Raw genomic sequence first — 113,136 nt, 5'->3', positions numbered from 1 at the left:
GGAACGGTCCCGTCGCGAGAGACCGTTCTCAGGGAGGAGTTTTGGGGCTCGGTTGGTAGCTACCCTGTTATCCGGATGGCTGGAAGTGAGCAGCTGTTTTAGTCGTTGCCTGGAGAAGTCCGATGCTGCGACTGCTCTGGTTAGTGGAACAGTTGGGTGATGGGCGGCCTTAGCAAGGACATCCGCCTCCTCGTTTCCGGCGATCCCTACGTGGGAAGGCAGCCAGTGGAAGGAGATGGCTACCCCCACTGCAGAGAGGGCCGAGATTTTTGCTCTCAGGAGGGTCTCAGCGACTCCGTGCCGATGACGATCGGTGAGTGCCTGGAGAGCCGGTCGCGAGTCACTTAGCACCGCCACTGGTTTTCTGGGGGGGTCCTCAGCCAGGAGGTCCGCAGCAAGGTGGAGTCCCGCCAGCTTAGCTGCTGTGGAGCTCGCACGAAAAGGTAGTTGGCACTGCCTGCTCCTGCCCTCAGATGGGATGGTACAAGCCGCTGCTGCGGAGCCGTTGGAGAGCACGGAGCCATCCGTGAACGCGAGCAGCCTGCCGTCCAGCTCTTCTAGGAGTTTGCCAGTAACAGCCTGTTGTAGTGCTGCCGCTGGCGTCCGGCGCTTTGATGCTCCATTCAGGAATAGTTGCACCTCTGGAGGTTGCTCGTGTGGCGGAGGTGTGACCATGTGCACTGGTCGCTGCACAATCAGATCCTCGCAGAGCTGACAGAGGCCCCCCATGCGAGATAGCGGCTGGCTCCGCAGTCGGGAGAGCAGAGCCCCACCATCTGGAGCACGGTGCAGACGGTCAATGTGCCCAAGGGCACGCTGGAGCATATGCAGCGACAATGGCCATTTGCCAGCCTCCGTCAGCGTGGCAGCAGTTCGGGAGTGCTTGGGGAGACCGAGGATGCTCCTTACTGCACTCCTGTGCAGTCTCTCGAGATGTTGTTTCCTGGCTGGAGATAGTAGAACCAATGGCAGGGCATATAGCAGGATGGATGTGGCCGCAGCTCGGTTCATCCGCAGCGCCCACTTGACGGCGCAACCCCGACCACGCTGTTGCATCTTGCTCACTGCCCCCTCCCTGGACTCTTCGGACTTTGGGGGTGACAGCCTTGGCAGCAGGAATCCAGGAGAGCCGATGATCAATGGTTAGGCCCAAATAGGTGACCTACCGCTTCCATGGGACGGTGGTGTTTGCAATGCGCAGCTGCTTCACGTATTGGCGTGCTGAGGCCAGCGGGTGTACAAGTAGTGCCTCTGTCTTTGCCCGGGAGACGGAGAGGCCAATTCCACCGAGGAAGGAGATGACCGCTTCTAATGCCCTCTGTAGTGAGCCCCGGATGGCAGCGATGCTTCTCCTGGGTCCTCGTACCCACAGCGCCACGTCATCTACGTAGATAGCGCAGCAGACTGGGTAGCGGCTGTCAGTCGGTAGTGCTGCTGCGAGTCCTTTCAGGGCCAGGTTAAAGAGGAAAGGGCTCAGCACCGATCCCTGCGGAACACAGGAGGTGATGTCTCTGGGATCGCTGAGCACCTTGCCTAACCGCACCCGAAAGCTCCAGCCCACCAGGAAGGCAGAGATGAAGCCCCGGAGACATCCCGTGACGCCTGGGCAGTCCAGTGCAGCCTCGATCACCTCATGCGACATTCGGTCAAAGGCACTCTGGACGTCCAGGAGCAGCAGCATGGCGACGTCCCCACTGCTCCTGGCATCCTCCAGGGTGCCCACCTCATCTACGATGGAGTCCCCCGTTGAACGCTTGTGCCTGAAGCCAGATTGCTGTTCTGCAAAGTACTTCAGCTGGGCGGCTATCCATTCGAGCCGTGATAGGGTCATCTTCTGCCTCACCTTGCATGCTGCAGAGGTAAGGGAGACTGGCCTGTAGGAGGAGAGCTCGTAAAAATGCAATCTATCGTCGCGACGAAAAAAGCGGCCCGCGACTTGTACAACACCAGGCAGAACCTTGCCCCTTCAGACACAGCGATCACCAAACGGGGCGTCTGTGCCCACTGCCTCACCGCGCGGAGCGTAAACAAACTCGACCGCACTCCGCAATGCCGGCATGTCTAGGGGACAAACGCATACAACAAGCGCTAAGAAACCTCCTCCGTAGAGAGATAGAAGTGGTTCTTGAGGGGAAAAGGAAAGGTTGACGCTATTTTCTGCAGCCCTTGCGAGAGCACGGCTCAGCGCCAACAGAGGTGGAGGTGGGGGGGAGATTGTGGGAGCAAAGGTGATACGATAATTGGGGGTTAAAGTGCCGCCATGGCAGCAGCTGAGCAGGCCGGCAGGAATGGTAATCTGCTCCTAGTGCCGAGGCAGAGTCACATATTCAAGGATCAAAGGCTCCCAGATTTTATCTCTCGCACCCGCTCTTACTCGCGCGTGCGCAGAAACGTCGAGCGCCGTGAAACGCGCCACGCCCTGCTGTACCTACTAGCAATTGTAAAAACGCTCCCCGGACGGGTGCGGTGACTACGCGGTCCATTATATGTTATTTACTTGTGGCGATTTCGGCGAATCGCACCGGGGTCTATGGGGCGACGATTATTGGATGAAACGTCGCATTGGGGCGCCCCGGTGTGCACCGATGCGATTTACCCAATTCACCATTCGTTAACTGTAGCAATGAGAGTGAACTTTTCACAATAAAAATCATAAATGACAGGTTTCAGTAGATCTGTTTTGTGGTGCTATAGTAAGCTTTTCAGGGAGCGCCGTTGGAGCTAACGTTATGGTTGGGAAGGGGTGGCAGAACTGAAACACGTTAAAAACTTTGCGCATCTGATATGCTGACACAACGCCGTACTCGAAGGTCACAAGCGTTTTTGCATTTCGACCCCATCGAAATACGACCTGCACGGCCAGGATCGAAACCACAACCTCAGAAGCGCATCGCTATCCACCGCGTGCACCTAGGCCTAGCGATTAAGAAACTCTATGCTATTGGGGGCGAGCTCCACCACTGGAAAACCTGGCGCCACTGTCGGCGTGACGTGGCATGAGGGATCACGTGGACACAGCTGCTGCGTCGGCTGTTTCGGAAGCGCCGAAGCGAGCTGCAAACGAAAGCTTAAAGTCCCACCTGCGCTGTGGTTCTGATTAAGTGGTGAGGCTTTCCTGCCTTGGGTGTCTCCTTGACAACATTTGAAAGTACTATAATAGGTAGTGGATGCCTTTGGAGGCGTGCAGCATGGTAGGCTACTGCTCGGTGCCGCAGTGCCGGACGCAACCGAGCCCGGTGTCAGCCTTATTCATACGTAGCCGCAGGGCAAGGAGCAACGTGAAGCTTGGCTGGCGAAATTTAGAACCGGCAGACAGCCATCGGCTACAACTTGGGTATGCAGCAAGCACAAACGCGAGGAAGATTTCTGCTACGGCGCCGGGACTGCGCGATGTTCGGTGAGTAGCAGAAAACACGCACTGAGACGCTCGCCTGCGCCCGCTGCCCGGTGTTGTGCCGTACTACGAGCACCACGTGGCGACCACGAGGCGACGGGAGCTGCCATACTACATGCCCCACGAGGCGACGAGAGCTCCCACTTCTCCGCGACGAATCAAGAATTCGACACGGGAGGCGACTTCAAGAAGCGCCCAGCCATCTCTGCGACGAATCAAGAATTCGACGCGGGCGAAGTCATCAACCTGCCGCGCCTGGCTCCTGCCGACGAGAGCTCGCCCAAACAGGTTCCTGCCGACGAGCGGTCGCCGAAGGGATTTAAGGGAGAACCGGCCCATTGTGAGAACAGAGAGTCGCTTGCAGGCGCTCAGTCGGTCTGATGCGCTCCTACTGCTACCTGTATGCTATCATCCACGATCTGTAAATATTGCATAAATTTTTTCGTTTCTTCTGCGTCTGCGGAAAGAGTCCGTCTTTCGTCCTCCACCCCGAAGTCACAACACCGGCTGATGTCATGACGCTTTATTAGGTCTATGAACCTGCATGCTATTTTTTTTTTTTTTTGATGCTAGATGCTGGCAAGTTCACTGGAATGACAAGGGAACGGTAATAAGCGCATTAAAAAAAGGCATGGCATATGGTCATGTTTGTGTTATGAATTAATGCACTGGATTACGAAAAAGAAGCAGAGGGTAATCGCATGCTGAGAAGACCGATAAACATACAGTGCGACGCAACTTGAGAAATAATATTGATATGTCCAAGAATTTAGAAGACAAAAAAAGATTGAATCGTCGCGACGGCATATCACAGTCGCCGTAGGCGTCGAAGTCTCTATAACGAAATTATTTTCGAATAGTTCTGATAGCGTCCAAGCAACAATGGTTGCTAGTGTGCTGTCAAATGCTCATATGCTGCGGCCTAAAACTCACGGCACGGTGCGAAAACGCGCTCGCAGCGAAAGCAAAACATTGTGCGCGGCCATGCATGCAAACGCGCAGTCGGTCGCCGCGAACCCGTGCGATCGCTGGATTGAGGCTCCATTCTGTTATGCCCCATTTGGATATACAGACAGCCCACTATAAGAACATGTTTCATATAGTTTACTCTCAGCGTTTGCCTACCTTTCACGCAAGAAGCCGGTGTTCGGGAGATTCCATCGCGGCGACCGCGCGCAGTGGCGTTCACTGTACGTATTCGGCAAAGAGATAGCATCTGTAAACGATTCTGTGCTTTCAGTTTGCACAAGATTATTATATCGACAGTCAAAAACTTCCCTCCTATTGAGAGTACGTACATAAATGTCAGGAGGGTTGCCGCGTGGTGTTTTTATTGAGCGCCGTAAGCGAAACCTATGAGGAGCGCGCCGCGTGATCCCTCATACTACGCAAGGGAGGCGCTTCCGACAGATGGCGACTCCGTAACTCTTCGCCCCCAATAGTGTACTTACAAAACAGAGAGTTTTAGGTTAGGGGACGCAAGTGGCTTGCGTACGGAACTAGGGGCGATGGTACTGCGCATGCGCGGACCCAGACGTAGGGGTCCGCGCATGCGCAGTACCGTGACCCTAGTTCTTGCGTACGCAAGCCGCTCAGGCGGCCTGTGCTTTGCAGTGAGGCGCGCGACGGTGTTTATGATTCCATATGACGTGTATTTATGCCTTAGGAATAGATGCTTTTCTTTCTCTTTATTTCATTGTTTTTAATGCCGCTCAATGATTGCGCGTGCATTGCGGCCGCAGTGTCGGCTTTCATTCTACTATGTTATTGTGCGGTTCCCTTTGGAGAACAAATATTTTTCTTGTTCTTCAAGCAGCATGCATCTCTCGTGTGTATATTTTCGCATATAGTTTTCCATCAGCAGGTCTTGCGAAACGCAGACGGAAAAACATATACAGCATATAGCAGCACATTAGCACCCGTGCGTTAATTCTCCTAGGAACTGGTGCACTTCTGCGCACCAGCCACGACTCTCCAGCGGCGCAATCATTCGGAATAAGAACCCTCACTTGCATCGGCTCCTCACCTTCGAGACTTCAAAAGTGCTGTTATGCGTTAGATTCGAACGGAAACGGCTATTTTATAATTTTTAATAGTGAATTCTGAAGTCGAATAAGATCTGAATAGCACATACCATTCGATTAGACTATATGTTTCTACCTCGTTTCACCTGCTGGCACGTTGAAGGAGATCGCTAGACAAGCCACGAAAGTTGACTTCCCGGTCTCCCCGATTCAGTCTTAGTACATACGCAATATCTTTTCCCTAACACTGTTGTTCATATTTATCTCCCAATAATTGCCTTGATTCCCTTTCTCGAAAAGTCGATTGGTTCACCTGGCGCTGGTGCAGCTTTTAAAAGAAACATGCTTATTCCGGTCGGGAGTTTTCACTTTTTGAATCAGTTCATTTAAAATATTTGATAATTTTTCTCTTACATATACGTCGTGGATATATATGTCTATGTACCTTTAGATTTACCTAGAAGTGCATTAGTCATCTGCATCTCTTCACGCCACGCAATTAATAAACCTCGTTTATTTCACTATTATATTGTTTTCTTTGATCATTGTCCCTGATCAATATTCCACCAACAAGAAGCGCGCCTAAAATGACACAATATCAATCAAAATTTCTTACTAATTTTCTTAATTTTTTTACCCGAGCCAATACGGTTTTAGAAAAGGTTTCTCAAGTGACACACAACTCTTGGAATTTACCAATGATTTACTCATGCACATGGATAATAACCTAGACATCGATTGCATATTTATCGACTTTTGTAAAGCTTTCGATCGGGTTCCGCATTGTCGTATGATATCTAAACGTTCGTCCCTTAATTTAGATTCCTTAACTTTATCCTGGGTGAAAAATGTATTTCCTTCCGTGAATAATACACCGTTACTGATTCTTTCTCATCTCCTCTTAGTGATGTCACCTCCGGCGTCCCCCAGAGTAGTGTTTTGGGTTGCTTATTATGTTTAATTTACATTAATGATCTACCAGCGGGTGTCTCCTCTAACATGCGACTTTTCGCTGATGATTGCGTAATCTACCGTAAAATTTCTTCTTCAGCTGATCATCTTGCACTTCAACAGGACCTGGATCTCGTAACTAATTCGTGCTCACGCTGGCAAATGTCTCTTAATACCGATCAGTGTAAACTAATGACCTTCACCCGAGTTAATTTCCCTTCCTTTTGTCCTCTGGTAGCTTCAACACTAGTCAAGGAGGGAACGTGTTGAAGGTGCGAAGTCGGCGCCCCTCGATGATTCGAGTGCACGGTGGCAGCGCGGAGGAAGAGCCGTTGTCCGATAAAGTGACGCTTTATTCAAACGCCAAGGCGTCTGTCCGAGTCCAAGCCCGAAGCTCCGCCCTCTCCACACAACCAAACATGACTTTCTAAGGCCTCAATTGCACGAAGGAGTCGCAAACCAGCCAATCACACATGCGAGTTCACATCATTGTAAACAATAGCACAACCACCTTCGTGCCGCACACGGCATTGGTGGAAACAGTGGCACTCTTTACAACACGCCAAGGGATACGATTTCTCAAAGACACGTGCCATCTCCCTTTCCCCTACGTTGGGCTGCGAGTATCGGCCCCTGATGTCCTCCTCTTTTCACCTGCAAGCGGCCGCCATGCAAGCTAACACAAAATAACAGCAAGGTCAAGTACCTTATCTCAAACTACCTACCCGCAAGAAATCAGATCCAGCATCTAACTACACTCTTAATAACTGCCACGTAGCACACACAACGTCTTACTAGTACCTTGGCGTGCATCTTCCACCCAAACTTCCTTGGACAACTCGCACAGATAAAATCACAGCACAGGCTTGTACGTGCCTTCGGCTACCTTAAACGATACCTTTACGGGACTTCTACTTCGACCAAATCACCAGCACATCTAACATTCCTCGGTCCTCAACTTGAATACGCGTCATCAATTTGGTCACCTCATCAAACTTATCTAATCGCTGCTCTTGAACGTGTTCAAAATCGTGTTGCACGTTTCATCGCCAAAGACTACAGCCGTCATTCCAGTATTACCAATATTTAATCTTCTCTGTCCTTATACTCATTAGAATCACGCAGAAAGATTGCTCTAATCCGCTTATTTCGTAAAATAACAAACCGGCAGCACCAAACCGCTTTCCCTCTCTCCCAACCGTTACGAACGCCTCGCCGTTTACACAACAACCGCAGCTTCAAACGTATCTTTGGGCGCACAAACGCTTTCAATTCATCAGCGTTACCTCTAGCAATTGAACTATGGAATGGTCTCCCTGATAATGTCTACATTCATGACCCTGTTAAGTTTCGTCACCAAGCAACCGCTACTTTTTCGTGACCAGTTGCTTTCATTAATTTTCTCTTAATTATGCACACGCTTCTCGCTAACTTCTGTATTTGGCAATGTCAAGAGATGTACCCTTGCATTACTTATGTAAGATATTGCGGTGTTAAATGATGTAACCTTAGATTGTGCATGTCACCATTCATTCCAATAGTGTATATCGCGTTCCGTGAACTATTATGTAACGTCACCTCGTTTTATGTTGCTTACTATACGTCTCATATAATCGTTATCTCTTTCGATTCTTTATAATGCTTCCACTTATGAAAATATATATTGCACAATCCCCCCTCACACAATACTGCTGGAGCCTGTGAGGTTTTTTGAATAAATGAATAAATAAATGAATAAACATAGATTCATGTTGCAGATAGGCGGCTTCTGTGGCAAAAATTACGTGTTACCTTTAGAAAACAATGTTCAACATAGCAGTTCACCTGGCTAAAGCCACAATTGGTACCGGCCGACAAGAGTCGGATGCGTCAAAGCAAGTAAAACCATAAGAAAAATTACTACACAGACTTTCTGCGAGAAAAGTGGGCGTCCGCCAGCGTCCACGAACTCGCTAGCAGACGACACACTTGACAACGACAGCAAAATTGAAGACGTCATGTTGTATAACTGATGCCTCAAATATGTACACGTATCAAAAAGGTGTCAATACAAATTTGTAGTAGATCACTTTTGTATGTAATGTGTCACACTAGTTTTTGTATTCTGCTTAATGAGATAATTAGTAAAGAATTATCAACCAACTTCTGAAGCAATGAAGCTAGGAAAAAAAATCCAATTAGAAAGTTCCAACGGCGTCTGAGATGCACGTGAATGATATGTGTCTCAGTATCGCTTCTCTTTCCAGCAAGCAATGCTAACGACTCATCAAAAAAGAAAAAAAAAACTCTAGTAATTTATAGCATTTATTAGGGATGGAAACATCGCCGCTTTCATGCAGAGGTCATAAATATATACAGGGTGTTCCAATTAACTACAATGCACCCATATTTAAAAAAAGAGCAATTGCGTTACTCGAAGAAAACCTAGTGCATATTGTTTTCCGGTGCAATGGAATAGCTGCCAGTAATGTTTGCATTACTGAACTTTAATTAGGTAATTGTGATTAATTATCTAACTCGAGACGTGCTATCAATATTATCAAAGTGTCAATGAGGCATTTGTAGGCACGGCCAAGGGAATCTAATTGCGGTATATTCAGCGACGTACTAATTGCTTACTAATATTTTTTCGCCTAATAAATAAACCCCGCGAAATATGAAAATTGCCACATGACTGCGCTCCCACCCGCATCATAATGCAGTGCCCTCGAACAAGCTCCCTCTGAGTTAGCCAGAACGAAATAAGGGAATTAAAGAAAAACATCGTGATCGAACTAGTTCCTGATCTGCCGCACCCCGGCTGCAGTAACACGGCGCGTTTGGTGTTAGTTTGAAACAAGCCATGATATATGTTGTGCTAACGTAAAGTGCACGGACGGTTTTTTTTTTTTAATATTTTTTTGCCACGAAACCTATCACCACAAAAGCGAATTGACAAAGTCAGTGAAAAGGATTAAAAGTGTGCATTGTTTGGTCCCAGTCGCCAAGTACGTCTTTCTCTAATGAGCAGAAGAAAAACATGATTCTTGCCTTGGCAGCTGCAAATGGCAATAAGACGAAGGCCACAAATATACAGGATCTTTCACGTAACTTTTGCCAAGAATTTAAAAAAAAGTGTTTAGCCGAAGCTGACTGAAACTAATGGCATATGGGTTGTCTTCATGTGGCGCTCCTTAGAGCATCTTTTTACATTCCGCTTAAATGGTTAATTAAGATGAACTATGCGAAATTCGCCGGTGTTGCGTTTGTGCGTGTTCGAATTACAACCACCATGTGCGTAGTATTTGAGTGTGTGACGGTGACGCTCACCATGTGCTTGACATTTGTGTGTATTGCGCTTGATTGTGATTATAAGAAGGGGAAAAGACGCTATATTCTGCAGCCCATTAGGGAGCATGGCGCAGCGTCGTAGGGGAGGGGAGAGGGGGAGTTAAAGCAGCTTCGCGCCGGATCGCACAACCAGAGAGGAGGAAAGGCTCGCCACGCTCCCTTTCCTCCTCGCCCGATGAAAAATCACGAGTAAAAGAGGAAAGGCGACTCTAGAAACGTGTTTCAATCCCACCGCGTCGAATGAGCACAATGCCTTCTGGAGCTCCCTGGCCATCGCCACATTAGCCGCTTGACAGCTGTACTTATCCGTGACTCCCCTCAGAAGCCTTGCAGAAACTGCAGCGCTTCCCTTTCTACTAACGCGCGAGGCCAGAGGGGACTCCGATAGAACTGTAGATAAGAGAAGGAGAGTGAGGAGAAGAGGCAGTTTCCATACAAGAGAGGGGGGGAGGTGACTTGAGTGGTTGCGGGGTAACAGGATAAGCTTAAGTTCAAGGTACGCTACAGTACGTTGCTGCTATTTATGAAAAATTAACGCCATGCAAATATGTCAAGCGGGCAACTTAGGCAGGCCGTGCAGAAGCAGAGCCGCATTAATCCGCCTTCTTATTTTTTTTTATTTTATTTTTTTTCATTTTCCTGTGCTGTCCTCTGCCGCACGCCGCTGAAAACGTTTTGGAAGGGTGCCGGGGCTTTCGCTGGTTGAGTGCGCGTCGATTGTGCGTTTCGTGGATCGCGAATCATTACTAATGGCTTCTTCGGGACAGCATGTCGTTCCTGGAAGCCATGTAGCACTCACGGACTACTGGGTGAGCAAGCCTGAGTGCGCTTTTCTGGAAACAGTGCGAAGTGATAAAGGCACGTCGAGTTCCGTTTGCCAAGTACGGCTTCTTTGGTATTTGTCGCTGACTTGTGCACTTGGTGCTCGCTTTGTGAATTCTTTTTACACATTATTTAGACATTTCGCATATTCAAGAAGTGTTCGTCGGATTTATGAAAGCGCTGCATTTGTTTACATCGACATCAACAGCCGCGGATCGTTGTTATTGTCAAATATAGTGGAAAAGGTGCAACGCTGATATGAAATAATGTCAAAACATAGCAAAACATACATACCTGCGCATATGTGTCGTGTTCCGCCCTGAGACGAGTCAGTATGAGCGACCGAACCACTTACACGACGGCATCTGTGATGCAGATACATATATTAAGGGGTGTTAATTAATTACTGATTCTCTCTTTTCTTTAACTTCATCGTACTTACAGTTTGCGCTTGCCATAGAGCATTATTAGAGAAAACCGTGCTCGCATAAGGGCTCATTTTGGGCCGTGTTCTCTCGCGAAAACGCGTGGATGCCATCGCTCACACGGCGTTGGTATAGCTGAGCGAGGCGGTTGTTCATGCGACTGTATACCGAATGCACCGTCTCTTGTTTGCCGTTTGACGCAGAGGCAAACAGTGCATCTCTGAAATTGAGAAACGTGTCGGCAAAGCAACACGTACAGACCCCCCATGTACGTAGCGAATGCTATCGACAGCCTACAGGTACGGTGACGTACAGAGGGTGTACGCGCCGTGCGAAATGAAGTGTCATCATCATCATCAGCCTGTTTTATGTCCACTGCATGACGAGGGCCTCTTCCTGCGATCTTCCTGCGCCAACCGATTCCAACTAGAGCCCGCGAGTTTCCTAATTTCATCGCTCCACCTAGTCTTCTGCCGTCCTCGACTGCGTTTCCCTTCTCTTGGTATTAATTCTGTAACCTTAATGGTCCAACGGTTGTCTAACACGTGCATTAGATGACTTGCCCAGCTCCATTTTTTTTCTCTTGATGTCAAATAGAATATCGTCTATACCCGTATGCTCTCTGATCCAAACCGCTCTCTTTCTGTCTCTTAATTCGTTATGCCTAGCAGTTTTCGTTCCATCGCTCTTTGCGTGGTCCTTAACTTGTTCTCAAGCTTGTTTGTCAGTCTCCAAGTCTCTGCCCCATATGTCAGCACTGGTAAAATGCACTGATTGTGCACCTTCCTTTTCAATGATAATGGTAAGCTTCCAGTCAGGAGCTGACAATGTCTGCCGTATGCAATCCAACCCATTTTTATTCTTATATGAAATTCCATCTCATGATCACCGTTCCCTATGATTAATTGACCTAGGTAAACATACTCCTTCACAGACTTTAGAGACCGACTGGCGATCCTGACTCTTGTTCCTTTGCCCGGCTATTCATCACTCTCTTTGTCTTCTGTCTTCAACGCCACTCTTACACTCTCTCTGTTAAGGTCCTGTTCTAATCTCAGCGCTGACTCCCGTTATTGCAATCGCACCGCTGGCACGAGTTGTTGCAAATGGGTCGCAAGCCCCAAGGGTAGCGTTCGCCTGGCGGCCTGGGGCACAACTGGAAGCATCCGAAGGTCCCGGCAAAGCATGAGTCGACTGGTAACAGAACAACTTGTTTATTCTAGCATCGCAAAAGAGCGGGCGGTCAGGTCGACCGAAGTGGAGAGACGGGAGAGCACGTTACTCAACAGAAGGAATCGGAGCCTCTCCCTCGGCGTCCGGGGGCAGCTGCTCTTATACTCTCGGAGTTGAGGGCAAGAGGGAACGTCTCGGGCAGAGGCCACGTGACTGCGGGGCACGGACACGCTGAGAGACACGTTGGGACGAGTGTAGTGACGCATCCGCCGGGCGGGCGCCGGTCAGACCTCCTCGCTTCACACTTGGGGAGCTCCCCTCCCCGGCTGCCGCGCTTTGACAAGCGTGGGCACCAACATGCACACACACACACACGCACACACGAAGACACGTGGCATTGAAACACGCCTGGACGCGCTTGGCGGGGAGGCGTATCGGCGGCGCTGAACGGGCCAAAATGTCCGCCGCTTTGACGAAGGCCCGGCGTCCGTTGCATCCGCGCCGGCTATACTGCGCGTCGTAGGCGAAACGTAACAGACCGCCCCGCCGGGGGAAGGAGATCCCGATGGTCAGGGGACTGCATCCGCTGTCCGGAGGGATGTCGCTCGATGATGCTCATAACCGAAGTCGGGCGTCCTTCGGCGTTTCTTGAGCGCAGCGCACAGAGAAGGCCTCGTTCTCTCGTTCAGGTTCACACAGGACACTGCAAAGTGACTTCGGGAGAGTTGACATTTTTGTTCTCGTTCCCGGCAAGCGTTAGAACTACGCCGAAACTCAACCGCTCAGTCAGCAAGCACGAAACAACCCTCACCAAGTCCTGCCAGGCTCTTTTCCCTTTTATACTACTGCCTAGTTCCTTACAGTAGTCTAGCAGCACTCAGAACGCGTCCACAAATCGGAAAATTGCACTAGAAAGCACATCATCACTTTGAAACACTACACAAAAGCAATATGTTAAAGATCCTGCCTCAGGAAGAAAAACATCAGTAACAAACAATTTTGAGGCTGATTCCCACGTTAGGGGCTTCGACTTAAGCCATCGGCGTTACCGTTGAGACTCCCCTTTTTGTAACGCACCTCAAAGGAATATTGTTGCAAAGCGAGGCTCCAGCGCAGGAGGCGGCCATTTGTGGAAGAGATGGTCTGCAGCCATTGGAGAGGGCAGTGATCCGTCTCGAAGCATGCGAAGCGGAGACCGCAGCGAGCGACCGTACACCAGCTCAGCTGGCGAAAACCCCGTAGCCGCATGCGGCGCGGTCCTCAATGCAAACATCACCCCAGGCAGACACAGCTCCCAGTCAGTTTGTTGTGCAAACCACAATGCTCTCAACACGCGCTTCATGACGGAGTGGAGCTTCTCAACGGAATTCGACTGTGGGTGGTACACTGAGCTGTGTAACAGCTTTACCCCACACCTTTCGAGAAAAGTCGTCGTCAAAGCGCTAGTAAACACTGTGCCCTGATCTGATTGGATTTCCGCAGGAAAACCAACTCGCGCAAATATGGACAGTAGTGCATTGACTATCTCAACTGAGCTGAGTTCTTTAAGCGGCACTGCTTCAGGGAACTTTGTCGCTGGGCAGATCACAGTCAAAATGTGTCTGTACCCCATGGTTGTTACCGGCAGAGGTCCCACTGTATCAATAACGAGCCGTCTAAAAGGCTCCGTAATGATAGGTACCAACTTCAACGGCGCCCTCGATTTGTCCCCTGGTTTGCCCACCCGCTGACAGGTGTCACATGTCCTCACAAAGTGGTCTGCGTCCCGAAAACACCCTGGCCAATAGTACTCTTGCAAGAGACGGTCCTTAGTTTTCTTAACTCCTAGGTGTCCGGACCACGAACCCCCATGCGACAAGCGCAACAGATCCTGACGGTAGCACTGAGGCACGATCAGCTGATCGAACTCCACTCCCCTGCGGTCTAGATACTTCCGGTACAGGACCCCACCTCTTTCCACAAAGCGAGCATTTTTCTTGGCGATACCTTCCTTGACAATGCAGCGTATGTTTTCTAGGCTGCCATCCTTCTTTTGCTCGGCTATCAAAGCCGCCCGGCTGACTTTTAGCAACCTATTAAGTCCGTCTGACGTAGGCGCGATGAGCAAATCTGCAGATAGCTCTTCTAACTTTCCCGTGTCGGGCATTTCCTCTCCAGTATCTGGTGCCTTTAACGCTACAGGCTTAATTTTATTCGGTTCGGACGTGCTCTGAACATCAGCTTGCTGCGCCTCTGACCCTTTCTCATTGTTCGACAACGTCGGCCCCGCAACTACCGCCTTTGCAGCGAGCTCCCGAACATTCGATCTGGTTAAGGCCTGAACGCTAGCCTCACCAAACAAAAGCCCTTTCTCGCGCAGGAGGTGATCGGACCTGTTCGAAAATAGGTACGGGTGCTGGGGGGGCAGCATAGATGACACTGCGGCCTCCGTCTCAAGCGCTCCGAAAGGTCCTTCAATAAGCACTTTTGCTACGGGCAGACACACGCTATGAGCTTCCACGGCTTGCTTGATCCATGCACACTCGCCCGTGAACATATCGGGTTCTACGTAAGAGGGGTGAACTACATCCATTGTAGCTGCGGAATCGCGAAGCACTCGGTACTCTTTCCCGTTCACGAGGAGGTCTCGCATGTAAGGCTCGAGAAGCTTCATGTTCTCGTCGGTGCTGCATAATGACAAAAACACTACTTTTGTTTTTGTTTCCGGACACTGCGCCGAAAAGTGACCCGGCATCTGGCACGTATAACACACGCGCGCTTGCCTCGTCTCGAACCGCTTTCTGCGTTCGGCTTCGGCTGCCGCCGTCTCCTTAGGTTCGGTCGGACTGCTTTCACTCGCATCCGCACTACGTGTGTTCCCCTTTGCTCTCATGGGTGTGAACTTCGGCCTCTCAAACTTGGAGCCAAATTCACCCTTTTGACCGTCCTTAGCTCCGCGAGCCCGACGCGTCACAAACTTCTCGGCTAGCTCGGCTGCTTTAGCCACCGTACTAACGACTGGCCTATCCAAGACCCAGTACCGCACGTTCTCAGGTAACCGACTATAAAACTGTTCCAGCCCGAAACACTGCAGAACTTTCTCGTGGTCACCAAACGCTTTCTCTTCTTTGAGCCACTCCTGCATGTTTGACATAAGCCTGTAGGCAAACTCTGTATATGACTCACTTCTGCCTTTCTCATTTTCCCGAAACTTCCGACGGAACGCCTCCGCTGACAGCCTGTACTTTTTTAGCAGACTCGATTTCACTTTGTCGAAATCCTCTGCCTCCTCTCTATTCAAGCGAGCTACTACGTCGGCCGCCTCGCCGGGTAACAAAGTGAGCAAGCGCTGTGGCCACGTTTCCCGAGAGAACTCCTGCCTCTCGCACGTTCGCTCAAAGTTAACCAGGAACAAACCAATGTCCTCTCCAAGCTTAAACGGCCGCATCAGGTCAGTCATTTTGAACGATACTCGTTCTCCTGCACCGTGTGCCTGACTTCCATTACGAGCGCGTTCCATCTCTATCTCGAGACGCTTCATTTCCAAAGCGTGTTGACGGTCGCGCTCCTCTTTTTCTTTCTCTTTTAGCTCTTTTTGCGTCTTCCTCTCCTCAATGGTCTCAAGGCATTCCGACAGCTCGTCATCCTCAGCTTCTAACTCAAGAATAGCCCTTAGCAGTTCTGGTTTTCTGAGTTTGTCTGAGACATCCAGACCCAACTCTCTTGCAAGCTCCAGCAATTTCGGTTTGCGCAACGACTTCAAATCCATGGCTGCTCTGAATGCTGCTTTCTCTAGTGCCTACTATTGTCTTGCCGCAAACTAACCCGGCAGCAACGACAACCACAATTACCAGCTCTGTTTCTGACACTAACAAAAGCCTGGCAAAACTCAGAAGAAGAAAGTCCCGCACTCACCAAACCTCGCAGCCAAGAATTCAGCGCAGTCGTTCCGCTGCAGGCAACCAGTCATCACACAGGGCTCGTTGCACTGCTCCCGGATGGTCGTTGTGCTGCTCAGCATACAGTCAACTGCATATCTTCGCTGCTGGCTTCCGTTGTCGCGATCTCACCGCTACCAGCCAGTTGTTGTAATCTCAGCGCTGACTCCCGTTATTGCAATCGCACCGCTGGCACGAGTTGTTGCAAATGGGTCGCAAGCCCCAAGGGTAGCGTTGGCCTGGCGGCCTGGGGCACAACTGGAAGCATCCGAAGGTCCCGGCAAAGCATGAGTCGACTGGTAACAGAACAACTTGTTTATTCTAGCATCGCAAAAGAGCGGGCGGTAAGGTCGACCGAAGTGGAGAGACGGGAGAGCACGTTACTCAACAGAAGAAATCGGAGCCTCTCCCTCGGCGTCCGGGGGCAGCTGCTCTTATACTCTCGGAGTTGAGGGCAAGAGGGAACGTCTCGGGCAGAGGCCACGTGACTGCGGGGCACGGACACGCTGAGAGACACGTTGGGACGAGTGTAGTGACGCATCCGCCGGGCGGGCGCCGGTCAGACCTCCTCGCTTCACACTTGGGGAGCTCCCCTCCCCGGCTGCCGCGCTTTGACAAGCGTGGGCACCAACATGCACACACACACACGCACACACGAAGACACGTGGCATTGAAACACGCCTGGACGCGCTTGGCGGGGAGGCGTATCGGCGGCGCTGAACGGGCCAAAATGTCCGCCGCTTTGACGAAGGCCCGGCGTCCGTTGCATCCGCGCCGGCTATACCGCGCGTCGTAGGCGAAACGTAACAGTCCTCAATCATTTGTTGTAGCTCGTCTGCATGAAGTGTAGGTGATTTCAAATCGCTAAGGCCAGAACTGAGCTACTAAAGCAGTTTCGTTTGACCTAACTGCTTACATTCCAGTTCAGGTGCGCCGGTAGCGGGTACACGAACTCGATGGCGCCAGGCTTAACTTCGCTGAACATGATCGACATTGGCTCAAACTTCATGGGCACGGCTTGAGAGGGTTGAATCCTGCGCGTTTCAACTCGTTAGGCGGGTTTGACTCATCTTGAGTACGATTAATTATATATACAAGCGAAGACGCTGTCGCTATCGTGTTGTCGGCTCGACGGCCGATCGCGCGTGGTTCGGTCGAATGATGGTCGGCACGCTGATTGTGTCGGTGCCGTCGACAAGAAAGCCCGTCGCAGTACAACTCGCGCTCGTCGGTTGCGTCGTTGTCGACCTGGTGTGATAAAATCGTTTCAGTGACGCACAATAGTCGGTCAATCGTTGGCGTGAGCGCCTTGTCGGTCTCGTATCGACGCAGTGTCACCGCGCCTTAAAGGAGTACGTGAAGTAAGGCACGCGCTGCCACCACCAAGTGAAGACCGAAGCTGCAAGATGACTTCGTCAAGAACGCGATGTACTTAAGTGTCGCCCAAGTGTAACGCACCGGTTTTTCGTGAAGTTTGCTAGCCATCAATGAAAGGCAGCAACTACCTGGCTCACGGTGCAGTCCGGACAACTCGGACGAAGCCCTGGCCGCTTTCTGTTTTAAAGTGAAGTTGCAGTCTTACGCTACACACGTTTTCGGCACCGCACCGACGTCTAGCTACCAATAGTTTCAACGCGGTACACAGCACGAGTATTGGCAGCAGCGCGCGTCCGAGCGCTGCATTAATTAAAGCGCACCGCAGGGTCCAGGTGACACTACGGAAGCGATCGACCATCAAATCAACACTTCTGTGCCCGCCGCGTTAGCTTTGCGGCTATGACATTGCTAGAGGTCGCGGATTTGATGCCAACCGCGGCAGCCGCATTTCGACGAGGATTTCGGGACACGTTAAAGAACATCACGGTGTCAAAATTAATGCGGAGTCCACCACTAAGCTGTCCTTGATAATCCAATTGTGGTTTTGGCACGTACATCCCTATAATCCAATTCAAGTTTAATACTTACATAAGTATTAAACTTGAATTGGATTATGGGGCTGCACGTGCCAAAAGCACAATTATATGCCACGATGTGATGTGCCATGTAAGGCAATGACAACGTTCATCCCTCTCAGAGGTCATAAAATATGGCGCACAACAACGCCTCAAGCACTCACCTCTCCCTGTGTGTTCTGTGTACTACGCAGACAAACAGCAGTGGTGCACGCAAGGTAACGTTTAACATCAGCTCACCCCTCTCGCGTTAGACTAAATGTTGAAGAAATTAAGCTTTAGCCGTCAACATCACCGCTAATTGTCGTCAATCAAAGCATCCAGCACGGAAAGCTTCGCTTACATCGATTCCCACAGTGCGTGGGATCTGCATTTCTTTTCTTGTTTTTTATTGCACTAAAACGCTCTCTGTTGCTTCCTGCATTAAAAAAAAAAAAAACATATATGCGGTGGCCAGGCACCGCGTGTTTCACGCTCTACAGCTGCGTTTTACACCAGCGCCTCCCAGTTGCCGTGCCTGCCCAGCGCCCCAGCATCCAGCGCGCACGACACTGGGCCCATAATCTGGCACTGGACACTGGGTATTGGGTTTTGCAGTAGGGTTATATTCGGACTCACAGGGGGAAAAAATAAAAGAAAAGAGAGAGAGAGAGAGATGCTGCCATTTCTCCGGAAAGGCGAAGGAGTATTAGTGATAGCGAAGTATAAAACTATTTCATGAAGGAAGATTACACCACCGACAGACGCCAGATTCTTGATGGGGCGAGGAGACTCACGCTGTGAAAATTAACTGCCTCCTACTATGAGGTCTTCTATATACTCTGTTACATCTCAACACCACAAAGGCGTTAAGCGGACGATTGCCACGATTCAAACCACCACCCATCCATCAGCGCCTATCCAGAGGTCAACGCAGCGTGGACACCGACTCTTGACGGATCCCACAAAAGGCCTTCAAGCCTCACTCCGCCCTTTACCTTGCAGCCTGAGCGAAGGATGAAAAGGAGGGGAACAATGTCGACGACGTAACAGTCTCTTCGGAGGCGGAGTTACTGCGGCTTAATGCGAGCATGGGCACGGTATCGCAACGGAGTTGACGATAGTGATCTGCTACTGTACAGTCTTCAGATTCCCTAGTCGACTCGCCTAGGGAAGACGACGGTATTAAAGGCGGATACCTTTCCAGAGTGAGGGCAGAGGGTCCTGATGTGCACTTGGACGTTTGACTGGCTCCTGCATGAAGTGGGCTTCCGTTAAAAAAAAAGAAAAACCATGGGGCTTTACGTGCCAAAACCACGATCTGATTATGAGGCACGCCGTAGTGGGGGACTCCGGAAATTTGGACCATTTGGGGTTTCTTAACGTGCACCTAAATCTAAGTGCACATGCGTTTTCGCATTTCGCCCCCATCGAAATGCGGCCACCGTGGCCGGGATTCGATCCCGTGACCTCGTGCTCAGCAGCCCAACACCACAGCCACTAAGCAACCGCGGCGGGTAGTGGGCTTCCGTACTGGAGCCGTGTAACTATAACTCTGGCGGACTACGGTTCGCGTTAAAAAAAAAAAAATTATGGGGTTTTACGTGCCAAAACCACTTTCTGATTATGAGGCACGCCGTAGTGGGGGACTCCGGAAATTTCGACCACCTGGGGTTCTTTAACGTGCACCTAAATCTAAGTACACGGGTGTTTTCGCATTTCGCCCCCATCGAAATGCGGCCGCCGTGGCCGGGATTCGATCCCGCGATCTCGTGCTCAGCAGCCTAACACCATAGCCATTGAGCAACCACGGCGGGTGGTTCGCGTTAACCACGGTTGAGCGAGTTAACCACGGTTAAGTTTAACCGCGGTTAAGCGGCCCGTTTAACTAGGGTGTAAGCCAATAAACCTTTTTTCCTTATTTTCTACAGCCTGACGTAGGTAGTCGATGGGCTTGGCGCAGCACTCGGCGAAGCACTGAGCAACTCGGCGAAGCACCGATCAACGGGAGCCAAAAGGTCGTGGAAAGAGGAACCGGTGAGCGAGACGGGTATTGCCGGCCACTCGGGCAAGCGGCCGAAAAAAGTCGAAGGCAGGTTTAGGGATTGTTTTTTGTTGTTGGCGCGACCGTGACGCCCCGATAGCTTTTTGTAGGAACCCCTGTGCCCCGCGCGTGCATTGAGAAGCTTGCTATAAGACGGCAGGGGTGCGAATACCCCGAAATATGTGGTGTCTCTGTGCAATCCCGTGTCCACGAATTGCGGACAGTGTATGTACGAGAAGGGGGGGGTTAACCGAGGGGCCCGACTTTAACTCCCTACTATCCTATCTCCTTTGTTCCAACTATCTCCCCCCACCCCTGTTGGCGGTGAGCCGTGCTCTCGCAAGGACTGCAGAAAATAGCGTCAACCTTTCCTTTCCCTTCAAGAACCACTTCTCTATTAGTCATATCATGAGAAGCCAACAAGCAAAGACACCAAGGCAAACGTAGGAGAAATTGCTTGTACTTGCTAGTTTAATTAAAGAAATGATAAATTAATCTAAATGAAAGTGGATGAAAAAAAAAAACAAGTTGCCGTAGGTGGGGAACGATCCCACGTCTTCGCATTACGCGTGCGATTAGAAGGGGCGCGGCCAATGCCTTGGGAGGAGCCGTGATACAATTCGGTGAACTTGATTGGATCGTCACCAATATCTGCCGTTTCCCGAGACAGGGAACTAGGGAAAGGAGAAGTTATTTAAACGCAGGTTTTAGACCGAGCTAAGCAGTCTAGAAGCTGAGCCTATAATCTGCTGAGAAGCGTCCAGGAGCTAGTGCCGTCCAGTATCGAATGGAGCTAGTGCCGCCCAGCCGCGTCTGAGCGGCCAGTTACTAGTTGACGTAAGAGACGACAGACCAACGCCTGCGACGAAGCTCACGGTAGTTCCCCTCAAGTTAGCTCAACCTGCTCGAGGGATGACGTCAGACCTAGACTCCCGGGAAACCCAGCACAGCAATCGCATCCACCGCAACGGGATCGGCTTGCCAGCGTTCTTCGGCATGCTCGTGCACGGCCAACCTAAGGCAACCACGAAACATCTGAGCGGCAGGCGCTATCAAATATTTTTGATACCCTGGCATCGTGCTCACGCATTTCAAGTCTAGTATGCTTGAAATTACCATATGTCTACGCTAGTCTTGCTGCATGAGGCCCATGGCGCTGCTCCACACAGCGACCACTGCGGTTGGTGAGCCAGCACGATACACATATAAGCTGCGTGCTTCGGCATTGCCTTTTTGGCCTGTATACAACCATAATATATGAGAGGGTTCGCATAAAAAGAATGCGATGGCTATTTTTGACATTACGGCTATTTTGCAAAATTTCCGTAATACGTGTGACTGCGTCGTAGAGAACTGAACGAACACAACCGAAAAAAAAAAATTCGGTTATCATCCTCTTTCTCTAAAAAGCAAGAGAAAACGGGCTAACGCCGCACAACGTTTGTAAATTTATAACCGCTGATGCCGTATGCTTGGACCATGCGCTATACAGAACAAAGATATCTGTAATCCAGCACCTACTACTGCTTAGGACGCTCGCGCAGTTCGGAAACGGTCGCTTTGCTGGACAAGCTTAGTTGAGACTGTAAGGTATGCTGCTATTACTAGCCAAAACTATTTTATTCATGGGTGGAAACCTCATCCATCCAACCAAGTAGTCACGCAATGTAACCTGCAGTGAACAGTTTGAACGCTTGTCAAACAGCACAGCTCCTATCGTAGCAGAACAGTACCCATGCTGTTACGATCGTCGCGTATGTTTTATGGCTCCTAAACCGCAGCTTAGAAATAGAGGATAATACTGCAATAAGGTCACATTAGTGAATGGAACATTTAGAAATACACAATTGATCTCCGAGGCTGATTGTAGGCTCAAATATGCGAGCACACCATCGCGCTGCGTGTTCCGTACACCTCAACGCCAGCAGAAATTCCTGCCATGACGCCTTAAACCACTCCAGCACGCCTCACAGAACCGTTTACCACGTAGAAGACGCACGTCATACTAAAAAGACCGCACGACCGCGAAAACAAATGCCAGAACCTACCGCCGAGCGTATACCTGCCATGCAAAAGACCGCTTTCACCCAAGCCAGTATGGCGCTGCTCATAGGCGGCGCCACTGCGTTCACAATATGGCGGCGCCTACAAAAAAACGGTCTATAGTCGCTGGAATGACCGAATATCGGTCATTCCAGAGACTACAGGCGGCGCGACGGTAGGTCAAAATGGCTGCCGAGACGGTGATAAGGCGATCTCGCCAGCGTGTACATCTCGAGCAGCAAAGACGCTCACTTGCGACTAAGTATATGTTCAGAGACAAACCACCAGGAACGTTATTACGCATGCGCGGTCATCGAGAATTGTAAAAAAAAATGTTTACATTATATTTATATATATATATATATATATATATATATATATATATATATATATATATATATATATATATATATATATATATAATACGCCAAACAACGGGGCATGCATCACTACAACAATGATAGCAACGGCACGTGCAAGTGGCCTGACAAAATTCATTTCAAAAAAACATTCGGGGGAGAGTGACCGAGGAGGTGGCGTAAAACCTTCAGCCAAGGGCGAGGAACGTAAATTCCTTATCCATCACACAATACAAAGGTTAGCACGAGCGTGAACCTGGCCTGCCTCGAGGATTTCCCTTTTGAGTCTGCCTTTGGATCGTCTTTTAGTCTCAGCTTTATCGAAAAGGGGCTTACAGCCACAATTCCTGCAGTGCGCAGGAAGGTGCGCGGAGTTGCTCAGGGCCTTTAAAAATGAAGAATGTTCTCTTAGCCTGTCATTTAGACAGCGCCCCGTCTGCCCAATGTAAACCATCCCACAGCTGACTGGTGTCTTATATACCACTTCGGTAGCACAGGAGGCGAGCGGTTTCGTGTGTTTCTTTCCACAGGTCTTGTTCTTGTTGTGGCCGTTTTGCAAAGGCGCACAACCGAGAAAGCTTAAGAGGAGCTACAAAGACGAAGTCAACGCCGTGTTTTTTCCCGATCCTTCTTAGGTTGTGTGAAATCGTTTTGTCTCTGAAAATATACTTAGTTGCAAGTGAGCGTCTTTCCTGTCCACGTCTGCTTTTTCTGCAACGCTACTGCGCTCCCCTTTGCAAAAATCATGCCAAACCAACTAGCTGAACAGCTTACTATTCCATTAGAGACACCGAGGTCGGCGTCGAATGACTCTGACTGCAGACGAGTGCAATCAAGGGCCCGCCGCACTGCGTTAGCGCCGCAGTACGTGAAGGTTCAGGCTCTGTAGAGGTCAGTATGTCGTTACTAGCCTTGAAAATGCTCACGGGCATGAAACCATATATTTGTGTTTTCGCAAACACTTAGTAACCGCAAGCGTATACCGGTAACAGACGTTAGTTGTTTTTCAAGCGCTCCTGTTTTCAACAAATTAATCCTATGCAGTAACAAACAAACTTTAGTGCATTTCGAAATGTAAACTAAAGAAAAAAAAAAGAACGGCTGTATAATACAACAATTTACGAAACTCGTAACGTACAGGGGTGATATCACGCTCGTCTCGAGCAGCGAACGGCGGAGCAAATAAACTGAAATTTAGCGTAGCCTGTTCGACTAAGGACAAAGTACTTGTGGCTGAACGGGTTTCACGTTTTTCCACTTGCGTTTCGAGTTGTTTCTTCGTAACTCGGTACCTCCCTTAAAATTTGTTTCTTCCTTGCGCAGAGCTCGGCTCAAGTGGGATCCCCTCTGTACGCGATTCAGTGTCATGCAAATGTTGTGCGAGCTTCGTAACAGGTTGCAGTGCCTCGGGTCGTTACGCCTGTCTTGAAGTGCATTTTAAAGATACCTTGTGAACACTCGCTACGGCGCGGTTTCAGCGCTGCGGCACGCTGCATATGTGATTACTATTCCCTTTTTTCCTAATCGGCACGTCCATGCACGTCGCCAGACCGAACCGCCGAAGTGCGTCGCAGATTTCTATCATCGGCCATCGTAAAATATAAAGACGCTAAATAAAAGGACACACACAAGAGAAGAGAACGGGACAGGGCGCCTTGTGTGTGTCCGTTTATTCGGCGTCTTTATATTTTATAATGAACACCTACCAACTAGCCCAACAAGAAGTGCTTTTATTCTATCACCGGGTGTCTACTTCGGAAGAGGGCCGCGTGGCGCCGCCTGCGTCGCTGGAATGACCGATTTTCACTAAAACCGGCAACGGATCCTAACAATCACGAAAAGTGCGATAGAGCTAGAGGCCGCATCTTCGCACATAATTGTTTACAGCGGAAAGCAGAACCTATAGTGCTGCATTTCCGACTGAATAACGGTTGACAACGTGCGACAACGCAACGTACAAATTGTCGCAGGAAAAACGCTGATGAGCAGGCCGGAAGAATAAAAAAAATGAAGCATTAGGGGATCCTTTAACCCCGCCTGCGAAAAAGTGAGCCGTGCAAAGCCAAGAAACCAGCCGCGCCGAACGGGCGAGATCGGAAATTAAAGTCATGCTCACCGAACTGCAAAGCGCAATGGGAAAGCTGTCTTCCGCCATATCCCGCCTCACGATCAGGGCAGCAAAGCTCGCGGAATGGGCGATGTGGGCACCGTCGCTATCACCGCAGCAGAACGCGGCAGCTCGTGGTACAAATCCCGTCATAATCCCAGACGCTCCCATTATGGAACCGCCCCCCGCGCGTAGCTTCAGTTTCTCAACAGCTCCTTATTGAAGACTCCAGGATGGCCGGACACGATAAGGAGCTATTGGTCTGGTAGTGGAATTGCAGGGGTCTAGCCGGGAAGAAAACCGGTCCTACAACAATACGTAAGAAACATCCAACCCAAACCCGATGTGATAATGCTACAAGAAACCGTAGGCGCGTCGGCTAACATCCCGGGCTCCCGCGCCCTCGTCCTTAAGTTCCAAGAAAGATAGAGGCATCGCCACAATAATCAGAAAGGGCCCTAGTACCCATAGAATACGAGATTAAACGCCCGCAGGCCGAACACATTTATTTATTTATTTATTTATTTATTTATTTATTTATTTATTTATTTATACCTCAAATAGCCCATATGGGGTTTTACATGAAGGGTGGGCATATCTAGGTCATATTTTCGATGAATCCCTTGATCGATTAATGACTGGAGTGGTGCACCGATTCAGCAGGTAGATGCTTCCAGTCTTTCGCTGTTTGAACGAAGGAAGAGTTAAGATGAGCTGCGGTGCGAGCTGGAGGGGGATAAACAGCCCTTGAATAGTTATGACGGGATGAAGTGCGATGCGCAGACTTGATGTCGGTCTGGTGAAGCAGCGAGTGATAGAACATGTTAAAGAGACACAGTCTGGCTGTCTTGCGGCGGTGTTCGAGGGTCGGAAGGTTCAGAGATGACTTAAGTTTAGTAACGCTATACTAGGATACAACATCAAAAAAAAAAAAAAGAACAGCAGTTGGCAACCAAGGCATACGGACCGCGCGGGATTGTGTTTATCCGCCAGCCAATCACAGAAGCAAACAAAATCGTTGTCATGCGACGTACCTTTTCAAAATGGCGTCGTGCTTGATACCAATATCAATATGCCATGTATAGTTTTCATCGGCGAAAGCGATGAGGTGTGCAACAGACACGGACAAAGTGTATGGAGTCTAAGAATTTCACTCTTCAAAAGTCTACGGCACAATTCATTTCACAACTGAGCCCGCTTTACTCATGAAACTTCAATGCCAACTGAAGTGAAACTGGATAATAAGTTGCAGCGAAGCAAGCGTGTTTTTTTCAGTCCCATAAAGAATTAGGCTTTCACGTTCCGCTATAATGGAAGAGTGAAAATACAAAATTACGCGTTTATAATTTTATTTTCGTGGTTACCGCCTTATTTAGGTAACAGGGAAAGTTTGAAGTACGAACTATTTGCAGCCTCGCGGAGAAACAGTGGCTGGTGGTTATGAGGACGTGGACGGAGCTTCACTGCAGACAAGTTGTATCAGTGGTAAGAGTAGTCGGAGTGAATGATCCTTGCTGCACGATTCTGTATGGGTTCCGGCACTGTTGCCAGATTAGATTAGTATGGGTCCCACACTGAGCATGCGTATTCCAGTTTGGGTCGAACAAGTAGGTATTGGGTATTTGCTATATAGGGTGGTGGGTATATGCTAGTAGATTTACTGAAGGGGGAACAAGACGTAGATTACGGCGCAGGTAGCATAGAACACGATTGGCATCATTGCTAATGCTGCAGATGAGTGTGGACCAACCAAGGTTACTGGACAAGTTAATGCCCAAGTACTTATAAGGAGTCGCTGCACATATTTCAGAACAAGCGATGACGTAATTAGCTGAATTTAATGATTGGCGACTTTGGAAAGCAAGTAGCGGCGTTTTTCTTTTTTTTGACGTTGAGAGACATTAGCCAATTATTACACCAGGTTTCAATGACGTTATAAGGTCGCACTGCAGTGCACGAGAATCAGCTGTGTCGTTATTAATATGACGATATATTACGCAATCATCAGCAAATAAACGAATTTTTGAAGAACAACCTCTCGGTAAGTCGTTAATGTATATTAAGAGTAGTAGGCCTAGGACAGTTCCTTGCGGCAAGCCGAAGATAACGGGTGATAAATGAGATGAACATTGGTTAGCGTAAACGAACTGTTTACGGTTAGTCAGAAAGTTGCGTATCCATTGGAGAACACAAAGGTTAAGATTAAGACGCGATAGTTTTAGGAAGAGCCGTTCATGAGAAACCTAGTCGAAAGCCTTTTGGAAATCTAGGAAGAGGGCACCTATAGGTACGTTTTGATCAAGATGCGAGCTGTTGTCATTAACGAAGAGAGCTAGTTGAGTCTCGCAGGACATGCCTTTCTGAAAACCATGTTGATTAGGATTGAAAAAATTAGCAGATGTTAGATACTTTACAATATGATAATAAATTATATGCTCCATTAGTTTGGAACAAACACTGGTTAGGGAAATTGGACGGTAAATGTGGCACGATGACGATGATACTTTCTTTTTGTTGGTACTGGAATTACCTATTTCCCAGTCCGATGCGATCGTTCTTAACGCAGAAGAATAGCATCTTTCTACTCAAACTATATGGTAACCCATTCAAAAAACGTTATTGCTTCCTCTCCCTGCTCAGAAAGGCGGCCGAGTTCGCCGGCCTGAACCAGTTTATCGTGTGTGGGGACTTCAAAGCTCCGTGCCATACCTATAGGGATACGGCCACACCACAACCAATAGTAAACACTTATGGCAGGACTCGCGAGACTTGGAATACACGCTCATCACGGATCCTAGCGCCCCAACACGAATTGGCAACTCGGTTGCAAGAGATACCACAGCGGACTTAACAATGATCAAAAACATCGAGACGGTTACGTGGAGAAACAACCTAGAAGACATGGGGAGCGACTATATGATCATCGAGATCACGATCCCCCGAGCGGGAACACCCCCCCCCCCCCCCCTCCGGTCAAAAGCTGGACAAACTGGGACAAGTTCCGCAAGCACCGGGACGTCAGGCTAGACGACAAGCCGATCGGCGACATTGACACATGAATCGCGGACCTGACCAGAGACGTCGGGGAGGCCACGCAAACCATCACTCCAGAAATCCCGACGGAGAAGGACAGTCGCCTCGTTCACCTCTCTGAAGCCAAGAAATCCACACAAACCCAATTACAAGTCCAGCGGCTCAATCGGAAGCTCAGGAAAAAAGATTGCCGAACTAAACAATCAAATCGAAGAGCACTGCAACACCCTGAGCAGGCCACATTGGAACAAAGTTTGCAACACCGCGGATTAACAACTACACAACGGAAGTACGTGGCGTCTGCTGAGGCACCTGCTTGGCGAAACGCAAAGCAAATCCAAGGAAATGAGACGACATGCAGAGACTTCTGCACAGAGAGAAAGGGGCGGCGAGCGAGAAGCAAATCGTCAAGAAACTCTGCAATAAGTACCTTCCGCAACGACCGACGGTCGAGCACGGCGCTTACACTGGCAGTCCCAATCACAGGTTATACGAAGATTTTAGTGAGGCGGAAATCAGAACGGCACTCCAAGGATTCAACGGCAATTAAGTCAGCCCCGGGACCGGACAGGGTTAAGAAAACGCTCAGAAACCTGCACCACAGATCCGTCATCAAACTCACGGGCTTTATCAACTACCCACTTGAAAAACACAGCAGGAAGTTTCAGTCTGTCGTATTTTGGGACGTTGTTTCTGTCGTTCTGTTGTCTGTAGTGTGACTTCCTGTAGTCGAAAGTTCTGTAGTTCTTGATCAATATTTAATACAAAATTGACAGAGCCCTCTTTAAGGCTATGTAGATTTGTTAGTACAAAAAAGAAAAATATAAAAGTAAAAACTTCCCCACCGGGGATTCGAACTGGCCACATGAGGATTCGGAGCCCAGCATCTTACCACTGCACCACTTTTTTTTTTTTTTTGTTTCCGAAGTTCGCATGAGAAACGAGAAAAGTCACAAACAATAAACCACTTCAGCTACACTTGAGCTGAAACGAGCTAACTTTAAATTTCTTCATCTTCACTAGATCATCAAGAAGTGCTACCCACTGAGGTGGGTCATGCTGTGCCTGGATACATTCCCTAAGGTAAGCAGCGCTTTCAATAAAGTTTTCACGTGCACTGCGGGTATTAATGTCTGCATGCCTTACTTGCATACGTGTTGTCCACAAGCTGTGGAGGCCAAGAAGCACGAACAAGTCATAGGGTACATCTTCGTGATCAACCGGTAAGAACCTGATACCATAAGAGTCTAGTGGTAACTCTTTCTTGATAGTTCTCTGTAGGACGTCCCAGTGGAATATGCGTCCCAGCAGTCTACAAAAACATGCTCGATTGTCTCTGGCTTCATACATAACAGACAGTTCGTTGTCCAAGGGACAAAAATTCCCTCCACCACCACTGCACCACGCCGAACATATCTCTAAGTGTACATTTTGGCTATGTCAACAGTAAGAATCTCTGTCTGCGTTGTTGTTTACATTCGGATTTTAAGAGCCAGGATGCGCTATCACTCCACGTCGTCAACTGCCGCATCTCTAGAAGAGCAAAAGTCTTGTTACAATCGACAGGTACATCGTGGAGTGCTAGAACATCGATTTTACTGTACGATATCCATATTAAATAGGAAATTCAGAAATAGACAACGGTGACCAGGGACACTGTTAGGGTTGCTACTGCTAATTTCGACAGTTGTTTCCCGCTCTTCACACTTTTGAGCGCGCATATAATTCGTGTGTTCAATGCAAAATCGCTGCATAAACATTCGTGGATGAGTGTTCATTCTGACAGCATACTGGCTTCTCACGGCAGCGCTGTACCAGAAGAATGAGACCCGAGCGAGACAGCTTTTCACGCAACTTTATGGAACAGCCCAAAACTTATTTTTTGCTTCGCAAAAGCTTATGCAATATTTCTGGGAAATTAACTAATGTCTCAGTGTAACGGCACATATAAGTCCACAGGCCTGTGTGCCACATCTTACCAAATAAAAGAAAACGAATACGCAGCCATTCCCGCAGATGGTACGATTTTGATCAGTGGCTGATTTTGAGGAGGCCGGTAGGGCGTTGCTGGTGCCTCGTCGTCACGGCACAAATATAACAATTGGCCACGTCGACTTTAATACCGGTGTCGTTGCTATCAGCATTGCCGGCTTCAGAGAAGCACGATTGAATACCGCGCAAGAGAAAAGTACAGTGTACATCACCGATGCGAAACTGACATACAATTTTAAAGCATCGCGACGGAAAGCGCTTCTGTCGCGGCGTCAGAACTTTTGCCGCTGCGACAGAAAGTGGCACATTTCTAACGCCACGACAGAAAATGTGTAGTCCCGACAGATAGTTCTTGTTGCGACGTCAGAATCGCTGTTGCGATAGAAAGCTTTTGTTGCGACTTCATAAACTCTTGTGGCGACAGAACGTTTCTGTTGCGGCTTCAGAACTCTTGGTCTTCGCGACAGAATGTTTCTGTTGCGACATCAGAATTTCTGTCGTAACGTCAGAAATGTCTGTCGCAACCACGTGGTCGCAACTATAGAAACATCAGGAACTTCTGTCGTACAACAGAAATTGTCGGCTGCAGCTTTATCAACATCCTACGTAATAATTGCATGAATGTGCGGGCTAAAAATTTTAATTCGCTAAGTGGTCGCTAAACCACTCGCCGTGTGCTCGTGCGGTGAGCTCATGATCGGAGAGGGCGTCGCTAAACATGCAGTCTGGCGATGTGGCTCTTGGGTTCCTTTTCCGTTCAGTCCGCGCTATCTTAAATTAATATCTGAAATAAGTGCTTAAATAGACATAACAGAGGAAACATTGCAATTCGGAAATTGAGTACCCAAAGTCATATTATTGACTCAGCAATTTTTTTTCCCTACACAAAATCGTCTTGGGTGCTACAACCTGCAGTACTTTGGCACTGTGGACGGCCCAGTATGGCAGTACCGAAAGAAATATGAAATAGTGCACCAGAGTCGTCGATCTCTCTATCCTTTCCATTGCGAGTGCAGACCAACAGTAACGCAAGTTTTCTATGGCGCGGGCTTCATCGCAGCCTTCTCTCGTTCTCTCTCTCTCTCTCTCTCTCTCTTTTTTTTCTTTGCATTGTGACGTCAGGAATCAACGCGAAGCGTGCTCTATTCCCTTCCCAACCTTGTGGCGGTACTGCAGCTCGGATAATGACGTTTGCCAGTAGCAGCAAATAAAGAAAGGCAAAGAAAGGCTTTATGGTTCAGAATGAAGAGAACTGATAATGTCATAGCATTGTCGACCGCGCAGCAGGGAAACATGTTGCGTCTTCTAATAGGATGGGGAGATCATCGTCACTGACACGTTATTCAATATTTTGTTTGGGTTCAGGGCTGCCCACAGCCAAAATACTGCACGCCATAGTATAGCTACGACGAACTCTGTGAAGTTGTTGTTCGGCAACATATGACTGTCGGGCTTCAATTTTGCAAATGCAATATTGCCTCTAAAATCACTAATGAAAACTTTATTAAAATGTTTTTGTTACTTGTAAGCCATATTTTGCCCAATGCCGCATCTGTATTGGCTGCCAAGACTTACTGTCTGACAGCAGATGCGCAAATGCGCTTATGACAAGTTATCTGTACAGCACCCTGTGTTATTTGGTGCAGAAATTAAAACAGCGTGTATACCTGCTACATTCGCGATCTCTGGGAACGATAGCGAAGGGAGGGCGTACATGTACGGTAGCTGTGCTGGTGCTGAAACATGACCCCCCATTCTCCGAAAATTTTCGATATCCTTGCCTTCCTAACTACACCTGGGGGTGGGGTGAGGGGTGACAGAAGACCTGTCGGCTTAGGGTGCCAGACGACCTAGCTACGCCACTGTTTATAGGAATGATGGCAGTTACTCCAGAGAACCTGTCGTCGAACCTGTCGCCGCTCTGCGCAGCTCAGCACTCGGCATCCAGACATGGGCAGTCCAGCAAGACCGTGAGGTGGCGTTGAGGCAGTGCCTTGACGTTCTCCCGTAAGAGACCTAAGCCCGGGTCGCGTTAGACCTTGCCGGACGTTCAATAAAGTTGTAGCCACCCTTCCATTAGGGGATGCTTTAATACGAGCAATAACAAAGGCACCTTACCTCACAAACAACACTATTCTTTGTCGGAACAAAGTTCTTTTGGTCAATGCTGTGCAGCCACTGCTTCTTGCGCAAGCCGTCATGCTTTCCTTGTGGTATCATAAAACTGCACAACCATCTCCAGGCTTACTATAGCAGTTACATGCGTACAGCACGGCATAGCGCTAGCATAACACTGCAGGAAACACAGCGTGCCGAGCCGAGCTGAGATTTTGGCGCCATTTGCCCAAATGCGCCAAATGGCGCCAACGAAAAAGAAAACCACGATGGGGGCGAAATGCGAAAACACCCGTGTACTTAGATTTAGGTGCACGTTAAAGAACACCAGGTGGTCGAAATTTCCGGAGTCCTCCACTACGGCGTGCCTCATAATCAGAAAGTGGTTTTGGCACGTAAAACCCCATAATTAAAAAAATTTATTAAAAAGAAAACCACAAGCAAAACGCAACAACCGCACGTTTCCAAGGGCAACGGCAAGGAGTCCAATCGTCGTGCAGAAAAATGGGCACAAAACTGTCTCCCACGGAAGGGACGCGCAAGGGGCGAGGAGGTCGCGCGGCGGTGGCAGAGGTCAAAGAGTGGCGGTACTTTCAAATTATCAAGGGACTTAAGGTCCCCGCCCCTCAGTCCCCAGCAGCTGCGAAGCGACTGACCACGGCGGCGGTCACACCTGCGACCCAGCAGAGGGAGCAGAGTGCGCTGCATTGACCATAGGATGGTAAGAACTCGAATTAGCCTAGACTATAGGAGGGAACGGAAGAAACTGGTACAGAAGAAGCCGATCAATGATTTAGCGGTAAGAGGGAAAATAGAGGAATTCCAGATCAAGCTACAGAACAGGTGTTCGGCTTTACCTCAGGAAGAGGACCTTAGTGTTGAAGATACGAACGACAATCTTGTGGGCATCATTAAGGAGTGTGCAATAGAAGTCGGTGGTAACCCCTTTAGACAGGATGCCAGTAAGCTATCCTAGGAGACGAAAGATCTGATCAAGAAACGCCAATGTATGAAAGCCTCTAACCCTACAGCTAGAATAGAACTGGCAGAACTTTCGAAGTTAATCAACAAGCGTAAGACAGCTGACATAAGAAAGTATTATGTGGATAGAATTGAACATGCTCTGAGGAACGGAGGAAGCCTAAAAGCACTGAAGAAGAAACTAGGAATTAGCAAGAATCAGATGTATGCGTTAAGAGACAAAGCCGGCAATATCATTACTAATATGGATGAGAAGTTCAAGGGGCTGATGAGTTCTATAGAGATTTGTACAGTACCAGTGTCACCCACGAGGATAATGGAAGAGAGAATAGTCTAGAGTAATTTGAAATCCCACAAGTAACGCCGGAAGAAGTAAAGAAAGCCTTGGGAGCTATGCAAAGGGGGAAGGCAGCTGGGGAAGATCAGGTAACAGCAGATTTGTTGAAGGATGGTGGGCAGATTGTTCTAGAAAAACTGGCCACCCTCTGTACGCAATGCCTCATGACTTCGAACGTACCGGAATCTTGCAAGAACGCTAACATAATCCTAATCCATAAGAAAGGGGACGCCAAAGATTTGAAAAATTATAGACCGATCAGCTTACTGTCCATTGCCTACAAAGTATTTACTAAGTTAATTCCAAATAGAATCAGGAACACCTTAGACTTCTGTCAACCAAAGGACCAGGCAGGATTGCGTAAAGGCTACTCAACAACAGACCATATTCACACTATCAATCAGATGATAGAGAAATGTGCGGAATATAGCCAACCCTTATATATAGCATTCATTGATTACGAGAAAGCGTTTGATTCTGTCCAAACCTCAGCAGTCATGGGGGCATTACGGAATCAAGGTGTAGACGAGCCGTATGTAAAAATACTGAAAGATATCTATAGCGGCTCCACAGCCACCGTAGTCCTCCATAAAGAAAGGCGTCAGGCAGGGAGATACGATCTCTCCAATGCTATTCACAGCGTGTTTACAGGAGGTATTCAGAGACCTGGGTTGGGAAGAATTGGGGATAAAAGTTAATGTAGAATACCTTAGTAACTTGCGATTCGCTGATGATATTGCCTTGCTTAGTAACTCAGGGGACCAATTGCAATGCATGCTCACTGACCTGGAGATGCAAAGCAGAAGGGTGGGTCTAAATATTAATCTGCAGAAAACTAAAGTAATGTTTAACAGTCTCGGAAGAGAACAGCAGTTTACGATAGGTAGCGAGGCACTGGAAGTGGTAGGGAATACATCTACTTAGGGCAGGTAGTGACCACGGATCCGGATCATGAGACTGAAATAATCAGAAGAATAAGAATGGGCTGGGGTGCATTTGGTTGACATTCTCAGATCATGAACAGCAGGTTGCCATTATCCATCAAGAGAAAAGTGTATAACAGCTGTGTCTTACCAATACTCACGTACGAGGCAGAAACCTGGAGGCTTACGAAAAGGGTCCTACTTAAATTGAGAACGACGCAACGAGCTATGGAAAGAAGAATGATAGGTGTAACGTTAAGGGATAAGAAAAGAGCAGATTGGGTGAGGGAACAAACGCGAGTTAATGAAATCTTAGTTGAAATCAAGAAGAAATGGGCATGGGCAGGACATGTAATGAGGAGGGAAGATAACCGATAGTCATTAAGGGTTACGGATTGTATTCCAAGGGAAGGGAAGTGTAGCAGGGGACGGCAAAAAGTTAGGTGGGCGGATGAGATTAAGAAGTTCGCAGGGACAACATGGCCACAATTAGTACATGATCGGGGTAGTTGGAGAAGTCTGGGAGAGGCCTTTGCCCTGCAGTGGGCGTAACCAGGCTGATGATGATGATGATGATACAACATCGTTAAGCCAGGTATGACGGCTGTGCCTAGGTCGGTGGCTAGACATGACTGTGATTAGTCTTGGGGAGACACGCATCGTTCGACGGTGTGACACCTGTTGTACCACAGGGAAAGTGCAAGTGCTAGACATGCAAAGAGACGCCGAGCATGCGCAGCGTCGAAGCACAAAAGGACAGGGCGTGAACGCGGTCACTACATTGATCTCGATGGTGCGACGCCTGTTGCATAACGGACCTTCTCCAATGATGCAGCTCGCCAGGCGGCGGCGATACCTCGGAGTGGTCAGATGCCGCTTGGCGACGACGGCCTGGCATCGCTCTCATCCATGGCCAAGCTCGCACTGACTAGGCGAGCGCAGCGCTCCTCCCAGGCACGTGGCGAGTCACGTGGTCAGGCGGCGACCCAGCTGCGGAGAGCGCATGCGCCAAGCCGGCGGCGGCGGCCAGCGCACGCGGCGGCACGGGAGCTCGGCGCGGCGTGTCACATGGTGCGTTGCCAAGGCTACGGCGCAGCTGCGGTCAAATGAAGGTCAAATTCGCGGCGAAGGCGAAACTCGGCTCGACGAGGTTAGTAAAGCTTTAGCTTTAAAAGATAGGAGAGGGCATTACGTCACGCAGCCAGCCTTGGCAAGCGAACGATCCGTGACGCCAGTCCCTTTGCTTAGTGCATTGCTCAGTGTCGGCCCAACACGTGCCCCCTCGCATGTCAAGATCACGAAGCAAGAAGACGTTTGGTGCCCAATAGTTGGTTCTTTATTCTAAGTGTAGTTTTTAGTCGATACGCGCTCGGCCGGCAGCTCCTCGGCTGCTCTGCCTGTATATCTGGTCACGTGTTGAGACGACACTTTTATTTATTTATTTATTTATTTATTTTCGATACCCTCAATCGCCGAGGCATTGCCGAGGGGAGTGGGTGACAACATATAAACAAAGAAAACAACAGAATGAAACATGCAGCGTTATACAGTATTAGCGAGAAATTGTAAATGTGAAATAAAATATAACGGAAAGGTACTAAAATAAATACAACTGAACTGAACAGAAATAAACACAGCATGTTATACAATGCTAGTGGCAAATGTGAGTGTAAGAGAAATTTGGGAAAGGAAGAAAAAAAAAGCAGGAGAAAGAGAAGAAAGCGTGAAAAAGCAAAAGAAATTGCGGGCATGGTGACACATGTAAAAAGAAAAAGAAAGGAGTGGGGAGGAAAGATAACATGAGATGACTAAGCAGGGCTATCACAATGCAGGTGCGCAGATAAAGAATGGGAAAAAGAGAATGATCAGAAATGGAAACAATATCGTCAGGTAGGTGGTTCCAATCGTTTGATGTGTGCGTTATGAAGGAAAAATAGAATGTGTTTGTGTTACCAAAAATGCCTTTAACTTTGTGTTTATGGTCAATCCGTGATGAGCAATAAGTGGTCTAGACACGATAAGCTCGGTATGTAGTGATGAATGATGGAAGACCTTGTGAAAAAGGCAAAGGCGGAAATACTTACGACGCAGTGACAGAAATAGCAGTGATAGAGCTTGTTTCATTGCTGTTGCACTTGTTGTACGATGGTAATTAGAAAGAATGAAACGCGCGGCGCTATTCTGAATTATTTCTAGAGACCTAATTAAATTTGCGTGATGAGGGTTCCGGATTACAGTGGCGTATTCTAACTTCGAGCTCACAAGAGTTTTGTATAGAAGCATTTTGAGGGGAGGGGGGCTTTATTGAAGTTACGTCATAAGTATACTAATGTGTGGTTAGTACTGTTACTGATCATATTAATAGGAGTATTCCATGTTATATTGTAGGTAATAGTAACTCCTAAGTAGCGGTATGATGATACATGGTCGAGTTCGATGTCACCTAGTGTTACGTTTCGCCTACGACGCGCGGTATAGCCGGCGCGGATGCAACGGACGCCGGGGCTTCGTTCAAAGCGGCGGACATTTTGGCCCGTTCAGCGCTGCCGCAACGCCTCCCCGCCAAGCGCGTCCAGGCATGTTTCAATGCCACGTGTCTTCATGTGCGCGTGTGTGTGTGTGTGCATGTTGGTGCCCACGCTTGTCAAAGCGCGGCAGCCGGGGAGAGGAGCTCCCCCAACTGTGAAGCGAGGAGGTCTGACCGGCGCCGGCCCGGCGGATGCGTCACCTACTCGTCTCAACGTGTCTCTCAGCGTGTCCGTGCCCCGCATCACGTGCGCCTCTGACGAGGCGTTCCTTCTTGCCCTCGACTCCGAGAGTATAAAAGCAGCTGCCCCCGGACGCCAGGAGGGAGGCTCCGATTTCTTCCGTTGAGTAGCGTGCTCTCCCGTCTCTCCACTTCGGTCGACCTGACCGGCCGCTCTTTTGCGATGCTAGAATAAAGAAGTCGTTCTGTTAGCAGTCGACTCATGCTTTGCCAGGACCTTCGGATGCTTCCAATTGTGCCCCAGGCCGCCAGGCCAACGCTACCGGTGCCAGCGCTGGGATTGCAACACTAGTTTGTACGTTGAGGAGCTATCGTATTGCCGAGAAACAGTCATTAGTTTGCATTTGTTAGGATTTAAATTCATTAGCCAGTTATTGCACCAACTTGCAATGTTATTTAAATCTGTCTGCAGGATATATTTATCATCATCGTCGCGGATTTCCCTGTAAAGTACACAGTCGTCGGCATACAAATTCACAGAAGAAGAAATGCAGTTAGGCAAATCGGTAATATATATCAAAAACAAAAGTGGGCCTAAAACTGAACCCTGTGGTACTCCCGATGTTACATTTATTTCAGGTGAGTTATGACCACTAATTGTGACGTACTGCAGGTGGTTTGTTAGAAAGCATTCGAGCCAAGACAGTATGTTACAGTCGAGATTGAGCGAGGAGTATAAACATTAGCAAGGCGTGACTAACTTTTTCATAGGCCTTCGCAAAGTCCAAAAAATTCTGTCTGTGTCAAAAATTCTGTGTTTGTCAAGTATAGCATGCAGATGATGAGCGAACAGAAGTAGCTGGGTTTCACAGGAAAATGTACGCCTGAAACCATGTTGAGCCGATGCGAAGAATGAATTAGATTCTAAAAATTTAGCTATATGCTAGTACAATATATGTTCCATAAGTTTACACGAAATGCTTGTTAATAAAATGGGCTGGTAGTTGAGAGTGCAGTGTTTATTGTCAGACTTATGTATTGGAACCACCCTACCGATTTTCCAATCGAGCGGCAAGCTTCCTTGATCAAGAGACTGCTGAAAGATCTTGTGCAAAAAGAGAGAAGAATATGCGCATGCCTGTTTGAGAAACTTTGAGTTAATGTTGTCATTACCACATGATGAGGATGTTTTTAAGGAAGGAATTAAATTCTCAATTCCAGCAGATTAAAAAATAATAGGAAACATTGGGTAATATTCATGGCACACAACTGTGTCAACAGGCACGGCGGTGTTTCCCGAGAAATTGGCGGAAAAAATATTGCTAAATAAAAGTGCACATTCAGATGCTGGTAGCGGCTCACCAGACTCATTGTTGATTGAAAGTTCGGTGCTTTCGTTAGAATTGATTATGTTCCAAAATTGCTTTGGGTTCCTTGATAAAAGCTCAGGTAATGTATGGTTATCAAAATGATTCTTAGCAGTATATACAGCTTCCGTATACTCTGCTTCTGCATTGTGATACGCTTCCCAGAGGTCTGAAGTGTTTTGCAACTTGGCTATGCGGAAAACACATTTCTTTTTATTACACAAACGTTTCATATTCGTATTATACCATGGCGTTTTTCTTGTTGCTTCGTACACGCCGAAGGGGCACACGCTCTTTAGTGAGATCAGAGACTAGGTTTCTGAAGAAATCACAGCTTATAAAAATTGAAAAAAAAAGTATCTAAGTACTGAGACATTTCTTGGTTAATAGCGACAAAATGTGCCTTGCTATTGTCCCGGATATATTTGTCTTCCTTACTTCCATGCGAAAATGACATAGTAATATCGAAATGTAGCAACAAATGGTCACTCAGACCAGGAAGATATGTAATTGGCGATATGAGGTCAGGGTGGGTTGTCAAAACCAAGTCTAAGGTATTAGCTGATTCATCAGTTATTCTGGTAGGTTTAGCTACAACCTGCATGAAGTTAAAACAATCACACAAATCCAAGAAATGTTGAGATTGTGTTGAAAAGGGGTGGAGCAAAGGAACGCCAGTCTGAAAGCTAATTTTCGGAAAGTTCAGATTGCCAAAAAGGAAAATAGGTGACGAAGGGTACCGGGTTATAACAGAGCCGAGAAGGTCATGCGATTCATCGACGAATGACGACGCATAGTTTGGAGGGCGATAGCATACGCCTAGACTAATTTTTGTGTGTTTACTTGCTATTCTTACCCATACCGTTTCTAGACCGGACGCAACTATTACTTAGAAGGAAGGAATTGTTTGAGATACGGCTATCAACACGCCACCACCCTGATTACCTTCCCTATCACAGCGATACACGTCATAAGTGCTACCAGCCTGAAAAATTTCTGTACTTTTCACACTTGAGTTGAAAGAGGCTCTTCGTTTCAATCGCGTTGCGCGATGCTCCCTCCTATCTTTTTCCTTTCTCCATGGTGTTTTATGATATAACTATAGCTCGCGGTAATATAACCTCCTTGAGGGTGCCTCAATGTGTTCCCTCTCCTCCCGCTTGGGAGCAGCGCCACTGAGGCACCCTAACCTTCATTTCACTTTTTGCAATATTGCTTCGCTCCATTTTTCAACACCTAAACTTTTTCGCGATCGGAATTTCTTTTTCGTAAAACTTGACGCAACATTCGTAAACCTTACGAGAAAATTCAGGAAAGTTGGCGGGCATATGTACCAAGGATATATACGAGGTTCTACCCAAAAGTTCCGGGAATTCATTCGTAAAAAAAAAAAAAATGTGTTCGCCATAACACCTAATCAGCACTGTCTCCTTCAAAGCCGTCCCCTTGAGCATGTATACACCAAACCCAGGGTTTCTGCCACGATTCCATGCATTCGTGGAACTCTCCAGGCGACAGTGTGTTGAGTACCGCCTGCGATTCCGACTGGATCTCCCCAGCAGTGTGAAACCGACGTCCTTTCAGCCTCAACTTCAACTTTAGGTAAAAAAAAAAAAAAGGTCACAAGGGGCGAGGTCGGGTGAATAGGGTGGGTGCGGAAGTATGATTTGTTTGAAAGTCAGGAACTGTTGAACGAGTGATGTGTGAGCGGGCACGCTGTCGTGATGAAGCCAGTTGTTGTTCAACTTCCCTGGGCGTTTACGACGAATGCTCTCTTAAGTGCTTCAAAACGTCACAATAAAGCTTGCTATTCACGGTTTGTCCAGGAGGTACGAGTTCCTTGTGGACAATTCTACGTAGGTAAAAAACAATGAGCATGGACTTCACATTGCCGCAAACCTGACGTGCCTTTTTCGGCCGCGGAGAATTTGGCCACTTCCATTGTGACAACTGCTGTGTGGTTTCAGAATCATAGCCATAAACCCATGTCTGAACCTCAGTTTTTACGCTGGAGAGGAATGTGGAATCGTCTCCGACTTGTTGCTTCAGTTCCGTACAGACAGAAAAGAGTGCAGCTTCTGTTCGTCACTGAGCAGTCTTGGCACAAATTTTGCAGCAATGCACCTCATGTTCAAAACATCCGACAAAATTCGCTAAACTGTGCCCTACGATTGTCCTACAATGTCACAGGCATCCTTTAGAGTTCGCCTGCGATTTCCAAGGATAGCCTTATGAACTGCTATATTTTCCGGGGTTGTGCTCATTGACGGGCGTACAGAACGTTCATCGTCGTCAATACACGTTCGCCCTCTTTGAAGCGTTTATGCCATAAAAATGTCTTACTTCGACTCATGGCATCAACTCCAAAAGCGTCCTTTAGCAAGCGAAGATTTTTGTGCCGCAGTTTTGCCAAGCTTAAAACAGAACTTGATGCAAGTAAAACCCCTTAAACTTCGTAAAGTACTGCCACGCTTTGAAGAATGCCGCATCCTCCTCGCGCGCTCTGGCCTAGGCCGACGCCGCGTCGCTATTGGCCTAATAGCATCACGTGGGCCCTCGCGCCGTGCATCAGCGCAATTTTTGCTCGAGAAGCGTCTACGGAGTGACGAGGAGCGCATGTTGGCGCCGTTGCTACGCTCGAACAGTGTAGGCGGCGCCACGGTCGAGGAGGTAGCGTGAAAGAGAGGAGAAACGAGGAGTGAAGGCGGAGGAGGAGAGTTTCGCTACTTTACAAAGTTTAAGTGGCGTTAGATGCAAGTCCTTCGCTCCTTGAAGTCTGCCATATTGGTTGCTAAGGGATGCGCCATATCAGTGAAACGTGTTGCAAAACAACACTTCTTAGATGCAAGCCGTTCAGCACACTGATCTGCAAGGCATACTGCTAGCCACATCTAGTGGCGGAAATGTGTACCACACTCAGTTTGCCTGCGCTTTTCAAATTCCCGGAACTTTTGGGTATTACCTCATAGAATTAAAAAAAACAAGGGGCGTCTACACAGAAGCACGCAAGGAGGCACGTGCCTGTTTCCACTATTGTCTTCAGGTGCCCTCTTGAACCTTTGGCGTAACAATATCTGCAACTTTGGCCATTTCTTGGATGCAGGAATTCTGTACACTAACCTTTTTCACCTCACACAGCCATCTTGCTCAGAACTTTCACTGGAAGTAACAAATAGCAATATCAAAATAGAAGTGGTCACTGCAGCACAATGTCTGTGCTGTCATGCAATCATTAAATAGTAGGAAAGCAATTTTTGGCTAAACATTCCACAACTGCTCATTCAACTGTACGTTAGTTGTGCACAAAAGAAATTGGAATGATCTTGATTTCTAGTCATGTCTACGGAATTGAAGGCTGCATTACAAACCATTCCCACTTGTACAAATGTTTTTGCAAGCACCCTAGCCTTGTAATAGTGGAGGCACAGAGTAATATCAGCATGTACACAGTGAACTGTAAGAACACTTTTATTGCGAAACAAACAGACTTACACATGTTGATAAAATCAATTGCTGCTAGCGCGGCTAGCACCAGTTATACATGTCTAAAAATCATACAGCACGTGCTTTTGTTTAGATAGGCAATATGTGTATGCTGTCAACAAAGCGACGATGAAGCCATTAACAGCAGCAGATGCTGACAATGTCTGTCTAATGAGCAGCAAACTGCCAAAGTGCGACTAGTTCTGCAGTCTACAACTGCACAATAAAGTTCATAGGCACCAAAGCAAGGCGCAAGAAAATGCACAACAGTGCACAGAACAATTCACATATCTCTATGGACACACACAATCCTGATAAGCAAAGAAAGTACGCCGAGGGGGCACATCATCATTCTACCTTCCGAGTAAACTCAAGCGGCATCAAGATATGTAAACACTGTAAACAGAAACAAAAAACAGACCTAAGTACAGTCCTATTGAAATTTTTCTGTTCTTTGCTACAGGACCTATTGAAATTGAAGAATTATCAAGCCATCCTGTAATTCACAATAATGCAGGAGCGATTTAAGTACTGAGCACCTAAGACGAGGAACAATAATAAAGTGCAGCTTTTTGAGTAAAATGGATGCCAAATTAAAAGCAATTATAGCGTAGCCTGTCACTGCGAATACATTTAAAGCATGAAATGCTTTCTTGCCAAGTTGTACTTGAACACAGTACGATTGGTCATGGATACTGTAGTCCCACTTCACATCCAACCAGAAACACAAGTCAGTGGCACAGACAAATTTTTTGAGGGGGGTGGGAGGCAGGAGGGGGCACCCACTTGGCAGAGACAGTGAGTGGGAGGAAGGGGGAGGGGAGCTGGGAAGGCCACACACTAGAAATTTGGGGGGGGGAGAAGGGGGGGGACATGGCCAATGTGCTACCCCTGCCTATGCCACTGGTCAGAGCAGATGTTGCATGTAAAGTTGAACCGGTTTTATGTGAAAAGCCAACAGGACTGCCACTAATGAGCGATTATGCATGATACTCCAAAGTTTTATTGGTGCCAAAAGTTTACAGGGTGCACAATCTATAAATATGCTTAATTCCTACAAAGCTCGGGCAAATACCCTGACATTCAGACTAGCAGTCTGCAGTACAATGTGGAACTAATGCAGTTCCATTGATTAAGATACTGCATGGCTGAACTGAGCAGTAATTTGCTTTTTCGAAAAACCTTCATCTTGCAAATTTTTGACATTTGCTTACTTTTTGTCACTCTCACAACACCACAGCAGTGGGAGTACGACTTTCGGTGCCCATTCCCACCTTTCCACAGTAAGAAGCCCGAGCAATAAGCCGAGCTCTGGAGTCGGGAGAACCAATATGCAACCATGTGATGACCTAGCAGGCGATGACTTGAAAGTCATGGGAAGGTGCTTAAGGCCTCAGCAGTATGGGTAGACACCATTCCCCTATTGTGTCCCTGGCTTTTCATTTGTTTTAATTAAAGGAATCCCATTTTACGATATTTTAAATACCTGCAACCGGTATTGTACCATGAGCTCTACATGCCTTTGAATCGGAGACATGTTACATTTGGTGTAATAAATCCCGAGCGGCTCCTTGACAATTTTCAAGAGAAATGGTTCAGTAAAGTGGGACCTGCACTGGATCAAATTGGTCACTTTTTCATGGTTTAGGTAAGCGCTATGACATGCAGGTTCAACAGCACCTGGCAGCCGCAGAAGTTGGAAGTGCTCAGCAAGGTGGGGGGGGGGGGGGGGGCAATCGGTGACAATGGCAATTTGGTTAGAATTGTATTGTACTGTATGGCCAGTTTGCATATGAGGTCAATCAATCTTACAGGATGGCTGGGGAGATTTTGTGCAAACCTCAATAGATTCCTTGAGATCTCTTATTCTTCCTCTGGATTCACCCTGGATTTATTTGGATGCTCACTGGGAGGCCATTGAGAACAATTGCTAGAAAGCATTTCACACTTTATAATCAGTTACCAATACAAATTATAGCTGAAGTGATGTTGGTGCCACATAGTTTGTTCATACTAAACCCTTAAAGATTTGTTCATCACACGAAGAAATGTTTTATATAATTGTTGACATATTTACTGAAAGCAGACCTTTCATTCTCCAGAGATTACAAACATGCCACAACACTAAACTTTGCAAAGCTTTCGTGAAAACTGAAATAGGTGGCAGCAAAACTCAACGTCATAAAACATGCTCTCCACACATGTACAATGTTTCGATAGCGAGCTGATTCAGACAGACAACATATCTCCTGAGGTCAAAGGTAGTTATTTTGTGCTTGCTTGTGCTGTATTTTCACTTTGATGTGCTTGAAAGGCATGCGGCAGCAATATTCGATACAGGCATCAATCCAAAATGACTCAAGTTGGTTGCAAATATTTTTCATTCATACATGGACGGTGCTAGTTTATATATGAACAGCAACAGTAAAAAGCAAGTGCACTTGGGTGCGAAGCACAGCGCATAACAGCGGGCACAGGCAAAGGAACTCTGCTGAATGCACCAACTACTCAGAACACAGCAGCAAAAAGGCACCAAGAGTATAGCGAGCGAGTCTGCATAGCGGGCAAGCAAAGAAGGCAGCAGTGTGTCATATACAACCCTACAGCACTGTATGGGTGTGTATGTCTGTATATGAAGGTGCGTATAAATTACACACATAAAAAATACACAATGCTTGCCCCAAAATATGGAATGTGGGCCCTATATCTAATTTTCTACAATATCAGGCGCTTTGGGATAAGCACTGCAAGGTCTAGGCTTGAAAACCACCCTGGAGTGGCAACAGGTGGCCCTGAGCTTTGACTGCATTGATAAGGAATGTATGTGATATGTCTATCTCTCCATTGCAGTCAAAGTAACTTTGATAGTGCTGGCAATGTGTCAAATGGTCCCATGTGCTGAATGATATGGCCAAGTCTGGACCCAGTGGCATCACCAGTAGTGCCAAATTGAAGGCATGCATGGCAAAATATATATATCGTGCAGCTAAACGAGCCATCCATTTGTTATTGTACTAGTGTTTCACTACTATTCAGTGTGGAATGATTCTTGATTGTGTTTCCTCTTTGCTTCAGAACAAAGAGCCACGCATACCAGCTATATTGCTCTTATAACATGTCCTCCATTACTTCTAAAATCACAGAAAGTGCAATTATGTACACATCGTGCAACAGGTGCATAACAGAATGCAAGTCAGGCTTTGTAAAACATTGCCTCAAAATTTACAGTAAAAAATTATAGACAAAATCAAAAGAACATACAGTTCACTGCAGGCTGAATACTCAGCTTGGTGCAATAACTTATAGTATAGCAAAATACACACACAGTCAATGCTACTATGCAACGACATTCAGCAACAGCATGTTAACACTTGACCCCAAATGAATGGGAAAGAAATACAAAACAATCGGTGTATTGAGCAGTAAAAATGACTTGCATAAACAATTTCGCCACATGTCTATACAGATTTACAACTTCTCCAAAAGGTCAAGCCTATGAAACAGCCGAACGCTTTGGGTAACATATTGCTTTGCAGAGCAAGCAGAACATATTCCTCCCTAAATTTAGTTATAGGCAGGAATCACATGTAAGGGGTCAGACTTGTTTTACCCCCAGCAGCCTTGCTGCTGAATCAGCAGGATTCATCAGCATCTCATCAATGATCTTGGAGTCCTGGATTCCCAAGAGGTTCTGGATGAGATCACCATTGCCACATTCATGAAGGCTTTTGGTTGCCACGTTGCAGGCCTCTGCTGTATCACCAGCCTTCCTTTTCTGCTTCCCAAGGAGGAGTAGTTTCTTTGAGGAATGTTTGTGATTAGGCTTGGGCTTGCCCAAGTCCTGTCCCTCTTCTTCTGAGCTATCTCCAAGCTCAGATAAAGGCAAATCATGGTGCTTGCGCTTATGTCGGGCCATACTGCTCTTTGAGGGGAGCTTCTGGTGGCATATGTCACAAGGAAATTCATCTACCACATGGCAACTAAGCACATGCCTCTTCAGCCCATCACTGGACACATACCTACGCAAACAGAAGACACAAGCAATGCGGCGCAGCGTGTAGTCGTCATTAGAGTCCAGCCTGTCATTCTTCATATGAGCAGCTACAACCTCATGCTCCATGTTTGCAGGCAGCTGTAGGCCTGTGTGCTCTGACTGCAAATGGGACAGGCAGTCCGATCGCTGCACAAAGGCCCGATCACATATGTGACAGCGGTATGGCACCTCAATGAGCTGACCAACATGATGCTCAACTTCAGCAGCTGTACTGAAGGTAGCATCACAGCACGGGCAGTGCAGTCGGTCAGGGCGTTCATGGTTGCCTTCGCTGCAATTGTCTGAGCTACCTTCTCCAGCATCGTCCATGGCATCCAGTGAGTCATCATTTTGTGGCTCACTATCCCCATCAGTCGGCATACGAGCATTCTTGTCAGTCCCATTGCGAGACCAATGCTTGATGTAGTAGTGCTTGCGCAGATTGCCTCGTGTTGAAAATGTGCTAGTTGGGCAGATATTGCACTTGAATGGGCGTTCAGGCACACAACGCGTCAAAAGATCGCCATGGCGCCCGTGTTTGCGCACATAGTGTCGTTCACAGTTGGACTTTGTGGTGAACCAGATAGGGCAACTTTCACACTTGAAAGGCTTCTGGCCAGTGTGTGTCAGAATATGTCGTCTCAATGAACTCGTCCACGGGAATTTCCGAGAACAGTACGGACAGGCAACACTGTTAGGCGAGTCAGTATATGAGCTTCGTTTTCGCTCACGATGCTCCCCACCATCACTCTCACTGCATTCACCAGTGCCTGTTTCCTGTGTTTCCTCAGGCAAACCTTTCTCATCCAGCAGGTACTGCTGAAATACCTGTGAGTTGGCAGTGTGGATCACAGACGAAACACTAGCCAAATCTGCTGAGCCTTCATCACTGCCATTTTCAACACTTCGGCTGGACAAGTCTTCCACGCCCTTGTGGTCATCTTTTGACTCCACTTTTGTTTGCTGCTCTTGGCTTGTAGCAGGGGCCACAGCCTCAGCAGCATCGACTGCTTTGTTGGCTTTGCTGCTTAAAACAACCCTGAGAGCAGTCCGTGTTTCATCAGACAGAGTTGATGAAAAAGGTTTTGATGAACCAGGACTACTCATAGTTGGAATGAAGTTACGACTTCGTGTGGGCCTTGCATATTCTGGGTGCTTTCTTTTGATGTGCCGCTCCATGTTAGACTTGAGAGTAAATCCTGCAGAACAGTAGACACAACTAAAAGATCTCTGGTTCTTTGGTGAAAGCTTTTCATTGACCATCTTAAATGTCATTTTGTAGACGTCATCGCTGGCACTAGAGGACTCCAATATAGTTGGGTTTCGAGCTGAAGGCAATCCATTTACAGGTGGACGCCCAAGGGGGGGAGTCTTGGGAGGCAACTGGTTTTTTGAGCTGGGCTGAAGGAGCTGGCTTGAAGTCTGTGGTAATGGTGGCGGTGGTGGTGGTGGCGGCGGTGGTGGTGGTGGAATTGTGGCACAGGGACTAGCAGAATGAGTAACTCGAAGTGGTTCGGGACTATTGGAGTTTCTCCAGCTCAGATCTATGGCATGAACTGCCAGGTCCAATGGCTCCTCTTGTGGAGGGGGAAGCTCGGACAGGGAAACCAAGCTTTTGGCAGCAATAACTTGATCATCATTGTTGCTGGTTTCACTTTCACCTGTGACTCCATCGCGAACTGGCTTGAGAGTCAAATTGAGTGGCTCTGCAGCTTCTGATGGAGTCTTGGCTTCAGAAGGGTTCGGTGATGACAGGTCCAGACACAGGTCCCGTGACGGCTCTTCAGGGGCTGGTTCCTCAGGTGCTGGAGGCTGGCTGAGTGGAGCTGCTACATCAGTGGGCGATGTCTTCTGGGGACTGTCTTCAATGCTGCCTGTAGTGAGATCCTCTGAAGAATCACTGAGAGCCAGTGGCTTAGCAGCCACAACTTGTGCCAGGCGATCACGCATGTCTGGGTGCTGCTTAAGGGCATGTCGAATGCAATTATTCTTTGTGGAAAAGCCCAGTTTGCAGATGTTGCAACAAAATGGCTTCCTACTGCAGCTATTGTGCAGTGAGCGCAAATGGTGACGCAACACTCTGTTAAACTTGAAGTCTACACTGCAATACTTGCACACTGTTTCCAGGCTGCCCACTTCGGGAGCCAGAGCTTCAGAATTTGTACTTCGTTCAGCCATATGGGGGTTGTATTGCATGGCTCCTCGTACTTCACCTTTAGTCAACTTCTTGTGCCTCTTTCGTACGTGCCTTTCACAGTTGGCCTTAGTAGTGAAAGCGTACTTACAAATAGCACACTGAAAAGGCCGTTCTCCATTATGTGTTCGGAGGTGTCGTATAAGAGTGCTCTTGTCCATACTTGTGTAAGAGCAAACATTGCAAGCATAAGGCGTTGACCCATGAGAATGGAGCTGGCTGTGCTTGCGCAACAGGCCAAGACTTGGAAAAGACATGTGGCATAACTTGCAAGCAAACTGTGGCTGGCCTTCCTCTTCAGCATTAGATTCATCTCGTATTCCCTCTTCAGGTTTGCCACTATCAGGGCTAGCAGAGTCAGCCTCCAGCGGTGAGCCAGGTCGTGGAGACGCTCCGCTCTGACCTGGTGAAGTTGCTGCCAATGGAGCTTTCGATGTCACCGATATTATAGACTGAATGTCAGCAAAGTCATGGCCTGCCTCTTTCTCAGGCCTAGGTGTGCTACCATTGAAATAAGCATAACTTTCAAAATGCTCCTCTTTGGTGTGAGGAACAGTCTCCTCCAGAGCAGCACTTGATGATCGTGTCTGAAGCTCAAGCAAGGCCAAGAAGTCCTCCTTGCTACAAGCCGGAGCACCACACTGTTCAGCTCGGCGATGCTTGAGCTGATGTGCCTCTAAAAAACGAGGGCTAGGGAAGTCGCAGCTGCAGCTAGGGCAAAAGGTACCCCGCCCATGGGCCTGGGCATGCAGGCGCAAGGCACTGCTGCATGGAAATGCGCGCTTGCAGAGGTTGCATTCAAATGTGTGGAAGGCACTGCTTGGTCGTCGGGCCTGGCTCTCACACAGTGACTTAGCAATAAGTGAGAACTTGCCAGTGGAAAAGTCCACAAATGTGAGGTCATGGAAGCCAGGACCCTGGGGCGCCACTTCCTGAGGTCCACAGCGGTGGTCCAGGTAGGCTGCATAGCTGGCTGTTACCTGGCAGCACTGGGTGCACTGGATGGGGTCATGTGGATGGGTGGCCATGTGGCTGGCCAGGCCAGCCCGGCACAGGAACGCCTTTCCACAAACAGGACAGGAGACCTGTTCAGGGACGGGAGACAGTGGGGGTGTGTCTACCTCAGGTGGACGCTTGAGACCCCGCCGGGAGGGCCCCTCAGATTCCTCGGGCCCTGCATGTGTGCGCATATGTCGGTGCATATTGCCGTTGGTGGTGAATGCCATGTGACAAACGGTGCACTTGAAAGGCCGCTCGCCAGAGTGCACCAGCATGTGTCGATCCAGAGAGCTGGCTGAGCTCAGTGTCTTGCCACAGAGCCGACAGGTGTGCGAGTGGTCAGTTGGGTTGTGCTGGCGGATGTGGAGGGTTAAGGCATGTGATGAGCCCAGTACATCATCACACACGGGGCATATGTGAGGGCCTTCCACCTGCAACAGAGGTGCAAAACACCTTAGCCTTCAAACAGCCACTTCCACACTGCATGGTAATCTATAACCATGCTTCACAAGCAATCACCAATTCTCGCAAAAGAATCGGCGTGATGGCTTTCCTTTGCACAAATTTTGAATTGCAGGTTCTTATTATTGCTACAAATTCTTTTCAGTTGGCAAGCTGAGTCAAACCAAAATATTTAAAAATCTTTATTCAGATTACGGTGTTGAAAGCTTGTAGATATGTGCAATTTATTTGATTATTTCGAATATAATGTTTACTTTTGTTTATTTCATTTGGCCCTAACTTTATGCAAGTTTACTTAATATTTAAAAAGTTTTCACGAGGTAAGTTCCTCGTATTTTGGTAAACAGGGTATCAATGGCTTCTGCATGAATCAAGAAATACAATAAGACCAGCCTTACTGCTTTATAATAAAATTACATGTATTTACAAGTTTTCAGTGCAATAACTCAAAGAATAAATTTTTTTTAATTGTTGGTATACAACCAAACTTCCTAACTGCAACAACGTTATGGCCCACATAAAAGGCTCAGATAATGTAAACGTAGACAAGCCTCTGTACAAAATTTTATGTTTGAAATATGAATGAATGTGTCACAAAAAGATTGCCGGAAATGACATTTGATGCATGACTGTTGAGAACCAGTGTGGCTCCCCGGCTTGACCTCCAAGATTAAACAGCGTCCGCGGCTGCCCGCGGTGCACTGAAAAATCTCCAAGGCAATGTGCTGGGATTTATGTCATATCCGCGAACCACCAGGTGCACGTATCACCTGCTCAGGTGCTATTACCTCTTTTCTTACTGCTAGAAATGTGCTCATTTCCAGTGTTTCATGTTTTAACATTTTATTTCAAAATGAATTAGTCGGAATGTATACTGTGATACATAAAATTGTATACTGGTCATTGGTGTTCTAAATGGAAGTAAAGCAGGAATAATTGCTCAGGGTTTCTGAGAATTCTTATGAAAATTTCAAAGAAGCTCCTCAAGAAGCATGAATGAAAGTAACAACATTCTATTTTAAGTATAACAACTGAGCGAAAAAAGAAATTTAGAACAAACAAGGCATGCATCTTGCTCCTAGTATTCAACCATTGTGGGTTGGACCATGCAAAAAAAAAAATTATGTAGATTTGTAGGCTTGATTATTAGCCACAGTGATGCCCATGCTTGGCAGGAAAGCTGTGGCTTTGCAAGTGTGAAAATGGGTAAGCACCTGGTTCCTTTATTACTGCATTCCTTAGGCTACCGAAGCAATGGTTGTCAGGCTGGGGAGCATCCACAAGCCTCCTCATACTTGATTATTGTGTTCAGTGAACTTTTCTGTGCAAGCAAGCTGGTCTATGTGCACCCTGAACTTGCGCTGGAGCCTTCACACAATTTGCACAGAACTGTACAGCAATGTACAGTGTTGCACAGTATTGCATAAACAAGTGGACAACCCTCCCTGCTGCATTGAAAGAGGGTTGCCATGCGTTGCCTGCTGCAGGAACACGCAGCAGCCCTCCCTGAAACGCTGCTTTCTGCAGCTGCTGGCAGGTGGCGACACAAGTTTATGCTTGCACCATCGCGACAGCAGCTCGCATCCCCATACGCAAAGGCAAATTTACACTTTTGTCTTAAAAATCGGGCAATTGACTGTGGGAAGTGTTACACTGAAGGACGTGGACTCTAAAATTCGAGCCTTCTGCAAAGTTTCAGCAACAACAGTGCAGCGGTAAGCGCAAAATCTTTTTTTTTTAACATGCTAAGTGAAATATGCAGGACCCTGAGCATGAAACCACTTCAATATGTGCAAGTTGGATGTGAATACTATCCGTCGGGCAAGCTGGTACAGGACAAAGCCGGTCCGGACCACATAGCACGACCGGGCTGGAGCACATGAGCACGTGCACAAGCCCTGTCATACACAAAGCAAACGCTGCACATATGCACTACAGTTGCATGTAGTTACAGCCTGCTACGTAGCCTAGATACCACAGCTGCCACAGGGTGCCACTACAAGTACACTAACTGAGCACACTGCCACTCACTGGGGACAACCGCATTTGGCACACTGTAAGCGGCAAAATTGTAAGTAGTGGAGCCTATGTGAACATCCAAAATAAAATTTGAAATGCGTGCCACGATGACATTCAGTAGGCGGAGCGTTGTAAGCATACCCTGCTCTGCCACAGCCTTCGCAATGCAAGGCACAGAAGAAGGAATGGGAGCAGAGTGAACGGGGTCATATGCAACCTTTGATTGCCATAACTCTGCGTGTTTTGAACGCATGAGTACTTTTTGTGGCAAAGTATCTCTTACATAGTCTATTTTAAACTCAAATGCATTTCTCGAATTTGATAAAAAGTTGTTCAGGGCCCCTTTAAGTTACTCATGCGGTTGGTGACAGTGCTCAAGATAAGGTCCTATAGGAGCAAGAAGTATAAGAACAGTCACAAATTCACAAGAAAAATGAATGTACCACCTTAAAAAGGTTGTAAAATTCACCTATGGGAAACCAGCACTGAAACTTTGTGCGTCAACAGCAGTGTTGTAACACACAGCCTAGCAGGCAAAGGAAATAGTTTTTAGTAGGGCATGCAAACACACCGCTCATGTCAAGGTCCATGTGTCCAGCATGGCCCCGCTGGAGTACCATAAAGTAGGAGCACACATGCTCCTGTGAACGCATATAGCCATGGACAGAGCTTGGCTGGATGCATTGGGTGTTAGAAAGTGTTGACAAAGGCATGCGCCTGTTATCGTTGAAGATGTCCCGTCATTCTCGTGGCCTCCCTACTGGACGGCGTCAGCATATTTTAGTAGTACACTGAAAGTGGCCGGCATTAGTCCTCTATACTTGGTGACAACCTTACATTTCAGTACAAGCTCTACTGTACCTGCCTTCTGCTCTATGCTCTGAAGTACAGTTCCCAAAAAAGGGCCAACACTGAATGTTCGTCACCACCATGAGAAACATAATTGCCTGTCACTTATGTGTAAGTCTCTTTGTGTTGGGCAACAACGTATTTGCTACTGCATCCTTTGGTTGTCACGAAGTTTAGCACTTAATATCAAAATGAGCCTCTGATACAAGTGTGAATAACTACCTGTCTCAGGTGTCTACCCATATCTTCCAAGTTTCAACAATGTTTTACCAATCAAAACATGGGCAATTTTCCTGTTCTAATACGAATCAGATAAAAGTAGGCATGCTGTTATCAAACTTAGCGACAAAATATTTAACATCACTTGTGTAATCCCATTATATTCAGTTACAGCCTTGTCAGATTGTTAATCTTTTTAAACTTTCAATAACAGTTCACAAAGGCAAAAACAGGACTGGTCATCTTGGATAACCCTTTACAAGCAGAACAGGTTTAGGTTACTACTGCTGTGATCGCAAGCCTATTAGACAGGAAAACTCAGATTCCTATTCATGCGAAGTTCCCCATCAGGTTGCTCTATTTCTTGTCCCTCCCACTGACAGTACAGCATAATGAGCACATTGGTTTAAGTTGGAATATACTACCTGGGTCAGTTGTTTTCAATCAATACAATGACCTTAAAATAAATTTTAAATGCAGGCAATGATGCCAAGCAAATTATTATTCTCTGGTTTCAACATCAAAACAGGAACACAGTGCATGTAGCCCATCCTCCACTGAATGTATCTGTGATCTGCATTGAAGAACTATGGACACATGCCAGCAATACAAACCAACTTCTGAATTTCGAGACAGGTGCACTGTGTGCAGTAAATTTCTGATTTAAAAAAAATCACACCATTTGTTGCAGTAAAATGAAACTATAGGAGAGAATAGTCGCAGCCGTCCGGTGCCAAAGTTTTATGTGTTTCCCTAAGAGCTAAAGTGCAAAGAAAAGTGTCTGTCTGAAAAAGTGTACATGAGGACATTGAATTTCCAACTTCAACATTGCCTCTGCGAGCCTTTAACAACTCTGAAGAAATTTCTGAATTCTTATAGGTGCTCTACTGTGGCCATCTCATTAAAAATCATTAAAAAAAATTACTTCAGTTCAGCCTTTCGTCTTGTTTGCCGACAAAAATGGTAAAATCTATCAAAAGCTGGCTGGCACAATGGCTGTTTTATGAAGTACCAACCTATGCCTTCCAGAAGAGACATTTTCTTCCCTAACGTCAAGAAACACCACTGTCTCCCTAAACAAAAATCTTTCCCAGCTCTTCCTTCACGAAAAATGTCAGGACCTCAGTTGAACCTGTACAGCAAGGTGCAGCAGCAATCTGCATTCCCTGTATATATTTTTTTAATCGTCAGTGCTTCTTGTGCCTGGAAATTGTGCCCGTGACCATTCTAGCTGATCTTTGAGACTTCATGTTCTTTTGTCGCTGAGAACCGTACTGCCACCGTGGCAATGATCTGACTAAGCTCCTCAAAAGTTCTCTGGAATCAACCATGAAGTATCACTCGACAACACATTTATTCAGCATTCAACTGTTGTATCCCCAAGTGCTTGACAATGATAAATATGTGCTCTATGGATGCATTTGGCGCCAGAAATTTAGCAGAAAATTCGGTCTCTGTTAATTAGTGGCATTAATGTGACCATGCTGTAAAGGCTTCTAAGAGCTCAATTACCGACATAAATGAGGCTTCCATTTCAGTCTTTGTTATGTCCAGTGAAGCAATGAACGGGGCTAGTTGGTGGACGTTCATGATTATATTGCGCTGAGTGTTACACTGACGAACATAAGAGACAAGATGCGGACGTACGTAGTGCAATGTACGTTCGCGCTATGTACGTCTGCGTCTTGTCGCTTATGTTCGTCAGTGTAACACTACGCACAATATAATCATGAATGTCCAGTGACATTGTGCACACCGTTTCTTAACAGAAGAGAGTGAAGAGTACTTCTTAATATTTCCATGATACTATGATGAATTTCCGTAAAGTTTATTTCTGCAAGTAAGAGAAATTCACAACAGCCAGCAGATGAAACAATGAAAATTACAGTATTTGCTGACATGGCTGTTTAAGTTCTGCAGTGTGTCAGAATGCCAAAAATTGGCACAGCATCAAATAAAAGGGCACTGTAACTATAGAAAAACATACTGCGACAGCTTGCAGCACTGGAACTGACTGAGGTCTTATTCTTTAGCACTCCTCCAATTCTGCTTCTAGTAAACCAGTAGTTATAACTGCAGCTGCAGTTGGTAAGCAACACCTTGACTCCAAAATAATGGTGCAAGGATATGAAAAAAGCCCACAGTATAATCTTATATCTCGCAGGTTTTCCAGAGTGCAGTGCAGCAAATCTAGCAGTACATATGCAGCCTTGCAAGACATTTGCTCGGTAGTGGTTATTTGGTTGGTAATTATGTCCCTTACCGAAGAATGTTTTCTTTTGGCTGCTATAGTGTCTCTCTGCAGATCTCCATCTTGGTGAATATCTTGGTTTTCGTTCGTTGAAAGTTCGGTTCCGCTGTTGCCAAGTTTCGAAGGAAGGCTGCTAGGTCTGCCTAAAGGCGATGCTGCTTGTCCAAGGTGAAGCTGGTCATCAGTGCTTGATTCTGCATGAAAAGAACGTGATCAGCTACTTTTGGGCACCTGCACAATCACCTGAACTCAGTAGGGCACCCACAATAAAAATTAAAGTCACACACACACACACACACACACACACACACACACACACACACACACACACACACGCACGCACACTTTTTCCTTTTACTCACCACTGAAATAAAGAAACATAGAAGTCCCACTAATCGTGTCGGCCGACCAGGCTAAGAACTATTCTACGACACATACAAATGAACCATGCATTAAATTCAAGCTTCAAATTGTTTATTCAGACAGGAACCATTCTCAAATCAGAAATCGGAGAAACATGAACTCAAGCAAGATACTACCCACTATCGCCTGAGCAGGAAGCTATACCCTGCAGGCGACAGATCTCTAAGTAAGGGACAAGAAGTCATGTGGCGGAGATTAGAAATGGGTACGTTCACCAACTTAAAGCTATATTCCAGAATTTATCCTGGGGAATACTCTGAAGTCTGCCCCCGGTGCCACGACAGACAAGCGGACATTAATCATATGATTTGGGCCTGCCCGGCCAACCCCCCACCACGAGGGGTCGCAATTTTAAATACCAAGGATTGGGAGGCTGCTCTGCTCAGCTAGCCATCTAGCGGGCTGAGGAGGCCACCAGGGCCTGTGGGCTCCTGGTCGCTTAGTCACGTTTTGATCCTTGCTGCCAATAAAGTTTTACGAACGAACATCCTACGGACACTTCTAGGGAGTCGAATTGCTGCAGAGAGGAAACACATGCAATAAGCGAAATTTACTCTACCTTTCTCGGTGTCTCCTGCACCATCATCTTTGATCAGGTGCACAGGAGACAGCTTCCCAGGCTCTCCATTCATGTCTCATCGAGAATTTCAGCAGCCGCCAGGCATCAGTTGTGCACAGCAAACTAGGAAGGCACTCTGTGGTGTCTTGTCAAATAAGCACCTCTTGATAAGCCTGCAGCAGATGTGAGGAGAAGGCACAAAGTATTGAAGACATCCAATCCCTGAAATCAGGCTGGACAATGCTACCACTGAACCACTCCAGAAAAATATGACATGCAATTGGCAAAGAGAAAATGACTGAAGGGCTGATCAAATGGTTAAAAGAAAATCAAGTGAGCAACAAGTAAATGCAAGAAGCTAGGCTTACTTAATTAAAAAGGGAACATTTGGAGAAAGAAAAAAAGGAAATGGAATAATGGATATAGTACTAAATGCAGTAGTGCCATTACTGATTTGAGGAGTCAGAATGAACACAGATATAAGAGGTATTGTTGGTGAGCTCTCAGTAACTTTTCGGTTGGAACCATTAGCCAACTGCCAGACTTGGCAATATTTTGGCTTTAGTATAACATAATTTGCAAAATTTTCCAGCACAAAGCACACTTATCCAGACACAAGGAGACAGCGTAGAGACTACAGCATCTGTAATATCTACCTCTCCACAATAATTCTGTGATACCAGTTAACTTTACGTGCAAATAATCTACACAAGGAAAACAACACCAGGATTAAATTCTCCGATATGTGCACATTGAAAAATCCTTCACTGTTAGCAGGACATGCATCCAGAGATGACTGAAGGTTACATAAAAATTAATACAGGTCTCCTACTGGGAAACAAAGAGAAGATGGCAGCCCTAGAAATGCAATTTTGTCTATTAAAGTGCCTGTCGAGGACAGCTCTCACTAGGCTGAAGCAGTGAAAAAACTGTTTTTGTAACAGTGACATCAGTCACCTTTTGTTTCGACTGGGCAGACTCCTAATATGCTTACACCCCCAGCACTCTATCAACATGTACAGACAAAATGTCGATGTACAAAATGCAAACAATACAGTTGCAAATTACAGCTACTCCGGGGGTTAGTATTCCTGGCAGAGCTTTGGAAGAAACTAAACAGTGAACAGCTCGAAAGTATCCAATCGAAGTTGTAACAAGAGCTTCAAGATGAGTCGCGACGAGCTGCTGGACCAGACATTGGGGGACACTTCCTCGACCGGACCGCCGCCCCCCTGGCGTCAGTTCTACCTCTACCCACTTCCCATTTCAAAGGTATTCAAAAACATAACGTAAAGGGCTCTGAATACCTAACGCCACGCAACATAGCGAAGAGCACGCACATAGTTTCGTGCAGGGGTGGTTTTCGAAATGCGCAGCGCTGTATTAATTCGCTTGACGAAGACACAGGTAGAGACGCGACTCTCGCGCTTCGCCCGGAGCGCAAAAAGGCGGCTGCAGCCCGGGGCCGCGGACCATGGAGTTATTGTCGCACCGATGACGGAGAGTTGCTGGGAGCACCGCGCGCAACGATAAGAGGCCTGCGGATCGAAATTCGGGAGGGGGTAGGGAGCTTAGGGCGCAGGTATCATCTCTGACGGCCCTCGGCATCGCGTTGCCATAGCAACGGATAAACACAGCGGCCCAGCCGTTGGCCGACGGCGGCGCTCGCGAAGCGAAGCCCGTAGAAGCCCGCATGCAGCAGCAGCTGCCCTGCGAGCTTCCCTCCTCTCGGGAGCGGGAAAGGGAGGAGAAGAGCTGGTCGAAATCGCGCAGCGGATCAATCGCGGCTGCTCGTTCATCACTCGCGCTCTGCATGCAGGACGCGATTATTAGGCAAAGCTATCGCCACAAAGGCGAAGAACCACAGTTGCGGCGGCTGACAGCTGGGACGAAGATCCGAGCGGGTTCGGGGTCCCTTCGTCCGCATTGGGCGAACGTGATTAAAAACGGCACCCCTTACGTGTATGCAACTTTTCGCACAGTTTCGTTCGCATCGTTACGCAATCAACAGGGTTGCGAAATTAGCCTCCACTCCATCCGTTAAGGGTAGTTCACACTAGGCCAACACGACACCGATTTCGGTCTGCCAATAGTCGGCAGACCAAGTCGTGAATGGGCATTTACAACTAAAACCGAACATAACCACGCCACACCTGTATTCACTTATGCCATTAAATCACTGTTTCTTTACCTCGCACTCTAGCTTGCAATGTGGCCACCGATCCCGGGATCGCGCCCGAGTCGGTTGTAGATATCAACGCATTTCCGCAGGAGCAAGGATGCATACTCTGAGGGCCACAGTATGCTCTAATACAAGTGTTTAGCAGGAGGACAAGGCGCGCATAGACGAGAGGTGAAGAGTGGAGAATGTGGCAATGTCTACTACTCTTGGGGGAAATAGCGAGGGCGGGGCAAATATTCCTTATATCTGGCTTCCACAAATGAGAAAGAGGCCAAATGGAGCAGTGCCACGCGCGTTTATAACTAAGTTTAGGTAACAATACCTAAACGCGAATGCGGCATTCATTTCTGATTTAAGTACTCCAGCGGGGGTCCATTGACAGGTCTGGCTGCTGCGCCGCTAGCGTGAGCAGGAAAAGGCACCATGCCTCATAGGCGGAGGTGTTGTAAAGCTACACCAGCCCCTCCCCCCCCCCCCCTCCCCGATTCCCGGGCAGACACACACGCACTGCAGTGGATAAACACTGCGAACTCCTGCGGAAGATGTGGGGCTATTCCCGGGTTGTAGTGTCGAGCGAGCTCGTTCGGGCATACATTTCAGTGGTACCACCAGCGCGAAACGCCCGAGTTCTGCTTCAAGACTCGCTAGGGCTGTCTTAGAGTAGCGTAAGGTCGGATGCTGCGTGCGCGGTGCATCACAGGCGCGCTCTACGGCACCCGGAGGAAAGTTAGCGCGCGCACAGCAGAGCGAGCGCGCGCTCAGTCGCTGCGCCGTTCCCCGGTCGCGCATCGCACGAGGAAAGACGGGAATAGCCACGAGGATGACGTGGAGAGAAACGGCACACTCGCGGGCGCGGCGGCGTCCTCCGCAGACTCTTGTCGACGCCCCCCGCGCACGAATCGCGCCCCATTCTCGGCGACGAGGAACCGGCGGCGGCAGTGACGAAACAGCCCCGCGGACAGCCGAACGAAACCACTCCCGCCTCGCCTTCCACGGACTGAAGAAAGGTGCAGCTTGCGAGGCTTCGACCAACGCCGCGGCGATAGCTACGACGCACGCACACGACATCACTTTCAGGGCGTTCTCTGTGCCAGAGTGGAGATGCTCAAGAAAGCGCGTTCGCTACCCGCGGAAAAAAAAAAAAGAAAACATGAAAGAAAGAAAAACGCGAGTATTGAGCGAATGCGCTGTTTACACCTGTAACACGCGTACTTTCTTTTTTTTTTGATGCCTTCAGAATAAAAAAAAAGGAAGCCGTAAGAACATTTACTGACGTCAAGGTCGAGATCACTCCGATAGCCACTAGATCGGCACAGACACGCAGTGGTGGATCGCGAAGGCGGCTAAACCGAGCGATCGTAAACATGACCACGATTAATTTTTCGTCGTACTGCTACAACTACTAAGTCGAAGCGCAGGGAAGGATCTCCCGCGACTGCTTTTCCAGTCAGACAACATTCCAAGCAGCTGTCTCTATCCAAAACGCGTAACCCACGGCGTCGAAGATGTACCAGCGTTGAAACGCCGAATCGCGGTCTCTCCGAAATGTGCGTGCAAAAATTGCTGACGCAACAGCAACTTCGTCGTAGCGCACCGTAGTGTCATCCTGTTACACAACCTGCCTTCCAAAGGAAGTATTTCTTTAAAATGCCTTCATTTCGAAATCTCGCTGGATGAACGCACTACATTCTTCTGCGGGAAACACTGTTCGTTCAAGGGTAAGACCTAGTTGTGTGCCAGCAGCTCCGTGGGACTGCAAGTCTTGCTAAACTTTTTTTTTTTTTATCGCGCCCCCAGCATATACACGACTTTCACGCCTACAACTGCTCCCGCTTAAGCTGACACGGACTACATAAACGTTGACGCAGGCTAACATGTGAGGTTTGAATCTCCCCCCCCCCCCCCAGCCACAGACTGGGAGAAATGTGTGCAGCTCGTAAAAAGTTGCACTTCCATTGCGCGTGTCGTCAAGCGTGCGCCACGGAGCAGGTGCGCAGGATGCATCTCGCCGCCAGCGAACGAGGCGGCGGCCAAGGGCTCCGAGCAGCCTCTGGATGGCCCCACGAAACGCGCTCCGCCGGGGATCGATGGCGGGCCCTCATCAGACCGAGCGGACACGGCTGCCCGGACCAAGGTCAGAGCGCGCGCGCGAGCCACTCGGCGAACGCTGCTGCTTCTTGGCCCGCCAACGCGCGTCGCCCGCCCGGCCATGAACCGCGCCACCTCAAGTTTTCCATACCCACCCCGACCAGCGATGCCAAAGATTGCGATGCTGAGGACAGACGGATAATAAACGCCCACACGAGGCGCAGGGAGCCAGGCAGACATCGCAGCGGCATCTATTACACTGCGTCCGCCGGGACCGCGGTCGGGGACGAAGAGGTGCAATGGCGGAGTCCAGCATCGGCCCGACATCCGCAGCCGGCCGTCCGGTTCCGGCGGTGCGGGGGGAGGGAAGGAGGGAGGTGTTCCCGTGTTGTCTTCCCGTCGCCATGGCTGCGCTCCCTTCTTGCTATTGATCGGCTCTCCCCCCGCCGTCAAGACCGTCCCGAGCCGCGCTCCCCACCCAGCCGAGATGGGCGGCCTCCCCGGGCGCCGTCGCATTGCTGCGGAGAGGATCAGTGTCTGCCGCAAGAAGAGCCGGACCCTGGCTATATCGCTGCGGTGTGCCCAGCAAGTTGTTCCGAATAAGCACCATATTCTGATCGGGAATAAGCACGGCGTACTCGCGGGCGATATTCCACAAGTTTCGCGCCAGCTTGGCTTTGCCTACTGGGTGGAGCTCTTAATTCATCATAAGCCGGTAGACTTCAACGATCCTATATAGATTAACGAAAATGCTTACTCAGCCCGCGATAGTTACTCTGTTCTCTGCTCCGGCGGGTGGCTTGCCCCGAACGGATCACCTGGCTTTGGCTACTTGTGTGGCGGAGAAGCGAGAAGATAAATACAGCATTACGTTCATGCCATAGAGTTAACATGCAAAACAAAACAGGAAGAAAAAAAAAGCACTGTCGTCCGCACGTAACACGGAGCATTGACACGATAGCTGGCAAATATTCTTGCGATGTTTGTTGGAGTGAACATTCGCAGGTGGGCAAGCGTGCAATCTCCTTTCTAGATGTAAAGAAGTGCGAGTCGCGCACGTTTGCGGAAGTTGCACCTCCCGGTGGTGAAGAGGAAATACTCGGCTTTTCTTCCTCCTCTTATCCGGACTAACCTATCCCGACTAACCCTTTAGCTTCTTACTGCTGGATTCGTTCAGCTTTCCTCAGATTTATATATGGGCTGCCCCATTAATAGGCCTCACGGAAACAAGACGTCAACGCCATCCAGGAGAATAAGCCTTGCGCTAGAAGACTAATGAAGACGAATCAGACGTACTCATCGCTGTCATTGCACGTAGAAGAAAACTTAACTTAGGACCTCCCCGGCAAGTTGGAAGGCGTCGTGCTGGAACACGAAGGCGCGGACGCCGCTCTATCCAGTTGACGGATGTTGAGCGCGCGTTAGCCAATCATGGCAGCTGCTGGCACTATCGCGGTTTCCAGGACAGGTATTCTCCACTGCTGTAGCCGTGAGGTACATTCATGCACGGACTGCCAATCTGCTTTTGCCACGAGGATTCGTACTTGTGACAATGACACTTTCTCATTGTAAACTTCTCGAAAAGGATTTTGTGATTGCAGCGACAGACGGCGGCGGGCATTAAAACGACCGGGAGAGTGAGCCCATAACAGCTACCGTTATATTAAAAAAAAAGAAAGAAAAAAACCCGGCAAGTTTTGATTGAGCACTTCACACGCTCAAATGTACAGCAATCTTCAAACAAATGACGATTTCACTAGCCGGTGTGCAAAATAATCGTAACATGGGTACCATAAAACGAACAACGCGAGCGAAAGGCCACCTGCTTCACAAAATGTGTAATGTTTTGTTCTAAGGAAGCGAGCCTCCGAAATGTATTACCGAGAAACGCGGTACGTCCCTCCTCCTAGCCAGCGCTATTGTTTACTCTGAAGCACCGATCTCGGTAGGGACCGGCGCTTCGCGAAGTGCTCTACGCGTCTCCGGTCCGTGGCCTCCAAGGGCGCTACGCAACGGCAGGGGTTTCCCTGCGCTCTGGGAGCTCCCCGGCTATCGCTGGATCTTTTTTTACACCTGTTTACAGCTGACCGGAAACGTGACTTTCGTTTCTCCCGCGCTTACCTTCTTTTCTCGGCACAGCTTCCTTAATCATCACGCCGTAACGAGACAGAGCCTCCGGCCTACAGAGCGAGGACTATACCTCATCGTTTGGTCAACCTTTCTTTTGTGCCGGCATTTTGAACGAAAAGCTGGTTACCTGTAGCCGCTTCCGCCAGCTTCCGCCGCGCGGCTGGCCGCTCGAGGCAGTTTGCGTGCATTCGCGGGGCTTCTTTCACACTCGGAAAAACACTTTGATGCAGCACGTATCGAGCAACAGAAAGCTGTATCGGGAGTTTTTCATGTTGCTCTACAATTTTATCACTGACACTTTTTCATCTAATTATATTTGAGAAGTTGATTAATTAATTGACTTTAATTAGACGGAATGAAAAAATAATCTGAGTATCTCCAAGCGACGGCAAACTACATTACTTTGGTCCAGTCCAGCTATACGTGGCATTTGCATACTTTTAATGTTTGGCTCAAGTTACGTGGGACACCCTGTATACGGGCCCTTGTGGGGCCATACGTTCGATGTATCGAGTATGGTGGCGGGCGCAGTTCTACATAGGGGCACAACGCTTCAGCACATTTATTTTTTGTTACGTACAATTTTTGATGGAACTGCCACAAACACAGAGGTATTTATTATGAGAGAAAAGCTCGGAGGTCGGTCTGAATGAATGTTCTGGCCCGCTACTCGGCGTTGGGGGAAGGGGAATGGGTGTAGAAAGAAAGAAAAGAGAAGACGTTGACTATGAGGATTAAGATCGTGGTGAAAATCTTGCACGCTCCCAGACTCTTCAAAGTCCCTTGTCCAGTCCTCTCTCGTGCAAAACATTTTTGAGAGCCTTCAGGATATCAGGCTGATGACGAGGATCCCAATAGAACCTTTTCAGTCAATGGTGCAACGACAAGTTTCGACAAGATGTCTGTCAGCGATTTTCTCTGTACATCTAATCGCGGGTAGATGCCCAAGAGGAACTGCCCCAAGGTTCCATACGGACCATTTGAAACATCCGAGTTCGACATACGACTTTAGGTCGCGATATGAAAAAAGAAAATGCTATCGTTCGTGTCATTGAAGTACTTTATATTATGGGGTTTTACGTGCCAAAACCACTTTCTGATTATGAGGCACGCCGTAGTGGAGGACTCCGGAAATTTCGACCACCTGGGGTTCTTTAACGTGCACCTAAATCTAAATACACGGGCGTTTTCGCATTTCGCCCCCATCGAAATGCGGCCGCCGTGGCCGGGATTCGATCCCGCGACCTCGTGCTCAGCAGCCTAACACCATAGCCACTGAGCAACCACGGCGGGTATTGAAGTACTTTAGAATAGCGTTACTGTTCTGCCATTACCGTTACTGATGCAGTCTGACGGACGAGCGGTGTCTAGCGCGCATGCGCAGTCGACGGGAGGCAGCGTCGGTATAACGCATACGACTACGAAGTGACGAGTACGAAGTAGTACGAATACGAGAAACACGACGGAACGTGTGCTTGTCGTCTTCCTTCGTACTATTTCGTATTTCTTCCTTGTCCTTCCGTGCTCATGAATATGCAACAATTAACTCGCCGAACTTAGTTTGATATGGTAGCGCGTGCTTAAATACTCCTTTAGGCAAAGCTCCCTATGAATTCCGAGATAAGTTCTGTTCATTCGCGGAGGACAGTATTTTAGCGTAGCGTTACCGCGCTACCAATTGCCCGCGCGCGATAAACTGCGCGAATTAGGCGACAGGCGGTAACGGTAGAACGATAATGCTATGTCAAAATACTCTAATACCGCCATTTCTGCAGAGAGCAACTGAAACTTTGCCGGCGCTAACACAAGCCAAAATCGCCGACGAATCGGTAACTAAGGCGCAACTCAAGGTCTCAAGCTCGATTCCTGGCCGGTATACCGTTGCCGAGACGGGATGCAAGCGGAGCGAAACTTTCAGTGCACGTCAAAGAACCCCACAGTCGGTCGAAACGAATCCGAAGCCTTCAATCAAGTTGAACAGGAGCGACGTCGCAGAGTGCACAGGTAGCGTGCGGCATCCCACTCGAAGTCGTATCAGAGAAGGCCGCCAGCAGCGACTACATTGTATACAAGTTTCGTGTAACGTCAGTGCGGCTAAAAAGGCTGCAGGGCGGGTGAACGACGCCGCCAGGAAAAACAACGATAAGATAGAGCGATATATAGCACCACTGAACCAGACATCTTCAGACAGGGATAAACAAATAAAGAACAAGGCCATGTCTGTGGAAAGAAATGAAAAAAAAAGGGGGGGGGGGTGATGAGGAAGACAAAAGACGCTAGCTGGCGACTACTTTTCGCAGATAGCTATACACTGTTCTTTTCTCACAAAAACCTTGACACTGCAAGCCACACTTTAGGAACGCTAAGCGCCAGTATCGGCCTACTTATTTTTTTTTCTGTCAGTGCGCGTTAACTAGCCTTTTCCGTTTTCTTTCCTCCCCTTCCCATTCTATAGATAATGCAATGCTAGCCACTACGTCTCCGCCATTTTGCCCTCCACACGTTCAGATCACCATGCAGTATCAGGGACACATGAATGCCAATTAAACCATGCTTTCTGCAAAGAAATACAACCGGTGCAGTCGGGCATTGTGCAAATGTTAGGATGCTGCCTCTCGGTGCAAATAATAATGAAACCCCGCTCAGCTAGCCAAAGACAACTTCGCCTACATCTGTTTACCGATGCTGAACCTTTCTTGCTGCAGTGTTGCTTCTGGTATTTCTCTTGATAGCCGCTGTTGCTCGGAAGCAATTTGTAACTATTTCGCATTCATAATCTAACGCGTGAACGTGAGCCGCGTAATATCGATGGGCAGAAATTGATTAACTACACAGACCTTATCACCGTTAAGGTCGATAATGCAAAAGACCCCCTGGCGAATATCGAAACGTAAAAGAGTATCGCTCGTTCTGCTCAACGATTATGTGAAACCTACAAAAAGCCTAATTACTGCTACGTGGAAGCAATGTGGCCTTTCGGTTTGGGCGTTTAATAATTAAAAAGTCGCAGTTTCGCCCGAAAGGCGAAGCATCGATTGCGATAGCAAATTAGTGGGCAGCTATATGAATTAACGATAGTAGTTTTATCGACCATATAAACTTCTAAACATAGGCATACTATACGTGTGGACAACTTCCTGTGGCTATGAAGGAAAAGCTACGGGCGCGTGGCTGCTGCACATGTGTTACCGCGCCAAGTAGTCCGGCAGCGTTTGACAGTGCTTTTGGTTGCTCGGAACAGACGCTGAATCGGCGCAGCTTCCACGTGCGACGGTTTCGCGTTTCCCCATACACTAAAGGGAAAAGCCGCAAAATAAGTAACCCTTTACACTCAGTGGTGTGTTCTGTCTTATTTAACTGTTGCTAATAAGATGTTTGTTTCTTGTTCCCCAGCTTGAACTAACGTGGATTAAAAGGCGGGGTTCATTTCAGAAGCGCTCCAACTTGTGCGCGCTCTGCCTCCGCAGCTTTTCTTCATAGCCACAGAAAGTTGTCCGCGAGTATAACTATATAAATAAGCATGGTGTCACACGCGCACATGCCAACATGAACACATCTCATTCGATGACCGCGGAAACTCGCTGACGCTGCAGTGAGGAAACACGGCAGCAGCAGCGAGCGAATTGACCTTCGTACAGCCGCTCGCATCAATGCGAACTACGCCTTGAAAACACAGCGCAGCGCGGACTTTGCACCAGTCGCAGATGGCTTTCAACATACAGTGGCCCCGCCGGGCGCGCGCGGCAGCCTGGGCCTCCCGGAGTAGAACACGCCCCCCCCCCCCCCCCCCCCTGCCTATCCTCCCCCCGAAGCCTTGAGCGCGCCGGAAAGCGGCGCGCTTCCTACCCGCTTTCCGCCGTTGCGTACGCGAGATTGAGCCGCAATCGCCGACTCCCCCTCGCACGCTTTCACTCGCACATACAGCACATGGCGACGATTTTATCGCCCGTGGACTTTATACGGAACCTCACGGGGACGCCAACGGCAGAAATGCGCCTGGAGTGTCCATATAATTGCTATCGCAATAAAAAAAGAAAAAACAAGCACTGTACAGGAGTCGGTAGAACACCTTTGGTGTGCTCACTTGATCATCCAGCAACTATAATGAGCAAAGCTGTGCTTAGATTTAGGTGCACGTTAAAGAACCCCAAGTGGTCGAAATTGCCCGAGCCCTCCACTACGGCGCGCCTCATTATCAGAAAGTGGTTTTGGCACGTAAAACCCTATAATTTAACTTAATTTAAAGCTGTTTGCCCACAAAACGTATTTCCGACGTGTTTTCGACGCTGCCCGCGGCAATAGCTTAGTGGCCATTACGAAGTGCTCTGCTAGCGCGAGGTCACGGGTTCGATGTCCCGCTGCGGCGGCCGCGTTCCGATGGGAGCGGAATGCGAAAAACGCTTGTGTGCCGTGCCTTGGGCGCACGCTGAAGAACCCCAGGTGGTCGAAATTAATCCGGCGTATGCTGCAAGTGCGTCAGTGCAAGCAAAGCGTACAAATCGGCGCTTGCCTTTCCCCGATAGCGCATCGCACGGGAGGCACAGCAAAACGACCGCGGCGTGCATTCCGACAGTCGTTGATTAGCTCGTAATCTGTTCGTAGACATGTGGGACATGCACCGGTATCACCGAAACCGCTCACGCAGTCGACCTGCCGTTGCTACACTGGTGGGTTTACGCGCGTTTCTCACCGAATCGCAGCCTGTTAGGAAAGAAACATGGGCCCCATAGCCTCCACATACAATAAATACATATGATCACACGGAATTATTACATATGGAGGTTACGCATGGCCTTGTTTTTTATCTCTGCGTCTCCGCGCTTCCTTAATGTGGGGAAGGCAGCTGTCTGGACAACTGACGTCTATGTCTGCGAAGAATAAACACGCACATAAAAGTTCCTTAAACGCGGAAATTGAGAATTCCACAGCCGTAGCATGGAACAGGTGCACGGCGTCACGCTAGAGTCAAGTGCAGAAAGCAGTCAGGACAGCAGTTTGGGCGAGTCGGTTATTCACGGTGAACTTTTTTTAATTCTGGGATGTTACGTGCCAGAACCACGATAGATTATGATGTACGATGTAGTGGGGGGACTCAGGGTTAATTTTGACCACCTGGGGTTCTTTAACGCGCACCCAAGGCACGATACACGGACTTTGTTTTTTCATTTCGCCCCCACCTAAATGCGGCCGCCGCGGCCGGAATTTGATCTCGCGACCTCGGGCTTAGCAGATCGACGCCAAAAGCACTACACCAACAAGGCGGGTAACTGATAAAGCGCTGACAGATAAAGACATTTGAAAAGGGGCGCCACGCAGAAAGCAGTCGCGTGCTTACGCCGCGAGGTGGTTGATACTTTATTTTTCTCCCAGTCTCTATACTCCGAAAGCGTTTGTGGGCAGGCGTACTCCTGTATAGGAACGCACACTACACACAAAACAGCACAGTGGCCAAAACTTTGCTGTATCGTTCAGCTGGATTACCCGCAAGGCCCAAGTGACGGCACATACGATGACACCCACAAAGTCGCTCCGTCGAGTGCAGCGTGTTTTGTGACGAACATTCCGTTTACTTTTTCTTTTCTTCCGTTGCGCAGCAAGAAAATGCGATAGTGTCGCGGAGTTCCCAAGATTTGCAGAGAGGAATAGGTTTGATCGCGCACGGTGAAAAATGGCCAAGTACGCGGATTGTACGCTACTGTTTGCATTTTTCGAACGACGCTAGCCCCGCTCCGCAATACCGTTATCGGTATATACGACAGAAGAAAGAACAAAATCTTTCAAGGGACACATCCGCGAGGCACACAGAGAGAGAGAGAGAGAGAGAAAACGAGATGGAGGAGGGGCGCGGCACCATGTCATGGTTCGTGCAAAGGCACAAAGTATGCAAGCAGTTATACAACGCAGCGTACACGACAAGCAAAGTCCATATACGAGACTACGGCGGTATGCAAAAGATGGCATTACGTAAAAGGCCGCCGAACAAAGTTCAACGGAAGAGTTGTCCATACACAACGTTTTCCGCAATAAAATGCACTACTGTATAGGGTCTACGATTTCTGCAAGCTTAAAAAAGAAGGAAGAAAAAGCCTTTTTTTTTTTTGCACTTATGCTTGATCTCGCTGTTTTCGTAGTACCACTTTGCTGCCCTGTCGCAAGCAAGGCAGAAACCGACTTTCTACATTTTTATCACCAGACAGGCCGCTTCCCTTTTATTATAGAGGCTGGTCATCATAAACATCCCGATATGTTGCAGCTTTGAGAAAGCGGCAGGAGCAACACAAGGGAGCATGAAAGGTGTCCCAAACCATAGACTGCAGCCTGCAAAATAATGTGCACAGCCTACCACCGGATCTAGCGAGTACCATAACAAGCGAATCCAGTTAGCACGAAGTACTCAAACGCCACCTGAAACCGACACTGCAACAGATGTCACTTAAAGGCATAAAGTTGTTCCCACTTTCGACAAGGCATGTACGCGACAATGGTAGAAGTTCAAAGCATTATCTTAAAATAGCTAGGCTTTTCCGAGCATCAAAGCAAAAAAAAAAATATTTTCTACGGGCAACTGACGATCGCGCCTTCGCGGTGAGCGCTTGCAGGAGACCCGTTGTCGCTTGCCGTGAATGACGTCACGATCAATTTGGGAAACGGGGAAGATGATATCACTCCTTGTTCTTCCCTGAATGAAGTTATTCCTGGACGCGCACGCACGGCAGCGTTGTGCTTGGGACGCCGCAAGACTCGCCTTACTTTGTTTTGTGTGCCGCATTCTACGTCCGAATCTGTAAGCCCAATTTCTAGAGCGATTGCGTCAGGCAATTTGGGCTCCTTTTTAACTTTTCGAAGTCTTCGACATTCTCTCCATTCAAAAAACACGTTTCGACAACAGCCGTGCGCACGTTGTTTCGAGGTTTCGCCTCACTTTCTCCGCACAGTGGCGATCAGCACGCGAGAGAAACGTCGGGCGGGCGCGACCGGAGACGCGAGCGGGCACCGAGGCCCCTTGGGCTTCCGGCCGCTGGCTGGCACGCGCGGCGGCCGCAGAGCCGGATGCGTGCGCTGGAGCCGCGCCGGCGGAGGGCCGTGCCAGGAGCATCCTCACCCCCCGCGCCAGGGCGGACGCAGAGCGGCGGGAGGAAAAAGCCGACTCCCGCCGGACAACATCCCCCGCGTGTTTTCCGGAGAAGGCCGCCGAAAGACGCAGGGGCAAGGCGCGTCCCGAGCCGGATGCCCCGCAGCGAGTAGCAAGCTCGAGCTTCGGGCCCCGACGCCGATCGGAGGCGCTCGCTCGTGATCACTCCTCCCGCGAAATCACCGGGCTCGAGCGCATATCGGAGAAAAGCTCAAAGTCGCCTGGAAGTCGTAAAGAGGCATGTCCAATTTGCCCGTCGCGGAGGCACGCAGCACGGCGCCTACCCGCTAGGTCGGCATATCTCGCGCCTGCCTGTCTACTACAAGGAATGGGATCGACAGAAGCGCCTCTGACGCTCCAAGTCTGCGATCGCACGCGGGCGCCAGCATGCACGACACGAAGGGTGAAAACGCTGGGATGCTGCCAGTGTGACGCGAAACCGAGCCGTCGCCTGGCACGCGCAGCTGCGGCGCCGCCATGGATGATGCTCTCACCTGGGCAGGGCTGATCGCCGGCGGGCGGCCGCGGAGCGAGTCCGCGTGCGCGGGGCTCGGCGCGTCGGCCGCGAGCGCCGTTGCCCCAGCGACGCTCCTGTACACACACACACACACACGAGCGCGCGCAGGGCTCCCCACCTGCGCGGTGGATCCGTGGATACGGATCGATGGAATGCCCCCATCACCGCCTTGCCGCTGGGAGAGCCACGTGATCGCGGACACTCGGCAGCGGAAAGCCTTTCTTTCTCTCCTCCCTCCCGCGGGCCGTCAATGGAGAAAGGACGGCGCGCCGAGGTCGCTGATCGGGGGACTGCTGCCTTCCCGCATCCCCCTGAAGACGAGGAACAACCGACGGAAGCACGACGTCACATCCGCACAGCCCTAGGGCGACGACGCGCGAGCTCTGCCGCTCCCATACGCCCTTCTGCCGGCAAACCGCCCATGTCTTCGAGCACCTCGAGATTCCGCGAGGCGCGTGCGCCAGACTACTCGCGACTTGACGCGATTGCGGCACCGCACCTGCGCCCTGTTGTCGCGTAGTTACGCAAAAGAGCGCTGACCGTCAGTGGCTACAGCCGAGCATTCCAGAGTACAGGCGCGCACAAACGGGGAAAAACCCGGCGAGAGTCGCCTTTTCTTTTTTTCTTCCAACCCATTAAAAGTCCGGTCAGCCACGCATCGTCGCGGCCGCCTTCGTCACAGGCTGTGTGCGTTGCCCTTTGGAAAAACATCCGTTTGCGTTCAAAGAGCTGCGCAGACTCCGCGGCGGGGCTCCCACCGGAGCGCCGCAATCGATCAACATCCCGGAGAAGCCGCGTTCGCCAAAAAGGTCAAAACAACCCCGTCTCTCCGCGCGGTTTTGTCGCGACATCAGCGATGACCGCGACGCCGAGAGCTTCTCGGGGCGCCGCCAGGTGACCCGCGGTTCGCCGCCCAGTGGCGCAGTATCGATGAAGCCGCCGCTGCAGTACGTCCGCCGCACCGATCTCGCGTAGCGGCGACGCATCGAAGCTCGTGAGTGCCCCCCCCCCCCCCCCCCCGCAGGATCCGTTCAACGCACGGCAGGGGCGGAGAGAGGGTAAAAATGATAAAAGCAACACGCTCTGGAAGGCATCCAGACGCGGAACCGAACACTCGCGGTGTGTGCAATCGCAGTGTGGGAGGCACGAGACGCGCTAGATGCGTTATCGTACAGCCATTGTTCGTCGTGGGCTCCGGAACATCCAGCCTCCCGGGAACGCGCTCTTCCGCGCGTGTGTCACCCACCGATACAGGCGGCTCTCAACGCGTCTGCGCCGGGCGGATGATGCGCGGGAGAGCGCAGGCATGGGCGCAGGTGTCGGCGGCGCCGCGCCATCCTGACCACAAGGGGGTGGCCGGGCAGTCGACTAGCTGCTCCGCTAAATTTATCCCGCAAAGGTAGGCGACCTTGGAGGAAAATCCCCGGCCATTTTCGCAGCAGCAGCGCAGAAATAAACATCGCCGATCGACATGGTCCCACGAGATCGCGGCATGGAAAAACAATCTCTCCGGGATTGCCCGACTGTACGCGATGCTTCACAATTAGAAGACGAAAACAAAGCCGCGCACGCGCGCGCAGAAAGGGCATTTCTCTCTACGCACGCACTACGTTTATGAGTGGCTAAAAGAGGGGCACGTCCGCACACGTGCCTATCTGCATGGCCCTGTCAAGTCGAGGGCCCCGACAAGGCGATGAGACACCCAAATCAATTAGAAATCGGAGCTTGCTGGAAGTGAAATATTATCCAGCGCTTCTGGCGGATTGTGGTATTAGGCAGCGAAAGCATCTAGATAGTCGTTCAGCGAAACGCATTTAGACAACACAAAGGACAGTGCAGCGGCAACAGCTGGAGGTTTACCTAGGGTTTTCCTGGTGACAAGGAACGAGCAGAATCCCACAAGACAACCGCCTAACAGGACGGACGGCAGGCGTACGTGGCCACGTGCGCAAAGAACTGTGGAGATGTCGCTCTGCGATCGAGTTATTTTATTTTACCTTAATACGGAGGAACGATCACAATGTCCGTGGAGCGTGCCAGTCAGTACACGGAAACGTGACAGCTTGGAAAGTAATCGCACCGATTCCAATGGGGACCCCTCGCATCCGTTAATTCGACAGAGCGGCGGCCGCAAATGCGTCATCTTCCGCGCCTGTGACACCAGCGACTGCGTACAAGTTACGCCAAACGAAGCTAGACTCCGTGCTCCAAGCAAGAGCTCGGAGGCAACGTTGTGCGACCGAGGGCAACGGCCACCAAGGACGACGACATTCCTGATGCACTTTCAGGAATGCCAACCGAAGCTGTCACGCATGGACCACTCGGACGCGCCGCGATTGCAGGCGCAGCATCACTGTTGATGAATCTTTCAAACAGGACCTCGCACACTTTTTTTTTTTACTAGGAATATGGCTCTTAGTGCACGATGGAAGAATTTTTCCACCGTGTGCTAGTCACAGGCGCGACCCTCCAAAATAAGCAAATCGGCGGTTGTCGCCCCGATGCTGACCACAATTTCCCCGTTTACTAGTGCAAACTCATCCTGTCCCGCTTTTCCCCCCCACACGAGGAACTTATCCGCGCGCGAAAAGTACGCGTCGCGATACGAGCATTGCAATACAGTAGACCAGTGCAGTAGATCGAACTGGGTATTCAACGACGCAGCGGGGGGGGGGGGGCGAACACGTGCCGACAGACGGACAACAATGAGAAGACACGAGACAATCGGGCAGCGGCACTCGGCGAAAGTGGTTTCTCGCCTTTCCCCTCCGCGTGCGTATCGCCGTCTCCACCAGCGAGACCTCTCATCGCAGCCGGTACGTGTCCAGCGTCCTTCTCCCCTCGCTAGCATTAACTACTCCCCCCCCCCCCCCCCCCCTCTGCGATTTGCGCCAAAATACAGTCCCCCTCCGCCGCCGATGAGCGAAGCGCCCTTGACCACGCCTCTGCGCCCCCCCCCCCCCCCCCCCTTCACCGCAGCAGCAGCAGCGGCGAAAGAGAGCGCGCGGCCTCCCCGCGAAGGGCGCGCTCTCCAGGAGCAGGAGGAGACGCGCTCCTCCGCGCCGGATGAACTGGTCGTCGCTGGCAGCCGCACCACACCAAGGCTGCAGTTTCCTTGTTGGCTAGCCCCGCGGCGAACGGTGTGCGCCGCAGCGCGCGGCCGGTTTTTTTCCCGGCGGGCCAAGCCCCAAGCTTCCTCGTCCAGTTGCAGCGCGTACCGTCAACCCGACACGGCAGCGGTCCCGTCGCCCCGGAAACGATCCCGTCGCAGCCGCCCTCGCCGCCATGACAAAATGGACGCGGACCAGCGGCGGAGCACCCCTGTGTCCAAAAGAAGCGCAGCACTGCGACCTGCGATCGACGGCTGATCACAGCAGTCACCACGTTTTGTTCGTTCCGCCAAAGGACGCATTCCTAAACGACAAGACAGGGCGCGGCAACGGCGACAAAAAATCCAGGCACACAAAACGAAGCGGCAGAAATGGCCTCGTATTCGCGCCATATGTGCGCCAGATCAATGGACACTGAAAGCTGCTACCGCTGTTGAAGTCGTCCGTCTCGTTCGTGAAGAACGGAAAGCCATCAGTGCTCGTGCAGGGTTGGCCAATGATGTTTTGAAGATGCATCGTGATACCGATACAAGATTGCTGAGGCGAAAAATACTTGAGATACACTTGATAAGGTGGAAGCTTGAGCGAGTTGGTGATTTGATATCGACATGTCTTGCACAGCACAAAAGACGTGGACTGAAGGAAGAAAACAACACAGGCGCTGACTTCAACTGATCTTTATTTGCAAAATCGCCAGAACTATATACATGAGCAAAAGTAATGTCATTAGCAAAAATCATTACTTTTGCTCATGTATATAGTTCTGGCGATTTCGCAAATGAAGATCAGTTGAAGTCAGCGCCTGTGTTGTTTTCTTCCTTCAGTCCTCGTCTTATGTGCTGTGCAGACATGTCGATATTGAGATACACGCGCAAGAAAGTAGCTGATTAAGTGTATCCGATACAACACTTGCCATGTGCATATTAGGATACAAATACATTCCTCATTATAGCCCCATTGCAGCTGCCACGAAACGTATATAATAGAGTTCGCTTGTAAACATCAGGACTCCTGCCAACAGACTTCCATCCTTTCATACGTATAACTTTTTTTTTTTCAGTTAACGCGAACATGTTTTTCTTCTTTTTGCGACGTTGTCACTGTGCTGCATAGTCATCCCGAACCTTCGGTGGGGCTTGCAGTGCTAGAAACAGATCGACGTTATGTAAGCTGCGAAATCGGCTACTTTTCCATGCAGAATTTATAATCGGTAGGAGGAACTGCTCTGCAGGTCGACCCGTTAGTACGTAGTTGTCATCTAAATTCAAAAGCCTCCTTAAAGTACTTTACGCAATGGCGCGAGTAACTGTGCGACGGTGCCGGAGCGAGAAAAAAAAAAGCGTGGTGATGAATGACACAATCGCAAGACACTACGTGCAATAGACGACAGAGGCGCTGACATTTTTTTTTTTTTTTAACCGTGAAGTGCCTTCAACGTACCTAGTAAGGTCAAAGATATCGAAAATCAGTTCCTGCGGAAATTATAACAACCCATTGCAATAGTAGTTGGCGCCCTGCTTCAACCGGCTATCGTACACTAGCTATAGCGGGAACAAACGGGGTATACGGCAACGTAAACGTTACTTGGAATATCCTTTGACTTCCCTTAATATCTGTTGCTTGAATTTTCTATTAATATCGTAGGCTACACTTCTATGATTAACAACGTTTAACTATGTTTACCCCCCTCACCCCCTTCACCGCATTAAGCTGCAGGACACACACAGACACAAATATATCGACTGCCCCCAGCATCTGCTTGGCAGAAAACTAAAAAGTCAGCGGTACGTGGAGTGGACCGCATGCTTAAATTAAGACTGGCGAAGGCAGTTCATCCAACAGTAAGAACGAAGTACAGCATTTATTTTGGCGAAAACGCAGGAAAAGGAAACAGAAGAGCAAGCAAGCGGAAAAAATAGTGTAGAGACAGGGGTATATTTTTTCGGGATGATTTATACATTCACAAAAGTATACACACTAACGCCCTCAGCGAAAAATGAGTGACGCAAGAAGCAAGTATTTACAAGCTAATGAGTATTTTCAAAGTGCTTAAGCAGGAAACAACGGCGTTTCCCCGAGCTTGCGTATATAGTTCCGTAATCGCCCCCACATCTAGGTTGACATGCGTTCCAGGACATAGCGGTAATATCTATTAACAATAGGTCACGCTGTACCCCTTTAGTGTTTAGCGCAGCAGTTAACAGGCCTGACTGACAACGGTAGTGAAGGTTTGCAGCGAGCATGTCGAATGTGTACACACGTCGCCATGGTCGTTAAAAAATGCGCAGCCTCTACACGCCACCTCACAAGTCGTTCGCAGCACTGTCGAAGCTGCAGGACTCCTCAGCCAATGGCAAGTCCGAATGCCCCTCGATATGCGCTCACCCGCGCCGCATCGTCTGCTCACCGCCACAATGATTCGGAACATACAAAATGAATTCACAGAGCTCCTAGGATATGCCACGCATCGCTCTAGCGTATCACGTACCAGACAAAACTGAAACTCTCTAATCCCGCCAATAATCGGACAGTCACGCCCGGAACTATATTCCGCTGCGCAAGGTTATCAACTGTGTGCGCCTCGTGCCTTCGGCAGTGCTGCAAGCAACATGTGAGATAGAGCATCGGTGGCACTGTGCTTGTCCATTGGGCATATTTCTGACTGCGTTTGGCTATTGTAAGTAATGGCCAACAAAAAATATCGTCTCAGTATAATTAATAAAGCTTTAATTCTCTTTATCCTTCACCAGCTTCAATTGGATCTTGCGGAGGAGTAGCTTGTATCTTGACAAATGCGATACCTTAACTACTGTATCATGACACAGATACAAGATGTCCAAGTAGCATCACAAAATGGCATTCATGTACCGCCACAGTGGCTTAGCGGCTATGGCGTTGTGGCGCTAAGCACGAGATCGGGTGTTCGATTTCCAGATACGGCGGCCGCATTTCGATGGGGGCGGAATGCAAGAACGCTCGTGTGCCGCGCGTGGGGTGCACGTTAAAGAGGCCCAGGTAGTCAAAATTAATCCGGAGTCCCCCACTGCGGCGTGCCTCATAATCATATCATGGTTCTGGCACGTAAAACCCCAGATTTATTTTTTTTTATCTTCGACACTGCCCAGCCCTCCTATGGCGTTCAATGGAATGAGTCGCCTGCTCTGACAGCTTTTCGACTACAATAGTTTCACATCTTCGCGCTACCGCGACTATTCATTATTAAATGCGAACCATCAACGAAAGCAAGAGCCACCAGTCATTTCAACGAGGGAGCTCTCTCAGTGATCATTATGACTGCACACGTGACATGCGAGAAACAGGCATTAGCTCCATGAAGTGCGTGAGGGGTGCAGTATACTTTTTTTTGTTTGCATGACTTGACGACATCCATGACGCATGAGCGAAAATAATAATAACCTGTTCACTCTCGGTCCTAACATGGCGAGAATACATGCGTGCCTGACGTTCTCATTATAGCTGGGTAAAAATAAAGCGTTGGGAAAGGGGCAGATGCTGGTGCGAGGAGCTCGTAAATATAAGGCATGGCGGACTTTGGCGCCAATCCGCGTAGGCCCTCTGCAGGTTTCAGAGCTCTTCATACTGACACAGAGAAATAATCCAAGAAGGAAGCGCTGGAAATATGGCACGTTTTGCTTGCCCTCTTATCACTCCCATTACACAAAAAGGCGCTATCGCTCATGAAACCCCTCGAATCGCATCCCGTATCTAGGAAGCGTGCCCGCTGACGACGCGCCACTTCCGCCAGGACTATTTATTCTTTTTATCTTCTCCTCGCCCCTTCTCCCTCTTCCGTCGAATCTGTTAGAGCGGCGTTTAAATACAGCGTTTCCCCCCGGCACTTCCAGAATCTCATTTTATATTTCGCGTCCAAAGAGAAACTCGCGAAACAATATACTGCCCGGTAATGGTCATGGTGATACGCGACGCGTTGCGGGCAATCTTCACGCGACTTCCAACTGGGACAACACAAATGAGGCCGCCATCTGGCGCGCGCCAATCAAGAAACGCGCCAGAGGCAGGCTTGCCGTTTCGCAGAGTGAAAGCCAAAGTGCGCACGGGCTCAAGAAATTTCCGCGAAACTCCAGGCGCGTTTAGACACGGCGAAGTGTTTGAAAGGTAAAGTGCGCGACCACAGAGCCAACTTCTCAGCCTGCGACGGCAGCTCCGTCGTTTCGGTCTTCCCAAAGATCGGCCCATCACGTCTGCAGCGCGCGATAAAAAGGCGCCGCACCAAAATACACGGGTCGGCGGAAGAGCGCGGCGCGAGGAGGGTTAGTCCGCGACCGGATAAGCTTTCTCCTTCGACGGCAATGGAGGTTAGCGGGCCAGGAGGAGGAGCGGGGAGGCGCCGCTACCTGAAGCTGCAAGCGGCACCGGCCGGCCCACAAAAGGGAGCGGCGCGCTCCCATCTCACTGGGCGAGATTTCTTCCTCCATGGCCGCCGGCGGATGCGGCAGCAGCGAAAGGAGCCCGCACGGGGGTCGGCGAAAGCCAGGACCAGGCCGTTCCGAGGGCCCCGCGCTGCCTCGGCGCAGTTTGACGCGCCGGTACAGAATGCGCACGCGCGATGCCTGGCGGCTGGCAATACGCGACGTTCCTGGGCGACTGCGCCGTGACGAGGATGCATACATCATGCACACGTAGTACAAGAACACTGGCCTGACAATGCGCCCCGCTGTTAGCATTCGCTATACCAGTGAAGAACTCCTGCTGTGTCCCGACTTATTTAACAGTGGTGTGCGAGTGATAACAAGACGGCGGCACCGAGCCAAGTTCAGTGTCATGTGTTCATATCAGATCACATTTTAATCAGCAACTTCATCCCTCATCTCCTCTTTACCGGAACGGAAGACATATTTCCGTCAGTTGCTTTCATTCAGTGGACGCTACATTGCATCATCGCTCCAGTCGACACCGTCACGCGTCGATGTGGGCTATTCGGCAATAGCGCTCGATTACTTTGCTTTTTGCTCGTCACGACTTCGAGCGCATTTCAGAGTTTCCCGCCTCACCAATGTAACCGAGCAGGAAATTCTGTATACAACGCCCGGGTGCTTGGGAAGCTTCTTCGACTGACACTGGTCTATAAGCATCCGTGTCGGCACACTCGCCACGTGCGAAGAATGCAGGTCAAGGCCGCCTCAGTTCCTGGTGCGTAGTACAATGCCACAAACGATACAAGGCACTACTCGCAGCGTGAAAGTTGTCGGTACGCAGCCTCCACTCGTAGTTGATTTAGTCAACCAACAACAAAAACTCGCTAATTTTGTGTTTTCGATAAAGAGAGTGAACGTGGAAAAAATGGCACCGCAAGCTCTTGTGAGCTAGTCGGCTCATTTCCGACTTAAAAGTTATCGTTCCATGATGTTTGTTTGAACCAAGTACCCGAGGTCAGTCGATACTTGACTTGAAAACATACGAACACTACTCCGCAAGGCGAAATGGACAACCGTCAGGCGTAAAGGCTAAACCCCATGAGAGCGATATTGTGCGCGACGGCGACGAGCGACGGCTTCGAGCGACGAAACGGGCCGTCGCTTGAACAGATCGCTCGGTCTTGTCGCTAGTCGCCCGGAAGGGCTATGAGCGACTAGCACAAAGCCGGAACTGGATGTACATAACTCGAATACTACCGATTGTCGCACAGAACGAGGAAACGACTGAATTATTTTACGTGCAAGAACCTACTGCAAGACATTAAGAAATATTTTATGCTGCTTTTTATAGTAAAATATACATAAACTTAAGTTAATAAAGCACTCGTCACGCTAGTTTCGACGCGTATTTGCTGCCGTCATACCGGCAACACCGGGGAGACGTCGCTCAATATCGTCGATCGCGTAGGGTACGACTTGTAGGCGACGAGCGAACGCGACAGCCATCTCCATCGCATCGCTTGTCGCTGTCGCGCGCAAGATCGCTTGCACGGGGTTTATACTTCAAAGGCGAACCGAGGGATTCCAACCCAAAGCCTCCACATGAGCCGTTCAGTGCTGTACCAATGGAGCTTCGGCGCATGGCTGATGTCCTTGGACATTTATATGCAAGGACAACAATTAAACATTACGTATACAACGTGGCGCCTGCGGCTTCACTAGGCAAGGACAACAAAACATTGTGTCCTGCTTTTCTAGATTCAAAAGCTATCTGCCGGCTCAATGACCAAAGTAGATGAAGCCAGAAGACATTCTTAATGAAAAAAAAAAAAATGCGTCAGTCATCTTAGTCAATCGACAAGTTCAAAGCCCGCGCGAATCGCAGCGCAGGGCTCCGTGGAAAACGGACGCGAGAGCCCTGGTTCCTGGCTAAAGGTAGTGAGCCGTTGTCAGATGGGAAGAGGACTTGGTACCTTTGGAGGCGCCGCGTCCATGAGCTTTCGTGTACATATCAACCCAGCATCATTCGATACATTGGCCCCGGCTCCCCCCCTCAACCCGGGTTGACTGGGCGGGGGGGCTTTGGTTCGGGTAGTGAAAAGTTGGATAAAGTGCAGCGCAGTAATTGTCTCTCAACAGAGGACACCTCAACCGCGCTGCACATGCAACGGGGATTGGAAAGGGCAAGAGAGAAAGAAAGAGCAGCAGCCGAAACGCCCCAGGCGTGGCGAGAGATGGGGTGAAGAACCGATGACTTGAGGTGGAATGGGGAAAGTGCAGAGATACAGGACAAGCGAGGGAGCATACACACACTGAGAGCCGACTGCCACACGTCCCAGCTCGGGTGGAGCAAAAGTCATACCACGTCGCCGAAAGCTGGGCGCGCCGCTCATCCTTTTGTGCCTCTCCGCGCCCCGACACCAGACCCTTCGTTGTCGCTTCTCTTGGAATGCAGAGACCCTTATCACCTCCTCTCCCCTATTATACCGTCCTTTCGCATATCACACGCTCCAGAGAGATAACGACTCTGCGGAGCAGCGACGGCCGTCGCACAATCAACATCCGATGTTAACATCTGTCGCATTCTTTCTCATCCCTCCCCTTCGTTCACGAAGCCATCGGACGAATAAAAAAAAAAAAGAGAGAGAGAAGTGAAGCGGCATGCTAGTTTTGTCGATGACGTCACACGGGAAACAAAACATTTTCGCCCATTCTAGTAGAATAGACGGTGACGCATACAACATGCGGCTGACCAAATAAAAAGCAGAAAAATTGCGACGCACATAAAGAAATAGCGCACGCTCTTGCGAGTTTGGCATAACACAGGTTAAGGCTGTACGAACCCTTACGTGCGACAAGTGGGAGTAAAGGATTTCGAATATTGTCTGAGGCGTGCTATCGTTGCTGCCATTTCGATTTATCCTGAGTACAAGGAAAATTTTGATTAATGCCACCCCTAACAATACCGCCCTATGCGTTCCTTGACTTATGGCTCTGTTCCTCGATCACAAGTAATAAAGTACACTGCCCCTCGATTTAGGCTTAAGTAGACAAGGCTTGGGCGATACGCTAAAAGTATCTGTCTCATCAAAATGCAAGGTAAACAACCAATGAACGGTGCGCGCGCGCACGCCGTTACTGTCGTCAGACGGCAGAAGCAAGTGAACACTGGCCGCAAAATTTTACGCACGCTTGAAAATCATGGCCTACATTAAATGGTCCGGCACTTCCGGAACTACTGCTAACACACTAGATTGCGCAGCTAAGGGATAAATTTCCACGATAACTCATTCGTTAGCTCCGCATACGAGTGCACGGCACTAAGAAACGAAAATGCTCTCTCATTAAGTGTCGTGAAACGTAGAAATATAATCATGGTGGAACTAAATCAGTACCTGGGACGGTTACTCTGTAAGCCGTAGATCCATGATGCGGACGCAACGGACACACGGAGAAGAAATATACGAGTATTCGCAGCTGCTCAGCAACCAGCTGCGTGTTTGTCGCAGCTCCTCAGCGACCAAACGCATCGAAAATTATTTCGCATGCTAAGCCAATAAAGACGACAAACCTGTCCTACACCACATTGAGATGAAGTCACCGCGGTGTGTCGCGGGAAAACGCAGCGCTCTTGTCAGGCCTCCCAAGTATGCTGCGGCGGGCCGAGAGCTTCTCAAAATCCGATTTTCACGCGCGCACACCAAGTGAAGCCCTGCTCTTCTGGCGTAGTGTGGGCGAATGGCGCGATTGAAAAGATGTTAGAGAAGGAAGAGGAGGTGGGCTCGATGGCAGTGCCGCGTGGTATCGGGGCACTCCCTATGCATAGGCAGCCCCTGCTGCTCGATTGTCTAGCAGCAGGCAGCTTCGTGGAAGCGTCGCGCTTTCTCTGCCCGAGCTGCGTGGCACTCACAGTGTAATTCACTCACTCAGAAGCTACTTTCACACGTATTCCACGAAGATGTGGGCCTCGCCCTTGTGCAGCGCGTCCTATGATTGTACTACGGGCCGCCACCAGGGACAGATTTTGCACTGGAATGTTTGAGGGAGGACGAGGACTAACGAGCTCTCGGCCTCCCAACGAACGAGTGGCTGACCACGGGAACGTCGCCCGCCGCCGCAAGGACGAGTGGCGGCAGCAGCAGCCCCTCGTGAAATCGCAGAGCACAATGCGCGACTGCCACGTGGGACTGCGCGCACGGTGGCCGGGTGGAAATGGTCACGACCGCCTCCGGACATGGCATCCTCCGTAAACAGAAGGCACCGACGAGCACGAGAAACTGGAAAAGCGAGATGGGGGAAGTACCACAAGCTTCCACGAGGACGCGGGATGAAATCCCGGCCACAACGGCAGCATTTCGATGGGGGCGAAATGCAAAAACGCCCGTGTATCATACACTGGGTGCACGTTAAAGAACGCCAGGTGGTCGAAATTAATCCGCAGTCCCCCACAACGGCGCGCCCCATAATCAAATCGTGGCTCTGACACCTAACACCCAAGAGTTTTTAAAACAAAGCTTTCTTCGCCTGTTCATTCGACTTTCCCACTGCTGCTGCTGTCTAGCACACCGCGTCGGGGGGTGGTTCAGAGCGTGTGTGTACACGACAGGAGCGTGGTAGAGAAGAAAGCCGACGCGAGAAAACTCGTTTGGATCTTTGCGCCGCGTCGAATGTGCACAATGCCCTCTGGAGCTCCCTGGGCGTCGCCACATTAGCCTCCTGACAGCTGCAATTATCCGTGACTCCTCAGCAAAAGCACTGCAGAAACTGCGGCGCTTACCTTTATACTAATGTGCAAGTCCAGAGGGAAGCTAGATAGAATGATAGAGATGAGGGGGGAGAGTATGCGGAGAATGGGTAGAACTGACGCAGTCGCAAAACGAGTGAACACTCTTAGCCACTCATAGCTGGCAGTTCACATAGAATGGGGAGTGAGGTGAGAAGGAAACGCTACTTACATAGACACGACAGCGGTTCCGCGCAAACTGGATAAGTTCAACATACGGTACGTTTTTGATACTTCTGAAAAATAAACATCATGCAAATTTGTCACGCGGACAACTTACGCAGGGCGTGCAGAAGCACAGCCGCATTAAAGCGCCCCTTAGTGTCTAGGCAACACTACGGAAGCGGTCACATGTCAAATCAACACTTCTGTGCCAGCCGCGGTAGCTTTGCGGCTATGGCATTACTCGAGCTCGCGCACTTGATCCCGACCGTGGCAGCCGCATTTCAGCGGGGGCGAGACAAAAAACGCTCGTGCCCTTAGATTAAGAGCCTGTCAAAATTAATCCGTAGTCCGTCACTACGGCGCGCCTCATAATCCGATTGTGGTTTTGGCACATACAGCCCCAATTACAGTTTAATACTTCTGCCACGATGCGATGTGCCATGTGAGGCAATTTGGTATGCTCAACTCTCTCAGAGGTTATGAAGTATGGCGGACAACAACGCCTTAAGCAAACACAAGATAATGTTTAACATCAACTCACCATTTCCGCTTTAGATTATACGTTGAAGAAACCAAACATTCGCCGTCAACATCACCGCCAATTATCGTCAGTCAAAGCGAACAACACAGAAAGCTTCGCTTACATCGATACCCACAGTGCGTGGGATCTGCATATTATATATATATATATATTCCCTTTAGCGCAGGCACTAGACTGTCGCCGAAAAGTCTGGTAACGAAGTTTGCCCAGTGACTGAAGCTGTAAAAAGCTTGCACTGTTATTTAGGCCGCATCATAAAATGGCCGCTGCAAACCTTCACGGAATGCTTCGGCTGAGTGGAGCTGGCGACATATTTTGTCGAGCACGAGATTCCCAGTTCAGTGGGCAGATGCTTCCAGAGGGGACGGAATGGGACAATTATACAGGGTGTCCACCAGTGTTGCGGAGTTACCTCTCGGGAATCATTCCACATTTTCGCGACCTCGGAATGGAATGGAAATTGGATTAAGCGCCTTTTGCCCGGAATGGACCTATTGGAAAGCGAACGCTAGCCACTTTCCCTTGCTTTCCCGCCTCGCAAGGGCAGTTTTCGCTATGAATGCAACGTCGGATGACGTGCAACGTTCGTTTTCGACAGCATCCCTGATGACGACAGCAAAGCGAAATCGGCTGTCAAGCACTTCTTTCGAACAGCTCATGCTTGTGAAGCGCAACAAATAGGTAGGCAGAAGGCATTGTTTTATCTCACTTTTGTTGTTTTTTGTTTTTAGAACTGAGCTTTGAAGCAGCCGTCATTTTACACTTCGGGTTTTCAAAACTAAACGGCGAAGCGCCCATTTAGCTGATGACATTTTGTTGCAAAATTTCGATGAATAAAACCAAAATAAAGCTTTTTTTTTGTACCTTGCACTGCTTGCGACTTTTATTGCAGAACTTAAAAATCACAAGAACACCTAAACCAAAATACGCTATGTCGTCATTTAGCATTAACACCCCATTTAAGCTTAAACAATACTAAAACTTCACAAGCCGTTAAAACATGCTGATCATGCAAATAATATAGGCAGCGGGAGAACTGCCCCTATAGGAATTAGTAGGGTTGTTGTACTGCACGAGACATGTCACCAAGCTGCAATCCTTCGACCTTGGTAACGTGTTTTGCGTATTTTTGCAGTTCTCTACGCGTCTGATGATATCAGCTTTATGGTGTGTTCATCGCTAACCCGATAAAACTACCAATATGCCTTTCCTGCGTTGAGGAATTACAGGAACGGAATTGAACTACCCGGCCATTCCCGGAGTTGGAATCGGCAAAATTTTTTCATTCCGAGGAATTGAAAGGAATGAAATTGCGGCAAGTTCTAATTCCCGGAATGGAATGAAGGCGCCCATACAGCAACACGTAGCTGACAGATGATAACGTGGGTAATGGTGCTTGCCGTCGCTTGGAGATACTCAGATTTTTTTTTTTGCATTCCGTCTAATTACATAGCCTTAATTAGTAAACTTCTCAAATATTATAATTAGATGGAAAGTGTCAATGAGAAAATTGTAGAGCAACCTGAAAAACTGCCGATACAGCTTTCAGTTGATCAATACGTGATACGTAAAAGTTTTTGCGAGCGTGAAAGAAGCCCGCGAATACTCGCAAAATTGCCGCGCGACTGGTCGCTCCAGGCGTGCACGTTTCTACTGTTTTGTGCCTATGTCAGTTGAGCTCACTGACGTGAGGACAATGCCACGTGAGAACATGTTAAAGTTGTGTCTGCGAACGGCAGCCGACACTACGGCCGTCACCTCCGGCGATACGACAGGTTGCGCCAGCGCGACGCCTCATTTATATCGACGGGCGCGTTCTGTTCTTTTAATGTCGCGATCCGTACTACCAACGCGCTCGACGACCTCACGACAAAAAAAAAAGAAAAAAAAAAGAAGAAGAAAGAAAGGCTGATAGAGGGAAATGCACGCACCCGCAAACTTCCTTGATACCACTTTCGGCGCGCGTGCTGGTGGTGCGATCGGCCATTTACCCCGCGAAATCAGTCGCTCAAGGAGAACGCGACAATGGTAAACGAGCCGACGCCCTCGTCACAGCCATCTCCAACTGCGATGATACAAGACAAACAGTAGGACACCGCCAGGCAGTGGCGGATCCAAGGGGGGGGGGCACTAACCCACCTACCTCGACAGCGATTTTTTATCGTATTTATCTGACGCGCTCAAAGCGCGTCCACGTTTGTGGACAGAAGTTGTGAGTGTGTAGAGCTGGTGCGTCTTCTTGTGTGTTTCGCAGCACGTTGTCTCACGGATATTGTTTTAACCTCCCCAGATGATTTCATGATTTTTTTTTCTTTTTCTTTTTAACACTGGGAAAGGTGCAGTCCTCGCCGATGACACGAAAGCCAGTGGCCCAGGCGAAGCAGTGTTAATACAGCTTGTGGAGACAACTGCGCAGCGGTCACATATTTTCACGAATCGATATTTTACCGCACTGAAGATTTTCGATTGCCTACTTCAAGAGAAAAAGTTCATGCCTGGACGAGTAAATCCAAACGGCACTCAGGGCGCTGCTGTAAACCTTCCCAATGAACAGCAAAGTAAGACGTTGAGAATCGATCTCCCTCGTGTGTGAGAACAGAAATGCGTGCCTGCTCAAATGGAAAGATAACGAAGCCGTAAATTAAATTTCCAGTGGTGTCGAAATAGATCCTATGTCTTCATGTAAGTGCTGGTTGAAGAATTAAACGCAAAAAAAACAAAAACAAAAAATAGTACCGCATCTGCGAAGTGTATATCGGAATACAACCAATCGATGAGGGGAGTGGACCTCATCGACAGGTATACATTTCACATGCTAGGAAGAAGGTCAACTCTAGGAAATGGGCCGTTGGGATGCCCACACATTTTCCCGACATTGCTGACTGCAATGCGTGGGTTGAATACTGTCGCGACGCAACAGCATTGCACCTACAACAATAACAGCTGCGGTCTCTCCTGCCTTTCAAGCAGGATGTAGCCGAGACATTAGCCAGATATAACCCAAATCGAAATGGCATCAGGAAATAAAGATACGGAAGTAGACCAGCAGCTCCAGAGATAAGACCAGCCTAGCTGCATGACGGCGAAACGAGAAAATGATTTTGACTACTTCCCAGAATTCTGTAAAACTGAAAATAATGCGATGCACGAACAAAGATGGAAAAGTTGAGAGTTTAGTGCATGAAACTTAATATTTTCTTGTGCCTCCAAGCGTAAATTTGTTTCTTTTATTTTTACCATGCTCCCAACTAATGTCCATGCTTGTGGACCACTCATTTGTATCGTTTGAATAATGTAAATTTTCGCACAATTTTTTTCGCTGCACTTCTGAAACCATTTAGAATGAATTGTTGAAAATGTTTGTTTTTCTTGCCTGCATTCTTTTCGGTGGCGAAGAGGTTCAGTCCGATTTGTACTTTTCTGTCTCCTTACAGTTTTTAGTGCTATTACAATGTTTGACCCTGCCCACTGGTGTGAATAAAATGTTTTAGAACTGGTCACATCGTTTCCTGCAAGGTGTCGATGAAAAAAGGCACTAAGGAATTCAACTGACACCAAATGACCATTTGGTTACAGACGTGTGGTTAGTTGCGCAACCCCCCCCCCCTAGTAGGCACCTGGATCCGCGTCTGCCGCCAAGACGGGTTTGGGCGATTTGCCGGGGATCATTCCTTTACATGACCTGACATGACTAAGAAGGAAAAAGCCAGACGACGCAGACGCCCTTCTGGGATACCACCGGGTATAAACTGCCGCGTCGGAGACGGAGTCACTGTGATTCCATCTTTCCCTGCTCGTGCACAGTGACGTGCGCGTACCTTGGGCCAAGCTCTCCTGGGGGCAAAAGGGGCTACTACCAAACTCCTGATTGGGAGGGGAGCGGGGTACGATGGAGGTGTTCAAAGACGAGACGTACGCTTGGTGAATTATATGGGCAGCTTGAACTTGAACATCTTCAGTATTCTTCCTCGTTCTTGCACAAAATGTACTATAAGCGCGTATTTTAAGAACATCCTGGATGTCAGGCCAAGGCCCACGTTTCCTCACTCCTCCACGGTGATTGAACATCTCACATCTTCGGAGCCCCGGTCGCAACATCGGCGAATACAGTCCGCTTTCACAAAACGATTCGTGCGCAAGAACGGGCTTCCAATCGTGCGCGCGCCAAACGAGGTGACAGCTCCAGCCAGCGGGAACCAACTGTTACACGGGCACACGGACCGCGAATACCATTCATCGGGGGTTGCTTACCGACGAAGCGTTTTAACTACAGAAGTAAATTTACCCACAAATGAAAAGCTTCGCGCCAGTAACCCAGCAAGTTGTAGCACAATAAGTGTTCGAACGACAACGGTTCGACCGCCACTCCTTTATCACCCTACAACTTGCTGTCACTCGCGCGAGACTAAATTTACCCACGGGAAAAAAATTCTTCGCGCAACCTCACGTCCGGAAATTCGGGACGTCAACCCTCGGCGGGAGCGAAGCGGTCGCCTGCCTCGCTGAATGGGGAACAGCTTTTGAAAATTGACTGCAGCGTAACGCTTCCTGGCGCACTCAAATCACGCCACTGAATCAATTAATAGGACATTATCTGACTACACGTTCCCAGTTTGGCTTTATTGTGGAAACACTGCTGGGTTCGACCGCCTCCTATGTAGCCACTGACCCCCCACGGTCTGTGCGCGACTAAACGGAGCGCAACTTTTCACCTTCAGTGGCGCGGGCCGAATTGCGTTCCACGCGCGACAGGATGCCCCCGATGACTCGCGCGCAGAGGAGCGCGGTCCTCGTACCGCGGTTAAATAACATACGCGCGTAGCGTGTCACCAACCACGCAGTCAAGCGACGGCATGCGACAGTGGCTGCATTGAGGTGCCACTGTATAGTCAAGCGACTATGATTATTTCGCAAAGAAGCGGACCCGCTTCTTTGCTGCCTTTTTGAACCATCGCACTGAAGCTACCAACGCCGCAGCAGACTGTCTGTACTACTGAATTCTCAGGCCGCAACATTTTTTTTTTTTCAACGAAAGAAAACTATATACATAGAAAAGTACGTAAAAAAAACTCCGCGGGAAGCAATTTACTGCAACGCTCACACATCTACGGCGGTGCTTGGAAGATGACATCGGTCGACGACTTGGATGCGAAAAGCAGTTGTACACATCGACCCTTCCTATGTATGGCCATCCTCAAATCCATGTTACGCGGATACAAGCAACACGAGGACGTGTATACAACGGATGGAAGTTCAGTGTTCATTCCCGTGGCTTTTCTGAATATACGCTTATAAATTAAGTAAATGAAACGCACAGTCAAAGCCGGCTGGTAGTTTGCAATACTTGCAACATTATTCTCTGTCACTCTACATTTCACAAGAGAGTTTTAGGCAGAGAAGCGTACGATCATTATGTATACGTTCCACTAAATACATCATGCATGTACATCTCACTAGCGAGGCGTATAACCTCGCCGGCCTCCCCACTGTTCACTTTACGTTCTGCTTAATTATATCGTACGGATATCAGGAATTAAGGGGGCCATTGATATATCGAGGTCGTGGGGCTGTATACAGTTCCTGTACGCGGGAACTATGGGTATGAAGCTACTAACATGCTATCCCATACGCCAAAAGTATTATGTTTTAAAAAAAATTAAATTAAATTATGGGGTTTTACGTGCCAAAACCACTTTCTGATTATGAGGCACGCCGTAGTGAAGGGCTCCGGAAATTTCGACCACCTGGGGTTCTTTAACGTGCACCTAAATCTAAGTACACGGGTGTTTTCACATTTCGCCTCCATCGAAATGCGGCCGCCGTGGCCGGGATTCGATCCCGCGACCTCGTGCTCAGCAAAAAAAAAAAAAAAAAAATTAAATTATGGGGTTTTACGTGCCAAAACCACTTTCTGATTATGAGGCACACCGTAGTGGAGGACTCCGGAAATCTCGACCACCTGGGGTTCTTTAACGTGCACCTAAATCTAAATACACGGGTGTTTTCGCATTTCGCCTCCATCGAAATGCGGCCGCCGTGGCCGGGATTCGATCCCGCGACTTCGTGCTCAGCAGCCCAACACCATAGCCACTGAGCAACCACGGCGGGTGTATTATGTTTTTGATTTACACCTTAGGATGGTGCGATAGGATGGACACCTATAGTTTCGATGGATTTCTGGTGTGAGCATGTCGCCGAGCACAAGAACAGTTGGGCTGCTGGCTGTGACCATTTTATTCCTCTCAGACACAGATGGACTACTCTGCTAGCCGGAAATAAAGCTTTACCGCATTCCTCGCCCCACTTTCAGCGTCATAAACAAGACAGCCAGCTCCAAAACAGAATGAAAATATTGAAGTTTTCGAAGAGTTTTGTTGTGCCTCGGAACGGCACCCTCCGACTCCAAAAATTATTCTACAGGCATGAAAACACAGCCCACTATCTCACGTACAGTGTAATTTGAGAAGCACCCAATCACCTCAGAAGTTTTCCAGATGCAAATCACTTGTCAAAAACGAGAAAAAAAATAATAATCACGAAAGAAGAAAATTCTCTATACTGGCGCAGCCAGGCAGCTACCACACAAACGCCTATCACTGAAGTGCCTTACAGATTATTATTATGATTATATCACAGATCTTGAAGCGCAGGTCTCATCAAAAGTGTTAAGGTACTATTATATCCGCCACGTCCTAAGCGCCATTATTTTCGTGATTGCTAGCGACTCCGGAGGATTACGTTTATATGGGCTGGTTGGTACTAGATATACCTCATTACGGAAAAAAGAAAAAAAAAAGAAAAACGCTGCGAGGACGAGACATCATAGAGCTAATTGATAACGAAGCACTGTTGTGTCATCCCTTTACACCCGCGTCTCATCTGCGCGCTGCCTTTGCTTATATGGCGACACTGAGGTGTTTTCTTGGGGGGCGAACGATTTGTAGAGGCAGTTACGCAAGGGGAGTGGGGGGGGGGGTTACGCGCCTCCGACGTCTGCGCTGCCCTAAGCAGCCAGCTCCGACCCATCATCCAGGCGCAGACTGAAACAGTAGCAGAAAACAGCATTCTAGCGAACAGACGACGCCCTCGATGAACTGTTCGCCGATAGAGCGAGAGAGAAGGAAAACCGCAGATGCGAACCGTCAAGAGGGATCACCCTCCCTCCCGCCGCGCCGCACCCCTGTAGAGAGAAGAAAAAAATAAAAATAAACGCCATCTAAAGCAACTCTCCGCGCAGCACGCCGGCCTTTGCACCGCCGCGCCAGCAAGTATGGACGACCGCACGCCAAGTTTTATCCTAGACGCCAGCGCTCGTTTCTCCCCTGGCGGAACGATTTCATCTCCAACGGGTGTAGGTTTCCGCCGCCGCTTCCCTTAGCGGTCGCGCCCGCGTTCAGTTCGCGCTGCGCGCGAAACGTCTCTTGTTTGCGACGGCGCCTCTTCGGATGACCGGAAATTATTATTGTGTTGTTAACTGTCACGACAGCAATGTAAACACGAAATGGTTGATGCCACCAGTGAAATTCTGCCGATTCACAAGAAAATGGTACGAAAAAAGCAGACGACACGCATGGATTACTGCGGTGCGCCGAGCGAAGTAAACAACTGGCAAACGAAGCGAGCTCGTTCATTGATCACTCCTGAGTGTATGACGGTTTTTATATGTAACCCACATGAATTTAATAATTACTCGGTACATAATCCTTTTATTCATATAAAAACTTTTGTTCGACGAGCGCTTGTCCCGTCTTCTTTCTCGTGTTTCGTTTATGTGTGCGCTGCCCAAGAATGGAAACCACTTCTGTTGTATGCGCTAGCAGTGGCCGAAGTTCACGCGTGCCGAGAAATTGAATATGTGCACGATGCATTGAACATGACCGGAGTTCATTCCCGCTTCACCACTGCACCGATCGATCGAGTTACTGGACGATACGCGGCCCGCGTCTTGGTCGCGCCGGCATTGCTGAAGCAGGAATGATTACTAATACTTTCAACTTCCGTCTCTTGAGCACTGTTAAAAAATGGCCAAGCTGTCTACACTGCTGCTTCTATTCCATATTGTAGGGGACGCACTAGTTAAAGTTGTGTGCGCATGTCGTACTTGTGCTTTGCAGCGATATATTTTGTTTATTTCCGCACAGTGTCGATGGAAGACCGTTGTCGCCATCGAGACAACACGGATTTGTAGCAAACATATTGTGAGAAACTGCAAAAATGACTTTAGCTCGTATGTGCCGTATGTATGTGCCACATCGTATGTGCTGACGATATTTCCGGCGGTACATACGATGTCGTTTCCAATCACCTGCTCAGCGTCACTTACATGGTTAAGCAGACGCTGCCCTTTCGCCGCATTGCAGGCATAGAAATAATCAAGCCTACCGATCTTCTTAAAGGCAAATAGAAGCGTGTACAGTCTGTTTCACACTTAGGGGAAAACTGGGAACGTATTGCATCTCGATGCGGCAAGCAATGCAGTCGTGCGGTGGCAGCAGCTCGAGCAGGCGCAGACGCTCGAGGGGCGGAGTCGTGATCTGCGTCGTCTGCTACGGCGGCGCGCGCTGGCCGCATTGTCGGGAAGCGTGCTACTGTCAGGGGCAGTGTACGTATATTTCTTCACTGTGTGTGCTACCGTAATAAGCAGCGACAAGACGCACCAAGATGTGCGCTCAACGTGTTCAGTCTTTGTTTGACTCGAAAGGAAAACAAAGCACTCAACAATGATAACTATGGGAGTCGAACACGATGAAACAAACGGATACGATTAAATGAATGTTTTAGGTTCAGACAATGAGCTGGAAATGATTTTTCTCGACAATCATTCGCTACACCAGACAGACTCTGCCCGCCGGCGGGGAATTGGACACGTCACGCTCGGAACTTCAGTTAGTATCTCGTCATGTCCCCAGCGGCAGCGATGACAGCGCTCATCCTGGACGGCAGTGAAGTGCAGAATGACTTGATCAGGGATGTGTTCATTCGCAGCACGTCTCAGTCGCTGAGGATGGTGGATCGAAGCCTATCCTCGGGCGACTGATAGAGGGGATGGTGCGCCAGCGATACTTTCAACAAGCCCCAGACATTTTAAATGATGTTGGCGCCCGGGGATTGAGGCGGCCCCTCCAAGAGAGTGACTGGCGCGCTCTTCTAGCTGTTGTTGCACCACACGTGGAGTGTGGATCGGTGACCTATCGCGTTAGAATATATAGTCACCTTCCAGAAACGGGCCGTCAATAATGTATGGAATCAGTACGTCGTCTATGACTGCCCTGCAGCGATGAACTTACCTTCGAGGCGTATCAGTTGGCGTCGCACAACGCATAGTAAAGAATACCGGCTCATTTCACGCCGTAACAATGAGATGAGTAGAACGCCGTTCTACTGATAGTAGAACGTTTCCCAACAATGCGGCCAGCGCGCGCCGCCGTAGCAGACGACGCCGTTCAAGATCCCGCCCCTCGAGCACCTGCGCGAGCTGCTGCCGCCGCCTGACTCAAGCGCTCGCCGCATCGCGATGCAATGCGCTCCGAGTTTTCCCCTGATCTCCACGCGCACACACGTAGGCACACACCGCGCGCGGCGCGAAACGTGCCCAAACACGCGCAGTGCAGGAGGCAATCAAGGCGGCGCGAACGAGAGATGGGAGAGGGGTACCACCCGCTAATAGAATTTTGCGTCGCATGCGGCGCTCTCAACGCCGGCGCAGCAGCGCCGCTCTCGGTGCCGTTCTTGTCCATACTGCGGGGAGGAACGGGCGCGATTTACCACTACGTCTTTCGACGCGCCGCGCAACGCGCGTTTCGGATCCACGCGCGAGTCCGGCATCACCGCCGGCGGCGGCCGCGCTACGTCCGCTCTTCTTAGGTAGCAGCGTTACGCCCATCGTTGCACCGTTGTCGCAACCGGTGCGGCACCGGGAGGAGCACGCGCGGTGGGTCTTCTTACGCCGCGCGCGCACTCCGCGGGAAGTCGTCGGGATCTCGACAATGCTGTTATATTACTGGCTTGCCTTGTTGCGCGCATTCGGGGAGACGCGCCCTCAACTCAGTGTGCTTCGGAAGCCAACTGGCGCATTGGTGAACAACGCAAAAACCTCTGTAGAGTAGATGAAACTGCCGCCCTATATATATATATATATATATATATATATATATATATATATATATATATATATTGTGGGAATTTATAAGCTATTCTTTGTCACCTGTACATGAACATCATCATATGGGGTTCATATGGGGTACTTCTTCATAATCGCTTGTGGGGCTGGCTCTCGTGTGTGCTCCGTGCTGTGGGCGTGGTCGGTTCGCCTAATCTTTTGACGCGGAATAAACGCCGTGATAACTGCTGCGTCACAATATATATATATATATATATATATATATATATATATATATATATATATATATATATATCGGAATACAGCTTTCAACAAAGGGATGCGAGTGGATAAGGGAGCCATGAGTCTTCATCATGGGTGCAATAAATTGGTCCTCGCTACTCACACAATCTCTCCTCAGATAGCATGCTTCTCTAAATATACGCAGGGGCATGGGTCGAACCGTGTGTATACACTGAAAAAAAGAGAGAAGAAAAAGAAGTGCACCCCTTGGGGGCTTATCTTGTCCCCAAACAGTGATCATCAACTGCACGTCATGCATGCATTTCTTTAACACTGCGCTCCATGCACATTCTGGTCAAGAACGGCACGAGTGCGTCAGCGTGACATAGCGTTTCTGAAAAGGAATTAACGAGTGCCCAGAGTTCTAAAAAAAAAAAAATGAAAGTCAAACAAACGAAACGCACGCAAGGCAGACAACGATTGCTCGGGGACAATATGTGTCACAAGAGGCGTAAAAAGTGTTTTCGAGTGCAGGCAAGCCCCCAGATTACTGCGAATATCGACGCACCATTCCCTTCACGTTGGCCTTGCACATGCCGTCACGGACGCAATATTGATGAAACATACGCTGTGCCGCAGCCGCAGGAGAAAGGCGGGAAATGTCGGACTAACGCTCGGCCTTTCGCCGCGCCAGTGATTCGCCGGCATGGTGGCTGAGCAGACGTCAGCGCAAGCCTTTCGTCCAGCATGTTTCTGCATGCCTTCTCACAGGCATAAATATATATATACGTATAGGAGACATTATCTGTATGCGCTCGCGCAACCGGTAAACCATTCGTACTGCCAGTCTCAAAAAAAAAGTGTGCAGCAACCATCGACGATGTCTGTCAATCTAAGCGAATAGCCCGAACGAATGAGCGAACGAACGTTTTCAGAGTTCGACCGCCGAACGACCACGAAAACGGCCGAAAGAGCCACAGAAAGCTATCCGCCATAAAAGGTGCAACCCACTGGCACCAGCCATGGCTGGTAATGCAAGGAATGAGGGCACCTCCACACTCGATCCGTGCCTCGTCCAGCCCACCGCGAATTCAAGCGCCGCATATTCTGGATCTACCACTTGCATGGGTAGCGCGTTCAGCGGCTGAACTATAGCCAAGGCACAGACTGTCTGTCGTCCAAATAAGGTGCCTCGCGCCGGACGCCACGTCACGCAAAAGTATCCGCGAAGGTGATCAACCGAGAATGTGCACGCCAGCACAGTCTCCCACACGTGTCTCATAACATGCACTCCACTCAGAGCCGCAGTGTTTTTTTTTTTTGCCTTTATTTTTATGAACAAACAGTATACGCGCGCTTGGCCGCCAAGCAGTGCACCTGTTAACTACACCGTTCACTATCCGCCCCCGTAATCCCATTTTTCATCAACCCCTCAGTGCGTGAACGAAGTGCAACTTTCCCGTCCAGAGATGCCCTACGAAATCAGCCCTCTCGCCTGTGACGACGTCACTGCCTATTTAATGTGTAAAATATCGCACTCATGACCCTATATCGTCACCCATCGTCTTAAGCTCCGACACTCGCCCACCATAATACGCGCGATGGGAAGTCGGTGATGAATATACGGCAAGATATCGAAATTAAGCACTGCACAGCGCTCTCAACCTTGCGTTGCGCCAGACTAGAGCGTAGAAAAACATGTTGCTCATTGCATCAGGCGAGGTTTTCGTATTTGCAGTAATCGAGCTAAAACGTTACAAAGGTGACAGTGAGCCACGTCCATCCCGAGAACGCAAGAATACAATGATCGGCACATGATGAAGTCGCGAACCGCTATTTCCGCAAGGTGCCGGAAGAAGTAAAATATGCTCCTCGGGCCATCTTGGCAAACGCTTGTAGAATGCGGGAGATGCTGGCTCTCGTTATAACATACTCTGGACCAGACCGTCGAACATTTTTTTCGTTCCGGTTTTTGTTCCGGAGGAAGGGACGAAAAAAAAAAAGCACCCCACACACACAGTTCCACCTAGTTCGAACCAGTATGTTCACGTGCATAATAGAAGAAGAATTACGGGAAATTTGCATAAAAGTTTGCACAAGAAGGACAACTCGAATGCCAGGAACAGCACACTGAGGATGCTGCGATAGCTTATACAGACCACGAAGTCAAACACGACAACTGCGTGAAACAAACTTTATTAGCTATTGCTGTCAAACTCTCGTGTCTGATATTTAGGTCAGAATTATGACAGTTTTCAACCACGATTTATCTTATCGCTGTTGTAGTTTGAGCTCGCTGTCAAGTACAAAAAAATGTTTTACAGCCCAAAGGGTAGGGGGGTGCTAGTCATTTGGGCAAAACAAGCACTCTTACGGGGGTGAAACATTTTACTGTGCGCTCCTCCTGACACACTGATACCACCGGGTAATGTTTACACCACATCACCACACTGAATCGAGAACGGTGGCTGAGGAGAATATTGCAGCTTTCAATTAGCGGCAAAGTGTTAATAACACATAAAAGGCGTGACAATGCGCGGCTTTGCCCCAATTTTCTCATGAAATCGGGTTGAGGATGGATAGGGGGGCAGACATGCTCTCTTTATTGCACGTATTTTTTCCAAGTCTCAGCGAAATTCTGTCCGTGTGTTCCCGAGATGCGTGTATAAACTGTCGTTAAGAAATCGCAATATTTGCCTCCCATGCTTCTTTTGCATGCGCTGTGTGCCTTTCTCGTTGCAAAGCGTCGTCGCTTCTGGATGCTTGATGCTGCGAGCAGTTACGTTAGCCGAACAAACGTAATTCTCGAAACGGCTCGCACGAATAGTAACATAAAGAAAGAAAGATCAGAAGTTGTGCGCGTTTCCTTTCGGTAGCTCGCGTCGGCCTAAACGATTTCCAGCTTACTTTTGTGCGGTCACATACTTAAATTTGCATATCGGTCCGATCGAACGCAACCCCTCAGCTAGGAAAAACTTCCTCGTATACGACCGAAGCATTTGACGGGGACCACAGTTTTTAAACGGACGCGAGTGTATTTCTGGCACGGCAAGCCTTCCGACAAGCCCCCTTGAAAACCGCACCTACGCTGCTGCCGCAGCTAAAATAAAAGCAGCCTGCCCGTGTGCATTTACGAATGACACGGTGGAGCCATAAGATCAGGTAATGATGAACAGATGAAAATCTCAGAAGTTAGTTGACCTGCACCGAAAACCGTAATACGTAAAAAAAAAAAAAAAAACTATAGACCTGGGGGAACTGTTTAGGTTCCTGCCCCGGTTCAGTTCCGGTTCTACGCCCTCCTTCCGACCCATATGTGCTATATCCGCTTCTTTTAGGCATCGGCCAGTAGAGGGCTCAACATTTACCAACTTCCGTGCTCGCACTGCATGGCCCCTTCACAGTCCACGACGGCGCGCAGGAGCGGCCGGATACCTTCGCCGCCAAGCACTGCTGTCTAGCCAGCTGTAGACAATTAGGAGAGCGTTGCTGCTGTCACTTGCGTGATCGAGAGAAAACCGTATGCAATTGTGCAATGGGCCAGTCCGCGCGGCGGTGCGCAATATTTGTCTTTATCAGTCACGTCGACAGGATTCTGGCATTTAGACACAATACAATAGTAGCGCGCGCGCACGCACGCGCGCACGCGCACACACACACACACACACACACACACACACACACACACACACACACACACACACACACACACACACACACACACACACAATCTATCATCACATCTAATACGAAAAACACCGAACTACCACGTCAAGACCACGTGAAAAGCGTGACAGGCATTCGCAAGGGCTTAGTAGCGTGCCCCAAAGTCTAAGTACACGAGCGCTTCAGCATTTCGCCCCCCCCCCCCTCATCGATATGCAGCCGCCGCGGCCAGTAACCGAACCCGCGACCTCGGGCTCAGCAGTAGAACGCCACAACCACTGAGCCAACGCGCCTGTCTGTGTACACGCGCTTTCGTGGATTTTTTTTTTTTTTTTTTGCGATATGCCGTTCAACTCATGCGCGCGCGCACATCTTCAGAACACACCGCTCGTGCTGTTGCGGTATGGAACACGAATACGCTTCCGTGAATAAGCGTTTCACAACCACACATATGTACACCCGGCGACAAAAGTTTACGGACCACGGAATCTCCGAAAAACCTTCAATTCGCGAGCAATCTGTAGCAGTAGCCAGCAAAACTGTATACGACAATGTTGTTAGCATATTCTAGTCGAAGTCCGAAATGCAAATACCAGATTGCGTTGTGAGGTAGCGGAGATATTCAGCTTTTTCTCAGATCTCGTGCCCCGCAATATTTTGTCACCAAGTGTAGGTACACACACAAGACATGGTAGGCGAGACTACAACAGTAAAACCAGCTCGCGCCAGTACAACAAAAAAAGCTTCAATATTAATACCGTGTGCAGGGATAATGTGAACGTGCTGAGGGGGCACAAATTTGATGGCTGTCGGGACTGGGCCAAAGATAAACAGGAAAAAAAAAATCCTAAACGCAGGACGCGCGCTGACATCTCGCAGCTGGCGGTCGTCTTCCTCGGCGGCAAGAGGAATAAGCACTGTGCTCTCGCCCCCGCGGCCGCCTCTACAGAAGGAGCACGCGCTGTCGACGCCCGCCTGTGAGGTTCTGACACCGCTTCATTCGCGCTACCTGCCGTTACCGACATGCCGGTGCCGAGACAACTCCTCTCCCTACTTTCGGCTTGGCCGCTGACGCAGCAAGTACGCCGGTATGAAAGGTGTAGTACACCAACGAGCGCGCGGCCATTTTCACCGCCAAACGCGCGCATTCAGCGACTACCCCGTTGCCACCCGCTGTCTCCTGCCGCTCCAACGTCATGCTCCGCGTGCAAGCACATATGAACGCCCCATGCACCCGCGACGATGGCGGCGGTCACCATTGAAGTGCACGGTCTTCTTCGTTTTCTTTTTTACTATGTTTTCCAGTCTTGTAAGTATGTTGGCAAGAATAGTGCCAAGAACCATTTACTAATGTGTGAACGCTCTCACTAAAGTCAAAACGAGCGCAAGAAACAATCACACTGACGTTTTACTATTGCACAGTTCTCTCCGTGCGACCAAGTCTTCACCTGAGGCCGCGTGGTGGAGACACAGTCACAGGGAGGCTCTTCTAAAACCGGCAAGCGATGCCTGCCTGTTGACCCAGTCTACAAGCGCGGGCGCCAGCGAAATGGAGGGGAGGAAAAAAAAAAAAGCAAGAGAAGCAGCTTTCTCTTTCCTTTCGGTCATCGACTTTCGTCACGCATACACACGCGCGCGCGAGAGAGAAAACTGAAGGCGCACATCATCAAGCCGAAGAACAACATCGTTGCTGCAAAGGATACTGGTGGATTCAAGCAATGTTAATCACGAACCACAGCAATTAACCTCGATGACGAAAGGAAAGCATTTGAGCTTGAAGTAAGCCCTTACGGGACGAATTTCCTTTCGTTATTGTTTTTTAACAGAATGGAAAGAACCAGGCGTTAGCATATAGCAGCGAACATTTCATTAACATATACCCAGCGAAACAAAATTGAGCAGAGAAACAGTCAACTTCCCGCCTAAACGATGTCTAAACATTGCTTGTCGAAAACGTGCAATGACCGCAGTTCAGATGCCAGCAGGCTGCACTAGACAGTTACGGTGATCGGCAGCAATTTTTCCTTCCCTTTTCCTTTATCTATCCAATTATTTAAATAAACACTCAGTAACTACTACGGTCTGTTGACGTCTTCCTTCGTGCGAAATTGAATCGAAATAGTGCATATGGCAGAACAGTCGCATGACAGATGAGGAAAACAGAAATCAGCCATACTGGATTGCACAGAAAAAGAAAATAAAGAGGGCACGAAATACTGTTACTTGATCTACGACGGCAAACGGCGACCGATCTGCCTTGTGTCGTGTCTCCGGGTTACTCATCACGCACTCTTCTACCTTGGCCATTCGCACGTAAGGGGATGACGCAGACACGCAGATCCGTGCCATTCGGTAGTGGCTTCTTATTCTTTCACTTTTTTCCGCATTCTGTTCTGTGCCGTACCTATAATGTAACATGATGCCGTCCGAAAGAACGAGAAAACGGTGGCAGTTGTGCACGTGTGCAGTGAGCTGCCAATCCCGTAAGTCATCCGTGAAGTAGACGATGCTTGGAGAGTAGTGCATCAAGTACAGCCTGCGAGCAAGATGCTGCTGCGCACACAACGCCTCAGGCGAGCAGCACGGCTGCCTCCAGCTAGATAAAACGAAAGACAATGGAGTGGCTCTAACAATCAACGCGAATGCTGGGTTACAGAGATAGACGAACGTATCCGCAACGCCGTTCCAGCAATGTCACCCCCCCCCCCCCCCCCATCTAAACCCACACCTTCCTTTAGTTATTTTTTTTTTCCTTTCACGAGCTAAAAGGGCTATAACGGGACTGCAGCGCGTTTTCACTTGCCCGCATGGCATTTCAGCCAGCGACGTCGGGCAGCACGTCCGTAAACGGCCACACGCCGTGCTGCTGTTGCTGAGCCCAGTGCAACGACAAGCACGGCAGCCGTGCGAGATCGGCTGCCACTTGTTGATTCGCAGCGGACGGTGCAACCGAGCAGGTTTCCTTGCTTTTGTTTCCTCCTGGGATTACTGATTCGGAACATCAATGAACAATCTGTAGGAGTTTACTTCACCATTTCTACTGTAGCGATGCTAGCGCTAGGCTGTGTTCTGCGCGAGCAGGAGAAAACACGACGAATACACAATCGAGAGGATGCAGCCAGCCAGAGCGGTCCCTGCGTGACGCCTCTCGGGCCCCCTCCGCAGCAGAGAGAAGCTGCTCTTAGGCATCGTCAAGCTGTAGCCTATTGGCACAAACAGGCTGCACATATGCACACCGAACGGTCAAGTCTACACTCCAGTCGTGCTGCCGCAGCGTGAAAAAAGCCGAGTACAGCGCTGAGCTGCAAATAAAGGGGAGCGATCTCTGTCGCAAACGCCGCCATCACGGAGAACGAGGGAGGATTCTTTCAACAAAAAGTTCGGAACGGCAACTTCGCGATGAAAGGAAACCAAAAGGCTTACCGACAGCTTACTCGTCGCCGGCTGTGAACGCTGACGCTCGGTGGTCGTTGCTCGACATCCGTTCGCAAAGTTTAAGGCACACTGCGGCGAAAAACAAGGGGAATCCTAACACAACCACCTACCTTGGCGGCGGTGGTTGGGGGGGGGGGGGGGGGAATCAGGGATGCGGGTGAGACATGATGCGTGCACACAGGAAGTTGACGGAACGGGCGCGCATGCGCACGGCACTCAAACAGGTGGCGCCATGGAGGAAGGAGGAAGACAACGCGGAGCAAGTGGAGAAGCAGAAACGATGGAGAAGTTCGATTCACGTTCGAAAGTGCAGTTGACGATGCTGAAGCAGCTTTCAAAAGTTACGTATAGACACGCAAATGAACGAACTGAATTGTGATGCATGGTTGTTGCGTTTCGTTATGCGAGTATCGCGAATTTTTCCTCTGTGTAGGGAATAAACAAGCACTGCGCCACACCAGTGACACTGAGACATATGGTGTTGAAACCTAGATACTGCTTATTTGTCAACATATAGAGCGATTGGTTTGCTGTGAAAAACGTAGAAGATCAGTCCGGTATCTGTCGACAGTGCAGCTGCGGTTCTTCATATTATACAAAACACAAAACTGATGTGATGTGTCGTTGATAATAAATTAGACAATAACGCTTTTAGCCAACAAAATATTTACATTCGTGACAATACACTTACCAGTCACTTGCATCCTAAATGTATTTTACTTGCAAATTTACGAGACGTATCTTCTATTTTCTCAGCTAACTGAATTAGAGGACTTTTTTTTTTTTTCAGTCTCGTAAGCATCACTGTCAGAGCTAAGAACTAATTACTCATCTGCAAACGCTCTCACTGTAGTTAAAATTGGGGTAAAAATCAATCGCTTAAACTTTGAGAGACTATACCCCCGACAACAAAACTTTATTGAAAGCAGCGCAAGAGCGCAAGCCCTGCGGCCGATGCCGTGCGCTCGTGCTGGAGCGACGCGTGCTCGCACGGCACGCCTACGCATGTCGCGCCACCTTTTAGATAAATTGTGCACTTGTCACATTGGCGCGTTTATCTGACACGGTACAAGAGGGCGCCAGGGGGAAATGATGACCAGCCCACCAGCCTCTTGCTTTTCGAAGCTACATTACTGTGGCGAGACCGCCTTAAAACACGTAGTTAATGCGCGTACAATAGTGGCTAGCCGGGCTTGTTGTTACGTACACAAACTTCAGCAAACAGTGCAAAAACGGGTCCCGCAAGAACGTTTTTGCGCTGTTTGCTGAAGTACTACGCGAAGTGCACCATAAAAAACACTCTAAAAGCAGTTGCACCTTTTGGGGCGTATATTTGCCACACAACGATGATCGTCATCTGTCTTGCCCGCATTTTCTTTCTTTAACGCCGCGAGCCCGGTACTTCCAAGTCACGAACGACTTGCGCGTTATGAGCATGACAGAGCATTCTCTACAGGAAAGTAACGAGCGCAGCGTTTTCAAGAAGTAACTGTTTTTTGAGTGAAGCATGTGCTTGTTGCGGTAAAGCTAGGGAAACGATCGGTGAAGCTAGGGAAACGATGGAACATGTTTTATTAGAATGCGAAGAAGTCTACCCAGCTGTCGGATTAGGCACTTCTGGCCTCATTGAAGCTCTTGGGTTCATGGATAGCAGAGGGATAGTAAACATGAGCGCAATAGAGGCGATTGGAGGTTTGGTGGCAGAAAAGCAGGGAGACTACAAACAACAGAGCTGTACAAAAACAGTCCCTTATGGTAGTTTAGAAAGTTTGATGCTGGGAATTCTTTGCGTGTGTGTGTGTGTGCGTGCGTGTGTGTGTGTGTGTGTGTGTGTGTGTGTGTGTGTGTGTGTGTGTGTGCATGTGTGTGTGTGTGTGTGTGTGTGTGTGTGTGTGTGTGTGTGGGCGCGCTTAGTGGCGCAACCCACCACCTCGTTTCGAAGGGGACGCTCATAACATCCATCCACCCTTCTATGCAACGCTGCTAGTCGTGTAATCTCTATGGTGTAATGCTGTGACGTATTTTTTCATGGCGCGGGTGTTTTAAAGACAAATAATGCGCGAGCTCTGTGAAGCATCCGAAATCGCCGAAACGAGATGTACAGGTCAGCCAAGGTTTACAAAAAATGTTCAGGAGTGCTATATAGGAGGACGGCGACAAATGTTGTCGGCCACTTTATTGAGCAAATTGTACATATAAATACATAAGCGTATTTACGGGGGGGGGGGGCACTTTTGCCCCCCACTGTCAGAAGTGGAGAGCAAAGTATGCCATTTGCTCCCCCACTTTTGAAAGTGGGCACTTTCGGCTGCACGCTGCAAAGTACAACAAAACTACACTGTAAAAAAAGCTTACACCCTTGGGGGTGTACATCTGCCACACAACGAAAATCGTCATCTGCCTTGCTTGCATTTCCTTTCTTGAAAACGCCGCGCCCGCTGCTTTCCTGTTGGCAATGCTATGTCATGCTGATAACGCGCAAGCCGTTCGTTACTGGAAAGTACCGGGCTCGCAGCGTTAGAGAAAGGAAATGCGGACAAGACAGATGATGTTTATTGTTGTGTGGCAAGATACGACTCAAAGGGTGGAAACTTAGAGTGTACAGGTGAAGCTAATTGTGCTTTCTTAATAGAGTGGCCACGTAAGTAATGCTTTCATCTACTACTTATCTCCTGCTTTAGTAGCGAGGATTGTCTTTTGTACCTCCTCGGGACGCGCTGTAGCGGGCGACGCGCGGGATTCTCTACACACGCTCGCGTTGCGCAGGCCTGGCGCTTCCCGCCCTTGCAAATGTCAGCTTGCGCTGCTTGCATATCATGCCCAGTTTTTTAGGAGCGTTACATGCGTATTCGAAAACACAATTAGCTTGCTATATTTAACCTGCGGGCGATGGGAGGTCCGGATAAATTATTACAATCAGCCGCGCCCAAAGACTGGCGCGCCTTACGGCATGAAATAATTGCATTATCAAATGCGGCAACTATTTTATCTCCGTCCAGAGATAGCCCATGTAGCGTTGCAGTCTCAGTATCTTATCACCATCAAAAAGCAAATCAAACTTCATACAGGTATAACTGTCCAATTTCATCATGTAATCACGACTTATCGTAGATATGTTCGTGAAAATGACCTTGGTCGAACCCGCAGCGCCATTTCAATACCAATAGAACACTGACTTGATTTTTTGTAAAGACATGTGTCGCTTCTGACTTCGTCGATTTCATTTTCAGGCTGTTTCTAAATAAGAGCTACACTATTAGTTGTTTCCCGACAGGAGAAAAAAAAAAAAAAAAAAAAACAGCGGATATTTTGTATTTTGAAAAAAAATGAGGGCCACTTTTTGGTGACCTGTGCCGAAAATTTGCACTGTGTATGTTGCTTATGTGCTTAAAATTTGAAAACACTTACTGAATAGTAGCTTTCTCCCAATTTTTATGCGTTATACACGCCATTTAGTTGTTTTCTCCCGGTATCCTCGTTAAAATATGCGGGGCACGGTATTTATATTTATTCGAAGTACGACGCTATGTCTTCAGCTACGGACGATTTATGTTTATTCTGTGTAGCTTCCTTACAGCCTTTGTAGAAAGTTACTCATTGAAGCGTTCCAGGGTGTCATACTGCCGCTAATCGAAATGTTTCCCAAACTCCTAAAACAAGCGCACGAGATACTGATATGAAATTCTGTGAAAATAGGGAGAATTTTAAGCGCCATGCGTTGCGAAACTTTCACTTTCCTGCTCTAAATGAAGTGTTGCAGATAATGACTAAACTCTCATTTTCCCATGTGTTCTTGTGAATCATACGGGATTCGTGGTTTGTTTCTCGGGTGTCCTCGGTTAGCTAAACAAGGCGTCTTGTTTATAGCTGGGGAAAATTAGGGGCATGGTATGGGCAACGCGTAGGCAATGTTTCAAAGGGGCGGGTTAAATGCGCCTTTTCCAATAGAATACGTACGCAAGTGGTCCGTAGCGTTAGTAGTGTGTTTTACGAGCGCTGTAAAACGGCTGCGCTGGCGTAATTGCAACTACAACGGAGGCCAAATTTTGCGAACGTAGGGGGAACAATACGCCAAGTTGATGGTAAACGTGTGTTGATGAAATACAGCTTTAAAAAAAAATTGTAAGCAAGTATTCGAAAGTATCACGCTGCTGTTATTAGCTAGGTTTCCCAATGTCCCACGAGAACTTTGCGTGTCAGATATTTCATACGTTAAAGGAATATGCAGCATTTTAAGTGCAATGTGTCACGTGGGTTTAACGTTTCTGACTTATTTAGGAGCATTACGAATAACTATCGAACCCCGTTTTTACTTTTTCGTGCGTGATATATTAGGTTCGCCTGGTGTCCTCACTGAAGTAAAGGAGGCAGCTTCGTCATGTTTGTTGACTGTATACGGACAAGGTGATCGGTTATGTGTAGGTAAAGTTCAAAATATATGGCTAATTGGTGCTTTCGCAATAAACCACGTACGCATTGAATTGAATGCTGCGGTTTTACGTGCCAAAAACGCGATTTCTTTATGAGGCATGCCATGGTGGGGGACTCCGGATTAATTTTGACCACCAGGGGATCTTTAACGTGCCTCCAATGCACGGGACACGGGCGTTTTTGTATTTGTATAACTGGGGATACATTTACGCTGTAGACACCAATGCAATTCTTTGTTTAATTATTAAAATTGTTTGTAGCAAATGCGCATTTTTTAAGCGCATTTCTGGTGCTGGGCGGGATCAGGCACCTCACATTGCCTTTTTGTCCCTGAATCCCTGAATCGTCTAGTGATTGGATATAAGTTGCTTGAAATAAATGCAAACTAAGACTGCTGAAATTAAAAGAACTTTTTGAGCCCCCATGGTTCACCGCCTGTGGTTAATAAATATGTCTATGTCTATTAAATATAAAAATAACTGACAGACACATTTCCAGGCTCTTCCGCTTGTTGTAATAGTAATTCGCAATATATATATATATATATATATATATATATATATATATATATATATATATATATATATATATATATATATATATATATATGTTGCGGTTTCTGGCTGGTACGTCGAAATAAATCTGCGCTTTTTTAAGTGCATATATCGAGATATATATCGAGAGAGAGAAAAATGTCAGGTCATTTGCGGTTTGCCCCCACTCGATGTATAGTTGGCACGCCACTGTGTACATACTTCTTTTGCGTTCTGTAGTCAAAAATAATATTAGTCAACCCCGCAATAAAGTCTTATATTTAGAAACGAACTTCCAGTGAAGAAATTGTCGAGCGTTCTAGTGAAGTTCACGTCTACATAACGCAATATTTCATTACGTAACGTGGGAGGCCAAGCTCGCCCTCGGGGACCTGGAAGACCAACGACAACTCATCGCCAGGGCCAAGAGGGCAGTCGAAGCCAGAGACTATAGGGAGCCTTGTATCTTGTGTACCATCTCGGGGTGACACCGGGCGTCGCTTGGGACATCTGTTTCAACCATTACACGTTTCCTCCTTTCTTCTCCTTTCTACAAGCCGTGTGACGCAAGCGTTGGCTTCGAAATTGACTCCCAAGCATTCGTGCCGGCCGGTGCCACTGCCGAAACCGACAGGCACGAACTGCTGAATCGAACGTTTTACAGGAACGCTCTCAAATTTCTTCATCGGAAATTTTTGTTGTTGTTGTTGTTGTTCCCTATATTTTCCGACTTGCGGAGTTCATTAATTAATGTCAACTATCAAGAAAGTAAAACGAGTTAGAAAAATATTGAGCGATTTCCTCCATAAAGTGGCCCGCGTCCTCCTACAGCTCACCCAAATGTTTTGAAACAGCTAAATTGAAGTTAGTTGGGACGCCTTGCATATATAGCGCTGCTATCCACACACGCAAGAGTAGTGACGTCACTTTTTTTTTTTCAGATTTCTCCGGTTTAATTCCTACGCACCCGGGAAAGAACCACGTGAAAGCTATTGTCATGGAAACGATTTTTCCCCTTTTATATTATGTTTCTGAGCATGTTCTACAACTTCCAAGTACGACTTATGTGCTAAAACGAATATTCAAATTTTTGCACAAGTAAACGTAACTAATTAAACTGATCGCGTTAAAGAAAGTCTAACACAAGACGGCTACGAACAGGTTGTTTCACTTGAGCCAAACACAAAAAATATGCAAATCCTACGTAGCTGGACAGAACCAAGGTAATGTTTGCCGCCGCTTGGAGATACGTCGCTTGGAGAAAGAAGCCCGCGAATGCACGCAAAGTGCCTCGGGCGGCCAGTCGCACGGCAGTTTTGCGAGCGTTCGCGGGCTTCTTTCACGCTTCGAAAAACACTTTTGTGTAGCACGTACTGAGCAATCGAAAGCTGTATCGGCAGCTTTCCATGTTTCTCTACAATTTTATCATTGACACTATTCATCTAATTATAATAGTTGAGAAGTTCATTAATTGAAGCATCACGTAACTAGGCGGAATGCAAAAGAAAAGCAAATCTGAGTATCTGCAAGTGACGGCAAAAACATTATATACCTTTGTTCTGTTCAGCCACGGGGCATTCGCATATTTGCAAAGTTTGGCTCAAGTGAAACACCCTGCATACCTTTGGTCTCTTAATTTGGTCTAAGGTGTCAAAAAATTATGGGGTTTTACGTGCCAAAACCAATTTCTGATAATGAGGCACACCGTAGTGGAGGACTCCGGAAATTTCGACCAGCTGGGGTTCTTTGTGCACCTAATCTTAATTACACGGGTGTTTTCGCAGTTCGCCCCCATTCGGTCTAAGGTGTATCGCTCTATATATAAGGTTTATACTTCAAAATATGTAATCCACCTATACTATTGAAATGAAGAAGCGCTTCCTAGCTGGGTGGTCACTTTTGATCACACTAGTAAATTAAATTCTGGGGTTTTGCGTGCCAAAACCGCGACTTTATTGTGGGACACACGCCGTAGTGGGGGTCTCCGATTTAATTTGTACCACCTGGAGTTTTGAACGTGCACCACACGGACGGTACTCAAGTGTTTTCGCATTGCGCTCCCATCGGAATGCGGCCACCGCGACTGGGATCGCACCCGCGACATCGAGTTCAGCTGGGCATATACAACGGAGGGTAATCACATTTAGGTGCGATTTAAATGACGTATTGCTTCAGACGTTCTGCGGTGCACTTCCATAACGCGACGTATTTTTTAAACATCGGCGCCTGATGAAAGATGATGTTGATGAAAGAAGACGCTGAAATCATAATTAGGCCGAGGGGTTGATTAGACGTGCCCAAAGCTGAGGCAACGACCGTAGGCAGAGCGATCATGGAGGCAGCAGGAGTAGGTGAAGCCAAGGCCGGATCAGACGTCATCTGCCCGAACGCGCTGCAAAACATATTCGTGGTCAGCACGCCAGACACTGCAGGGAGAATGCGACGAGGTACACCACAATCAAGTCGATCATGGTGATGGGGAAGGAACACGAGGTCAGCGTCCACCAAGCGGGGCCGCAGTATACACTTGCAAGGGGGCGATTAGAGGCATCACCCTGAGCGACGGCCCGGATGAGCTGGAGAGGAACATTGTCAACGTAAGAAATCCACTGACTCTGGCGGCCAAAAGGATCAAGAACACGCGGGCACGGTTATCGTGGCATTCGACGGCTTCAGAGTTCCGAACTTTGTGCGTTACGGACAAGTGCTAGTGAGATGCTGTTTGTACCGCAAGCCAGTGGACAATTGCTACGCGTGTGGCAGATTGGGTCATCGAGCCGACGTGTGCCCGACCCCGGGCGAAGCCATCTGTAGGGGCTTTGGCGCACCGAACCCAGACGAGCAACACCAATGTGCACGTGTGTGCCTAAATGCAAGCTGGGCGGAGGTCCGCACATGACAGCCGACAAAACGTGCTGACAGCGGTACCAGATCCCGTACGTGGTGAGAAGACGACGATGGGAAAAGGCGGCAGAAGCTTCAAAAAACCGAGTCTCGATTCCCCTCCCCCTCCCCATCTGGCGACGGCGACTGAAAGCAGGCAAGGGGGCCCTCTTGGGCAAGGGGGCCCTCTCTTGGCAAGGGGGCCCTCTCGACAGAAGCAGTCAGGCCCTGCAGCAGCCGCAGCAGCTGTCGCCGCAGGACAGCAGAAGGCACTTCCGTTCCAGAGGGCGCTCCCGTTCCAGATACGGGGCCAGGTCGCGCTCCTGGGAGCGTTACAGCTCACGACGCCGCCGAGGTGGAGGAGATGCGCAAGTCCGGTTCGAGTCAACGCGGTCCCGGTCCAGGGAACGAAGACCAGCGGGCCAGCCGACTTGGGCCGATCAAGTCCGTGGAGTCACCACCGGAAAAGAGGTAACGCGGGGTTTGCCGCCAGAGCACAAGAACAAGAGGCTCGCGCAGCTAGAACGCGAAAACGAAATGACGAGGCACACGATAGCGAAACTCATGGCAGAAATGGCCGAGTTAAAAAGAGAGAGGCCTCAGGAGAACATTTCAGCTCGGCAGACAAGCAAATGGCCGAGTCTGTACCGACGGAGATGCCCATGGCGGGCGACGGTGACGCGGAGAGGCCTGCCATGAAGAGAGCCATTGCTGGTGAGCAGGAGAAACCGGCGAGTAGAGCAAAGTCGGTGATCCGCGAGATGCTCTCTTCTCAGAGCGAGAGCATGAAGCCACTGAACCAGACGGTCTCGCACCTCCAGGATACCATGCTAGCAATGGAGGAGAGGTACAATCAGAGGGTCTGGGAAATAGAATCGTACCTAGAGAATGTGGTGGCTCCAATAATGATCTCGCGGCCACTGTCGCTCCCGGCAACGGCCTCGGCCAGTCAGAACGTGAGGCCATCTCAGAAGATTAGCCCAACAATTCAACAGCCACAAAATGGCCACACAAACTAATTGGTTCAGAATATGGCAATGGAACTGCAGGGGGTTTCTTTCTCCACAAGAGGGCCCCCTTGCAGCAATTTATTCGCTCACACGCGGAGAAACAGCACGTGGTCCTCCTACAAGTAACACTAACCGAAAGCGTCGCCCTACGTGGCTACCTGTCCGTCGCGAAGCACGACGTAGGAAGAGGCGTCGCTGTCTTGATAAACAAGCTGACACACGTCACCCACGACCTCCAAATGACGTCGGGCAAGATCGAATACATCATGATCGAGATCAGTAGGGGGAGCCCCATCTTGAACGTCTACAGCAGTCCAAAGGACCTGATACATCGATTCAGGAGCCTCGTCTCCAGGGCAGCGCACCTCGCCAGGAACTCCCCCCTCGTCATCGAAGGCGACTTTAACGCTCCATATCACACATGGCGCTATCCGTATGACAGCCACAAAGGGGAGGACCTTTGAAGAGAGGCGCTCAACCGGGATCTGATGCGGGACCTGATCCTACTAGATGCGGTACGTCGGCCAGCAGGGATACAACTCCGGTCCTCATCTTCGTCAAAGGAGCGGCGGAAGCTAAGTGGGCCAACCTCAACATAGACCTGGGCAGTGACCTTACATCCTGGCCACGGCCCTGCGGGTAGAGCAGAGAAGAGTGCGCAAGTTCAGGGTCTCCGACTGGGACAAGTTTCGAAACATTAGGTAGGAATATGCGGAAGACGTGGACGTGAAGCCCGATCTCGAATGCTGGACTGAACAAATCGGAAGAGATATCGAGGCCGCCACCAAGAAAGTCAGCACAGATCTCCCGGTCGAGAAGATGGATAGCAGGCTCGCCCATCTCCTCGAGGCCAAGCAATCCCTGCTATCCACGTGGAAGGGGCAGCGTCTCAACAGAAGGCTCCGAAAGAAGATTGCCGAAGTCAACAAGAAAATAGAGGAGCATTGCAAGGTCCTCTACAGAAAGCATTGGGAAGATGTCTGCAATTCGATAGATGATCAAATGCGCAAAGGGGTGTCTTGGAACCTCCTCAAGCACCTGCTGGACGAGACGAATACTAAGTCGAACCAACGGAGCACGGTGGCACGCATTTTGCACGAAGCCAGGCAGGAATGCTCGGACGACGAAGTCCTGGGGAAGCTGGTGAAAAAGTACCTACCGGTGGTTTCCGGCCCGGCGACTACACCACTCAAAGATTACGGGGGCTCCGACAACCCGGAGCTGGACGCGGAGTTTGGGGTTGAAGAAATCAGGCGGGCCCTACGCGACTTAAATGGCAAATCGACCCCCGGTCCGGACAAGATCCCGAACAAGGCCTTGAGGAACATGGACGACAAATCAATAGAGTATCTGACCGAGATCGTCAACCAGACGTGGAGCAGTGGCAGAGTTCCGGGATTGTGGAAAAGGGTCACCACCATCCTCATTCACAAGCATGCCAAGCCGCCCAGTCTCGACCCAGTCTCAGGCTCCTCTCGCTCACTTCGTGTGTGGGCAAGGTGACCGAGCACGCAATCCACAACAGGGTCTCCCGGTACTGGGAAGACAAGGACGTCTATCCCCACAACATGATATAGGCTTCAGAGCGGGCCTTTCGACGCAAGACGCCATGAGGCTGATCAAGGATCAGGTCATCGATCACAACACGAGAGACACGAGAGCCATACTTGGTCGGGACTTAATTGGCGAATGTCTTCGACAACATGCTCCATTCCTTTGTCTTGGGAACGATCTCGAGCCTTGTTCTGGGCAAACACTTTCATGACTTCACGAGATCTTGCTGGCGGACAAAGAAGCCATCCTCCAAGTGGGAGACCTCGCGTCAGACACGGTTAGGCTCGGTTCTAGAGGGACACCACAGGGTAAAGAGTGTCATATTCCCGACCTTCCTTAACCTCGCCATGATCGGTCCCTCGAGGAAACTCTCCGAGGTCGATGGCATTAACCACACGATATATGCAGACGACGTCACCATATAGTGCACCGGTGGCAGCGACGGACGTTTAGAGGCTGCGCTTCAAGAAGCCATCCAGGTCATAGAAGACTGCCTGAGACTGACCGGCCTCGGATGCTCGCCACGGAAATTAGAGCTACTACTATACAGGCTCGAGCGCAGGAACCACAAAACGAAAGGTTGTAGAGGACATGGGTATCACTTTACGGATAAGTGAGGGCTGTCTCATCCCCAGGGTGGACTCTCTCCGGGTTCTGGGTATGACGACCGAATCGAACAGCTCCAATAACCAGAGGGTACTGAAACTCACCAAGAAAACGGACAATGCCATCAGGTTCATAAGAAGGGTTACCAACCGGTAGCAAGGACTAAGCGAGGACAACCTCGTCGGGTTGGTTCATGCTTTCGTGATGTGTCACATTACCTACGTCGCGGCCATGCACAACTTGCAGAGGTCGGAAAGGGACACGCTGAACGCGTTGATAAGATAGGCAGTCAAGAGAGCCCTCGGGGTTCCCATGTACACGAGCTCGGAGCGACTGCGCCATCTCGACATGCACAACATGCTAGAAGAGATAGCGGAGTCACAGGAGAGGGTGCAGTTTACCAGACTGCCTACGACCAGTGCCGGGAGAAACATCCCGAGAAAGCTTGGAGTTCCCCCAACGGAAATCGAGACCAGTTTCTTCAGCATACCTAAAGAACAGAGAGAGCGCATTACCGTTGCCCCCGTTCCTCGGAATGTCCACCCTGAGTACACCGTGGGCAGACGAAGGGCTAGGGCTAAAGCCCTCCTGGAAGAGGCCAACGCACGCGCCCGGAGTTGCTGTTTCGTCGATGGAGCCCGGTACCCTGAAGGAAAGGCGTTCGCTACAGCCAGCATCGATCAAGAAGGGAAAATAATAAACTCCTCGACGGTCCAGGCGGCGGCGGCTGAGGTTGCGGAAGAGGCCGCAATAGCGTTGGCCCTGCTGGACGACGGGCGAACAACGATATACAGCGACTCGAGATCGGCAGTCCGAGCATTCGCCCAGGGCACCATCTCGAAACCGGTCTTGCGGATCCTACAGGACAAGGAAATCAAGCAACATCAACATCAAAGAGTAGGCCCACAGAGCTGCGCGAGGAGTCGTCGACCGCATAGCTATCGGGTGGCGCGGCGCTGATGTTCCAGACAATAGAGATCCCCCTGCCTCGCACAACGAACTCACAAAGTACTTTTATCTGGGGAGGCGGAAGTATTCGCCGCCGCACAGTAAATTGAACAGGCCTCAGGCATTGGCACTAAGACTTGCAAGTCGGGTCATAACCTAGCCCCGCCCTCTTGCACCGGAGCTATCCCGAAGTTCAAACGTCAAACACTTGCACCCTTTGCTCAGACGTTTCCAACTTAGATCATATGCTCTGGTGGTGCCCCGCGTCATGGGCGACAATGATGTTACGTCGTCCAAGTGGGAGGCTGCTCTACGCAGTCCCGATTTTGAATCCCAACTATGGGCAGTCAAACGGGCCCGCGACGTGGCGGAGAGGCTAGGTCTCTCTGTCCCGACGTGGGAGTAGCCCGCTACGTGCTAGTGCACGTCCCGATGGACCTTATTAAAGTTTTTCCATCCATCCATCCATCCATCCATCCATCCATCGTCGTCTGATTAGCAGCTCCTACCTTTTTTCTTTCGTTCCACGGCAGCTCAAGCGCCCCATCGAGTTGCACAAAATAAATGTATGCTGTTTTCGTGTAACCATTCTTCGGTTCTGCAAACGAACATAAAATAGTTCAAAGTAGTTAAAACGGTATATTCGCTCCGGAGTTAAACCCGACCTTAAGCGCTCTCGCGGAACCGGGATGAAAACCGGAACGAAAAATGTTTCACTTAGACACTAAATCTGCATATTACACTCTGCGCACTTTGGCCATGTTGGCAACAAATTAGGCATACTGGCAGATGGCAGCTGACGTGAAAACGATGTCAGTCCCCAACCTTCCTACATGATCCCCAAGCTGCAGTGTACACAAGCTCAGTCCATGCTGTTCTACCAAGCCAGCATCGGGCTAGTTGGATGGGCGACCTTGATTTAGATACCAGCATCGGTATACGAGGTGTGACACAAAAGAAACGAGACTAAATGTGTAGCTTGAAAAAAGAGTGGAGTTGGCAACAACTGTTTCGCTGACATAATCCCACACACCTCCTCTATTCATGCTTCCAGTTTCGATGGAACCGATCACGCCAGTTGGGAGTGCTGCGTCATCGAGTGAACATGTGCAACTGCATTCTGCCGGGAAAATGTCTGATGTAAAAACTGAACAGAGAATCAACATCAAGTTTCTTGTGAAACTTAAGAAATCAGCCACGGAAACATTTCAAATAAT

The 113,136-nt window shown here is 49.0% G+C and overlaps 1 protein-coding gene across 3 annotated transcripts; it reads right to left on the bottom strand.

Moving 5' to 3' along the window:
* Positions 1-41,427: 41,427 nt before the first annotated feature.
* On the bottom strand, positions 41,428-100,070 carry peb (zinc finger protein pebbled). 3 transcript variants are annotated; one of them, XM_050191527.2, is made up of 4 exons: positions 99,943-100,070; positions 55,467-55,639; positions 54,497-54,678; positions 41,428-49,115 (listed from the first exon to the last, which is right to left on the bottom strand). In XM_050191527.2, exons 2-4 carry the CDS (start codon positions 55,537-55,539, stop codon positions 45,054-45,056), a joined length of 4,317 nt encoding a protein of 1,438 aa, XP_050047484.1. In that variant the 5' UTR covers positions 55,540-55,639; positions 99,943-100,070; the 3' UTR covers positions 41,428-45,053. The 3 variants fall into 3 exon arrangements, with proteins under 3 accessions (XP_050047484.1, XP_054917704.1, XP_050047485.1); XM_055061729.1 differs by lacking the exon at positions 99,943-100,070 and adding an exon at positions 98,743-99,037; XM_050191528.2 differs by lacking the exon at positions 99,943-100,070 and adding an exon at positions 69,493-69,583.
* Between the last annotated feature and the right edge of the window lie 13,066 nt (positions 100,071-113,136).

This window comes from Dermacentor andersoni, chromosome 1 (assembly GCF_023375885.2).
Source record: "Dermacentor andersoni chromosome 1, qqDerAnde1_hic_scaffold, whole genome shotgun sequence".
Taxonomy (NCBI): Eukaryota; Metazoa; Arthropoda; class Arachnida; order Ixodida; family Ixodidae; genus Dermacentor; species Dermacentor andersoni.
The sequence above is the reverse complement of the archived record's forward strand: the minus strand, read 5'-3'. Positions and strand labels throughout refer to the sequence as shown.

Excerpts from the sequence above, each read along its gene's own strand:
- peb (XM_050191527.2), bottom strand. The coding sequence starts at position 55,539 with ATGAATGGAGAGCCTGGGAAGCTGTCTCCTGTGCACCTGATCAAAGAT. Across the intron at positions 54,679-55,466 it reads TGCAGGAGACACCGAGAAAG|AATCAAGCACTGATGACCAG; the intron begins GTAGAGTAAATT and ends CTTTTCATGCAG. Across the intron at positions 49,116-54,496 it reads CCAAAAGAAAACATTCTTCG|GTGGAAGGCCCTCACATATG; the intron begins GTAAGGGACATA and ends CCTCTGTTGCAG.